General features: G+C 42.3%; 7 protein-coding genes across 9 annotated transcripts in view; 4 read left to right on the plus strand and 3 right to left on the minus strand.

Annotated features, from left to right (window-relative positions):
* Positions 1 to 1180: 1180 nt before the first annotated feature.
* On the plus strand, positions 1181 to 69384 carry ripor2 (RHO family interacting cell polarization regulator 2). Of its 3 annotated transcripts, none has more exons than XM_084379383.1 (22): positions 1181 to 1325; positions 43890 to 44010; positions 48944 to 49099; positions 49507 to 49585; positions 50288 to 50311; positions 50788 to 50841; positions 58031 to 58180; positions 58561 to 58624; positions 58871 to 58914; positions 59195 to 59320; positions 59589 to 59737; positions 60626 to 60755; positions 61728 to 62477; positions 63005 to 63186; positions 63374 to 63536; positions 63634 to 63766; positions 64009 to 64170; positions 64519 to 64674; positions 65155 to 65357; positions 65469 to 65552; positions 65991 to 66081; positions 66744 to 69384. In XM_084379383.1, the coding sequence occupies exons 1-22, from the start codon at positions 1265 to 1267 to the stop codon at positions 66842 to 66844; spliced, it is 3183 nt and encodes a 1060-aa protein (XP_084235509.1). In that variant the 5' UTR covers positions 1181 to 1264; the 3' UTR covers positions 66845 to 69384. The 3 variants fall into 3 exon arrangements, with proteins under 3 accessions (XP_084235509.1, XP_084235510.1, XP_084235511.1); XM_084379384.1 differs by lacking the exon at positions 1181 to 1325 and adding an exon at positions 8164 to 8576; XM_084379385.1 differs by lacking the exon at positions 1181 to 1325 and adding an exon at positions 23555 to 23798.
* Positions 69385 to 70848: 1464 nt separating this feature from the next.
* On the minus strand, positions 70849 to 74360 carry gmnn (geminin DNA replication inhibitor). The gene is made up of 7 exons (XM_084379015.1): positions 74274 to 74360; positions 73816 to 73885; positions 72863 to 72964; positions 72556 to 72709; positions 72382 to 72464; positions 71866 to 71976; positions 70849 to 71598 (listed from the first exon to the last, which is right to left on the minus strand). The coding sequence occupies exons 2-7, from the start codon at positions 73870 to 73872 to the stop codon at positions 71392 to 71394; spliced, it is 714 nt and encodes a 237-aa protein (XP_084235141.1). The 5' UTR covers positions 73873 to 73885; positions 74274 to 74360; the 3' UTR covers positions 70849 to 71391.
* A 72-nt stretch (positions 74361 to 74432) lies between these two features.
* Positions 74433 to 78957, plus strand: cUnh6orf62 (chromosome Un C6orf62 homolog). Its single transcript, XM_084379016.1, has 5 exons — positions 74433 to 76076; positions 76246 to 76422; positions 76514 to 76639; positions 77365 to 77499; positions 77608 to 78957. Exons 1-5 carry the CDS (start codon positions 75948 to 75950, stop codon positions 77731 to 77733), a joined length of 693 nt encoding a protein of 230 aa, XP_084235142.1. The 5' UTR covers positions 74433 to 75947; the 3' UTR covers positions 77734 to 78957.
* A 4-nt stretch (positions 78958 to 78961) lies between these two features.
* On the minus strand, positions 78962 to 80482 carry acot13 (acyl-CoA thioesterase 13). The gene is made up of 3 exons (XM_084379017.1): positions 80321 to 80482; positions 80030 to 80214; positions 78962 to 79289 (listed from the first exon to the last, which is right to left on the minus strand). The coding sequence occupies exons 1-3, from the start codon at positions 80402 to 80404 to the stop codon at positions 79130 to 79132; spliced, it is 429 nt and encodes a 142-aa protein (XP_084235143.1). The 5' UTR covers positions 80405 to 80482; the 3' UTR covers positions 78962 to 79129.
* A 209-nt stretch (positions 80483 to 80691) lies between these two features.
* On the plus strand, positions 80692 to 83215 carry tdp2b (tyrosyl-DNA phosphodiesterase 2b). The gene is made up of 7 exons (XM_084378995.1): positions 80692 to 80958; positions 81201 to 81328; positions 81439 to 81588; positions 81749 to 81840; positions 82103 to 82221; positions 82320 to 82490; positions 82648 to 83215. Exons 1-7 carry the CDS (start codon positions 80812 to 80814, stop codon positions 82927 to 82929), a joined length of 1089 nt encoding a protein of 362 aa, XP_084235121.1. The 5' UTR covers positions 80692 to 80811; the 3' UTR covers positions 82930 to 83215.
* Positions 83216 to 90032: 6817 nt separating this feature from the next.
* Positions 90033 to 101715, minus strand: tmem64 (transmembrane protein 64). The gene is made up of 3 exons (XM_084379495.1): positions 100222 to 101715; positions 92484 to 92639; positions 90033 to 90616 (listed from the first exon to the last, which is right to left on the minus strand). Exons 1-3 carry the CDS (start codon positions 100930 to 100932, stop codon positions 90425 to 90427), a joined length of 1059 nt encoding a protein of 352 aa, XP_084235621.1. The 5' UTR covers positions 100933 to 101715; the 3' UTR covers positions 90033 to 90424.
* A 2807-nt stretch (positions 101716 to 104522) lies between these two features.
* The window catches only part of necab1 (N-terminal EF-hand calcium binding protein 1), a 27139-nt gene continuing 25396 nt past the window's right edge, over positions 104523 to 106265 (plus strand). The window contains exon 1 of the mRNA XM_084379139.1: positions 104523 to 104710. Coding sequence (XP_084235265.1) covers positions 104617 to 104710 — 94 coding nt within the window. The 5' untranslated portion in view covers positions 104523 to 104616. The remainder of the gene's footprint in view (positions 104711 to 106265) is intronic.

A 106265-nucleotide genomic window follows, 5' to 3' on the forward strand; every position in this document is an offset into this window, starting at 1 on the left:
ATAACTTTCATAACAAGCACTTTTCCCATTTGGTCTTTGGTTCTTATTGACCATTCACCATCTGTTGCTCCCCCTGTTTTGTTCTTGCATAGTATGCAGTTTACAAAGGTAACTGTGGCAGATCACACTCCAAAAATTGCTATTCTATAAAATAAAAGAGTTCCTCAGGAATGAGTCCAAAAACCCAGAAATAAATCAGCATTTTTGCACTTCCAGTTCTCGTGTCTTGAAGTCACTGGGTTTTCAGTCTAAGATAACATCTGTGGTTCACAGTCCTAAGAGATTTTTACATTGTAGCTCAAGTTTGTCTTAATATTACAAATAGGCTATATTAATACATAATAATCTGATTTTCCTAACACCCAGGACATACTCTACGTTGGCTTTTTAGGTCACCTGTTTGTATTTTACATTACATTATGTGGTGGCTGTGGCTCATGGGTAGAGCCAGTGTCTTGTTATCGGAAGGTCGCTGGTTCAATTCTGAACTCAAACAGCACGTCCACTGTGTAGCAGAGAAATACTACTCTGTTGATGTGCTAGTCCTACATATGGCTGTTTTATAAATTACCCTGTAACATACCATGAAATGCTCCTTGACGCTGAAAGTGATGCTTGTGTAGGCCACTGCTGTAGATAGTAAGCTGGTTAGCCAAACATGCTAACACTTTAACTGTTAGGTGTTGGAAAACAGACACTACGTTCCAAACTCCTGGACCATGCACATAACTTCTGCACCCGATTTATGGATAAAGTTCAGCAAACACTATGGAGACACCTTAACATTCAAACTTTGCAGCTACCGCCATTGTTTTAACGTGATCTTACTCCATATTGTCTTGCGTTCACCCATATAGATTTAATACAGAGGGTCAGAGACGAATGAACAGATAAGACTGTGAGCGGTTTGCTGATTCATGCGGTTGAGTGCTCTTGTTATCTCTTCCCTCCAGGTGTGCCCGGCAGCAGCAGGGCACAACATGGGCACTGCCATCTCTGTGGTGCCAGTCCGCACAGCTGGCGTGTTGCGGCTGTATTGCTGCCATTGTCTGATGCCCTCTGTGCACTCTGGGACAGAGACAGAAAGGCAAAGAGCAAATGAGCGAGAGAAAAGGATCCAATTGTGGAACAGAGAAAGACAAAATACAATAGGGACAGGGAGAGACGGGGAGAGAGCATGAAAATAGAAATTGGTGACAGCCGGAAAGGAGTTTCAGACTTCACACTGACAAGAGGGCGACCGCTGGGATTACTCTTTAACAGAATGCACCGCAGAGTCAGGACGTACAACCGTTTAAAGATGAAAAGATATCGATATACTTACAGTAGGTACTTTTGGTTATTTATTAACATAACTTTGCTTCCTGCTGCACATTAATCTGTGCATGAATCAATGAATCAATTACCGGCTGCATGTTTGTCCAGGTGGTGTTTGTCTGGATGCTACTACGAAACTTAAGTCAACCAAGTTTGTACAAGAATAATTTGAAATTCAGGTCTCATTTGCAAGTTCATACATTCTGACGCTCTCTTGTTTGCACAGACTAATTTTCTGGTTTAATACCTCTGACTCCTGGTATTCATGAGGTATTTCAATCAGAGGTTTACGCTGATTGCAGGATGTTTTATGCAGTTATTCTCAGTTTTATTCATTAGGCTTCACCTGCTTGTATCTTCGGTGCAATTTTGACTTCTTGTCCTGTCTTGAACTGTCTCGTACTTGTCTGGGCTCTCCAGTTTGTCAAGAAATCAAGGAGAAAAGATGTGAGCCTGCGTGTTTCTTTGTGTGTGAATATATGTGCGTGGCGTATGGTACATTATGGTTGTCCTCCATCAGACGCATGAAGCCACAGCGCGTCGCACGCACGCACACACTAACTCACACACGTGCACCTCAAATGAGTCAGAGAGCGCCGTGGCAAATTGGATTTACCATGCAATGCCCTCATTATTGTTACCAGGGTAACCAGGCGGCGCTTCACAATCATCCCATTTTGTCATCATTGTGAGAGAGAAAGAAGAAGAAGGAGACGCCGGAGGTTTAGGGAACAAAGTGGGAGCGATAGGAGAGGAGAGAAGACGTCCTCTATTAGTCTGTGAGAGTTATCAAAGGAGGGTTGACCTCAGGAGCTCTTGCAGCATCCTCCAAAAAGGACATTATATTTATGTCCTTTTTCATCTGTATCCGTCTGTCATGGTTCAGCAGAGGAAGTGCACGCCGACATCAAGAACTTTTTTCCCATCCGTCTCCTCCTCAAACTTCCCCATCGACTCGTGTGTTTGATATCTCCGAGCTGTGACAGGCTGTTGCAGCACGAGTTTACTCAAGTTTCCTTTACTCAGAAATCCAGTTTCCACAGGATTTATGAATCGGCTTTTTGTGTGCTTTTGTGTTTCAACAGTGTCCTTGTGTGTGACGGGTGTATTTTCCACTCTTCATTCATGCTCGTAACCTTTATAGTTTCGTTGTCTCTTTAACTCTGTATTTCTTTATTTATATTCTTCAGTCTTTTTATAGAACACAGAGATTTAACGTGTTATTATTAAAGCAGCACATATCGTGTACATTGGCTCTAAATCACACTTAGACAACCTGTTTTCTGGCCTGTTTGTGAGCACTGATAATGAAACAGTTTTTTAAAGGAGACATTATGCTCATTTTACTACTAGACAAGGTTTACATGCTTTATTGCCCTCTCTGTCTGAAACACTCTGTTTTAGCTCCTGTCTCTTTAAGGCCCCTCCTCCCAAATACACAGTCTCCCCTGATTGGTCAGCGCACACACGCCTGACCCAGCACCACTAACAACAACAGAGCAGCTGTGCTAAATCAATTCTTACTTGCCAAACTAGCCACTAGGCATAAATTATGTGAATAAGTGACATGAAGACGTAGTGTGATGTCACTAAGTCACGGAATTAAAGGCGGGACTACTGACGAGGCGTTCAGGATCAGTGTTTTCTGCAGGAGAGAGGAGCTTCTGTTGGTGTGGACTTTGACTTTTTCAACTTTCATGTACAGGAACCAATATAACACACTGAAGGAAAGGAAAAAAAATTACTTTGCTGTAGGTCTTTCGACCAATCCAGAAAAGCAACAGTAAACAATGTTTGAACATCTCCATGTTGTTATGGTTTTACTGAAAAGGAGCGCAAGACACATGGAGGCAGGAAGGTAAAAGAACACAAAGCAAGCTTTAATGATACGCTGATATCCAAAGTTCGAACTTCAAAATGCAAGTACAAGAAAATGCAGGGAAAGGAAAGTCTAAGGGAAAACAAAAATACAACAGTGACAACAAACCAGACACAGAAGGAAAATCAACAAAAAGTAAAGGAAAAACACAGCGTTGAATACACAACGGCTAATGAACAAATGAACACAAATGAACACAGAAAAAGGGCGGGAAAACAGACAAAGACAAGAAGTGGAATGTAAAACATGGCACGAGGATATAATCTTCAAAATGAAACAGGAAACAACAAACCAAAAACCCAAACCGTGAAACATCTTGAGGTTTTCAATGATACTGTAGTGTAAAGCTAATTACTTCCTCTAGTTTTCTAGCATTTTTTGGGCCATTTTAGCATCTGTGCGAGATGCTCGATGCATGCAAATTACCTCGCACCATAGAATTAGCCTGGATGCTAATGAGTCGCTGCTTCCATGCTAATAACGGATATTTTAGTCCACAGTAACAGGCGGCGCACTGATGCATATTGTCAGGGCCAGAGGAGCGAGTGTGTAGGAGGCTGAAGCCGCCTATTCAGCCTCCTGGGACACTCATCATCTGGCTCGATTCAGATGCCAAAGAGCTCCATTGTTTGACCCCATTCAAACAACACCATTGTACAGAGCCGGTCTGATTGTGCTACTCATTGCAATGCCGTAGTTACAACTGTGTGTGTGTGTGTGAAGTGTGTGTACGTTCCTGTCTGTTTGTCCGTGCTGTGTTTTGGTGGCTTTGTGTGTGAGTATTATTATATGGACGTGTGTATGTGTGTGTCTGGCGTTGTGTGTTTGCATCCCAGCAGCATGCGTTTGCATTTCCCGAAGCGGGGGGGGTTTCTCTATCTGCTGCTGACAACAATGTAACCAGTCATTGAAATGCAGCAAGGCAAACGCAGCCTAAACTTGACCCCGTTTCTCTGCCAGTGAAGTAGCTCATGGTCAGATGTTGCTTGTGAGAGTTGTTGTAATGTCTGAGCGCTCCGATTTGTATGCACCATTTTTGCTGTGAATATTGTAACTCTGGGTTTATTCTCAGGAATGTTTTGCACGTTAATCACGATACAATCACCAGAACGTGTGATGATTATGCCGGTGAACAGATGGGAGTGGGATGGATCTGCATATGACACTGGGTTTGGCTTCTCCCTGCATCATGTTTCTAGGTTCAGAGCACTAAGTTTAAGAGTCCCTACTGTCGGCTGTGAACCACAACACTGGTTACAATTCAGTGATTGCAAGTCGTTCATGTGGTTATTGCCACAGACGAACAATAATCAAAGTTGGTATGGAGCCTTGCTGAGCGGCATGATTGTGAAATTACTTTCCCAATATTATATGTCATTAATACATTACATAGTGATTATTTCCCTGCACTGCGCCTTCATGGTTCTTGATTGGTCTGCTTCTCAGTTAGTTTCACCACTTTCTGTAATTTCCTGTTGCTTCTGGAAAGTTGTTCCCAATGCATATTACTGTTCTCTGCCACTTCTCATTTTGGATTAGACAAATCTGTGAACACGTTTTCTTTCCATACTGTCAGCAGGGTGTTTTCATTCTGCCGTATCCCGCCCTGCTCACTGCGTGAAACACAGCCCATGACTTGATTTTTATGTTTATGTGTGAATATGTGTTTGGAATAGGCCTGTAGCTGATTATTTACTTGATTAAAAATAGTTTAAAATTCTTGTCACAATTTCAAGGAATCACGTTTTGTGTGACTGAACGCTACAGAATGCAAAGATACTCAGTTTATAGTCATTTAAAAGAAGCAAATCCTCAGCTGGAGAACAAGGAATCAGCAAATGTTTGGCCTTTTTGATTGAAAAATTATACAATATGAACTTATAATATTGTTCATTATTGTTCAGTCAAAAAAAGTAGATCTTTGTTATATATTCTGTTGAGCTGTTTGCTCACACTAACACTAATGTGTCAAAAATATTGTAAACCTCAAGCTGGCGCCACTTTCGGGACATCTATTGTTTTGTTCGGAGAGAAAAACCCCATAGTGTCAGAAATAACATATTGTGCGTTTAAATGATTAACTGATAGATTTATATAATGTAGTTTACAGTTCAAAAAGCACATATAAGTGAGCAGTGCCTCTTTAAACTGAGCTAAATTTACTGAATCATCATCGTCACTGACTGAATCAGTGGCTTTCAGCAGTGGAGCTCCTCGCTGATGATGACTGAACGTCTCTCAGCGGTGACCCACATTCTGTTTCTTCCTCATTAAAAGCTCATTAAAAGTCAGCAAAAGCCAAAGAAGCAATCAGATTGCGTATACTGCATTTAACCTTGTGATATATGCTTGTGAAAGCTAATTCTGCACAGCTTAGACTAGCTGCAAACTGAACATACTACTTAACTAAAACAGTCCAAATCAGCAGATCATGACGGCACGAGTGATGACACGTCCACTTACTGCTACACATTTTAAAGTGAGCTGTAATGCAGTTGCAATAGGTTACAGTAGCTTTTGCTGGTTTTTATAAAGAGTGATGTGCGTGACTGTTTTGGGTTGTTGTGGTCAAAGCAGCTCAGAGTTCTTGTTCTTGCTTCCACTTTTAGCCGCTGTTGCAGTTTTGGTTCCTGGATCAGACAGACAGATAACATGCGAACACATGAGCCCTCGCTGTCTCTATTTATGTCTCTCACAGCAGCCTCCTCACTGACCTCAGAATAATAAGATATCCTCCCATCCTATAAACTTGTATCCATTGTCATTAACCCAACACATTACACAGTACATGTACTTCATATGTATTGGTACCGCACATCCCACCTCCTGATAGATGTGATATATCTGAGTTGCCTGGACTAGCCTCGGTGAAAATGAGTTTGTCTCCAGGTTCGCTCCCTCGAGCTTTGGCCTTAAAGGGAGGTGGTGGCAGGGGAGAGGAAGTCTGAAGGAAAAGTGATAATGAATTGACTTGAGGCCTAGTTTCTATTTTGGTTGGGAATTGGTTTGTGTAAATGGGGTGTGAGTCAGAGAAACTGCACAGCGAAGACAGGCCGAGGCCCGGTTTGAGAAAGGGGAAGAAATTCTGTGTCTGTGTTGTTTTTTTTACTTTTTCATCTTAGAATAAATTAAAGGTCAAAAAGAGACGAGACTACATGCTAACAGTAATTTGGGAGTGAACATGAAATGCTTGAGAGGCACTGGTAAGGGGCCTCCTGGGGATGGTGCAAAACTTTTTCAGGTTTTCTTAAATTAGAGTCACCCTGCCTGTGACCGGCTGGAAAGTTTGTCATTGCACATTAAAAGTTTGGTTCACAAGTTGTACTGAGTTTGAGTTGGGTGATGTCGCCTAACAAGAAAGTGTCAGTGGCTGAGGTCATTCTATGTCCAAGATACGTGCAGCATTGTTACAACAGTGTATTTAGCCAAGCTAGCTAGCAGTGTGGCTCGAGTCATCACAGTGTCAGCCCATCATTTTGTTGGTTGACAGTCATGAAAATGTTTTCGTTTCATTCATTCAATCATTCATTCATCGAAGGTTTTGATCTGTCCAATACTTCCGTTTATGACCAGATACCTGCAAATATAATGACATGTTCATTAGTCTCAGCTGCACTTTGCTTTTAGTGCCAACTAGTATTATTTCAGAAATCTGAAAGTAAAACATGACCACCGAAGTTGTCTGGAACGCAGCAATAGACTCTACAGGGAGATCTGTGATCCTGCTGCCCCGAACAGCAGCGAGAGAAATCCCTCAATGCGGTCCAGACACTGGTGCCGGTGGTGTCTGATGACTCTGCAGACACTGATAGGCTGATGAAATGAAGATGATGAAGAACAATGTACTCAAGACAGTGAGAGATTCATATTAAAAAAGACAATAGCAAGATTACAGGCTAACAATGTCACTGTGCTATTTGATAGACGTGCCCAGCTGATGAGAACAGCTGATATCTTAACTGACAGCCGCAGATAAAGACAGCAGGAAGTTATGAGGCAGCATGTGTGAGAGGAGTGAACGACAGTGTGGCAAGAAAAATACAGCAAAGACCTGAACCTTTGTTAGAGCTGCATTACCAACAACTAGCCACTAGACATTAATTATGCAAATGTGTGACATGGTGACGTAGTGTGATGTCATAAAGTCACAGAATTAAAGGCAGGACCACTGACGAGGCGTTCGAGGAGCAGCGTTTTCTGTGGGAGAGAAGAGCGTCTGTTGGTGCAGACTTTGAACTTTTTAGCTTTCGAGATCTTTTACATGCACTGGAACCTTTTTAAAACAATAAAGGAAAGGTAAAAATAATAACAGGTCTCCTTTAAAATTCTGGAAACATCTTTAGTGGTGCCGAGCGACCTGCAGAGTTGTTCAAAATATGGCTGCAGCTCATGTGACTCAAATGTGACGCAAAAGTCCCAAATGTAAGAACTCTGATTAAACGAGCGGTACAAACAGAGCCTCCCACAGTGTCTGGATCTGTTTTCCTCAGAGCAGGTGAGTGTGTTTATCCTGAGCGGCTCCATGGAGACGACACCAGACGTTATCGGCTCTGCCGAGGCCCACTCAATGTGGGCCAAGTGAAAAAATAGAGGGAGCAATCAGTGTGGTCCCATGATTCCTAGTGAGCTGTGAAGGAATGACAAGTATAGCCGGCCTCACATCTCACCCGCCATGTCATGCACACACAAGCTCACGCGCACAGACACACACACACACGTTTTCACACCCTTTACTGCATGTCCCTGCTGGCTCAAAATACAGAATCTAATTATTCTTGTAAACCACCAGCTGCCCGAGCTGACTCACCATGGAGAGCCATACTGTGCATATGGACACACGCGGACACACATGCACACAACACTGACTCTCCACATACAGTACACACACACACACACATGCGCACACTTACTCATACAAGTGCTCTCGAAACAGCACACTCTCACTTCAGCTTTGCACAGGATGTTATGAAATCGCCACTGTTGCTGAAACTTAGTGAAGGTCGCTGGGAGTCCTCTCTCTCACCCACACACACACTTCACCTGGCACTTACACACTCACTTGCACACACACACACGCCCTCGTGAGAGTTGACGCTCAGTCAGCTCAGTCCCAGTCCTGTGCTACTCGAGCGAGGAGCCTGCCGGTGATCGGACTGTCGCCTGAAGCGAAGAGGCCGAGCCGGCATTGATTCAATTTTACAGCCCAGTCACTCTCTCTGAAGCTCCGATTAGTCTGCAAAGGGAGACGAGGGGCAGAGGAGAAGAAGGAGAGGAAGAAGAGGAAGAAGAAGAGGAGTAGTGATGGCTATGACCGACATTGCAGAGGATGACCTGGATGAGATGATGCGCGAGGAAGCGGAGGATGTCTTCTACGAGGACGGTAGGCTCGCCAAGGGTCAGTTGCGAAGTGTGAAAGCAGGCGTGGGTTTAGAGGTGGGCTGCTCGAGGATTACAGCGAGGTCAGACTGGTTGGTTTGTGTCTTGTGGTTGCGATCAGGGTTAAGAAGAGGGTGAAGGCTAAAGGGTGGCCCAGAGGGATCTCCTCAGCTGCGTAGGTGGGGTTGTTTGCTGCACGGTTGAGTAGACTCTGATACACGCTGATGCTTTAAGATAAACATCAAAGCCTGATTTATCTTAGTGAAGAAGAAGAAAAGCTTCACTATGCCACTAATTGAAGTCATGTTTGTTGTTAATACATGCAATGATTGCCATAATTAGTCAATCAATAGATCCTTGGCTAATTAGAAGTGCACACTTTAGTCTCCAGTTAGTCTGTGCAGGAGTTGTGTGCAGAGTTTGTTTATTGATTTTTCAACTTTTACCCTTTTTTAGAAAGCAGAGAGGAGCCGTGCCCTCTGCAGTGTGGGCGTTCTTGTATAACAGGCAGATGTTTTTAACCAAGCATTATTCACCACGAGAAAATCTCTTCAACATGTACTTTTTTTGAGAGCGGTTTCATTTTAAAAGCAGCTGTAATCACAACTTACAGTTCAGTTGGATCCTGGAAGAGCGATGAGCGGTAGATGGTTATTCAAAGGTAGAGGGGAAAGGGGAGAAGGATGTCAGGTGATGTAACAATCGAGGTTTGTTCATTTTTTTGGAGCCGTGCGAAAAATAAAATCTCTGACCATGATTGTGGAAAAGCCATGTGTGAGTTAAGTTCACATGCTAGCCAGCTAGCCCCAGACTGTCCCAGTCCAGAGCTACTTCGAAAGCCGTGTTAACACCAACACTCCCCAGATGTCCAGAGCTAATAATCTGGACCGCTATAGCTGCACTGCTAACCAAGTTTATAGGCTAATGGCAGCTTCAGCTTGCAACCCATAGCAGTTACTGTGGTCATGTACTGTCCCCTATTTGTTTTGAATATGAATTCGACATGGGCCAATTCTTACGTACTTCGCCTTTAATGCTTTTTGTGTTCGAAGGAGTACTCCACCATATGTAGCATTGTACCTGCATACAAAAATAACGCATCTTTTTTATTCCACCTGAGCCCAAATTACCCACAATCAGTTTGACCGCCGGAGGCTTCTGTGTTAATGCTAGTAGCGGCTAATGTAGCCTCGAGCTCCCAGCCTCAAGCAGGGATAAGGAGTGAGTCATTTTTACACTTCAGTTTATCCTCGGATATAAAAAGACTGTTACTGTGCTTTAATTTTCCAGTCTTTATGCTAAGCTAAGCTAACCTGCTGCTGGTTGTAGCAATATATTAAACTGCCAGACATTAGAGCGATATCAATCTTTCTTATGGTTTTGGTTTTGGTTTCGTCATTTCCTGTTTTTATTTTGTAGCTTAGATCCTCATGTGTTACTTTCCACTTCCTGTCTCATGTCACGAAAGCCTTTTAACTCTGATGAATCATTTTGCTCCCTTTAAAACGCACACAACAGTGACGGTGGTCAACTATACATATCCTACAATTTCTTTGCCACATATTATATTTTGATTGCTCACTGAAGTGTTTAATTACACAACGACTGCTGGTGCTGTACTCACAAATTTATATATTTTAAGACATATTTAAGCTCCATGCCGACTCTAAGTGCGCCGCAGCAGCAGCTCCACTGATAATGAGTGGACAGTGATCACGAGGATATTCCCAGATATTGCATCATTTGGTGTGTAATGTATGATAATGCCTCCTCTGACCCACTTCTGCCTGAGATACACCGATGGTAATGTGACGTTCCCTTTGAACATCGCAGCCAGGAGGTATGCAGCCAGCTGACTCTCTGCAACAAACCAGCCAATCACAGCGCACATATTTCGTCTGGAGGATGGCCGGCAGGCATCAGCGTGTTTATTCATAGACGGAGCTGAAGGTTGCAGAATATGGATCACTTATATTTTCTGTTCTAATTAGCTCTTTGGTTTAGTGATGGAAATTATACTGTGTGTCTTTGTGCTGAATATTCAAATGTTTCATTCTAACTGTGCTGAATGCAAATTCACAACCACTGGCTTATTTTCTCTCTCAATAATTAGTTTCATCATTAGTACTGGATTTGCAAATCTTTGAGCTTTTCTACAAACAAAATTATAATTTAGTGTTGAATGAACTCAGCTTGAAGTATCTGAAGTGTGAGCTTGCGACTGTCGTACGCGTTGGATCCCAACATGGGAATTGTTGTATATTCCTTGCAAAATAGTGACTTGCAAAAGACTCTTCAAGTCTCTAAAAATATTCAGATGAAACAGTGTAAACAGGGAAAATCACTGTTGAACTGAACTGCTCACAACAGATGGACCTGTGATGGGGGGTCTCAAGCAAAAAAAAAACCTTCAAGGCGCTTAAAGGCAACACCAGGGTTGAGCATGTATTCAGCTGAAAAGAGTATCCAATACAGATAATGTTCATTTTATGAATACATTATAAATACAGTAACTCATATCAATTTCAGGATTAAATTGATCTTCCAGGAAGCCCCGCCCACATCCATCTTAAGCCACACCCATTCATCAGAACCAGCGTCTTCCAAGGTAACAGGAAACTTGTGGATTGCAAACCTGGTATGATGCCAAACCCTGTAATGGGTCCATTATGTCACTCTCGAGTTTCGCCCTGCCTCTCCAAAATAAAGACACCAAAACTACTTGGTTAGGTTTAGGAAAAGATCGTGGTTTTGTTTAAAATAACTACCGCCTCACACACGACTCAAATTCTGGTCAAATAGGTTACAGTCCCATAAATAAACCACACAACCACCCCAATCTGCCTCTGAAATGCACTTTCCGGCTATTTGAATTGTTGTGGTCCATTGCTCCCATCATTATGGCCGCCTGCTGGTACTGCACTTTCATACACGCGTGTGCTTTTCGTGCCTGGGCCGAGCCAAACCGTCACCCTCACGCGGTGACCTCCAGTGGCTCAGCGGGTGGTGTGGTGTCAAGTAAGAATGTCTTTGAGGGTGCTGGCAGCGTAGAAATAAAATATTAAGTGAAAGACAGTCGTCATAAAGCATTTAAAAAGACGTGTATCGGATGTCTTTGCTGGCTTCCCTGCACAATAGGTTGTATAAGGCATGGTTACTCTCGTTTGTCATCCTTTCGCTGCTGTGCTGAAGCGCGCTGAATTACGACTAAAGGAGCTCTACTTTTAGCCTGGCAGCAGAAATGTCAGAGTGTCTGAAAGGAACAAATACGCAGCGCCAACCTCACTCTCTCTCCCTCCTCTGTCCCTGCCTCTCCTCCTCGCTCACACTCTCTCTCAGTCCACTTCAGGTTGTATGAATTAGCAAAAAGCCTGTTAGCTTTACTGAGTGGGAACAATGTGTTTTAGCTTCGTCCCCTGCAGAAACATGAAAAGGGACTCACAGTCGGCTGACTGCCTTTTTCAAGCCATGAAATTTGGGACACGCTTTGACCGGGTTGTAAGCTCTGTATTTGGAAATGTGGCTCCTGCATACATATACACATTTAACCATGGAGGTCTGAGTAAACTGAGGTAGTGGGTAAATAGTAGGTGGGCTGATTTGTGTCTGGATTAAAGGGGCTGTTCACCCAGTATAGGAATGATATATTACCTCACTCAGCTTTACTGGTATCCATGATATCTTTAGTTGTTTTACAGTGTACAGGTTTTCAGGTATGTTCACAGTGAGTATTTAAATGTCATTTTTCATTGCTGTGAGCACCACATATGACATTTAGCACCACTGTGGGGTTTCAGACCTCTGAATTGCCGCCCACATCTTATATTTGTTCAGCAGTTCATGTAGGTCTGGTGTTATGCCTGTTGAAGTTCGCTGCTCGGTAAAAAAGTTGTCCAAACCGAGCTCGGAAGGCAGGATAATGATTGGGGATGTCATCCTCCTTCACAGAATGAAGCTACCAAGCTGTCTTCATGAAACATAGTGTCAGAAAATGTGATTTGGCTGATGCAGAGCTTAAGTTGTACTACTGTAACACTAACAATCAACATATCTATGTAAAATTAAATAACAGCCCAAGCTCCCAGCGCTGCTCTCTGTCTTCCCTGCAACCCCCTTTTGCTTAGGGAGAAATCTCAGAGACAGATATTACAAAACCAGGGCACATAAACACAAAATCTATGTTTAGAAGTAATTTTGAGTGACCCTCTGAGGACGTAGACGGATATTTTGGCTTCTCGTGTAATCAGGTCACTTGGATCACGACTCAGACACTAAAGACTCGTCTCGGTCCAGACCTTTGAGTGTATCCACTCCACCAAGTCGACTGATTCGTCTGGCATCGTGACATTAGACGGCGGTTTCTTGTCTGAAAAAAACAGAAGGTCCAACGAGCGCCACGAGAAGACTAACAATTAGCCACGGACAAGACTAGCGCGGTTGTCAAGCTGTTGTTAAGCAGTGCACTGAGGAAAAGGAGGCGTAATAACAACAATGGCGACGACTACAGACAAGACAGACGCTGCTTTTACATACATGCCTTCTCGATATTGCCAAAACCGATATGTTTGCACGGCTACCCATCAGTGTTATACTGAGGCAGATGCATTGGTCTTCAGCGACTGGTTATTGAAAATCGAAGGCAATGTCAGACTGAGTTTATGAGGATTAAAAAACAGACTCGGTGTGCCAAGGCCTGAACCATGAGCCGCTGCAAAATCACCTCTCCACCAAACACCCATCTGACCTGAACGATTCCATCCAGATTTCACAGAAAATACAACCAAAGTGTTTTAACTCGGAGGTTCACCCAAACACAGCTCTGCTTTCTTCCCCTGTTATCACACTTTACCACACGCATGCACAGCCCCCCCTTTGTGGAAGCACTTCTCAGAAGAAGAAATGGCCGCACCAAATGAAACAAAGATATCAGTAAAAGTGCACAGCGGCTCCATTGAGACCAAAATAAACACAATGGCTTCTTTAACTCCTTCTTCCTCCTCATGAGTAATTCAAAGGGCCAGATTTTGCTGCTCCGCTAGTCCACTCATGTTGCTGGCGGCGCGGTTAGCAAACAGCGAGCAAAAGCAAAGCACAAGAGAGCAGTGTGTCACGATTGAGAGCCGCGGCAGCGTGACTTTAATGATAGTAAAAACATAGTTGAGTATGAGATCGATGGTGCCGTAGCTGGAGTGAAGTGTCGGTGTTTGGTGTCTAAACAATCCCATGTTTGACTAACTGGGTCAGGTCAGCAAGCATGACAGAGCTGCTTTCAGTCACAAGTGAGGAGCTCCTAGGGGCCTCGCAGCACCCTGAATTATATTCACACTTCTGAATCACAGAGGAAATAACTCTTCCTCTGACAGTCTAGTGTTTTAAACGTGTTGTGTGTTGGTGCTTTGCGTCCGTAGGTGTCAAACCGAACTTAGTTCCTGTCATTTAATACAGTTGTGTCTTTGTCTGTAGTTTGTTTATCCTCGCTGATGCTGGAATGTTTTCTATTGTTCCTCCTCCTTGTGCAATAAGACGCTCTCCTCTCATCTCCTGACCACCAATTGCATAACAAAACCACTAATCGCTGGGCTCAACAGCTATTGTTTGTTTGTTGTTGTTTTTGGCTTGCTTTTGGAAACTTCTTCTGTCACAATAGCGCGTCAATCACAAGTTATTAGAGCTTTCCACTCAGCTAAAGTCCCCGACAGATTTAATGAGAGTAAATAAATCCTGAAGGGACGGGTGTTTGTAATGGTGTGAGGTGTCACTACATGAATGGGTTGTAAGCTAATGCAGTGCTTTCACCCATGCTCTCTAAGCCTTCGCTGCAGACTTTGCCCAAAGGGCGTCTGAGATTTAAGGAGTGAACAGGTAAATGTAAAGGCTTGACACAACATGCAGGGTTAATTACCCAACCGAGGTCTCATTTTCACAGTACAGGAGCTTTTCTTGAAACAAGTTGTAAAGGTAGGAGGGCAGCATTCCTCAGGTAATCTAAGAAACAAGACACAAATATGAGGAAAAGTTATCCAGGCTAAAACTGAGCCACAGCTGAAAGGCTCTGTCATCCTATCGCTAACTACAGCCAAGTCTTTAGTTACTTAATGAGCTTTAATTCTTGAGGAGTTTGACTTAACAGTTAGCCTTACTAACTTCTAACTAACACAATGGAGCCTAAATCAATTCAAACATGAATCTCATGATGAAATGTTAATGCTAAATAAACAAATTTAAATTGTATATTAAAGTCAGAGGTTTGTAGTCTTTATTTTTACAACATGAAACAGCTTGAATTTTTTTAATTAAAATTTTCTTAGCAGCATTAACCAAATACACCTCATTGTAAATATTTTGAGTAGTTTAGCACATATAAAAATAAGCAAAAAATATGGTTTAAACCATGTAGTCTAGCTTTGCTAGTTTAGGATTATGCCTGATGTTTGCTAGCATTAATGCTAACCAAGTTACTTTCTTGAAATAAAATATCTTTAATAAAAACCAAGACAGACACTTGTGGAGCTGTTTCTAAATTAACATACTCACGCTGCTCGTTGACCAATCTGGTGTAGCCTATTAACTCCGCTCCAACAACACAGGGAGCTTAAAATGTTCAGTTAACATGTTATATTCATATCAACTTCATACATGAGGGTGAAACATGGCTCACCCCATCACACATGATACTGCACACACACTCACACAGAGCATTAGCAGGATATACAGAGCTCATGGATGAGACTGCAAGAAATCAGGTCAGCTTTCACAAATCCATTTCTCCTTCAGTCTCTTGTCTGGACTTGCCTTGTGTGGCAAACCCCAGGAAACTGTATCCTCCTCTGAGCCGACATGATGCCCACTGAAGCTCAGGATCACAGTGAGTCCTGCTCCACCGACTGGAAAGCTAGAGGGCGGTGACTTATCTGCACCATTTCACAGCTTAGTATTTATAGAGAGAGATACAAGAGAAGCTGTTTGATGAAGAATTAGAAAGTATAAGGAATACTGAAAAGCCACTTTACCTGCATTTCTAACTGTTTTGAGCTACATCTTAGAGAGGTTACAGAGGATTTACAGCTAAGTTTTGTTTGGCCCCATAAAACTGGTAGTTATGTCACAGCTCCTGATGCTACAGTTTACATAGTTGAGTGAATGTGATTGGACGGCACCACAGATGTTGTCTAGAAACCTTATACAGTACTTCTGTGTTTACTTATGCAACATTATTTGGTCAAATCCCTACTTTAAAACTCGCCTGTAGTGGCTCATGGCAACAATATCGACAAGCATCTCCATATCCGGTGGGCCAACGCCCTATCGCGTTTTTTTGACATTTTGTTAAAGCAGGTAAGGCAAAATTCATGGATATGTCCCTTTAGCTGGATCCTTACCAAAAGTTAATGGGATATATTCTGGCCTGAGACTCATCCTACATCCAAGTGTTGTTAAAATCTGTTGAGCAGTTTCTGTGTAATCCTGTTGACAAACCAACAAACGGACACAGACAAAAACAACACTTTTACGTAAACTTGGACACCTAATTTTACCCGTTGGGCTGCAGACTAAACAAAATGACAGCTACCAGCAGTGGGGTGTCACCGTTGGATAGATTTGATTTGTCAAAGACGCTAACAAAGCAGCACAGTACATAAAACAAGCACAGCAGAACGACAGAGAGGTTGGACCATCGTATTTAAAGCGGAAGTAGACGATTCTAGAGAAATCCTAGGTAGCAAAATTGTGCGAGATGTGTGCGTCTGGCCCTCACAAAGCGTTGAACGATGACACTCGGGCCGTCCCCAAGTGCCATCGTTCCGTGAGGCATGTGGACAGGATGAGCGTGCCGGGTACAATTTGCTATCTGAGAAGATTGTTGATTGTTGAGTCTCATTCCAGGGTCGTTAATCACTGACGCATCAGTTCTTGATAACCTGTGAGTGAGGCTCAATCATCAACTACCTTTCTCTCCAACTGTTTACTTGAAAATAATCAGAAATAAACAAGTTTGTCTACTTTAGCAGTGCATATCGATTGGCAGTTGTTTACAAGGAAGCAATGTCACCGTGATTTGCTCCACACCCTCAGGCTTGTCTTGTCAAGGCTTGTCAACTTTAAAGCACATTAAAGACAGGTACGTAAACATTGCCGGGGAAAGAGGGTAATGACTGTTTCCTGGTAATGAAGAAGGAGCTCCCCCCGCAGCAGAGCGGTGGTTCGGCCCTGTTATGTCGTAGTCCGACCAGGAAATAATTCAATCAATGTTTACTGCTGTCTGTCAACTTGAGCTCAACTTTTTCTGCGACACAAATACAGTAACTTCCTCCTCCGCACGCTGCCAAAGAGGTCACTGCTAGATGTTGGAGAATGATCTAAAACTAATTTGATCTACTTGCCCTACTATAAGAAATGCACTGACCCACTCCTCTGCAACCTCGTGCACACACCAGCATTGTCCTCCATCCTCAGCAGTCACACACTGACAGTCCACCCACGCATACACCTCCGCTGTCTGGCCACAGATGTCGTCTCTGTCCGCAGAGATACAACACACTGAAGAACATGACAGTAGTGTGGTTTGTGCGTCAGTGGTCTTCGCTCTCTGTTGGGAATCGCTCTGACCTGAGGGGACCTACTGTAGCTGGAATATTACCGCTCTGCAGCTCCCTCCTCCTGCTTCTGACAGTTGCCTCCACTGACCTACTTTTGCCAAAAGACAACTATTAGCTTCTGCAGTGAGAAAGAAAGAAGAAGGGAGGCTTAAAGAGAAGAAAACATTGTTTGCATTTGGGGACTGAAGGTGAATTAATGCTGCAACATTCAGTAAGCCACATGATGCAAGAGGAGAAATCTCCCTCTCTTCGCAGGCACAAGTGTAAACTCGTCCCACTTGTTCGGTCACAGATGTTTACATGTGGCGTATATCTGCTGCTAACCTTTGCTTTTCAATTCCCATGTGGTCACCATGACAATCTGTGCTGCGGGCAACGCTGGGCGTGCAAGGTTTACACTTAGTGGTTTGGAACCGCTCTCACAATGAGATTATCCTGTTTAAAACATGAAAACGTCACAGACCACCCATGAGTCTTCAGAGAGGGGTAACCTGGTGGACGTTTGAGACGTTTCTAAGAAGCAAGCTAACAATTTATGGCTGGTGAGTAGACAATTGTGGAGAAAGATAGTTGAATATTGAGATTCAACAATTGGTTGTTGGTGTTCGGTCTAAATACCAGAAATCAATCATGCACCTGCCCACGGTCTGGAAGTGAGACTCAAGAATCAACTATCTTTCTCCAGATTCGCCTACTGTGTCTTTCAGACTTCTGCCCGGCGCCAGAATCACTTTTGTTCAGGACACAAACAGCCAACAGTGAGATGCTTCTAAAAAAAAGTTCAGCTCTTTATTGAAGTGTGGTAAGATTTTTTGGCCACTTCAGAGCAGAGGAAAGAGCTGAAAACACAATATATAATCACATTTATACTTTTTATGGCTGACTTATTAGCAAATTGTTGCTTATTTAGACATCCAGTGGATATGAAGCAGCATAAGCATTCATTTGTAGTTGTCTTTCTGCCCACTTGATTAACATACATGTGATATTCACTCTCCTTTTGCTCTGTTTTGGTCCCCACCAACTCCTGAAAAAACTATCTGGCTCTTAGCCTTGACTTTCCTCCCAGGTAGACTACGATGGTTTTATCGAAGCTTTTACAAGTGAAACACGGGTGATTAGAGCGACATGTTTTCACTCTCAACGTGTATATGGCAGCTTGGTCAGTGGCCTTCAGCTTCAAAACATCACGCTTTACCTTACCATCCAGTCAAGTTAGCAGTAATTTGTTATATGGTGAACAGCTCACTTATTTTGACATTATGACTTTTCACCGGTTATGAATGTTGTCAAACGGTCGCAGTTTGGTTTGGTTTAGGCTCTAAAATTAAGGAAAAGATCAAACTTATTGGTTAAAATAACTACGTCCAGTCTCGTAACTTTTACGTACTTTAGCTTAACTTGCGTAACATAACTTAAAGCTCCTTCCCATAACAACATGAATTTGACACGCAGACAGCAGAGGGTAAATAAAATGCTGTCTGAAATAGGAGCCCAGTGACAGGCTGTAAGCAACAGACTACATCCGGTGAGGCAGACTATAGGCAGAAACTAATTTAAAAAACATTTAAGAAGGAGGCCTGTGAGGCGCCTCGCAGGCCCTCGGGGGAGAGACTCTACCTGCAAAAAGCAACCAGTCATTACAGACTAAAGGGGCAGCAGCATGGAGCCGTGCCACAGGGCAGAATACAGCCTGTAATTTGTTCACCTCTGTAGAGACACATCAATAACATGCAACTTTTTGTACAGAAGTATACTAGCTGAATTAATAATTATTTAGGAGGCAGTACAGCTGCACACACACATACAGTATCCGTGCTGTTAACAGAAACTTAATTTCAGTTTACAGTGTCAGAATATACTTGGATTCAAGTGAATTTACAGCTACAGAAGTCCAACAATGAGTCAGCCGAAACAGCGATAGTAACCGGAGAAGGAGCAGCAGTTTCCTCAGATATTTTAGTGCCACACACTTTCACTGTGAGACACACACACACACACACACACACACACATGAGCGCTGTCAGCTGTGCCTGTACATCCCTTAGCCTTGACCTTCCTGCCCTCCAGTCATGTGGCCTCCCTGACTCATCCTGGTTTAGTGGTCAGACGTTGTCGGGCAGAGACGAAGAAAAGGTTCAGCGGAAAAGAAAACGAGTGAGAATGGAGGACATAAATGCTTTAACTGAATAAAACAGAAGAATTGGAGGCAGAGCGAGCGTCAGAAGGTGTTTCAATGCCGCGTTACATGTGGAGCAGGAGGTCGATGGTGGTGACCGACAGCAGTCGTAGCTCGTACAGATGGAAAGGAACTGCTCTGCTGGGAGGTCAGTGGGGGGTTGGTTTCATTCGTACCGTGACCGAGTCAGTGAAAGGACACACATACTTGGGAACATACTGTTTATAATATTCCTATATCTGAATGTTTATTGAGGATCGTAAATATTCTGCAGTCTTGCTACCAAAATATGTATTTTTCAGCTTGAAAAAGTATGTTTTTTAAGTACAGCGTAAATCATGTTTGAAAGTGAGTGGGAGAGGAAGAGGAAGGAAGGTGTCACAATCAATCATTTAGGAGTGAAGTTGCAAGTTTTTTTGTGATGGGACTTAAAAGAGTAACTATATAGATTTTCTAACATATGTTATTTTTATTGGTTATATATATTACAGTATAACTATTCAGCCTACTCAGCGAGACAAAAAAGCATTTTTCTCCTTTCATTTCATTGTGATTTTAATCAGATCATTGAGTCATTTCTTTGGACCGAAAACAGTGGAGTACAACAGGAAAGATTAACGTTATGATCTAAAGTTAATAAAAAATGCACAGTGTACTTAGTTCATTACACTGTATGTGAGCCAAAGTGAAAATTTCTGCTTCCTGAGAGAAATTCTTGAGCGGATTAGAGCCGACGATGCAGATTAACCCGGTGCTAAATTACCTGTTGCTGCGATTTTGATTGGCAACAGCTATATGGTAATGTTATGTTTGTGTGAACGTGTGTGTGTGTGTGTGTGTGTGTGTGTGTAGTTGAAGGTTCAAGTGTGTATGGTCTTCTCTTTGTGTTAGTGTGTGCTGGTTCTTCAGTATATATAGCTGCTAGTCAGGGGCTGTTGATGACAGCCATAATTACAGACTGAGCTGTTCAGCAGCTGAGAGTCCAGGAGGAAGAATGAGGGTGTGTGTGTGTGTGTGTGTGTGTGTGTGTGTGTGTGTATGTATGCGTGTTAGCGCTAGCTGAGGGGCTTATGGAAACCCTACAGAGTTAGCTGGATGTGCTCTACCCGGCGTTTCAGAGGATAGAAGAATGCAGAGTAAGATGTCTGAGAGTGGTTTTATACAGTATATATCTATATATTGTTTCTTGGCCTGGCGCAGAAACTTCCTGAAATTAATTTTAAAAAAAGTGTTAATAAGAGAGATCTCACAAAATTACTGTTATTTGGCTGCATTTGGTTTAGGTTTGGTCTTCATGTACCGCAGCTTTGTGCTCTGAACGTGCATTAATTTGCCTTTCTTTACTTTTTTCTCTCTCCTTCATCCCTCTGCTTCCTGTATTGAGTCTTTTCTTCCTTACACCACTTATATCTGCAAAGGCATGACTGAGTTCCCTGCATCGAGCCCATCACTGCTCAATTAGCGTTATGACGGCTGACTGTATCTCATTGATCCCCAAGTAACGACCCTCCGAGGACAGCTGTCTCGTCGTTTCTTCTTGACTGAGCGTGAAGGTTCATTCTTGACCTTAGCAATTGACATTTAAAAAATAATCTTGAGGTCTCTTTAGTAGCGTTCTTCTAAATCTCACGGTCGACCTCAGTGGATGGAGTGTGGTTGGTTATCATCGTGTAACCTCAAGTTTGTTCTTGACTCTTTTCATCCTTATTCAGTATCTCACAACAGATACATTCCCAGCGCTCGAGCCATTTACGCCAATTTATATAGCTTTTAAATTCTCTGCCAGCTTTTCTTATTCACTCCTAACCAACAACCCTCGGAGGAATGCCTTCTCATTGCTGCTTTAGTTTTTTTGTTTTTTTTCAGGGGGGAAGTTACCAGGATCCTCCTTTTGGCATTTTGTCAATTAAGATGATTTTTCTCAGAACTGAGAGCACAAAGTTCATTTTCTTGCCAAATTTGTCCTCTAAGAAGTGAAAAATCCCTGAATTTTCCCTTTAGGATTAATGATATCAACGAGTCATTATGAAATCCCTTCCTTCACTAATACCAAACTGATGAATTAAAAGGGACAAGCCATTTTCTGCTCCCTTTGCTCCTCAGAAGGGCAAGCTGAATTGGATTTGTATGGACTCGGCGGAACAGCATATCCACTTATGGAGGGCAATTATGTTGGCAGGAGCACTTCAAGACGAGTCACTCTACTTAATACCGAGCTCTGTCGCAGCAAAGTATTTTCCCCTGGCCCTCACATAGCAGCACCTGTGTGCTTCACGCTGTCGGTGGCTCTCAAAGATGCAGGTGTTTGTCTGTTTCACGGTTCCCTTCCTTAATTCAATTTGCTTGTCGCTTGCCGTCCAGGAGGAAAGCAGCCGCTGTAAACCCACTGAACGGATTGGAAAGGCAATTTTTGAAAAAGCCTCCCGTTGTTTAGCGGTGTAATCATAGATAATCACACCATCATTTTCACAACCTGTCAATGCATTTACGAGGACAAATAAAGCTTCTTTCACTGCAGAATGAAGCTGTTTTTTACTGTACCTCTGCAGAAGTTGGTTTAAGGTCTAAGTGAACAAGAAAGGCCTAAATTTAAACCCACAAGGCTGAAAAGATATCATCTCTCTCCTATAAATGGCCCCACTGCTGTCCAGAGGACAAGGGCAAAGAGAAATGTTAGAGACAGTTCAGGAGGTGACAGCTGGTTAAATCTGGTGCTCAGACGTGGATTCGCCCTGCAGGCCGGAGTGGTGTGCAAAGAGAGCAGAGAAGCAGCAGCTAATGCCTGTCGCAAGACAACACAGACTACAGTGTATGTGTGTGCAGGCCTGTTGAGAATACAGAGGTCAACATGTCCTGGCTCAAAATATGGGGAAATGGGAGTTTGAGTCCCCTGAAGTGCAGTTTACATTCTATTATAGACAGTTAGTTACACATTAGAGGATTTAAAGCCCCGTAAAGCTCTTTAGGATTTGCTTTCAACACAATTTACAAATATTTACCACAAACATGTCTTTATACAATTGATTAACATGTAAATGTAAGCTAAAACTAAAATAAAATGATATATAATAGAGAAAGAAAAAGTAGGAATACAAGTTCATGACTCTCACCTCCCACCCTGTGTGCATTATGTTTGTTCCTTGTTGCGACCCCATGTTTCCATCAGATACACTCCACACACAACAGACTGTACATGATTGTGCATATGTGATATTGTTTATCGGTCTAATTATCTGAAAAATAATCAAATAACCAACTAGAATGACACTCAGTGGATCCATACCAAAAGTTAATGGGGTCTTTACAGGGCTGAGACCCATCCTCCATCCAAGTTTTGTGGAAATCTGTTCAGCCGTTTTTGTGCAATCTTGTTTACAAACCAACCAGCTAAGAACTAATTTAGCTGTAGCCCAGTCACAATGTTTCCCGACAGTCCCCTTTAATTAAATCAAGCCTAATCCTATATCAGATAAAAAAAATTTAAATCCAAACATCTAGATTATTATTATTTGGACCCACATCAAATTGTACTCACTCATAGATAGCAGCCACATTTAATCAAGATCCACATGTTATCTCTCGCCATGTTAAAAAAGGTGAGAAAAAAATTATTGGATCTGTTCCTTTATCCGGATCAGCACCAAAAGTAAATGGGGTCTATTCTGGGCTGAGACCCATCCTCCATCCACGTTTTGTGGAAATCCGTTCAGTAGTTTTTGTGTAATCCTGCTGACAAACCAACCAAATGGACAGGGAGGCTCCTTGCCTTAGTATCTTTAAAAGCTTAGCTGCAGCCCTGTTTGTGAGGTCCTGTGTGTTTGTTTCTGCTCGTCACAGACACAGAAAGAGTGAGAGAGAAAGAACATCCGTAGGTGGGCTGATTTAAGTCTATCATCTAAAATTGTTACCATAAAAAACATACCAATAAAGCTCATTCAAAGAGACAGACAGACAGACAAAGAGAGAGAGAAAGGCCATACGCCAAGTTTGATTCATGCTTCCAATGCGCGCGCACCTATACCCACACGCACGTAAATCCTCACACAAACACACACAGGCACACACACAATGGGGGCACAAAAAAGACAGGCCCCGCCCTCCCTGTGACATCCTCCGCTTGTGATTGGCTCGCCGTTGTTCAGGAGGAGCGCCGCAAACACAAACTGGAATGTGTGTGAGGGGCTCAGTGTTTGCTGTGGACGGCCGCTGCGTGGATCCTCACCAGGGAACAAACGACGAACATCCTTCGCTCCTGCGGGCGGCTGGTTCACTCTCATGGGACTGATTCACTCCTCCTTTTTAATCTAACGTCGCCACCAGCTGGGAGCGCTCTGCGTGAAAAGCGAAAACGCACTTTTCTTTTTCTCCTGGCATTTACGCATGGATGGAGAGGCGCAGGTAGACGGGCAGAGACGCCACTGAGGAGCCGCTGTTGTGAAGTTTTGCTGAGGTACGTTGAAGCATCGGACGGTGCAACTTCGTGATACATGATGGATGTGTGAGGTGCGCTCATTCAGAAAACAACTCCTTTCTCCGGATTGTGTGTGGGGGGGAGGCTTCAGGCTCTCCGGGGCAGTAGGTTAGTGGATCACAGCGAGGCGTGAACTGAGCTCACCAAGGATGCGACTCATTGTTGGATAAATACGCACAAACCATCAATTTTCTTATGTGAAAGTGGAGATTTCTTTACACGGATCTCTGAGTAGTGCACAGGATTGTAAGTTGCATGAAATTCTGTTTTGTTTTGGGGACATTTTTATGAAAATGTAGGTGAAAAAATGTGTTTATGCTCCATGTTTGTCGTATATTACTGAAGAAACTGAACTGAAAAGTGGCTGAACTGTGACTCAGAGAGATCAGATCTAAATGTGTGTTTCTGGCGTCAGTTTTGACAGATGATGTGTTGTGAGTAATGTCTGGCCTTGAGGAGGCTTTGTGTTTTTCCTGGAGACACGTGATTAAAGCTTAAATTGGGAGATGTGTTATTGTGAAGCTGTCACTGTGTTTATGCATGTGGGTGAGTGCTGTCCTGATGAGGCGGGGTGCAAGAGGACACGCAGTTGAGATGTGAAACGTGAGAGAATCAGGTCAGTGATTTAAGAAATGCCCCTCCAGGTTTGTTGAGGCTCGAGGTCAAAGGGCATCGGTCTTTTGTCATCTGTTGCGCGCTGATACCACCCACAGTGGATCTTCCAGCTGAGCGAGAGCAGATAAACATGGCAGGAGTACAGAAGAATAACTGCATGTGAAGTGAGCTGTTCTGTCAGGAGATATCTCCAGTTGTGGGCAGCTCTCTACCTGCCAGATGGTCTGCAAATCACTTTTCTCCCCTGCTTTCTGGGCTTTAAAACCAGCCTGCCTATCTAGAGAAATGTGTCAATGCCTTGATATTTTTTTAAAATCCCTTCCTTTTAACAACCTGCCAGCTGAGCTGACGTTATCTTTTCAGCTGCACGTCCTCCAAGTTGATCAAAAGCAACAATTTGTCAAGCCTATCCCCCCAAGTCCTCAGTCCTCAGCCAGCTCCAACAAGAGATAAAAAACAAAACAACAGGAAAATTTTCAGCACAAATAACCATGCAGCTTGCAGCGACGCATTCCCCCTCGGCTGCTCATGCTGTTTCTGAAAAAAAAAAAAAAAGAGGCACTTTTTCAGGGCTAAATGCTCTTTCAGTGCAGCGCCAAGCTGACTTTGATATGGTTAAGTGGAAGTGCTTTGCTTCCCTGCCAGCCTGTTCGGGCCATGGTTAAGCTGTTTGAAGGGGGCTGGAGACGAGGGGGTAGCGTGTTTGTGCCAAGCCGAGACGAGGCTGCAGGGATGCAGGACCAACGTCTGTTCCCAGACTCTCACACACAAACTCTCCCTCACCTTCCCTCTACTTTACGCCAGCCGGCTTTTCATTCCCTGCATCTGCTCCCTCGGTCGCAGCCTCCTTTCTTCTCCCTCTTTCTCTCCTCCGTCGTTCACTTTCTCGGTCTCAAGCACACAAACACGCACACACACACACACACACACATGCACTCATTTCCTCCTCTTTCTCTCCGAAGCCTCATTAAAGGAATTATGACTGTGTGGTTTGGAGGGAAGTCAGACGCTCTGTCGTTTTGTTGGGTTTTCCCCAAACTACTAAAACACAACACTGCAATGGTGACTGAATTGAGCCGAATGTGATTTTTTTTTCTTTTTAGGAATTTCAGTATCACCTGAACGAGCAACTTTCGAGTAATTGTCCAGAAAATGTCAGAAAACGATGCTGTCACAGTTTTCCAGACTCCAAGGTGACGTCTTCAAATGTTTGCTTTTGGTCATCATCTGACACTTTCTGTGGTGCCACCAGAAGGTCACATTTTTTCACTTATTCAGTGAAATACCTCAACAAGTGCTGAATGAATTGATATGTAGTTTTACACAGATATTCATGGTTTCCAGATGATGAATCTTATGACTGGGATGAACCTCTAATGTGTTCGTCAGCGTCACCGTGTGACATTTCTGTGTTTGATCTCCAGATCTGTCAACAATTTTGTCCAGACTTTCATGGTCCCCAGAGGATGATTTGTAATAACTTTGATCATCTGACTTTTAATCAAGCACCATCATCATCCTGTAACAATTCTTAACTTGTATGTTAACATTATCCACCTAATTTCTAGCCACTACTACTAACACTATTATTACTGCTTAGCTAATGCTTCGAGCCTTGAAATTGCTGCCGCTGCTAGCTCCGACGAGCAGGAAGCGTCACCATAATCAATTCCCCTGGAAGCTTGTGGATACTTTCTTACCTGCTAGCAAAGTCTTTATGGGCATGTTAGCACACTGAAGCATCTCACTCAAAGCATGGCCTACAGGCTGTTAGTGCTGTTGTTGATTTATAGTGCTCAACAACACCTTTAAGTCCAACACCTAAAGATTTATAAAGTATCAACAGACAACTTTCACCCGTATATCGTTGCCAAGTGGCGTATTTGTTGGCGCTGCTGTCACAGAAAACAATTGGATCGCTTTCCGTTTACCTCACAGTAGCAAGTGCCAACAACACAGGACAAATGTGACATTATTCAATCATTTCGTCTATCACCGAGTCGTGAAGGCTGATAGAAACGGTGCCAGTCAGACTGGATTGTCAGTTAAACCATTAAGCAATTATCCCGACTCTTTTTCTGTCAACAAATCAATGAATCGACTTATTGTTCCCGCTCCAGACTTACCTCGCTGGCTGTCTCACAATAGAAGCAGATAATGAAGGCTATCTAAATATTAAACCACAAGCAGGAGGAGAAATATGACCTGGAAGAGCATTGTCCAAGCGGACACGATAAGAACTCTTAGTGTTTTAAAGTCTATCGACGTCTCGCTCTCACAGCACTTGACCTTTCCTTAAAAAAAAAACAACACCCACTTGCACTTCTTGGGAATGTTGCCTGCCTGTGTGTGAGTGTGTGGGTGGCTGTGTGCATGTGTTGCATGCACATGCATATGTCCTCCCATCTGTGAGCCTATGTGTGTTTTTTTTCGGGGGGAAAACCGTTGGCCTTGCATTCTTACAGGAGGAGCGCCTCCTTAAAGTTTTCACAGCTGATAGTTATTTCATAAGGCGTGGAGGCTGCAGAAAGTTAAAGTGCTCCGATGGGACGAGGGGGGAGAAATGATTTCACTCGGTTGTTTCGCTGCTCTGGATGCTCTGAGAAAGTTAAATGATAATGACTATTTAAATAATGGAGCACGATCTCCCGCTGAGTCTCCATGATCCAGACTTCCAAGTTTAACTCGACCCCGACTCCACGTCTGAGAGGCCGCTTTGATACGACCCATAGAGGTCGATTTTTGTTCTGGTTCTTTGATGAAACTTTAATGTTCCCTGTGGGGAAAGTGGGTCATTCTGTTCACAGATACAGAAGACAGTTGTTTTGATGTGTCTGTCACAGTGCATACAACAGAAACGGAGCTATTTCTCCCAACTTCTCACACCTCTCATGCTTGGAGCAGGTCTGTTTTTTGCCGAGTGATTCATCACAGTGACAAACCTCCATTTAGACTGCTTTAGTGACACCAGAGTCTGATAAAGAGGTTGTCCCGTCTGCTCTGAGTCAGAGGTTATCTGGTCTCAAGATGATGGTCTGGCTTTGCTCGCCTGTCCCGACATGTCGTACCCTACAATCACAGCTTCGTCAGAGGGGGGTGGGAGGTATTTTACGGGTGTTGGGAATTTCTGGTGTCAAGAAGGTGGGCTGTGGCTGTTACACTGGGGTTAAGTGGTATGTGGAGGGAGGGGCAGAGGCGGGGAGTGGAGGGACAGTGGAGAAGACTAGCTGGAAGGAATGAGGAGTGGAGGTGGAAGGTGGCGTCTCTGGGGAGGGGAGGCGAGATGAGAACAGAGGAAGAGATGAGATGGAAGACAGAAAGGACTTCAAAGCGTCTATGATCTATATTTTTTAAAGAATACATCAAATGACAGCGTGAAAGGGGTCGCTCGTAGTTGTGAACCTACAGAGAATTATCACCCAAACCTTTCTTCTCACATGTAATCGGCGTCCGTAGCAATCACAAAGAGCAGCACAACAGTGTTGGAAGAGTTGTGTCTGGATGGTGATGGGAAAGGGGAGACGTATGCAGACGTATAAGGAATTTAATTTACTTATACAAGTTTATATCAAGGTTGATGTCTGTCCCATGGGGCACACCAGAAGGGGCATCAGCATGTTAGCGTTGTCATTGTTGGCATGTTACCATGCCGACCGCAGCACTAGCTCAGTAGCCAACAGCCTCACGGAGCTGCTAACGTGGCTGTTAACTCATATTGTTTTAAGATCGGTTGAAAGATGGTACAGTCCACAGTCCGCTCGGTCGTCCTCGCAGCCGCTCCGCTGCTCATCGCACCGGCGTATCAGTGAGTGTAGCTACATTAGCATTAGCCTATGGGTTAGTTCGCGAGGGCTAAGCTGCCCTGGGTGACATGTGAGCATTACCACAAGAGTAATTGGAGAGTTGCATGTGTGTCATGTGAAAGTCGGCACATGCACACACAAACGCATGTCTGTGCAAAGTGTGTGTGTTTGTGTGTTTTTCCTCTCCTGACCGCATGAGTAAGAGTCAGCGATGTATGACGAATGATAACCAGAACGATTATGAGCTGCTAATGGACTAATGAGTGCCCGACGTTAAGCGTGTGTGTGAGTGTGTGGGGAGGGCATCCATGGACATGAATGGTTGCTGTCGGACCCTTGGGTTTACCATCTTTTTTATTTTTTTCATCACTTTCCCTCCCTCCCTTCCTCCATTTCTTCCTCCAGTCCCTTCCCATCTGTCCATCCCCCATCCTCTACTTTCCTCCTGGATACAGACAGAGAATTTATTATGGAGGGGGGGTTTGAACCCGTCCTCACCCCTCCCCTGTTGTCTCCGAGCAGATCAGAGAGGCATTCTTGGGGTGTGTGTGTGTGTGTGTGTGTGTGTGTGTGTGTGTGTGTGTGTGTGTGTGTGTGTGTGTGTGTGTGTGGAGGTGTTCCCCATTAATCCTCTCCACCAACTGTGTGACCATGCTATGACGGGACACACATGCTCTAAACTAGACGTCATGTGCGACACATGATATTTGACATACTGGCACACACACACACACACACTCCTGGTCAGAGCAGCTTGGAGCCGTAGCAGCGTTATGATTGCCATAAGCGTTTTAGGGTCCTAAGCTGATAATCTGTCTGTTTTGGTATTTGGTGCGCTCCCTCTGCAGCGTCCAACAGCTGGAGGAGACACTATTGGTTCAGGTCTGTGTGTCACGATGTCTTTATGTCTGTCTCTGCCTTTGTTTTCCAGCATGAGATCAACAAGAGCTACAGTTTTGGTGCGTGACACATCCAGTAGCAGCAGGCGTGACAGCTTTCTTCATAGATATTCGTAATAAGTTCTACACATGCTGTCAAAGTTGTGACGGATCTCTCCGCAACAATCACTGCTGCACTTTTCTTGCCAGCCTCCTCCGTCTCTGCCTGTTTGGTTGTCATCTTCTGTTGCCTCTCGCTGTTCTTCCTCGCTGTTTGTGCAGATGTTGTTTTTTGACTTTTCATCTCGCGCAGAATACAGAGCGTTGAATTTCAGCGCTGTGACTCACATAGTCCCAGACACCTTTGTGTCGTTTTGAGAGGAGACTATTTGCACCCTTTGTGATTGGGTTTTTTCTGCTACAAACTCGAGTATTTGGATGCACTGGGAAGTGGCTGTTCCCATTACCTAGCCGCCTGAGGGTGGCTGTGACACACAGCCCTGTGATTACAGATGAACTGAGGAAGAGGAGGGAGGCGGGGGCGGCGACACTGCTTCGTCCTGTGGCTTTTTGAACTGTGCTTCTCCTCCTGCAACGAGATGTGTCCTCAAAGATGTGACGATTATGTTTTAGGTAACGTCATAACTAAGGCTGTCGCAGTTGTTCAAATCCACGATTCAATTCAATTTATTCTATTTTTTTCAGCACTGACGGTTATGTCAGTTATAATTATACTTATAATGATTAGTTGCAGCCCTAGATGTGGTAATGCAGGATGGCCTGGGAGCACTAAAAGTCGCTGGAAGCGGCTGAAAGATTGAATTTTTTATGCCCTTTTTTACCCGTGCTGTAAAGGGAAAAGGTCAACCCAGATTAAAATTCAGTTGTACATTAAAACGGCATTTAGAGCTTGGCCGCTTTCTCCTCGACCTTTCAGTTACCTCTGTTAGCACTGAATAAATCCTCCCGTAGATATGAGGTGTATTATTTGTTTGGCTATCAGAGGCATGGATTAGGATGCACACGATTCATCTGAGCCCCAATTATACTGTCGGTTATGAGTTAATCGTTCTGTGTGAATATCATGAGCTCACACTTTAAGTGATGCCGCTGCACGTCCCTTGTAATCACTTACGCTTAATGGCCGTCGCCTACATACACATAAAGAAATAAATAACGTTCAGCGCGTGGACAACAGGCTCTCAGGTTAAAACACAAGGCGACAACAGGCCGGGAACATTGCGTTTGTTTGTAAGTGGCTCTTGACCCTTTGCACCCGTCCTCCTCTCTCTCACTCTCGTCTTCCCTTCCTGTCTTTATATTAAACTGCAGATAAAAGCAGATGTAAAAACGACAGTAATCCATACAGGAGAGCGCAGCAGTGCCAGATGTGTGCTCCGAGTGTATGTGAACAGCTGTGTAGGGAGAGCAGGCAGGTGAATGAGTTCACATGATGATCAGTTTTAAACGGCACATTGATCGCCAGTGTCTGAATTATCCCTGTTTCTGTCGCTGTCATGTCTGTTTTTGCTGTTTCATCTTCTTACTTATTGCTCGAGTTTTCCTGTAGCAGCTATGCTCACATCAGTGTTCAGAGTTTAAGTATAAAAACTGTTAAATTTCCAGTTTGTTGCTTCCCAAGTGGGCCTGCGAGCTGAGCTTCAAAATTCACTTCGTATCTCCTCAGTGCCTCGCTCCCCTGCTGAGTCTTTACCCCAAACAGTGTGATAATCTCCTCTGTTAGTTGAAATATTTAGCTGTGCAGCCACAGTTTAGGGAGAGGGGGGAACAGTCGTCCCTTCTGGTGCGTTTCTCAGCCGGGGAGAGCTTCTTTCAGGAACATGTGGACGCGTACTTTTCTGTCGTTTTCCTCTCCTGCTGCAGCCTTTTTTCTCCCGTCGTGTGTTTCTTTTTTTGTTCAGCCGCTCAATAAATTGTTATTCTCCTGTTAACATTATGGTAATGGTTTAGTCAAGGCTGCAGGAGGAACGAGTGGGGCAGAAATCCACCGTGACTTCTGTTTGTAAATGACACCCACAGTGTTTAATTCATTGTTGGTGAGGGAGTGTGTGGATTTAAGGCATATTCTCTCAAAGACGTGGAGCACGTGGGCCATGAATGGAGGCCAAAGTGTGTTTATTCGGCTGCCATCATTGAACAATTGTATACTTGAAGCACAAATAGCTGTTTCCTCAATTCAAAGATGGTCATTAGTGCAGTTTTTCATGCATTGTTTTGCCCTTTAAACCTTTTAAATCTCATATGTTACCATCGTCGTTACACAGCCGAGTGGCGGACCTCAAAGTCCTGCCGCCTTCCAGTTATGAGTTCTGACAATAGCTGGCTGCTTTCCCATGGTCGGCTACATCACACATAGCTGTGCAACCCACTGGGCTTGTATTATCACAGTAGCAGCTATCAGTGAAAAGAATGTTTTCTTTTGCTGCTAAAAATAACAAATGGAGCTGAAATAACCGGTGAAACCCTGTTTGAATGGTTTCTGCATTCCAGCGCCGCGGCATAGGTGGTCGCATTCAGGCCGAGCCGCACGTAATGGAGAAATCAAAGTAGTGGGGAAACTGGTTCTCATGCTGGCACAGATGCAAAGGGGGATATTTATATGTCAGCCAGATATGTATCAGAGCAATATGCATGGCACATGGTGGAGAGAGAGAGAGTGGGGGTGGGGATCAGAGGACAGTCTTTCAGGAAGTAAAAGTTGATTCATCAGCCTCTACACACATTTATAGGAGCTCACAGTACTCTTGTTTATGGTGATGAAGGTTCTCAGTCATCCAGGTCATGGTATGGTACCTGGATGACTGAGAACCTTCATCAACATGTTGCTTAACATTTTGGGAGGAATGTCCTTCAACTGGTACGGGACAATGAAAGATGATGCTTGATGCCTACATTACCCACAGTGCAACTCAACTACTGACCACTGGAGACGTGGGTGCATTATTCTAGTTGCGTTTTAGTTGCTAGCCTCAAGCAGAAACGAGGTCGAGTGAGCGTATTTCATTCTAACACCTCCAGATTTGTTTCATTTTTATACTTGATCTTCCTCAGAGTTCACACAGCTTCCCTCTGGGCCGTAACAGGCTTTAAACAACTTTTTTCATTTATGCAACAGCGCTTCCTAACACCTGCAAACACAGTATGATGTATCTAACCAGTGGAGCTCTCCTTTAAGTCTCTCTTGAAGTGTGAACTGACCTTCACAAAAATGAAAGTTTGTCTGTGAGACCTCCAGTAAGTTCGACCGGCTCCACCTCCAGACCTTGATGGTCACAGAAGCTCAGGAGAAAAAGGCTTTTCGAGGAAGTGGGACCCACATCTCCTCGAGGCCCCTGCAGCCAATAATGCAGCGTTCAAAAGCCGCCTGCTGTGTTACGGTGTCACTGTCAGAAATCTGTTCGACTGGTCTACATGGGGACAAACTATTCTTCAGAGTACAAACTGTAATCTGAGTATCAGTGCTCATGATTGACGGGCTGTGGTTAATATGTTTTTATTGCTCTATTGTTTGTTTATAATCCCTGCAAAGCGGCACTGATACTGAGTGGATCATCCTGCTGACTAGTGGCTGTGCAGCAGTATCATAATGTTGTCATGGCGCTTCTTCACTTGGCTGCAGCCTTTAATGACTTTGTTGACAGCATGTGGACACTCAGCGAGAGACGCGTCACGTGCTTTTAACTTAAGCTCCTGTCTCCCCTCTGCCGCTGCTGCTGCTTTCTCCTGCACTGTCTAATAATGTATTAAATGTCATAAAAATAATCTTCGAGTCCATTAATCTGGATTGTGCTTTTACCGCCGTGGCTTACAGTTCTCACGAGTGATTACACGCTGCTCTCCGCTGCTGAAATGTCAGCGGCAGCTGCCTGAGTGTAACTTCAGTCCAGACACGCCTCAGTTAATCTGGTCATCTGTACGTTCAAATTCCACTCCATGTCCTGGCCTTAATTTCTCCGTTGTGCGCTCCCTCACAGGGACACCGATGACCTATAATTTGAATTGGAGTGGCTATAATCACAACATAACGATATGTGGGGAGATTTACTTCCACACTGGGTTGTAAAGAACATGTAGATGCCTTCGAACATGAGGTGGAGAGAAATGAGCTCTGGTTCTTGTTAAATATGGAGGCTCAAAAGAGGAATATTTAGAGTACTAATTGCTTGTGCTGAATGAGGTGACACATAAATGAAACAGGACTGGATCAGCCCAATACACACTCTAATCTGAGAATTCAGTGTCAGATTTCATGTTTGCGTGTTTGAATTTCTTGGCAACATCTCTGACCTGTCTCGACTTCCATGTGATGGAGCTGGCACTGGCCTCGTTTCACATCCACACACACACACACAAACGCACACAGCACAGTCTGTTCAATTCCCACACTTTGGCACTCACACAACAGTCACGTCCCCTCCGCAAACACATCAGATGACTGGTGTAACCATCAGCTGATTCTGGTTAATATTATGTATAGTCTGGAGCGTCTAAACCAGTTTAATGTTGACCTACAAAATCTTTGCTTGTTTTTCAGTAAATCATTGGCCACGGGAGGACATCCGAGATCAGATGAATCTTATTTGGGTCACGATTTCAGGAAGCATGATTATTTCTGGTCAGAAAATCTCCTGATACACAAGGTTGAAGCATAAAGGAACAAAAAAATGATTCTTTTAAACAGTGATTTGAGGAAATGGGCTTATTTTCTTTCTGGCCACAAATTTGGTACAGTAAATATGAAACTAATGCTAGCAGACAGTTAGCTTAGCTTAGTTTAGTGCTGGGAACAAGTGGGGGGTTAAACATGAGACAATAACATGTTAATTATTGAGCTGCTGATAGGCGAACATTTTTACCATTTGAAAGAGCTAAATAAGCTGTTTTGCTCCGTCTCCAGTTAATATGCTAACTAAGCTAACCTGCAGCTGGTGGTAGCTTAATTAGCATACAGACATGAGAGTGGTATCTCTTTTTGGCAAATATATTAAAGCTTTTCCCTTATCCCATTATCATATTCAAACTCAAAACAAATAGGGGGCAGCATGTCACTGGAGTAACTGCTAACAACTGCTAACTGTAGCTGTCTGTTAGCTCAGTTAGCTGTGCTGCTAGCAGTCTGGACTGGGAGTTCAAGGAACAGGGGGAGTGTTGGTGTTTACACGGCTTGCACTAGAGCCTTAGACTGGGACGGGTTAGAGCTAACTTTGCAACACGTAGCCTGAACGCCATATTGTCATATTCTGTTGATAATTTAAGTTAATTTTTAAACGTTTTCAACTAAATTTCTTTGGTATTTGAACCTTTAACACATGTCTTGATAAATCGTCACATCTTTAAATGTAGCAGTGTGCGATTTTTGTTATTATTTCTTACTTTTCATTTTGTGTGGGGTCCCACAAGCTGACTTGTGAAATGTGTCATCACTTACTTTGTCTTTGCCGTGTGTCTTTGTTGTTTTAGTCAAACATTTGTGTTCCTTCAGGCATTTTCCACACACTGTGACTAATATAAAGAGGCATTGTTCACATCTGTAGAGATGACTTTTGACCAAGCTATTGATTCTTTTTGTATACCGTGCATACCTGCATCGAACAGGTTGTGTTGAAACTTCTGTACTGCCCATTGTGTCTATTGTGTGCTGTGTCTCTGTTATGTGTGATGGGACTGCTGGAGCCGGTGACTCTTTAGTGAGAGTGTAAGAACGTCCTCCCACAGGTGACGGAGTAGAGGTGACTACATCCATAACAGGGTCTCTATTCTCAGCTTCAAAGCTTTCGGGGAATTCCCGGCTGTCAGCGTCACTGTCAGGTCTAGTTATTTACAACATCTTCCCGTGTGTGTGTGGACATGTTGAGGAGTTATGAATGCTGGTAACCAGAGGAAGATTAGTTTACACTTACGAAGTCAAGCGAGCGTGTTTGTTGTCTGGATTTAATTTCACTTCTTCACACTTATGAACTAGACTCTAACCACTATATTTGTTGGTTGATTTTATTGTGCGATATTGGCTTATCAGAGATATATCAGTATCAGCGTATCTTTTTTTAAAAGAATATAATGCAAAATAAAGATACTTGGGCTCATTTCTAATTATTAAATTCCCAGTGAAGTTTATTGTTTCAGTTCACTGGAGTCATTTTAGACAACAATATTTGACAGCTTGTTTTTGCTGCCTCTATATAGGGGCAGCAAAAACAAGCTGTCACAATAGCATTAGACATTCTATTACCTTTTAACTTGATATGGCTGACACATTGGCAAACTGTCGGCTTGTTATACATCCAGCAGATGCAGAGCAGTATCAGCATTCATCCTTTTGTCCATCTGATCCATCTCTACCAACTATGGTAAAAACAGTAAAGTTGCCTGAAAACCAAAACACAGAGCTGAAAGGTGCTTAAAAAGCTCCACAGAGATGTGGTGATACGGCGACACCTTCAATATGTACACAGACATTTAATCCACTGTGATAATACCTAGATAACTCACAATATGTACATGGACATCTTTTACCAGCAGTGAGCCTTCACAGAGAACTGAGCTAACTGTTCTGTGAACCGTCCTTATTATAAAAAGTGTCCCATCACCACCTCATGAGGTGATATTGGCATATTTCTCCTCAGCGCTGTCAACCCGAAAACCACTTCCTCCCTTTCCCTCTTCTTCTCTTTCCCCTTTAGCACCTCTGAGAAGCCTTTCAGTGAAGATGAATGAGCACTCCTTCCTCAGAAAGGCTTTTCCTCAGCACTGAGGATAATGAGGCTCTCGTCCTGGAGTCATTTCGCCTTGTAAAAGTAGCTATAAATGGCCAAACCCTGAATTCAGAAGAAGCAATATCATGATCTTATCCGCTGTACAGTTCTGTAGAAGCAAATTTGCATATGCACCGCTCTGGTGTCATCCTTCGTAAACATAACTGTGCTTGTGATTACTTGCCTGCGTGTGTGTTCTGCAGGCAGATTTGCCGGTGTCGCACACTTTACCTGCGGGGGATTTTGGATTTAAAACATGTTCTTTCCAACACGGTCAACAGGTTAATGGGACGCGTGATGAAAGTGGGATTAAAACATGCTGCCTTTCGTCTCGAGCTTAATCTTGTGCACTTTATGCATGCGTGGAATTATTTAGAAAGTCGGCATGAGTTGAAATTTCAGGACGTCTTGCTGCAGGCTTTAAATCTTTGAGAGTACATTTGAGGGAACTTTTCATTTGCATGCGCTAAGTCGACCAAAGTGAAGCTGCCTTAGTTTCCTCTGAGAGGTTCGTAACACGCTGATGTGCTTCAGTAGAACTAAACTAAAGCTCCGTCAGGTTTCTTGCACTCTTGTTTTAAATTTAGGATTGCGGGATGAAGACAGAAACAATCTTGTGTGTTTTGGCTCTGGGACGGCAGCCGGCAGCCAGTTTTAGCCCGGTCCGGAGCTGCACCAGCGGCTACCCTCCTCACTGAACCAGTTCACACAAACATGTAGCACGAGGGTTAAACCGAGCAGCGTTCAGGCACGCGCTCGCAACCTGCAGGGGTGTGTTGGAACATGTCAGTCCATTTCCAGTCATATGTATACAGTGTATTATCACTGTAATCTCCTGGATTTGTTCCGTTTCAACAGAAGCCGGTCTGTTTGTGTCTTGTAACCAGGCTGCTGCATCTTTTTATACACTTTCTCCTGTCGAGCCTCTCATCATCTGCTGACTGCTTTATTCTTTAATTTCCACCTATTTTTATCTGCGCTTCCTGCCACACGAAAAATACAAAGAAATAAAATTAGAAAGGAAGGGACAATAAAACGCTTTTGATGAAGTTGTGGACACTTTTAAAGCAGCATCTGTAAAAGTTCTGAATATAAAAACAGCTTTTTCCAAATGAAGGATTGGTGCTTTAAAAGCCTCGGCCCTGTAACACGAGGGCGTGTGTCCTACTTCTTGGCAGTTGGCTCATAACCGTTGTTTTACGTAACACACTTCATCCCATTTTGTCTGCTGTTGCCATGGTGAGGCTAATTTATACAGGCATTAAGAATTAGGCTCCTGTTGTTAACACGCACCCGACGCTGGTTTTTGCACATAAATACACACTCATGCACACAATTGGCGTACACACACACACTCAGATGATTCAAGAGGTGAATGTGTGTGTGTGTGTTTATGTGCGTGCAGCTGTTTGGGAGTCTGTGTGAGACTCCTGTGTAAAAGAAAGGAGTGAAGTGGGCACAATGAGCAGTGTATTAATGTGTGTGTTTGTGCAGCAGATGATAAGCTCAGAATGATTGATGTGATTATTAGTGTGAAGAATTTGGAGATGCTGCAGTGTTCGTTTACGCACACTGAATATAGAAGATATTACAGACACATTCCTGTGGTTTAGTTGCAGCTGATTTTGCACATTTTCATCATCTTGACACCTAAACATTCTTCTCCGAGTCGTCTGTTTCACTTTTTGTGATTAAAAAACATCATAAAAAGAGAAAACATCTGACTGATGAAAGAAATCGGTATGAATTTACAGCTTTTTAACTGGATTTAACTCGTCAGTATACTTCTTGGAGAAAGCGAAGGTCTCTGAAATGGTTTCTAAACAATATACATTGAATAAAAAGTGACAACAGAAAGTTAAGGATGAGAAGCAGTGAGAATAAACAATAGGAATAAAGGAGGAAGAAGAAAGTGCGTCACGCTGCCATTGATGAAAAGACGGGAAGTGACCTCGGCTGCAGAGACGTGTGAAAAAATCAATTCAAAATGTCTGAGTCACCTGAACACAAACGTCAAAACATGAATCAACGATTCAAAATTAAAAACAAAACAGCTTGCTGGCTGGAAAGAGAGAGTGAAGTTGTGTGATGGTGCCGCTGTGTGTCATAGATCGATGCTATGAACTGAGGTGCATAACAAAACCTTCCTTAGAAAATGAACTCAGCCTGTTTCTTTATTCTTTCAGTTTTAGAGAGCCAACATCCCACCAAAATCTGACATAACATCCTTAAATATTTATGCAAACGTGAACTCCGAGCACTGCAACTGTCGCTCTCTCTCTCTCTCTTTCTTCGCTCAACCACACGTGCACTACGTACCGTCTTCTTCTTAAAGGAGCCATGCCGCTCTTTCAAGCCCTTACACACTTGAGCCAACGGCTCGCATTTTGAGAAATGCTGACGGTGCCAGTACGGCTTCTCAGATTCTCTTCTTCAGTATTTCGCTGTTTTGTCACGTTTTACCTTCATCAAAAATCGCAGCCTCTCCGATTAGACATATTGCAATTTTTGTTTATATTTGGATCGATTGTGCAGCCCTACTTTCATGTTACTTTCCAATTTCTGTGTTATGATTCTGAATTTCCTCTCAGATTTTTATGTGTGGACCTGTCACCCAGGAAAAGGCTTACTCCAGTTCTGTTCGCAACGTCTGCTGCGTAAATAGCACATAATAAAGAGGAAACATACTGTTGGTGTAGTAAAACAAACTTCAGACATTAATGTCAATAATAGACAATAAACACAACTTTTTCACGCAGTACAGGGCTCTAGTTATTAAACAATTAAGGTTATCAGCATTTCTTGTTGTGTGTGAAGAAAAACATGTTTATTTAATTAAGTTAAAATGTATTATTTGGTGCTAAATGATATGCCGGTGCACATAAATGAAAAGTTAGGAGCACTAGTGCATCACGCAGGTGGAAGCGGTCCATTGAGAGTTGGCTCATCCAGTCAGTGTTGGTCTTCTGTGGCCCAGATCGATATCTCCTTTCCTTCCTGTCCTGCCTTCAGACACTCTCTCATCCCCCATTCACTTATCCAGTCTGTTTCTCACCAGCACTCAGAGCACACACACACACACACACACACACACACACACACACACACACACACACACACACACACACACTCATTGGTGGGACTCATGCATCAATGCACATGGACCTTGGAGAGCTAACAACAAATTGGTATTACATCAGGTGTCCTGCTCTCTGTGCCAGCCCCCCTTCACTAACCGCAGCTCAGCATACTGATCAATCTAATGCTCGCATATTCCACAAAGACGCACGCTCACGCACCTCGTCGAGGGGCATTTAAGGCTGTTAGCGTGAGAGCGCCAGAGAAGAAAGGCCAGTGAATGGACTGAGTGGCAGCAGTATTCAACATGGGTAACGACTGGCACCGAACCAGAACACGCTGCGAGCTGGCATTGTTGTTCCCGTCCTGAAAGCCTCTTTAGACGCGATGAGCGGTGACACTAAGAGGTGCAGAGGAAAGGTTTTTATGATTCAGTGGCTGAGCTCAGCTCTTTGTGAGGGTGTGTGTTTGTGTGTGTGTACGTGTGTGTGTGTGTGTGTGTGTGTGTGTCTTTATACGTGGGAAGCATTAATTCAAATGAGTTTGTTTTGTAGGGGTTGCTGAGGCTGGGAAAGGTTTTGGGAAAATCCAGAAGCCTGGACTTGAGTGTGATTTAACAAACCACTCATGCCAAAATGGAAAAACACTTTAAAGCTGCTGTTTGTAAGTTAGTTGATTTTTCAGTCTCATTCCCAACTTGTCAAATACTGACGCTTTGGGATGGCGGCAACAGACTTACCAACAGGAGCTTTAATTAGTTTAAAACTGGCTAAATTTTCTTTAACTTTGAGTAATTAAATATATATTTATAAATGTATATATTCAATCCGGAGCTGCAACTAACTAAAACCCAAAATGACCTCTTCAAATGTCTTTTTGTCAGACTATCAATCCAAAACCTAAATATATTCGACTTCTCGTCATATCTGACCGAGAAAAGTAGCAAATCCTCACATTTGAGCTGCTGGAAATAGAGAATGTTTGACATTCTTGCTTTAAAAATAGAGCAGAGTGGGTACTCGGTTAAAATGAGTGTCCACTACAGATGACGCATTTCGCATTAATACATTAAATGCATTAATGTAAAATGCGTCATGTCTGTACGCATGGTGAAGGAAAATCCTCATTGGTTAGCTCACGGATGTTTATAAAAACTTAATCTTTAAATAGTTCTCTCATTAACATTGATCTGAAGCTCAACTCTGAGGCTGTTCTGTAGATATTTGTGAATGAATAGCGAGATCATCCCGCCCACTACCGATATAAGCATCACGCATGTCTGGATCTGGATTAGAGCACGGATACCTGACCCCAACAGGTCGGGACCGTCACATCATAGACTTAAAACAAACATATTTGTGTCATTGCCTTTTCACAGTAATCTTCACTGTACATGTCTGTAATCAGGGCAAACAGGCACGCTGTCACCATGGCAACAACCGCTTGTCAAGGTAACACAAAGTCAGGTTTGGATTTGGAAAGCGCCTGTCGAGTTCAGGTAGAAACATTTGTCTGGATGTACGTTTCTCATCTGGATTAAGATAATTTTGGTCGGTGGAACAGGAGAAGATAATCGTCTACTTGCTCATTTCTATTTTTAAAAAATGGCTGATAATTGGTTTAATCATTATGCTGATTTGCAATAAACAAACAGCAAAAGCTAAAACACAGGTGCTGGCCTCATTACTGAGGGAGAGAATGAAACAAGATGATTATCTTTTTATAAAGTTCCTCATCTATCCTGCAGCGGGTGGTTGAGACCCTGAAAACTGAATGTAGGACAAAGGGAGTTAATTTCGTGAAATCTCCCCCCGTACAGTCAGCATTAAATTTTAGTGAGCGCACTGTGTAACTCTGAGGTAAATATGAAGCCGTCTCCCCTGTTTGAGCTGCGTGAGTGCTGGTATTTCCACATGTATTCTCCGATGACAGTCGTTCTCTGTTATTCCCTCGGGTCCTCATCATGAGCAGAGCTACGCGCTTGTACCATTTGGGAACATTGAAGAGACTGAAACTGAACAGGCTGTAGTTTTCAAGTGTCCACATCTTCTCCTCCTTTAATGGTTTAGCTTCGTCTAAATCTACTGGAAGTCTTCAGGACACGGGCGTAAGTGCAGAGAACAGTGTCCAGCCTGTTCAGAGCATTAGGTAACAAAATGTACCATCATGTGCCACCCACCGCTCTTCTTTTAGGAGAGTGAGTCAGAAAGTCAGAGAGGCAGAAGACTGTGCTGTTGAGCTTCCAGAGACGAAAATGGACCAAAACGCTTCAGAGCATTAAGGCAAATTGCTGCTCTCCTGTTTTGCCTGCTGCCAACTGTGGGGAGACGATAATGCAATATTACTGAGTGCCTTTCAGCAGAATAACATCATGATGACATGATCGTATAAATTCTGTCCACTTGTCCAAATGAATGATGTATCTAAAAACTGACAATATTAGTTAGTAAACATCCACCCTCACTGGTCTCATGTTCTAGAAATAGAAAACAAGACATGGACAAGACAGTTTAGTATTTACTGACTGGCAACAGCTAGCTTAGCCACGGTGACTGCACACAAGTCTTATCCTCGCAGCCCTCCAACTCTGAGCAAGCTAAGCAAGCAAGCTAAGAATCTACAACATGTAAATTAAACACATTTGGAGCAACCAGGAGTCACATTTCTCCTCCCTTCCTGCTCCTGCTTTAGCCCGAGAAGTGATTTGTGCAGCTTTAATACTTTTGTGACATTGTTTTCACCTTTTATTGAAGAAAATGAAAGAAAATTAAGCGTGTTTATCGTGAAAATAGCGGCGCTTTGATCACAACCCCGGTCAAGAGCATTTTTAGTTTAAGGTGTAGAAACCAAACGAGATATTTTTGGCCACATTTAACCAATCAAACCGGACCATGCTGTTCCAAACCAGACGTCCATCCAGCCAATGGTCCAGATGATTCATTTACTGACTCACAGCCATCAGACTCCTCGGTGTTTAAGTGAGATAGCTGCTATAAATAGTCTGAACAGTATCAGTCTCACCGACCTATTGTCCCCCCGACCACAAAACAAGGCTCTAGTCTTTCCTCGGGCCCTGTACCCGCTCTTTGTGTGGCTCCCTGTCATACGGACCAAAGGAGACGGTATCAGGTGGCTCAATCCCTTGTAGCGCTGAGGTGTCTGTGGACGGCTGTGTGTGTGTGTGTGTGTGTGTGTGTGTGTGTGTGTGTGTGTGTGTGTGTGTGCGTTTGTTTATTGTATGATGAAACGAGCCCGGCCCTGCCCCCCACCCACACAGAGGCAGTCTGTCCTCTGGAGAAGAAAGATGGATGGATCAGTGGAAAAAAATGAGCATTACAAACAGAGTGACACACACAAACAATAAACACGCAGTGTTTTGCTCATCACTTCATTTGGCAAAGTTGTTAAACTGGTAGCTCTGCGGGATTATTTGTCTCGTTTGTGTGTGAGGCAGAGACGCCGAGGAGAGTTGAACGGTGAGGCTTCGCAGGCCGACTCCTCTGCTTGTTAGAAGAGTTTAATTTGATTTGACAAATCTGTCTCTCTCCTCTGGGCACTTCTGTGTTATACTATACTTTTCCTGCAGCTCGGTTGTGAAATGGCGCAGATTAAAAAGACAGAGATGACACTTCCACTTCCTCACTACAATGTTTACAGTCGTCACACTGAGATCAGCACGTTGGTCAGTGGAGCTGAAGTTTTGCTCCATTCAGGATTTTCATCTGCAGGTTTGACTCATGAATGTTTGGATCGTTGAACGTGTTGAGAAAGATGAGGGATCTCGTCTCGTTTACACAGAACGTTGTGTTTTTCATTTCTGTCTCTCTTACTTTGCGGTTAAAGAATACAACTTTGCAAAACTGATTTGACTCAACCCAAAAAATCTGCTGCTGATACGTCTTTTTCACAAATTTATAATCTCATGTTACTCATTACTCACATGAGGCCAGAGGTTGCTGTGGCATAGAAGAGCGCTGATGGAGGAAACACTGAGTTTTATAGTGATATTAATGGTAAACTGGACCCAATACTGCAGCAGATTGTCGCCTCCCTGCTTCATCTGTCATTAAGCATTGTTCCCTGAACTGCCCTTCATGTTTAAATGTCAACCTGCTGCCATTAGCATCCATCTGGACTAAATCTTAACCTGGTCGTTGAAGCTGTGAAGCTCTGGACACCTCACCTCTGCTTCATCATCATCCGACAGCCGTACGGGAACGATTCTCTTTCTATTTTCAGCTCGTTCCCAAAGCGCCCGCGTGAGTCGCTCCACATCTTCAGCTTGAAAAGGTCTGAAGGTCTGAAATCTGACGGGCTGCAGCAGCTAAATATAGACACGCTGATAAAAGATGTCTTAACTTTAGGAGAGGCTGATTAGATAACTGGGCTCACTGAAGGGTCTGGAGTGGTTTTCTTGGAATTTATTAGACATAAATTAGATTTGTGAGGGCAAACATGGCCTTTAAAGCTGCAGCAGATCTGTGGTCTAATCCTCAAGTATGTTGTGACTTCTGCTTGTGCCACTTCTATGGCTTTTAAACAGCTGTCAGTCATATGAATTACATTTTATAGGAGTTGAAGCACACACAACAGGAAAGTGACAAGAGTCGTGTTTTGTGACACCCGCCTGAGGACGGAAACAGTAACAACTGAGGTATGTTTGCAGCTGATTGGTGACAGAGGAGTTGAGACATGTTAGTACAGGCTCTGAATGCTGCTCATCCACATCTCAAGCTGCGCCAACAGAGCCTATTTTGTTCTGCGTTGTACAAATCCTCCCCGCACTCCAATTCACCCCTCTGTCAACATGGTTCAGGTGTTAATTGAGTTCAGAAGATGCTTTCGTTGTGCTCATGACTCTGAGTCCTTCTCTTGCCGACGGCGGATTTGCATGTAATGGATCTGTGTCTGTTTATTCTTCAGGTGTGTCGTCCCGCGTCCCGGAGATCATGGCGGCCGGCACCCACTCCCCCGGAGGACCCAATGGTATAATCCGGAGTCAGTCCTTCGCCGGTTTCAGCACGCTACAGGAGCGACGCTCTCGGTAAGGATGAACCTTTAAAAACTGTTAGTCAGGTGATGTTACTCATTTCTGAAATGACAATGGAGGTCAGAGTGTGATCGAGCGCATTTCTTCTAAACTCTGAGGCAAATTGATTTTCCACAGCCAGTTTAAAGCGTCATGTTCTCAGAAAAAGTATTGATTTTGAGGTGAAGCTCAAAAACATGTTAATGATCAATGATTTAGTAAATTATCAGCATTTAATCGAATGAACGTTTGACAGTAGATCAGGCATTAACAGACTGTTTTATCATTATGATAAACATTTTTGTATATTACTTATTTTAAAGCATCATTATGTAACTTTTCAGCCTTAAAATAACAGCTTCAGAATCATGTTGATGGTACGGTGTCTGTGGTGTCTCTGTCTCTATCACTCTGCACTGTGTAACTTCAGTGAGAGGGAAGGATCACAGCGTTTACTTTAACATACAAGTTTTCAACACATAACATTGTTATGATGTAATGTGTTTTGTTTGTAGTTAGCACCTACATTACGTCTGACAAGTTGTTACAGAGCTGGGATTTACTACGGAAATTCAAGTTGCTCTCTTTTACCGCACTAAGATGAGCTTATCTGCCTTGTTAACTTATGTAAAATCACTTCAAACTCGACATAAATGAAATAAAACTCGATAGAACACACGGTCGAAATATATCCTTGATTCACAGAGTGAGACGTGACAGTATTTCAGCTCTTCACGCCAACGGCCGACTCTCCCTCATACTTCTCCTGTCCCTGCTTGTTGTATTTTCTCGTCCCTGGCATCAGTGCCGCTGTAAATCACCTCTGTACCTAATCCCCTATTGTCAAACTATCATCTGTCGGTCGCAGACGCTGTGTTCACTCCCAATGTGACGTCCAGTGTCAGTGTATTTTTCTCACGCCAGAAACATGCTGGATTACTTGCTCTTTATTTGTTCTTTTCACAAACTCAACTGACCTTTAGGGCTAAAAACAGGGAGACAACGTCCTCTTTTTTTCAGGTGAATCTTAAAACACTCTTACATAACTTGTGTCCTCAGATGACGTAGTGAAATCGCTGCTGTAAAAGCAGTAACCATAGTAACTTGACTGCCATTCATTCACTGCTGCTCTGACACCTTGTGAATCGATGGAAAGTCAGTGATTTTGTAGGTGAGAAGAGACGGATGTTCAAGCCTAGAAAGAGGATTTAAAGAAAAGGGGCGCAACTCACTCCTCAGAAAGTATTCTTTGAAATTAAACTATGTAAATGCCTAAAACATAAAACTTTTAATTTCCTTGCCACTTTGATGTTTTTGTAAAATGTCTTATTCAATAATCCCTCACTGTAACCAGACCTTGATGCAGAACATCACTCACAGAGAAAGAAGAAGCTCACTGACACGTTAATCTGGTTCCAAACTTCACGACGATCAACGAGCCACAGCAAGTCTCAAGATCCCGTAAAGAAACTGAATTCTTGAGGGCTGATCAGCACTCGATTGTATAACCGCACAGCTCACTCAGCTTCCTGTTACTTGTCTCGTTCATATACAGAAGTTGGAGTCTGATAAGAGTTTATCTGTGACGGCTCTCGCTCCATTATCACAAGACAAAGCTCACATCCCGAAATATATCTCTTTCGATCTCAGACTGCAGGCTGTCGATGCCTGGTCCTCCTCAGCAGCCCCGGTCCTGCTGAGAGAACCTGTTTGAAGACCGTTCCCCCTCTTTTCTCTCTGCTCAGACAGTGAAAGGGGTAATTGGTTGGTATGACTCAGGCGTGTGGGCGACTGACAGCGACTGACAAGTAACCATTCTGATAATGAGCGAGGTGGAAAGCAAGAGATGTGGCGTCTGAGGCCACTTCAGTATGTCAGTGTTATTGAGGAGGGACCGTCCATGTGTGAACCCATGTGCATTTACGCATGCATGCATACTGCAAGGCTGCAGATTCCCAATTATAAGTCAGTATGAAATCGTCTTTGCATCATATGTGTATTTCTGCCAAGACACCCCTCTTCACTACAGCTTGCGTGACCCCCAAGGCTACGCAGCGCTCTCATTCAGCGTTGCCCTACATTTGTGGCAGCTTAGCTCAACTTGTGCTGCGTTCTCCCGGCATGCTGCGAGACGCGGCGCACTCCAACTTGCTGAGCGCTGGAATTGGTTGTCGTCGCCGTGTCCCTGAGATGACTCTGAGGATTGTTTCATTAAGTCGAGAGAAATGTCATTTGTCAGCTAAATCTGTAATGGTTTTAAAGGCTGAAATGTGCATGAGCGGGTAAGATGAGCATGACCTAAAATGGGTTGATGTGAGGTGAGAAAGCTAAACTGGCTTTTTTTTCCTTTATTTGAGCATAGAAACCAGGCTTAGACATGGTGCTGAAAACACTTTCGAGTTCTCAATCAACAATTTTGATCATTTGTGAAGCATTTGAAGTGATTTATCAAGCAATGTTGCTGATTTTAGCTTTAGATTAAGCTGCTTTACTCTTCGTTTTTGCACTGTTCTGTTGGTCGGACAAACAAGCCATTAAAAAATCAATTGACAGATGAGTTGATAATGAAAATAGAAAACGAGTTGCAGCCCTGCTTGGACATCAAACATCAGGATATTGAGAAATGATCGGTCTGTGGGTACAGCACATTTATAGAGCTGCAACAATCATTTAATCAATCATCCTGTCGTCCGTCTGTCTGATTCTTGTGAGCCTGATATCTCAAGAACTGATGACTCCAGGATGAACTGATCAGAATTCGATGGCCAAAGGTCAAAGTTCAAGATCACTGTGACCTCACAAAATATTTTATTTTGGCCATACCTCAGAATATGACGATAAAATTCTACACACAAATGTCAAATAGGATAAAATGATGAAGTCGAAGTCCAAAAGGTCAAAGGTTAAATGCACCGTGACGTCATAATATTCTGTGAAAAACAATTCTGGCCATTATTGAATGCCACAGCTCTGGAACAGCATCTTGACTAGTGTGTGGAGGTGTACAACAGCAAGGTGGTAGTTTGTGTGTATTCCTGCTGACAAACCAGCTAAACCAAAAAACAAATGGTGGAAACCTAACCTCCTTGGCAGATGTAATACTTTTGGTGATGGTTTGATCCCATCCCAACATCCCTTTTCAATCAAAAATACCTCTTAATTTGATTTGAAAATGTGTTTTTTCTGCTACGACTTCTTGTTTTACATTGTAGTGAACTGAATATTTTGGGGTACTGGACTATTAGTCAGACAAAATAAGACTTATGGTGACGCCTCTGAGAAGTTGTGACAGGCATTTTTCGAGCTTTTCTGATGTTTTTTAGTCCAAACGATTAATTCATAAATTGGAAAAATAATCAGGTGAATTCATTATGAAAATATATTTAGTTGCCGCCTTGAACTACATACGAGATGCCATATAAGGAATCGAATGTCGTTGCCTTTTATACAAATATATCATCTTACAATCTGTTTTACTCCAACTACATTTTTTGGCATTTTGTTGGCAGTCATGCTGTTGTTAGTCAACTGCTGGAGGACTGTGAGGAAGAGAGTGAATGTCATTGATTGCCAGGGGTGTGATTGTGCTTCAGTGTGTGTGTGTGTGTGTGTGTGTGTGTGTGTGTGTGCGTGTGCGTGTGCGTGTGCGTGTGCTCCAGCAGAAGATAAATAGCAGCCTAACACAGGTCAAACACAGAAAATGGGGGTTGTGAGAAGCACATGTTTGCCTGTGTTCACAGATATGTGTGCATACTTGTGATGCAGCACACTGCTGTGACTGATGAAGAGGTTCGCTGCTGTGTTTTAGTCAAGGATATTTGAATAATATTTAGGTTAAATGCGTCAGTCCTGTGTGACTGAGTTATCTCGGTGTGGAAACACTCGACGATCCCGCTCCATCAGACAAATGAGATTAATTCATGCTGAGACTGGCTCAAGGGCAAGTTCAGGAGGCTGTAAAATGATACAGAAATTTCATCTAACATTACGTTGTCTCATGCAGCTGCAGGCCTGGCTATCTGAAATTCAGTGGAAATCCCATGCTAAATATTTAACGAGATGTAATGTTGTGTCTGTGTGAGTTACTGCGAATCAGAGATCTTCAAAGCCAGAGCAGACCTTCGACAAACTGAACAAAAAAAACCTTTCCAATCCCCCAATCAAGTTTGGGCATGATCATGCTTTCAGTTTTCATTCTGGGGGCTTTAGCGAGTGTAAACAGCAATAGTTTTGTCATATTTGTCTGTATTTGTTTACATTTTGGCTAAGCTGCAGCATAAAAAGCATGCCGAACTAGCTATTAGAAGTTCCTTTTTGCAATGTGCTCATGAGCGTACAGACGGTTATCACTGGATTACTTTGATCCTGAAAAAAATACTAAAATGTGATGATTCCCAGTTAAGTTCTGCAGTTTTTAGGAGTGTCTTTTTATCCATTCATTCTACATAAATCTACAGATGTTAAGTTGCAGTGAAATATGTGCATCATGTGTTCAGATTTGATAGAATTATACCTTTTAGTCTTTAGTAGATGTTTAATTGACTGTATGAAGATCAACTGCTGGAGATCGTTGTTTGCAGTCCAGAAATATTTTGTTCATGTTTCTACATTTAGAAGTGTTTTGGATCAATTTGTTTGGCTGTTTTATTTAGTAAAATTTAAATGAATTTATGACACAATTTCAACATTTTTATAATTATTGTGGTTTATTGACATAGATAGATTGACCTTTTAGCTTAGGTTGTACAGATTTTAGGGATGTGAAGCATTTGAAGATACTCCCAGAAATGATATCACAACAAACAGAAATAGTTTCCACTGTCTTTTTGAAGTTTGAAAATGATTTACATCGTTGCACAGGCGACTAAAAGAAAGTTTTCTGCACACAGGGGACCCTCTAGTGCACTCACTGACGTGTTTGTGTGTGTGTTTGCTTCCGTGTGTGTAGGTGTAACTCCTTCATGGGGAACACGGCGGTGCAGAAGAAGCCTCAGTCGAAGCCAAAGAAGCCCCACCTGTCAGGACACAAGGGAGGCAGCAGCTCCAGAGAGCCGCAGCCCAAAAGACTGGAGGAAGTTTACAATGCACTCAAACAAGGCCTGGAGTGAGTTACCTACACACTGATGTACACTAAAACAACTGTGTACACACGCCTCATAAAGTCAAGCAATGAAAAATGTCTTCCTCTTCTATACATAAACTCAAAATGTTCCTGAGTAATGATTTCTTTGTACGTTAGTGGGTGGTTTCAGTCCATAAATGTTAGTAATCTCATTCTGAATGTGTACGTTCACAGCCCATGTTCTGTTTCTTATTTACATTACTGCACAAATGTTAACATACCAATGTGTTTACTGTATACTGCTGTCATTACATGCATATCATTTTCTCGTGGTGTGCTTGCATTGCTGACTGTTATCTTTTTAACCGCACTCTCTTTGTAATTTTCCCTCACGGAGATTGCTACATAATTTGTATAAAAACCTTAAATGCTTTCCTTTCCTTTCACAGTGAATACCTTGAAGTTCATCAGACAGAGCTGGACAAACTCATGTCTCTGATGAAGGACATGAAGAGGAACTCTCGCCTGGTGAGAAGCTACACATCAGTTCACATACAAGCAACAGTTCAATCCTAAATGCGCTTGAGTCAAGCACAAATGTTTTTTAGCAGCAGCGATGGCTGTTTAATGGTGTGTTCACTGCCAGCGAAGTGAGTCTGACCACAGGATCAATTGTGTTTATTTACGTTGCTGGCCTAAGTGTTTATTCGACACAAACAGCCAGGTCACCTCCACGGATCGCTGCTGCACACAGCCTGATAAACGGGAGTGAAGATAAATCCCATTTTTCGGTCGTCACTGAGCTCTCCTCCCCTCGGTTAATGGCTCTGGATCAGACTCTGGTCCAGAGGAAGCCGGAAGCAGCTGAGCAGCAGCTCTGAACCCTCCATCGCTCACCGCTCACTTGCTTATATCTTAAATATCTTACATATGAATACAACAAGAACAAAAGTTTCTGCAGCTGGGATCCCTTTCCAGATCTACTTTATCTTTTATTTTAATAACAATACATCAGATTCAACTAGCATCACAAACCCACACACTGCAAACACATTTTCATTTGTTACAATGCACATAAGGATTCAAGGCTGCACTAGAGTGGATGTTTAATAGGATCTTTTCTTTTGATGCCAGACAACTACAGTCTGCTTTGCATTACTTAAGCGCAGCCTCAGCTGTGCTGTCTTTCTGTACTAACTGTGTGGTTGTGTGTGTGTTTTCTCTCTCCAGGGAGTGCTGTATGATCTTGACAAGGTGAGTTGATGGAGAGGAGGGTCTATGGTAACAACTGCTCCAAGTTTGATGTGTGTTGGGGGAAATCTTTGATGTGAAGAGAGAAAAAAGACTGGAAGGAGGGGAAAAAAATGACTACAGGCAGAAAAAGGAGGGAGAAAGGAGTGAGGGGCTGAATGGATTGAGGAATACTGTAGGAGAAGTGATGAAAGAGGAAGAAAATATGTGAGGGAACAGGAAGAGACGGCTTGAGAGGGATAAGCTGTTAGATACTGGCATTTAAAAACAACACATAGCATTTAACTAGACATTTTGCCAACTTGTGACGTCATTAGCGATCACAAATGTCACTTTTTTGATACGTAAGCTCAGGCTTGCAAACTGCCTCATTATATCCTGTATATAGCATGAACATATGAATCGTTATGTTTGCAGATGTAAACCACATGTAGTCATGGGCACTAGTAAATGATTGTGCCGTTTCTGTCTTTCTGCAGCAAATCAAAACCATCGAGCGGTACATGAGACGTCTGGAGTTTCACATGAGCAAGGTAAGAACTGCCGCGATGGATTGATAGCAGCTGATTTGTTTTTGGCAATTTCTGTGCTTCACTCGGAGAAGCATCCATTAAGTGCTGTTGAAGATTTCACATCACAATGCCGCGTTTCACTTGAAGCCTCTACACATCTGTGACATTGACACTCAGAAACCACAATACTGGTTCAGATTCACAGTCTTGCTCTCTTGCAGAGGGTTTGATAAGGAGATCAATACCATCTTCATATCTGTCTGTTGTGGATGAAGTAGAAGATTTTTCTGGTATCTGATATTATTACACCTGCTCGTAACGTGATTGGCCCACTGGCAGATGCAGACGCAGAATGCTTCTCAAACTGTACACATTCACTGTGCAAATCATGATACAACTACTCAGTCAAAAGTTCACGTTGCTTGTACTTAATTAAAGCGGCATTTTATCGGCCTGTCATATCGAAATGACCAGAAATGTATGCAACACTCCGCATTCTCGAAATGCAATGCAATGCATCACAATGCTATCAGAATGAATGAATGAATGTCCCGTGGACACGTACCACTAACATGGAGACAAGCTTTTGCACCCTGATTTCAGTCTTTATGCTAAGCTAAGCTAACCAGCTGCCGGCTGCAGTTGCATGTCAGTTTCTGTCATCTGAATCCCAGCAAGAAACCAAAGAAAAGCGGCCAGCATCCCAACATCTGGACCTATTTCTTTGACTATTATTGTATTCATGTGCTCGCTCAAGTTTCTAGATTTTCCTCACTTCCTGTTGGTTTCATGTTGAGTTTTTGAGTGACCATGCAGGGTCAGTCCACGCTCCACTGGTTTTTTAAAAAAAAATGTTTTATCAAGTTGGCTCCTGGAGGGATTTTTTCCTTCAGGTTCAGGTTCATGTGTTGATGTATTAGGGAAGTTTCCAGCTGTTTTAATATAAGGTAGGGACACTTTTTTCCTACCTCCTCCTTTGTGTCCTCCTCCATGGTTGCCAGTTGGGGACACTAATCCCCTGCCAGGTCACGCAGCTCTGTGACTTTTTTTTCCACCTCCCCTTCAGTATTCCTGTAATGGTCTCCCACGCTGTGCCTCAAATCAGACGTGACAGCAGGCAATCAGAATACACACACCCAAACAACAGCACCGCTCTGAAGATAACCATGGTTACCCGGAGACGGACCCTTTGAAGTCGCGAGGAGCACAAAGGAGCCATCTATTGGGTGACCGTAACCCTTTATGTTCACATGCATCCTGACGGACAATAAAAACTCACCTTTAGATGTCCATAAACAAGCGCATGTACAGCACAATGCAACAGAACAGACCGTCCTTGGTCAGATTCAAGTGTTTCTGACGGGTTAAAGGCGACGGTGAATCTGGGTCAGAGCGGTTATGAGACTAGACTGAGGAGCGATTGGCAGAGCGGAAATGGAGCGAACACAGAAGAAAGGTCTGATGAGAGTGAAAATAGGTGAGGTTCTCTTAGAAACGCAGGGCTGCATGCGTACTCTGCTTTCACTTTGGTTACAAAGAGAAACAGAAGCAGATTCTGCTTGTTCTGTCTTGTGAGGTTGGAGTTAAAACAAACACGCGCTCGCAGCCTTTCTACTTCACATCCAACACCAGGCTCCTCTGTTCTTTCGGGCTCTGTGCAAAAATAGATTTGAATGTGCTTGTAAATATTTGAAAGAGTGACTGATTTATCTTGTCAGGCAGGTAAAGAGCCTCAAAAGTCAAAGCATAACTAAAAAGTAAGTTAAATCTTGCACTCTCTGTGCTCTTTCATTCTAAATATACACCCGTGCTCCTTTTGCTAAACCCTCATCTTTTCATTCACTGTCTGCCTCTGTGCAGGTTACAGGCTGCAGATGAAATAGTTTAAATAAAGTCTCAAGCGTTTGTATTGAGAACTGAGATTTTACCCTCACGTCTCTGTGAGAACAAACGTTTTATTTTACACAAGTTGACTACAGGAAGTATGATGCTCTGAAAATGTTGGATGCAACTCACAGGGCTTCTCTGTAGACGAGCGCTGGCTCGGTTCGACTCAGTTTGACTCAGCACGTTAGACCAGCACCGCACAGATTTGCATTTACGCTACAAAGGTGTCTTTAACTAGCGATGTGCTTGTCTTGAGTAGCGGTTGTAAATACTCTTCCTCCCCGCAGGAGTATCGAAGAATAGCCACTCGGCTAATTTGGTAATATACACGTTTCACTTCCTATAAATGCCTCGCAATAAAAGTCCGCTGTCGGTAAGTTATATAAATGCTTTTCTTTTGAAGCAGCAAAACCAGAAAGGTGTAACCAGCAGTGACTTAACACAACTCCTGAAACAGCTGAACGCCTTTGCCAATGCTAAATTAACTAACCATGAATGCCCCATGCCTGCCCTCTTACAGCTATTGGCTTTGCACACACACACACACACACACACACACACACACACACACACACACACACACACACACACACACACACACACACACACACACACACACACACACACACAGGACAGGTCCATTTTCCAAACCTCAGCATCAGCAGATAGCTATTGAGTGAGATCAATTGTTGGGTGTCCAGCTAAGAGAATCGGCCAACCACAAAAGCATCGAGGTCAGGAAATTAAATCGCACACACACACACACACACACACACACACACACACAAAGAGCTGGTCTCATCCTTATATAAAGAGTGGCTCTGGTGCAGTGGTACTTATTACAGTAGGTTGATTATTATTCACTTTCAGACAGATAAATGTGCTGTATGTGCACCAGTTCAGAAGGCCAGGTGTGTTGTTGTTAATATGTTGTGTCACGTGTGTGTGTCTGCCAATAAGTAACAAGGGATGTCAGCACAGAAACTACATTTGAGGTCATTTAGGAGCAGTTGATTGTTTGACTGTCAAATGTCAAACAATTATAACCAAATTATATCCAACATATCGTTTTGGGTTCATTAAACTCCCAAATATTAAAATCAGCACTGGCCTCAAAGATCCAGTGTTGGTAAGGTGATAATGTTTCGAGGCTTTTAGCGCTGAGAGCAAAACAGGAAGTGCATGAAGGAGGAGTCAGGAGCATTACCTTAGGGTCCCTCCTCAGTGATCCCTGGAGTATAAATAAAGGTTGATTGATTGAATGTTAGATGACAGAAGTGATTTGTTAACCATAATGTATGTACAAGTACAGTATGTTTAAGAAAAAAGGTAGATAGGGTAAACTTTTTACGCCGTTGTCTTGGTCAGGTCTTCCTCGTGAAAGAGATTCTGAATCTCAGTGGTGAAATAAAGGTTGAATAAAAAAAATATGTACAAGTAGATGGCCACAACAGCACGTGTGCAGGACAATAAGTCTTTACAGTTTCATCCTCACCTCTATTCAGCAGCTGTGAGCTACAATAAGTGTGTACACGTTCGTCAGTGTTAGTGTTCAGGCACAGGCGTGTCTCTTTGTGCAGGACAGCTGCCGTGAAGGATGACTTAACAATCATCCATCAGCAGGTTGTTTGTGTGCGTGTGTGTGTGCATGTGTGTGTGTGTGTCTGTGTGTGTGTCTCTGACTCACATCAGCCTGCTCTTTTGTTCCTATTGGTGCTGCTGGCTGCCTGCAGATGTCCCAGCAGTAATTGGCACACATGGAGGAAGCAGGTGGCACAATACAACCCCTATGATGTCCTGCATGGGACAGGGTCTATGATGTGTGTGTGTGTGTGTGTGTGTGTGGGTTGGCCATAGTTTCAGCAGGGCATCATTAAAGAGATGAGTGACAGAGATTGAAGGTGAGTGGAGCGGCTGCCAGGCGCTTCCTCTTGCCCCGAGAGAGACAGAAAGTGTGTTTGTGTGTTAATCATGTGCCAGATTCAATACAAAATGAGTGTGAATAGTTCGCATGTGATTATTTTTTAATATAGGGCCTTTATGGTCTGCCTTCTTCCCCTGAATGCTAATCTCTCCACCAACACAAACACACACACACGCACACGCCCACAGCTCCACAGAGAGGGGCTTGTGTGTTTGATGCTGTTTGATGTGGCCCGCCTGTTTTAATCTGCTTATAATCACTCGCCCCCTGGCAGAAAGTGTGTGTGTGTGTCTGTCTGTCTATATGTGTGTGTGTGTGTGTGTGTGTGTGTGTGTGTGTGCACCATTATGCTACAATCCAGGATAAAGTCCATATCTTAAGAGGATTCCTGCCATATCCTTAAGATTCTCTGCTCTTATTTTAAACCCCACAGTTTAAAGTCAGATGTACGTTAGATAAAGAGACGATCCTTTAAACCTCCCAGTGATGCTTAAATAAAACCACTTTTACCAAACAAGTATTATTATTGAGGGTTTTTAAAAGGATAAGTTTGCACTGGATTTCAGATTACTAAATAATCACAGCTAAAATGGATATTTCAACACAATGTTATCATCACTCTGGGCATAATTGATTCCCCCAATAAAGAATTTCCCATAATCCCCCACTGGGTCTCTGAGCCAAGAAGGTTTTGTCCTCCTGCTTAGCTGTAATTAATACAGGGACTGTGTGTCCAATAGAGGACTGACTTCAGACTACATTTACATTCAATATCTCGTCACATCTGGTACGAGTTAATTAAAAAGGTTCAGGTGGTTTTTATGGGACGGTGGAGTGGCCCTTACATGAGCACAGCACACTGCTGTCAAACTTTTTTTGTAATTGTGTTTGTAATTCATTTAGAAAACGATAGCTAGCGTTTCCGTGGGATGTTACTGTCATAAAGACAACCGCATGGTTTCAGTTTTTCCTCAACGTAGCAACTACCGACAGCGCAGGACAAAGCATGAGTTTATTCATTGATTACGTCTGTAATGGAGACGTGAAAGTGGATACAGATGGTGCCATGATGACTTGATCGCCACCCAGGCTTTATTTTCCCGGGAGATTTTGTGCCCGGAGGCAGACACAATAGCCTGGTGAAAGTGACATTTCTGAGTGCAGATGGTGTCGTTATTACGTTGTGCAATCAGCATTTACTTCATGATCATAAGTTACAGCTAAAAACTTGTCTATTGCCAGTTTAAGAAAAAAAATGTCTCCAATGTCTTAGTGATGGTGGTTTTTTTGTTTATGTTCCTGATTGTTTAATCATTTAAGATAAGACTATTGATCTGTCACTGTGGAAATTCACTAAAAAACTTTATCAAGCCAGCCAGGAACCTTCAAAATGTAAAAAAAAATAGTAAAAAAAGCTTTTTTTTTAATCCTAATTTGTTGTTCTTCATACAAAAACTCAAGAAAGCATTTAATACATACAGGAGACGTATGCCAGATATAAACCAACAGCCTTTGTGTTGATGTGTGTGTCCAGGTCTCTTTCTGCTGCCCAGACTCTGCCTTTGCTTTCATGTGTATGTTTTTTTATCACACATTTTTATCCATCTGCTTGCGTTGAGGTTCCCGTCTTTTCTTTTGTTTGTGTTTTGCCTTTTCTGGGGTGAAATGTGCCCGAGGCGCGGCAATATGCTGATGGCCATCCTCTGGAGTGGAGCTTGGCTGACCTTCAAAAAAAGGACATTTCCTTGAAGGCAGCAAGAGGCCATTGTAATTGGGGACAAAAAAAATGGCTTCATTAGCTGATAATGATATGATTACTGATTGCCTGAGAAGAATGACGGCTATTCATTAGCCCCGGTTTGTGGAGGCCCCGTTTTATTAGAGAGGCGGGCAGTTTTCTCCAGATGAATAACTCATTGTTGTTGTCTACTCATTTATGTGAGAACAACATTGTAGTATCTCTTAATTCAATCAGTGTTTCCGCTCATGTCTTGCTGTGAACAAACAGTCGATTGGTGGCTCTGAACCACCTCCACACCAATCAGAGTGCTCAGAATAACAGTTGTGGTTGGAGGTTGTTTTATAGCTGGCTCAGCTCAGCTGCTGCGCCCCGCCACATACACCACATACCACAGACAGACAGACAGACGGGGCTGGGTCCCAGTCGGGGGTGGGTGGTGCTGAGGGGGCTGGTTGGTCGGTGAGGATTGAGGCGGCTGTTTTTTGTGCCAAGATATGTCTGGATCGTTACCCATCCTCTGGAGCAAACCACTTTCACTCTCTTACGTTAAAGCCAACATGTACCCGCCCACCACATACACATGTAAGCATGTTCGCACACACCCGTCTCACAGACATGCTGACTGTGTTCGGCTCAGATTCAAAGACGCACAAACAAACACTCAGAGAAGCTGTTAGGACGCAAGGAGCCCGAATGGCCCATTTTCTCCCACTTCTCCCTAATGAGAGCCATAAAGAGCGCGAGGCATCAATATTTCAGCGCTCTCATCAGCCAGGCTGCAATATTTCCCTTTGATGAGGCTCATCGGAGGTGTTTTGTTTTTTGCCCGGCTGCCGCTCCGATCACATGTGAACTCAGGAAGCCAGAGACTTAGACAGACAGGACGCAGAGAATCTGATTGTGGAGAGATTACTGTTAGTGACTCAGCAGAAGTGCATGTTTGAACTCAGTTTTGTAAGATAATAAATTACTTTTGTAGAGCTCAAGCGATCGGCTCAACTCTTGCTGTCCTGGTTGCATTACATCATCTAATGTTGATGATTCGATCCAGTTGAAGCAGCCGGATGTTGATGGACTCTGGTTCCCTGAGGATTTCGGTTACATCATGCTGGTGCCGCATACTGAAGTCGGGCAGACATCTCTAAATGAGCTCTAAACGCCGTCTGCTGTTCCCCCGCTTTGGGAGTGTCCCACTGGAGGCGCTTCCACTGGAGGTTTTGGTTACTCTGATGCACACCAGCTGTATCGGCTCACTTTAACCTGACATTTAGACCATCTTTTCATAAGTTTCATCAGCGTTTTACTCTCAGTAACGCCTGTTTTTGCTCTCGCCGTTGATAAAAGTTACTGAATACAGCATAAGCCTAAAGCTGTGTCGGGCATTCATGAATGAATCCCAGTGAGATGTGAACACATCCAGAATAATTTAGATGGCAGTTGGAAGTTTTTTAAGGAGTTTGCTTCATGCCCAGGGATGTTTTTATGTAACGTACGCAGGGTTTCAAACTTCAAAGACTCGCGTGATTTCATTAGTGCAAAAGTTTCTCTCTCTCTCTCTTGTGTGTGTGCGTGCGTTGATGAAGGTTTGTGTATGAGTGCACGCTTGTCCTCGTGGAACATTTATTAAATATGGAGGGACTGTGTGTGTTTGCTGACAGGTGGACGAGCTGTACGAGGCCTTCTGCATCCAGAGCCGTCTGAGGGAGGGTGCCAGTCGGATGAAGCAGGCCTTCTCCTCCTCTCCCTCCACGAAAGGCACCAAGGAGAGCATCGCAGAGGTCAACCGCCGCTATAAAGAATACACTGAGGTATTCAACGCTCCTATGAAGTCATTTCAAGTACAGCTAGAAGAGAATAGAATAAATGAGCCTTGATGTTACATATATATTAATATGACCTTTAAATGTATGAATTAAACATCGGGTGACACACAGGTACTGATTACTGCTTTCATCCTGTCATCTGTAAACGCTGACACTATAGTCAAACACTTACATAACAAGCTTAAAACCCTCCCAACACACACACCTGTCCCCAGGGCTTAGCTGCAGAGGAGGCAGACGGCTGGTCTGAGTGTTGACGGGCTTTGTCAAAGTCTCCAGAGATAACTTGATTACTATTGTTGTTCTCGTCCTGCGCGACAAAAGGCTGTTTACCTGATCAGTCTTATCTTTCTCTCCCGCTGCAGAACATGAGCACGTTCGAGAGTGAGCTGGAGAACCTGCTCGGAGAGTTTCATATCAAAATGAAAGGTCAGATGAGAAAAATGTGTCCAAATGACACATTCACATATGCAGATGTTCATTTCTGAAATAACAGATCTTGATTCATTCATTGTTTTAAAAGGATGCTTTGGTTATGAGAAAACGGCTAATCTTCGTACTGTGTTCACTAAGTGAAATGCTCAAGGCATCTAAAAACAAAAACAGTAGCTTGGCTTTCTTACCTCGTATCCTGTCCAAATGTTTTCTGAAAAATCAATTTCCTCTCTCTGACAGGTTTGGCAGGATTTGCTCGGCTCTGTCCTGGAGACCAGTACGAGGCGAGTTCTTCTGTATTTTAATGTAACACAGGCTGTTTACATTTATTTTCAACCGACAGTTTTAACATTATCTCGAAGGATCTGTAAGGAAACTGTCCTCAGATATTAAATACAGTTATTCTGTGAAAAAAACTACAAGTCAGAGTTTGTTGATGTGAAGATTTATCCATCTTGCTCTCCATCCATAACTAAAAAATGTTGCTATTAAGTATATCAAAGTTGTGTACTTCCTGTGGCTTCCAGCTGACTCCTTTCTTCTTCTTCCCATTCCTTCCTTTAGATCTTCATGCGGTACGGTCGCCAGCGGTGGAAGTTGAAGGGAAGGATTGAAGTGAACTCCAGACAGAGTTGGGACGGAGACGAAATGGTCTTCATGCCTCTCATCACTGATCTCATCAACATCAAGGTACTGTGGAAGTCCAGATAAGCTAATTTCCCAGCTGTACTTCACTGAGTGAACACTGAGCAGGGTGAAGAAAAGATCATGTAAAAATCAGACGCACAGTTTATGTGCAAGTTTGTTTTTCATGCTTAACATCCAGGACAGCTCAGGTCTGAGCGTTCTGACAGGTCATGACCGGGTTAAATCTTACGTCTTCATGTCAGAAGAACCTGTATTATCTTAATTATAATTTTCTTGACCTGAGAAGTAAATAAATGTCGTCTTTGATCAGGTGACGGAGCTGAAGGGTCTGGCCACTCACATGCTGGTGGGCAGCGTGATCTGTGAGACCAAGGAGCTGTTTACCGCCATGCCTCAGGTGGTGGCTGTGGACGTTAACGACCTGGGGACCATCAAACTCAACCTGGAGGTCACGTGGTAGTAAGTCGACTCTTAAACATGACTTTATGCTTTAGGTTGTTAGGTTGTCGCATGAGGAGAGAGAGGAATATGATGTTGGACGAAGTCAAACCATGGATTTATTCAATCATTCAATCTTTATTTATATCTGTGAGATCACTGAGGGGCGACTCGCATTCGCAATGATACTGAGTCAATTACAAAACAAAGAAAAGGAAGAAAACAACTGAGAGATCTGCTAACAAAAAAAAGGAAATATGTGGTGGTTGGATCTTCTCTTTATGAGAAGAAGCAGCAAGATGGAGACAGAAAACTTTATCAGCCACACATCAACAACACTTCCTCATTCTGACACACATGACTAAACTAACCAATCAGGAGCTATAAAGACTTAGACTGAGGTCAATGTGAAGGAACCACAGAGGCAGATTATTGTTACTGTTTTAAAGATGATATTTGAATAGGTACATGTGTAAATAATACCTCTGTAGACATAATATTTAAATAGTTAATTGTAAACAGGTAAATATGTTTAGTGAATTAACCAAAGTATATGATTTAAAGGTTCAGTCTGCAACCTCACCACTAAATGCCACTAAATTCTACACACTGGTCCTTTAACTTTACCTGAACCTTACATGTGTGCACGATAACTATTAGACTACCAGGGTGTCTCAGGATCGCAATCACTGGCTGTATGTGAGGTTGCCATTAAACACCAACTGTAGCTTTCAATTCAGTCTACATTACTTTTAGTTTTCTGCCATCTGGTGGACAAACATGGTCGTTACAAGTTATCGAAGTTGAGTAAATAATCCTCCTCTCCTCCTGAATGAAATGACTTACCCAGTCCATGTGGGTATTAATGGATGAATCACGTAGAACAACGTTTTTCTTTCCCTCATCCAGCCCCTTCGATGTCGAGGACCTGACTCTGTCGTCGGGCAACGTGAGCAAAGCCACAGCGCTCCAGAGACGAGTGTCAGTCTACAGCCAGGGCACGCCGGAGACCCCCACCTTCCAGGACACCTCCTTCTTTGTGAGTCCAACACAGACACCTGCTTTAGCTCCATTAGTGGGTTTAGAGACTGTAGTTTTTGTAGTTGTAGAACGTCATGTAAATCACCTTCTAGGCTAGAAGATCATCTTGTGTTTTTAGGCTTATAACTGGGTGAATTGAGGTGAAAGAGATCTTGTCTTGTGCACCTCCGTAACCCCTGCACAACCTAACCTGAGTCTGCACCCTACTATATTTTATCATGGCACACATTTTTTTCTGTTGATGCATCATGCTAATGTTAGCGACGATGCTGCTACCCCTAAACTAACCCTCACCCATTTCCCCGCTATCCTCCTCTCCTTTGCATTTCCACATCAAACCCCCTCACCCACACTCTGTCCCACTTTACACATTTATCCATCCCTCCTGTATCTCACTCACCCCGCCCTCACTCGAACACCCAACACCTTGTCCCTATTTGCCCGTGTGCATTGTGTAAAGAAGTGGCGGCCCCATCCCGTGGAGCGCCAGCGTCTCTCCTTCCTGCACATGCTCCGAGACACCCTGCTAGAGAAGCTAAGGCGCAGTCGCTCATTTGGTGACCTGGCCTCACTGCGGCCACGGCCCAAATCCAGTCTGGAGGTCTATGTGAGTGTGTTGTGGCCCCTCCACCCTCCTAACCTGACTTCTGTGTGCCCCTTACCTCATTGACATGATGGGAATGGACTCTTCTGCTGGTCTGGACTCACTTGTCCAGTCCCTTTCTGTGAGCTGTGTAATGCCATGTGTTTGCATGTTTATTTGCATGACATGCTTTAAAGTTGTTTGTTTGTGTGAACAGATCTGGACATAAGATTTTAGACAGAAGAACTGAGTTAGAGTGGATGTTTAAGTCTGTTTTTCCTCTTGAGAGAGTTTTCTCCTGTTCTTTTTTGTGTGATGTCCAGCTATATCTCAGTTTTAATTTCACATCTTTTCTACAAGCATTGACTCCCCTGTCTGTCCCTTCAGTCTACTTTACCAGACGACGTCTTCGAGAACGGTGGCTGTGGTGTGGCCGAGTGCAAGCGGCTCTCCTTCACCTTCTCCGACACCTCTGGTTCCACGCCAAGCCCCAGCCCCGCCCCGAGCTCCCACTCCCCGGGCCAATCCAACCCTGAGATCACAGTCACTCCTCCAGAAACGGACCCATCGGCGATACAAATCCTCCCAACAAGGGAGGACTCCATCCCAGAGGAGCATTTAGTTGAGGAAGATGAAGAGGAGTACGAAGATGAGGGGGAGACGTGTAGCAGAGGAAGTAGGGCCACCAGTGCCAGCCTCGCCAGTGATGAAGCCGAGGTGGCGGAGGACTCTGAGTGGGAGCGCACGGAGTCCCAGAGAAATTCTGGCTCCCATTGTGGCTCAGCCGCCCCGTCCCTCTGCTCTGACGGACACCTGTCTACTGTGGCTCCCGAGGACGTCTTCTTGGACCACACAGACGAACTGAAACCTGTGGAACTGGACACAGAGGAGGCGGGCAGCCTGACCAGGCAGCTCGTGAAGAGGCTGACCTCTTCAGAAATTGAGCCGCCGAGTGGGAGCTCCACGGAGGGAGGAGGAAGCCTGAGCTGGGCAGGAGAGGGGAGCAGGGCTTTCCTGGAGAGCAGCCTGGAGGAGGCCATCCACAGCCTGCTGATGAGGCTGGAGTCTCTCACTCACCGCTGCCGAGAGCTGCAGGACCTGGAACAGGAAGTGATGCGTCTGGAGGACCTGCTCAAGGTGCCTGAACCCTTTTTTTTATTTATGTGTTCAAGAGCTGATATGGGGAATCTTACTTTCAACCACATGTTTTGATATTTATCTTCTTATTTGTTTATTTTTACTTGGTTCTATGGCTGCAACTAACAATGATTTTCCATGATCTGTTGATTATTTTCTAAATTGATCGATCAGTTGTTTGGTCTATAAAATGTCCGAAAAATGACCACGTCCAGTAGTAGTAGTTGTTTTGTCCACAACCCAACGATATCCTGTAACGGACGTCAACAGACCTTCTACTGTACACTGGGCTTTTATTTTGAAGAGGACGCCTAGATAGAAAATAGAAAATAAATAAGAAATAAAATCTGAATTAAAATTACATATAATCAACTACATTAAGTCATTTATTATCTCAATAAAGTAAATTGAGTACTGTAGTTATTCGCTTACTAGATACAGTCAAAACATGAAGCAACAGAAGCTGAAATCATTTTCGCAAGAGTAAGACTGTCGCGTCATTAACCCTGCCTCCTCCCTCTTCTCAGTGTCGACTCCCGGGCCACAGGAGCCGGTCCTCCAGCCTCAGTCTGACAGTGGAGAGCGCCCTGGAGAGCTTCGACTTCCTCAACACCTCTGACTTCGACGACGAGGACACTGGAGACGACAACCCCGTCCTCAGCATCCCACAGAGGTCTCCGATTTTTGATACAGACGGAGAGAGGATCGGGTGAGTGAATGCTGTTCAGAAGTGTCTGTGCTGAAACATCAGATGCAGGTGTTGAGATATCACACCTAAAAAAACAAAGTAAGAGTAGAAGAAGTATACTCGACACTTTACTCTAAGTGCAGGCGATTACTGTTTTGTGTAATTCTGCTGCCACTCGGTGGTGACTCTGGGTATTTTCCTCTTTCAGGGGCCAGCATCCAGAAGCCAGAGGACACCTGAGTGAAGCCCTGACAGAGGACACCGGGGTGGGCAACAGCGTGGCAGGAAGCCCCCTGCCTCTCACCACTGGAAACGAGAACCTGGACGTGGCCATCGTCATCCACCTGCAGTACTGTAATCACCTCATACAGGTAATTGTATGACATCATAATAATAGATTAATCGATACAGTCGACGTTAATTCAGTTTTTCATGTCAAACTTTGCTTGTTTCCTCCTGTGACGGCAGTTGTTGACCAGTGGTGTGGGTGTGTGGCAGCGTCGCAGTATTCTCCTCAAACTGTCCGGACAGACTGAGCTGTTGGAGGATCTAGCAGAGATCAGTGTGGACAGACTGGGAACCATTACATCTGCTGCTGATGGTAGAGACTTACAATATTCAACATAACAACAAATGCTAAGGAAACTTGTCTGATTGTAGCATTATTATTGGTGTCATTGACTCAAGCACGTGGCAAATACAGTAAATAATGTTACATTTTACAGACTTCAGATAAGCCTATTGGTTATTTTTTATAAGTATTGTATAGAAAATTCCCACCATGACCCCACAGGACTCTGGTTTCAGGGCATTGTAGCGCCTGACCCTGTGTGTGTTTTTCAGTTCTCCCCGGCCTCGCAGAGCGCCCACAGCTGATGACTCTGTGGTCAGAGTGCAGCGGCTCTGCAGGACTCTTCCACACCACGCTGGACAGAGTGTTCAAACACATGAACCAGCGCTACACTGCAGTGCTGCAGGAGAGACACCCACACAGCGCCGACACAGGTTGGATAATCGCTATTTTCTATCTTCAAACAAGCCCGAGGTCACACTTAACATTACATCTTGTTTCCATGTTTTTATAACCGTTTCGACTGAGTCACTCATTTGGTTTGTAAATCAGTTTTTCGATTTGTCCCCGAGGGAGGATGAGATCATTGTAAGTGCCAAGAATATAATGTGGTTGAAAAAGTAGTGTTTTTACAGTACGGTATTGCTACTTTTAATCAGGTAAAGGATCTGAATACTACCTCCAACACTGATTGTTTGAAAGTATTGTAATGTTATAGTCAGATCTTCAGTTTGGCTTGAAACTACCTTCTCTGACTACAGATTTTCTTCTCTTCTCTCCAGTGATCGGTGTCGTAGTGGGCGAGATGGTGGACAGGAGCGACCTGGTGGCGGCTGCACTCTCACAAGACGTCCTGACTGTGTTTCAGTTCCACAGCTACATCTTACAACATGAAGTTCAAGACATGGAGACACACCTGCTGCAAATTGCCAGAGAGGGTGAGAGGATTGATTTTGTACAGATGTTCACCAAAATACCATCTTTTTATTTTCTTTGCATTCATCACTTCAAACTATTTTAACTTTGATTTTCTGTCCACAAGCATCCAAAACGTAACATGCCCTCAAAGGACTTTAAAGACCACCTTTTAGTAAATAAGCTCCTCTTGCAATGTGCGTAACATGCATTGTGGAATAGAAAGTCCACAGAATACAGAGAGAACACGAAAACACAGCTGAAGATGAGTCATTGTGGAGGAGGGAAAAAAAGACAAGATCGAACAATGGCCTGTTGTTTGCACAAGATTTCACTCCTTTTTAATAGAGAAGTTAAACACTGATAGTCCCTGGATTTTTTAAAAACAAACAATCAGAGGGAAACTTGACGCTTGTGTCAGAAGCACAAAAAAACCCTTGACGCCCCACAGACTATTTTATGTTTAAATCTTTGACATGTATCTGTGTTTGTGTCGCTCTCAGATGTGTTTGCAGAGGCTCTGTGCAGTGGGGATTATTCTCAGTGTCTAGCAGAGATGGACAATGTGCCTGTGTCCTCCCTGTGGCCTAGAAACAGCACCCTGAGGGCCCTGGCCTCCCTGCTCACTGCAGAGGACCCTCAGGTCAACAAGGCAGCAGCCGAATACCTCTCGTCTGGAGCGTCGCGCAGCCACTTCAGGACCAGAGTGAGTAGTGCTGAGGAGACCGAGTATTTGTGTTTGTGTGTGTGTTTAGATACTTTAAATAGTCTTGACAGATGCCGCGAGCCATGTTTGAATGTTTCTGTGTGTCTACAGGCGGTGGAGTGCTACACCCAGGCGCTGTCAGAGGCTGGAGGTCAGAGCCAGAGGGCGGCCTGTTCAGCTCTCAGCTGTCTGCAGGTCAGTGGCCTCCGTGCTGACACAGATTCAGATTTTTCAGTGTCTGTTATAAGCTATAACATGCCATGTGTACATTGAAAGAGCTGTTGGTCACTGTAATCATCATCTCCTCTATTTTATTGAGAGAAAATTCACAAAAATGCATTAAAATTCTGAAAAAAACCCGCCTGAAATTACGTTTGCTGCCAGTCACAACAGGAAGTACTGAACACTAGCTGAGGCATAAGGGATTTAATACATTTTTTTGCTTTCATTGGTTTTGAGTCTTTGTCTAAAAATAGTCCTGTTTTCATGATGCAGCCATCTGAGAGGTGAGCTACGTGTCAGGTACAAAAATAATCTGTTTATTTTAAGTGCAATGATGGCTGAGGAGTTATGTAATACGTGTCATTAAAAAAAGAGAAAATCATTTAAAACTGAGCTTTTCTGTGTGTGCAGGCAGTGGAGAGTATCCGGGCGGTCATAGCACTGTGTGATTCAGCTGATGAAGAGCTTCGCCACGTCGCCATAGAAACCCTGCTCACATTTGGTGAGTAACAGATTCATGGAAATCAAATGTCGCCCAGCTTGTTTCTAAAAGGAGACCTATTTTGCTTTTATGTTTTTTTCCTTTCCTTTAGCGTTTTATAAGTCTGCACCAACAGAAGCTCCTTTCTCCCACAGAAAACACTGCTCCTGAAACGCCTCGCCAGTAATCCCGCCTTTAATTCTGTAACTTTGTGACATCACACTATGTCCCCATGTCACACATTTGCATAATATATGCCTCAAGGCTAGTTTGGCGTGTAAGAATCGATTTAGCACAGCTGCTCTGCTGTTGTTAGCAGTGCTGGCTCAGGTGTGTGAGAGCAGACCAATCAGAGCAGACTGGGTTTTCAGGAGTGTGGCCTTAAAGAGACAGGAGTGAAAAAAGTTATTTGTGATTTTTTGAGCATTAAAGCATGCAAACCTATTCTTGTAGTAACCCAAAACAATATTGTGAACCTGAAGATGAGCATAATATGTCTCCTTTTAACAAATCACTACTATTTCTGAATTTTATACACAACTGCCACACACCATACCCTAAAGTATAAAAAATATGAATTAGATGTACATAAAAGTAGTGTGTAGAGTATAATACATTACAATCTGAGAAGTAGCTTGTCATTCCTCATCAGTGTTTATAGAAAACTCTTGTGTTTGTTGCAGGTGAGGAGGGGCGGCTGGCATACGAGCAGCTGGACACGGTCCCGGGGGAAATTATCCGTCTGGGGACGCGGCGAGGGAACGCCGTCACCACTGCCTTCTAAGCCGTCGCCGTGCCACCGAAGACGTCACACATGACACCTCAGCCCGACCGCCGAGGACAGCACCGCCCCTCAGCTCGACCCCACACTGCACACCTCACAGGGCTGTTAATGACTGATCACTTTATTGATCTGCTTCCGAGCACAGACTTAAGGATCTCCACGCCGCCACATCGGATCACTGTTTTTACTGATACTGCCTCCTGAAAGGAACTAACACCAAACAAACCGTCTTATAACCACAGAGACACACAACCTACACCCCTCCTGCACACTCTCACTCTCACACACCCCCGCACTCCCCCCTTCCTCTCCCTGCTTTCTGAGCCAGGCATTCACATCGAGTTTAACTGGAGAATTTGACTGCCGCCGAGAGCTGCTCCAAAGACTGTGGAAACGATGCATCTTCACATAACCTCTGTCAACAAGCTATCCACCACTGCACACAACACTCGTATCACTAACTCACTGATTCATTATCATCTTGATTGTTACAGAGTGTCACGCAATATACTTACTATGATCTTTGTATAATCACTGTTTATTATCACATGTTTTAGTTGGTGATTTTTTTGCATTAGAAATGTTTTCTGGCGCTTTCGGACGATTTGCACTGTTGTAAGGCTTGTAAATATGGCATATTTTACACAGCCGGTGTAATATATGTGCTTGTATTTAAAGTATATTTTTAAGTTCTGTTTTCTAGTACGTTCCATTTTGAGTTTCAGGGATTCTCGTATGGTTGAAAGATGTGTGTTTTGTGGCAGGGAGGACCAGTAATAAGTGGCTTCAAAGAGGACGATGTGTTGTGGTTTAACAGCAGTTTACAGTCTCAGACAGATTTTTACCTCAGCTATCTATCAGTGGAGGAAAAAACTGAAGGGTGGAGGTGAAGATGGTCAGCACAGGGCACAAGGTTCACTCACTCTGCAGTTTATACCAGAGATTTCTCACACTTGCAGTTGAACAAGTGCAATTTTCCTGTACATACGTGACTCTTTTTGCACCTCGCTGACACGAGAATACATTTGATAATAAAGTCAGCGTCGACCATTTGAGCCTTGACGTGGTCGAGCAGGCGTGTTTCACTCTTTTGTAAATGTATTTTTACTACCAGGTACGGAGCTAGTCGAGGGCAATAAATGTGGCTTAGGATCGTGATTGTACACTTTCTTAAAGCACAAGTTCCCCCAAAAATGATAAATGCAGTCATTATCTACTCACCCTCATGCTGATAGAAAGTTGTAGTGCTTGTAGTCCACAAACATTATCACAGGAGCTTTCGACCAGGACAGGGCTAGCCACTTAGCATGCTAACATTAGTAGATATCGCCACAACACAGTACATAAACGTTGTACCGTCAAAACTAGTATTTCGTTGAATTCTGTTGAAAATTGTAGTAAATTGTTTTTTATGTTTCCATCTAAAATTCTGACATATTGTACCAATAAGAAACAGCAGATATAGAAACTACAAAACATAAAACTGGACTATGACACTTCATCTGACTTTCCATCAGCATGTAGGTGAGAAGATTATGACTGAATTTTCATTTTTGGGGTGAACTTATCCTTTAATAACTGTACAGAGAGGAGGATCCTTTAGGCTGAGTTAAGGCGTAGCCTCGGTTTGGGCTAACTGCACATTCATACAGTATGTGAGCTAATTGCAGGATTAGAAATTAAGCTTTTTTTTTTCATGAGAAGCTGCAGAATGAAGCGTTCTGTCCGGCACGTCTTGGGTCTGTTTTATTTCCCTGCATCCTAACTGTAACGTGGGAAAAACTGGCCCGAGGTATGCGCCTAATTCCAACTTTTCTCATTGTAACTGTACTACTGAGTCTTGTGTTCGTGCACGGCGACAAAACTCACATTTGTTCACGCATCTTATTTATTATTTACTCCTTGTAAATCTAATATTCTTTGGAGTTATGCTGTAATAGTGCAGATGGCATTGTTATGTAAATTAATTGTATATTTATGTTCTATTTTGGAGCAGGTCTAGTGTTTGAAATATTGTTTATCGTTTAAAAAGGCCTCCATGTTTTCACCATGCAAATGATCTCATGCTTAACTTTAATTGGAGTTTATTTTGAATGAATTATATTAGATAAATTATTATTTTGGAGAACATTAAGATTTGCTAATAGTCTAATAGAATTATAGATTTCGTTTCCCTAAAAGGTCCTAAACATAATGGGACGTTATATATTAGAAATGTTACTTTATTACCTAGAAGATTTACCGTAACCAAAGGAGAAATTAATTTTAAAATGATCTTTTAATAAGAGCTCATAGTTCATTAAGGAGAATGTATTTTCAACACATTTACATTTTGGCCAGAAGACTCAGACTTATCTTTAGAAGCACAACTTAAAATAAGACAAACCCATAATATATGAATCCTGTCATCTGGTTCTAGCTGCACAGTCCAGAAGCCATATTGATTAAAAACAAGTGGTAATATTTTTATGAAATGTATTTTTTCTTTTGTATTATAATCTGTAAAAATGTGTGAAGTTGTTACTAAAAGCTGAAGATGGCGTTAAGTTTTTTTTTTTTCTATACATCATTTTGCAAGACATGGTCTATATTTTAAGTAACTTTTATTTCTTCCATGATTGAATAGCATTACAGTATTTTGGTAAAGTATCTAATTCACCTGCTCACTCCGTCTTGGTTAATTTCTTTTTTGGAGTGGGCTTCGTTCTCTTTACAAACTTGCAGTTGACCAGTGTTAAGTCAAGTTGATTCTTTGGCTGTTGGATTCTGTATCACCACAAACTACAAGTTGTCAAATTGTGCACATCTTTAATTCTTTAGAGAGTGGTTTTAGGAATAACTTGGTACACTTTGCTGAAATTGATCTTTATCCATCTCTGTGGTCAAAAGCTTCCGTACTGATCCCATTTAGTTGCATACTACTCTTCTCCATTGTCAGTATTTCCTCTGCTCATCAAAAGTTGCAATAAAGTTTATTTTTGCATAATTAAACCAACAACATTTTGAGTTTTCTGTTTAAACAAAAATGTCTGTCAAGAACAATGTTTGTCGTTTTTGCCTTTTCTTTGTGGGTCAGCTTCACCCCTCATCAGATTGTCACATGATAAATGCAAGGTCCTTTGTTGGATTTTACAGATATGCAAAAAACATTTAAGGATAATTTATATTACACCTGCAATTTAATGGATTGAAGGTGTAGATGCTATAGCAGTGGGAATAACATAGTAGATGTAATGTTATTGGGATATCTGAAACTACTACAAACTGTAGTGCTAAAACAATACTGTATTATACAAGTGCTTTAACAATATCTTTATTCAGCTATCAGTTGGGAAGCAACCTCTCAAGAAACAAGGTATGTTTTTTTTCAGCTGGACAGATTAAACAAACGTTTCAGCATTAGACTGAGGAGGTTTAAATGGACATAGTATTACATGACATGCAAAAGGCTTTTCACTTCCAACTGCACTCTAGAAATATATATTGTATATTGGAAGATATGTTATAATTTGCGTCCGACATATGGCAAATAGTGTGTGGGTTAGGGTTGAACCTTGGCTGTTTTTATAGTATACTTTCTGGACAAACACTTCATTGAGTCTCATCCCCAGGTTGCGAAATACAGCCACTTTTGGTTGGTGGCTCGGGTTCATCACCAACCCAAAGTCAGTATTTGATGACCTGGGGGTGAGACCAAACATGCATCCGTGTCCAGAAAGTTATGTTGCTTTAACAAAACCTTGACAGTAAGTATCAGCCTTTTGTCATTATAGTATGAACATGCCACTTGATTGTCGTGTAAGGCTGAAGTTGAACTTAGATTTAAGAGATTGTCTTATGTGCTCCCAATATGTGCTCCCAATTATAAAATTGAATACAAATTGATATGTTGTGTAATTTGACCTTTGGCCCTCGAACAATTTTTTTAAAACAAAACCGACTGAGAAGCACAACTATTCAAAGTCATTGGCCCAAACATTTACTTCAAAACATGAAAACAAGACTTATCTAAAAAAGTGTTTATTTTACATGTGCTTTATGTACACAAGTGTGCCATAACATTGTACAATTTTTACAGCGTAAACCAAAACACTTTGGTCACAATAGGCTTATTCACCACACATTTGAGATTAGTCATCGTCTCAGTACTCCTCATGACCTTGTTATCATTAACGACAGCTCTGTCTATTCAAGCGTCCCAGTAAGCCAGCATGTATGACGCCAGGACCCTGAAACTGAAGCAACTAATTGGAATTAAGGCCATCGTCAATTTTACTGAGACAAAGTGAAAAATTGTTTTGCTTATTTCTGAAGGCCTCTAAATGGCAAAAGTTACAAGAATTCAAAGAATAAAACCAGACCCGCCTGTTCAGGGCCTAAAAACATAAAATTGCAGGCACTTCAAAAATGCAGTTTGCAGTAGATTACGTTGAAGGCCAATTTAGTTAAATGGTTGGTCACATGTTGCTGCCAAAGTACTTTGCAGCTAAAATCTGCTGACAGGCACAAGCAGGTCAAAGTCCCATGACATACACAGGTTGTGTCAGTCAATCTTGCTCTTCTGAGGGTCCAGCTTGTTCGTGGTCTGATGCCTCTTCTTCCTCTGCATCACTCTGACTGTAATCCGAGTCTTCCTCACTCTGATCTGCCACTTCACTGTCATTGTGCTCATCCTCCTCCTCCTCATAATCATCCACGTCGAGTGCCATCTCCCTCAGTTCCTCCAGATTGTCTGGGCTCTTACCAGTCAGTCTCTATAATACAATGAATCACATCAAGTTTACACACTAGTACCAAGAGACTTTCATGAGTAGTCTACATGTTTGTGTACTTAGTTACACTGGCCCTTGTAATGATGCTCAGGGATCTGAAAGTGACATTTATACAATCTGGAGTACAAAATTAAGCAATTAAGAAGCATGCATGGAAACATACAGCCAGGCTTTAACAATATACATAACAAGCTTGTTAAAATGCCACACAGACATTGGGAAATAGACCCATAATACAAGTGTGCCTACCTCAATCATGTCAGCCATGTACTGTACATGTTGTGCCAGATCCTGTAGCTCTTCATTTTCACACTTAAGCTTTGTTATCCGTTCATCTTTGGCCTCAATGTCTTTGTGTAACTGGTTGGGAGAAAAAAAACGAACACCTTGAGCATCAAACAAGGCTTGAAGACAAAAGCAGAACCATTGCACAATAAATCCTCTTTAGAACACAACTTCAAACAATGAGCACTAATCATTGACTAAAATCTAAAAAATAAACTTCAGAAGACGACATTATGAACTTTAATATCGGTTAAGATAGGTTGTCAAGACAGTTGCGCCCCCCCCTCCCCCTTTGCAGAATCGTTTTTTTTTTTTTTTAAAAAAGGACAAATAAACCCATTTAGTGTATTAAGGTGTAGAGTTGCATCCAAATTCAATGCCAGCTGGGCTGGAGCCAACTGAGGTTGACTCAGTCAGTGGGAGCGTGGGAACAGCTCAGTTGATGGCTAAACATTAGCCATCTCTTAGTGATTAACTCACCTTCTCGTTCTCCTGTAGAACATTGTACAAGGCCTTCCGACGCTCCTCTGCTACCTCTTTCCAGTACGTTGAAGGAGGGGTTTCTAAGCAGCAACAATTAAACTCAAGTTAAACACAAAACAATGAGGTAGATTGCACAATTTGTAGTATGGAGCATCCATTATGAATCCCTACCTTTAACCATAAGTTCATAAGCTTCAGTGGACATGCCATCTATCAAACATTGGGTTTCTTCTGTTTGTGTTGATTTGACCTCTACCTTCACCCTCTTTGGGCCTCTAGTTTGTTCAGCGTCCCACTGTTTCCGTTTGGGAATGACTTTACCCGTCTAAAAAAAAAAAAGAAATCTTATTTAGAGGCCGTTTTATGTTTGAAAACAAAGTCTTCAGACTTTTTCTGTAAATTGGACAGTTCAAAGTTTTGATCAAATGCAAACAGACACCCAAGTAGAAATGACTCCCAGTAACAAGCCACTGCTTACCTGAGCGGACCTTCCCAAATCTGTGTTGACGGCTGAGTCTTGAAGGACCCGCAGGGTTTGTCTGGGGAGTCCCATTGCCTTTTGAGACGGTGCGAAAAAACTCTGGAAGACAAAAACCTGTGTTATCTATAGGAGAGTAGATCCCAAATTTCAGATCAGAAGGGTAAACATGCTATATCCTAAGCCCCTTCTTTTGAGAAACAAGACTGAGTCACATGAGAAACTTCATGACCCGTGTTCTCATTTTCAAAGCCTCTATTCATCACGGCTTAGCATCACTTTGCACGCTTTACTTTAGTTACACTGTCACCATGGAAGAGGGCACAAGTGAAGTGGCTTAACACTGCTGCCATGTGCACCAGGCCCACAGGTGTGGGAACGGGGGCAGAGCCTCAGGTCTTTTAAACAGCTGTGGGAAAGTTTCTCCTCAAGGCTCATTACACAGCAGCAAACAAACTCCATTTGTTAATGTTTGGCCAAAGCTCAACACTGCCAGTGTGTTTCATGCCAATATAAAAAGGTGATCTTTTGCAGTTTGAGTTGTGGGAGAAAACAATGCCTGAAGTTACTAAAATTATTCATGGCTGTACTGTGTTTTGTGTTTATAAAAAATAAAAGTTCCCATCTACTTCAGGACGCTGCAGCGGCATTTTGCTGTTATGACCTTACCCTTTGAATGAGTCTCAGCAATCACATCTTATTTAATCACCACTTCAAGTATCATTCAATCAAAATACATTTAAACCATCTCATACATTTGCACTCCTATAGATACCAGTGATAGCTAATCAGTGGTTGATTGCATGAGAAAATGGCCTGTGTGAGGATACCACCCACACACAGAGAGGTAAGATGCCGTGATAATATCTTGTGTTATTACTGCCTGAAACTCAGCACTAAAACCTCGACTTTTGGATTACAATCCATTTGATAAATACAAATTCACGACTCACCTTTATATTCTCATTAGACGTCTGCTGGCCGCGTTTTGACTTTCCAATGAAACTCATTTTCTTTTAAGACCTGATGGGGAAATAATTAACACTGCGTCAGCACACATTAAGGGGAACGGAAGGCGACGACACGTTGGAGATAACTCGCCAAAATTAATCTTTACGTTTAATTTACCAGATATAACTAAGTATGACTGTGAAACGTGTATTAATGAACATACGACGTCGTTAGCTTGTTAGAAGACAAGTTAAAGGGTTAAATGTCGCCACATCTGTGGGAAAAGCTGCGGTACAACAGGCCGAGTGAGTATGCTAACGCTAAAAACAAGCTAATTAAAAGCGACCAAGGCTAAAGCTAGCACAAATACAGCGGTCGTCAGCGTGTATTAATGAGTAGCAGACGTAAAGACAGTTAAATTAAGACTTAAATACAGAAGATAAGCATTAAATCGACCTACCTTTGCCGCCACACCTCGTTGTTCACTGCCTATTCTCCTAACTGAAGATCTCGCGCGCCAGGAGCTTAAATACGCCCCCTCGGTCACGTGGTAACGACGTCACTTTTCTCTCTCTCTCGTGCTGTTGTTTTTTTTCCTCGCGCGGTCACATGTCAACACACGTCACATCTTTGTAGTTGACTGTGCAGCCATTTTGGGGAGGCTGTGGACCGACGAGCTCGTCTGTGCCATTATTAGCTGCCCGAAAAACACACAAAGAAACCAAACGGAACAACGTTGGACGACACGCCGTTAAATATGGGCCCGCCGGGAGACAGAACACGCCACATGTCGACTGAAAGAACGGAGGATTTCAGCTGGATTGTCGATTTATCTTGACATGGCATGCGGCAGGGCGAGTCGGAGGTTGTGACGACTGAAGAAAAGAAGAGAAAGAAAACAAGCGCAGCGAACACCTCGAAACTTCAGACGTGGGAAGGGGAGATTTTGTTCAGCTAACGTTTATTCCGCCATTCAGCGTTTGTCGTTGGTTGGCTATCGTTTCCCTGGCTGATTTCTGTCGATGTAGTTGTTGACAAGACACGACTGAAGCAAAATTATAGCGAGCTAAAATGCTGAGCACAAGCAAAACCAGCTAGTCGGTCAACCCTGCAGGTCTCCTGACTCTCACAGCACTGGCAGTCACATTGAACCAGACGAGAAAATGTAAACGCGTGGAAAGATGACTGTACGCTAGCTAGCCGACCACACATAGGCCTCGATTAAGCCAATCAGTCAGAAGATAAGATGTAGCTTTATCGTTGGGTCACTACTAGTTAGTGTTGGAAGTGAATGCCTAGATTAGCTTGCTAGCTCACCTTAGCTAGTGTGCTAAAAATACGCCCACATCATGACTATCGGCAGTGGCAGCACCGCAGGCCCTGGGCCAAATGAGTGGCAGTAACAGTCAAGGAAATGTCAAGGTACTTTCGCAGTAGTCTTCGATGTTACCCGGTGCCAATATCTCTTGGCATCTGTATTTACCTGCCATGTTTGTCTGTATCCCCTATCCGTCTGTAACACGCACATAACGCAGTCTCTACAGAGAAACAAACACACAACGACAGCCATGGATGAGGGACTTTGAAATGACCCAAACAATAGAATATTTGTCTGCTTGCTAGTATCTGTACTCCTCAATTTCTCTAGCAAAAAATATATATATCCGGTATGGGTTATTACAGTAGCAGCCGTTTCTGTTAATTTCAGTAACACGGAAGAAAAGTTAGTCAAATTTGAGTTGCTCTTTCATTTGAATCTCTGTTGTAATCTCTTGTCGATGGCAGGTTGAGATAAAAAAAAAAAAGAAGCTGATTTGGCTTAAAAGTCATGTCTTAAAACATGGATTTCTGAACAAGTAATAAGGAGATGTAGTCTTAGCTTGTTAATCATTCCCCTCCTCAACACTGCCCTCTTACAAAAATAAAAATGACTTAGTTTTGTTTCTGATTTGTTGAGCTTTTCAGTTGGTAGTTAGTGGGTAATTCACAGATCTAGCCTAGAGTTGTTTGATGCGTTGTTTCTGCAAAGGGTAGCTAGCTCCATCCTTTATCCAGCGTATAAATACAAAAGTAGAGAGTGTAGCCAAAATATTCTGCACAAGAGAGAGGAAGACACTACCATCAAAATCTAACCATGGGGGACCCAACTTCACGAAGAAATCAGACAAGAAATCGACTTCGAGCTCAACTTCGGAAGAAAAGGGAATCTTTGGCTGATCAGTTTGACTTCAAGATTTATATAGCCTTCGTTTTCAAAGAAAAGGTTTGTCAGTAAAATTGAAGAACACAATCATTCCAAACACAATCTTAAAACATAATTTCTTGGAATACGTACCAGTTTTCTTAAGCTTTTGCCCATTACACACATATACGACCAAGACAAACCAATGGCTTAAATATGTGTCTTTGTATCTTTTTTTTTGTCATTACAGAAGAAGAAGTCTGCACTTTTTGAAGTAGCTGAAGTCGTGCCAGTGATGACCAACAATTATGAAGAAAACATCCTAAGAGGTGTGCGGGACTCGAGCTACTCTCTCGAGAGTTCGATAGAACTCCTGCAAAAAGATGTTGTGCAACTACACGCCCCCCGATACCAGTCAATGCGAAGGGTAAGTTGGTGCACCATCTGAGGAGCTGGTAGCTTGAAGAAGTCTATGTACCGATGTGTTTGACGTTTTTTTTCCTTTCATGTTGCTGTAGGATGTGATAGGCTGCACACAGGAGATGGACTTCATCCTTTGGCCACGCAACGATATTGAGAAGATTGTCTGTCTGCTGTTCTCCAGATGGAAGGGGGCCGATGATGAACCCTTCAGGCCTGTTCAGGTCAGAACTTGGCAGCTCATCAGATTACACAGGCTGTAAATGTTTGAAGCCTGTTGAAGCTTTTAATCCTGATCAGGGTTGCAACAACTTTTTTCATTATCAATTAATATAACTTTTACTAGATTAACCAATTGGTTGTGGAACAGTGAAAACAGTTAGGGATGTGTGATATGTATTTTTCAGAAAAACAGATAGTCAGTACTTAAGATACTGGAAAGATAATTGCACATTTTTGCATTGTAATAAATAAGTTTCTAACCTGTAGGTTATGCACACCTGTGGGTAAGAAAGGTTAAGATGTAGTAAGCAAAGAAGGATGATTTAATATTCTGCAGCTTTAATAAGATTTGTTTTGTTAAAACGCTTTTCCCTTCCCTCCGAACCTTTGAGGAGCATGTATAGCAAATTGCAATCAAACACTCTACACTGTGCAGCTCTACCCAGGTGCAGTTTGACCTCACAACAACACCATGCTGCGCTTGTTCTTCTGTGTCATTGGCAGATTGCAAACCAACTTTAAAGTTGCATACAATGACCTACTGTAATCGTAGATGCTGCGCTTGTTAAGTCAATGAAAGCAATTTGGCTACGTATTATCGGCTCTATTTAACAGCAATAATTTCATTATTGGCTGATTGCCGATAATATAAATCCCATTATCGGTATATTGTATATATGAGACAAAATGTACTTCTTGGCTCACAAGTCTAACGTCTGATTTACAGGCCAAGTTTGAATTTCATCATGGAGACTATGAGAAGCAGTGCTTACATGCGTTGGGTCGTAAAGACAAGGCTGGGATGGTCATGAACAACCCAAGTCAGTCTGTATTTCTCTTCATGGATAGACAGCACTTACAGGTGAGTCCATCCACTGAAATCATGTTCATGATTCAATAAACCGAAACCTCAGGCAGTTTCACACGAACATGCGTCACCACAAATGTTCTCTGTCCACTTCTCTTGCAGACTCCTAAAACCAAGGCCACAGTTTTCAAGTTGTGCAGCCTCTGCCTTTACTTGCCCCAGGACCAGCTGACCTGCTGGGGTGTGGGAGACATCGAGGATCACCTCCGCCCATACATGCCTGATTAGGGCTTCCTGCTCCACTCAGCCACATAGGGAAAAGCCCTTCCCCTCCCTCCTGCCTAAGCCTTCAGAAGCAAATTGATGTACTCATCTTCACCAGTTTCCTTTTAAAAGATTTGAACTTGTGCTTGGATCTTTCCTTTTTTGTTGTTACCTACTCGTTCTCCCCTCCCTGACCTGAAGCTGATTCAGTTCCCATCCTTGTTTTTTTCCCCCCTCACGCTCCCAATGTTCCTCTTCTTCTCTCTGCCATTTTTGGATTGGTTCCCCCATTTTTTTTTATTTCACTCCTTCTCCATTCCCTCTTACTCACTCATCCAGTTTTGTTTATTTGAACCTGCACGAACATTGATTTTGAGTGGTTGGTTGTTCTCTTGGAGCCGCACTGTCAACAGCACCGGTCATTGAAGGAACTCTTTATGTTGCATCAAAACAGGAACAAACAATACACAGGTCTTCACGGTGGTTCTCAGATGGACGTGTTTTTATATCCTTGTTGTCATAAGAAAGGATTGTTAAAGCTTGTTTGTAATGTCAAAGGGGTTTCTAGAACAACTTTACACAATCTTTTGACCAAGGGTCAGGTGTGAATAGGCGTTAAAACACCTGTGTAAGCAAAGAAAACAAGATGAACAATATTTGTCAAATCATATGGTGTAGGTATTGCTTCTTATAAACCGCCTTAGTTTTTTTGCTGGACTTTTAAAAAAAATGTTTTGGTGTCATTTGCTTTTCCTCTGAAACATGCTAGGCAGGCCTTTGCTAAAATCTTGAGTGACTTGAAAGGCGTTGTACACAAAGTGGAGACATGTTGGTTAGACGTTGAAGGTCATCGTCACAGTTCAAGCCATTCATGCACCATTAATTTAAGCTACTGAAATCTGATGTTTTATGTTCTGTTATAATTGGGGTGTGGGTTGGCTAGAAACTGAAATGGTGACGTACTTAATGTTTAACACACCTAACAAAAGTTGCTGACAGCTAACCGATGATTTTTTGTTTAATTTGACCTACTAAAATGAAGATAATTTGCTGCCATGCTCATCAAATTAAAATTGGGTTTTGCTGGCTTTTTTTGTTAAAGACTATGAAGTACATTTAATTTTGCTCCTTGTTGATTCAGTGTGTTCAGTTGAAAGGGTATAAGGCGTGTAACTTCTGGGTTTTTTCTGTTGATTCTCAAATCAATACTGCTGAGCATATCCCAATACAGTGCAAATTCTGAAAGCATATCTGTTGTCCATTTGTTTTATTGCATGTGCATGAAACAGTACCACTGATGACGAATATGTAACACTGTTAACTACATTATTTACAGGCAGAGGTTAGTTTACATCTTCATTTGTTCTAACAGTATAGTTACATGGTATGTGATTTACAAAAAGGCACACAGTGGAGACAGTTAGCTGCTGCCGAGGTGTTTAGTGTGTCTTCCTTGTGCTATGATCTTCCCCGTGGCTTTGTTGGTGAGGTCCACAGTGGCAAACGCGAGCGTCCGCCCCTGCTTCAGAACCTGAGCGGTGATGATTACGTCCTCTCCCATCTTTGCAGCGGTCATGTATCTGTAAGACATTGACGTTTGTTCCCAGTCATTTGTAGTTTATGAAGTTAATCTTCAATCTCACCTGGTTAACACACTGAGGCTCAAGGTCACTTTGAGTGGGAATGATAGAACTCAGAAGTGTGGAGGTAAAATTCATTTTAGTTCAGAGCAAGCTGACGCCACACACATTGTCGGGTACAGTTGAGGACACTGAGATCATGTCCCCTATTTTTTTCCCCCTAACTTTTAGGGGTTTTTACAAAGAAGACCTGACCTTAGATTCAACAATTTAAAATGTACATATTATGGTGTTTTATATGCTGATAAAGTAATTGGATAAAATTGTGTAATTTATTTTAAATACTAAAATTTACATAAAATATGACAATAGGGTTAACTTAAAGATAGCTTTTAAAACATCTAAAAACATTTTTAGAGATTATCTGTTTGATAACAGCAGTATTTCTATAATCCTAGCCAGTCAACACCTTGTCAAACAGCAAGAGTCATTTAACAAATCAAGAAATGAGCACTACTCTTTAAAGTGGGAAGTCTCTGGTCCATGTTTCTGCCATCTATGAAGGTTCATTCATTACATTACATAAGAAGTTATAAACCCCACAACCAATGCAATCCTTAGATATATTTGTCCATTTGAGAGCTTAAATGTCTATTAAAATTCACACGTTAATCTACAGGTGATGCCAATGTTTTTTGGAGATCAGGTGGGTCATAACTCTTAGCTTTGTGTAGACTCACGTTATGTTCATATCCACACTGACTCCTGGTGCTCCCCTCTCACTGTTCATGATAGCCATGGTGGAGATAACATCGACCAGGGTGGCTGTCAACCCGCCGTGTAGCGTCCCTCCACGGTTGGTGTGCTCCTCTTCTACCCGCATCTCACACACCACCTTACCTGGAGTGGCAGCCAAGACCTCCACCTGAGGAAAACACACAGCTATCTGAGACAGTGCGACGATGCGGACGAACCGGCTGCAAAGCTCGGGAAACTGTCGCGTTTTAATGTCGCGTAATGTGTACATTTACCTTTTGCAGGACTCTGTCGAAACCTCGATTGTCGACCATTGCTCTCATTATTTGTTTTATCGTATTTAAAGACAACGACGCCATATTTTACGACAAGAAAAGTGACCAATGTCAAACTTCTGTTTACTTCTTACCGGAAGCTGTTCCGTTCGATAAATTGTCCGGGCGAAACCAAATGCTAAACTGCTAGCTTAACTGCATTTAGGTCAGAATTTTATCTCGGAAGGAAAATACACAAAGCATCTAACAATATGTGGTGATATTAATTAATAAATAACATAGCTTATAGTTGTTCACTTATAATCACACATAGCACAGTTCGCCGCGCTGGGATTGATATTTATTTGTAACTAGCAAGTTTACCCGGAAGCCTTTCAGTGGTACACATGAGATAACTTGTAGAGAAGAGGCAACATGAAAACATATTCGCATCCAACTTAACGCCAACTTCTCTCGTGTAGTTTTGTAAGTAAAACTCTTGGCAAGAAAATATGGCTTCTACATCGGACTCAGACAAGCCGTCAGTGTCTAATGTGGAAGAAAACAGAGGTCGTCTCTGCGATGAGTTTGCAGCTATAGCGGGGACTGACAGCGCTGTGGCTCAATGCTACCTGGCTGAAAATGAATGGGAGATGGAGGTACAGTAGCTACAGTACACCACCCGAGGCTTCACAGATGTGACATTACCTAGCTAGGATACTGCTGAAGCCAGATACAGAAGGCTACAGCTGGTGGCTAACACTCCTGCATCTTATCTCTCTTAATAGGTCAGCCTCGGATACTAAAAATGTGCTAATAATTGCTACAAATCTGTTATAGATTGCATGTGAATCTTCAGACCGTTGGGCCTAAATTTCCTTACCCACCATTTGTATTTTAGAGGGCCCTGAACTCATTCTTTGAGGCTGACTTGGAGAGAGCATTTGAAGTAGGAAACTCCCCAGAAAGAGAGACCAGCCCCAAACCAAAGAGGCAGAAGGTTGAGGAAAAGCCTCCAGGAGGAGCCTGGTAAGTCTGCTGTCTTCTCCCTCTCAGCATTACTGTGTGTGATGAGATTTAACCATGACTCTTTTACCAACAGTTAACAACTTAATTAATGGTCTCTAAAATATCTCCAGTATAGATTTGACTGAAGACAGCCCAGCCTCCACGAGGAAACCCTCAGAAGAAGATGACAAAAAGCTGTCACTGATCTCCTGGAACGTGGATGGACTCGATACAGACAACCTCGCAGAACGCGCCAGAGGACTGTGCTCCTTCTTAGTCCTGTAAGCTCCTCTGTTACTCTGTTTCATTTGTTAGCAGGCAATCCAATCTTCTAAAAACTCTGTTGATCGAGGAGATACAGTGTAGCTCAAGGATGCAAATGTCACATATTGGACATTGGAGAAGAATAATTTTAAAAAATCTAATCCTCTCTTCATGTAGATACACTCCCGACGTGGTGTTCCTACAAGAGCTCATCCCACCTTACGTCCAGTATTTAAAGAAACGGGCCGTGAGCTACCTAATCATTGAAGGTACGGTTCAATAGGCATTTTTTTCTTAATACTTTGTGACATGTCACATTTGGAGGCTCACTTTGGAGACACTGTCATGACTTACTGGGACACATGCAAACATTTTGATAATTGGGTTAAAAATTGTCATTTTTAAGCAAAATTGTCAAACATTTGTTGGTTCCAGCGTCTTAAATGTAAGGATACAGAAGGATACAGAATATGGGATCAACTTAGGCTGAGCTCAACAGTTATATCCCTCCTCTTAACTTGTCCCGTCCAGGTGGTGAAGAGAATTACTTCACTGGAATGATGCTGAAGAAGTCGCGAGTCAAATTCCGGGAGAGCGAGATAGTACCTTACCCCACCACTCAAATGATGAGGAATCTCCTCGTAGCTCAGGTTTGTGCGCACGTAGTTGTCGAAATTCTCATTGTCATGTGCTAACATTCAGCTCACCGTAGTTGATACAAGGTTGGATTTTTCCTCTTTGAAATCAGGTGGATTTCAAAGGCCAGAAGTTTTGTCTGATGACGTCCCACATGGAGAGCTGTAAAGGCCACGCAGAGGAGCGCATGAAACAGCTGCGAGTGGTGATGCAGAGGATGAGAGAGGCCCCGGATGATGTCACCGTCCTGTTTGGAGGGGACACGAACCTGAGGGACACTGAGGTGAGTCGTTTGTCTATGTGCAGCTTAAAAAAAATATATTGTGTAATGACTCAAAAGTCCAAATAACATCTGCAACAATATGGTACAAACATGTTAACGCTTAATTTATTTCCCTAGTGTCCATCTTTAGTAATTATTTCTCTGGGCTCCATCTCAGGTGGCCAAGGTGGGTCTGCCCTCCACTGTGTGTGATGTGTGGGAGCGACTGGGAAGGCAGGAGCACTGCCGCTACACGTGGGACACCAAAGCCAACACCAACAAGACTGTTCCTTACATCAGTCGCTGCCGCTTCGACCGGGTCTACTTCCGCCCCGCTACCAAGGATGGCGTCCAACACCTGGCCCCAGATCACATGGCCCTGGTGGGACTGGACAAGCTGGACTGTGGACGCTACACAAGTGATCACTGGGGAATCTACTGTAGCTTCTCTGCTGGGTAGAAATGTTTAAAACAAGCTGAAACATGCCAGTTGCATCTTTGTTTAGTGCTCTCAGTTTGTCTTATGGGTTTTACAGTCCCAGCATGAACCACGTCAGTGCTGGGTTCAGACCACAGTGACACTTTCTCTGTGAAAGAAGATGTTCTGACCTCATCTAGGGTCTGTTACCTGTAAATGTTGATTTGATAAGTTTTATCTTGTAATGTCTCTGCTCAAGTTTTTCCCCCTGTGCCTAAAATTGCTAAAGAAACGTAGAAAGTACCAATAAATGTTCAAATACACAAGACTGTTGTGTTTTGAGATTAATTTTACAGTTGAGGCGTAAAGTTGATTCTTTATCTTTGAAGCAGAAGTTGACAGAACAATCTCACCACAAGGGATTTTGTTGTTGTTGAAAACTTTAAAGTCTTCTTGTCTATGTTGGATTCAAAATGTATCCTTGATCCAGGAAAGTTATGAGATTTTTCTCTCAACTTTTTATAGCTGTTGTGAACTAAAGTCTACTGTCATAGTCAGAAACTTGTATGGGCAGCCCTGTATATTTATGTAGTTCTGGCTGCTGGCCACTAGAGGACACTGCAGAGTTGAATTGCATTGACATTTTCTGATCTGATGATCCAGGGTTCACTATTAACATTTTTAGAAATTAAATTTGATCAGTTTGAGTCTGAGTGGTGAATCCACTTGTAATTTAAGCTATTTGTCCATAAACTATGAACCAACGATTTGTTATCTGTTCCTCACAGTTGTGCACAAATGTGAATATAAAATCAAATGCACATCACATCAACAGTTGAATATGAGCACAAATATCCATGTGATTAAATGTTTTTTTTCCATACACAGTGTTTTGATAGTGTGGATATGATGGACAATCTTACATTAAAGGTCATATGAATATCTGGGACTTTACATTTCTGAACAGATGTAAACTTTTGCAAATTTTTCATCACAGAACTATGACCAAATAATAGCTTTAAAGGGACGTTTCAAACTAATTGTATTAAGTAGTAGTAGTTTGTTTTGATGGTTGTGAGAGAACTTACATATCACATGAATAATAATGTTTGACTAGATTTATAGCACATATATAATGTAATCAAGTTCAATCCCCATTAAGTTTGATTATCCTGAATCGTGTGACCTTTCACCCGAGTGAACAGATCATGGTGCATGGCCATACTAACCTTTGTTTTGTGTGCCGTGCTCTGAGCGTTAATAAAGGGATGACAATATTGTAAGTGATATTTTTGTCTCCGTTTGTCAAAAATCGGAAGTTTAGATTTCCACAACACGGCCAACAGTTGTTGGATCTCAAACTCAGCCCTGTTTATAATCAGAGGAGAGGAGGGGCCAGTTCATTTGAAAACAGCCTTATCACAGCCACTCCAAATAGATTAAAATATCCTTAAAACTGTCCAATTTGGCAACACTGCATATAATAAAGAAATGTTTGATGGAACAAAACAGATGTAGGATTATTTAATCTATGTTAGTGTGAACGTGGGGCCTTTCCACAGCAGACATTTTGACTTGTAAAAGCAGGAGAAGTGTATTCACGCTGGCTCTGTACCATTCAAATGCATCAGTAAGTGCAGTTCCTGCTTTGTCATTTCTGTTGTGAAAAGGCAGAGAAATTGTAGTAAATGATTTAATAGCACCTTTAATCTTTATCCTACATTTTGACCTCAGTTCCACCTCAAGCCAGATGTGACCTCCTCCTCACAGTCTCTGCCAGCACACTGTCAAGTCGTCTCCCTCACCTCTCCCTGCAACGCAGCCTTCAAATCTGGGAGTGTGTTTCAATGTTTGCTGGGCGGGCAGACAACATAGTGAAGAAGAGCTGACCTTAGGAGAGAGGACACAGATGTGACTCTTCCCTGGGCGCAGGCGTCATCAGAACAGACCTCCCTCCCTCGTTCGTCCCCCCGCTCACTGGTTTTCTGATTAGCAAGGACACATGTAGCCAGTCTGCCCAGCTCTGATGAGTTCACCTAACGCCTTAAACACTGAGAAATGAGCTTTCACTTTTTATCGCCTTCTGAGAATGATTCTTGTCAGACAAGGTCATGTAATCGAAATTTAACACACTTGTCTTTTTTCGCTGAGTGCTCTGTTGATCGGATTAGACCTTTTGATAGATCCTGGGTTTGTGTACACCTACAAAAAAAAACAAGATTTGGTCTGTAGATTTCAGTTGTAATTAAGTTTTCAACCATGTAAATAAACAACTGAAAACATAAAATGGCTCAAAGCCCGAGATCCCAAATTGAATTGAAAAGATGTTATTTATACCATTTTTAAAGGTGCAATATGTAAGATTTAGCTGTCTGTTGAATTTATCCACTTACTGCTGCTAACTGTAGCTGCCGTTAGCTAGTTAGCTCAGTTAGCTCAGTTAGACGTGCAGCTAGGGGTCAGTGCGATGATCTTGGAGCACTAAGGGAGTGTTGGTGCTAACACTGCTAGCACAGAAGCTTGGAATAGGATGGGGCTAACTGTTTAGCATGCTAACTTCCATAGATGTCTCCTAAATATAAATATATGTCAAAATAAAGTCCCCATTGACTTCATTTATTTAGGAGAATGCTGCAATGCTATTCTGATCCAGAAATCCTACAAAACTTCACCTGACTCTTCATCTACATGGGGATGAGTAGATAATGATAATTTTTCATTTTAGGGTGAATTTATCCTTTAAAATAGATTAGTATGACAGAGACATACAACAGAAAACAGAAAATAAAAAGACCTGCATTCCCATTGACACCACAGGGGTTATTAGTGCTTATGAGCAGCAAAACATCGTCAGAAATCAAAGAGAAATTGTTTCCCATGATCCTCTAGGTGAGCACTATTTTGTCCTGTTCGTGCATCGAGCAGTTTCCCACTACAGCACAGAGGACGAGAACAGCAGCAGGTCAGTGATGGTACAGATGGAGGCAACAGCTGTCTGGGCCAAGAAAGTGGTCACGTGATCTATCCGTCTGCCTCCAGCATCATCGTTCCCCTCCTCCTCCTCCACAAATCCATAAACATCCACATCATGAGTTTCCCTCTGGAACGCTGTGTGAACGTATTCCAAGATCATTTCACTCACCCTGCCTTTTTTCCTTTCTTTTACAACTGCCCTCTTAGATGTGTTTTTCGAGCAGCAACAAGCCTCACAGATGTATTTTTGGAGTGTTCCTCCAAAAGCGTAGCCCTCAGTGAGAACTAGGGCTCCGATTTGAGGCCCGTCAAGATGAATGTTCTTGTGTTAGACGTATCCATGTGCTGGCGGGGAGGCTCTGGGATGAGGTTTGTCCTTTGAGGCAGGGTTGGATGATGATGGATCGGACACAGATCTGACCCGAGCCCGGAAGAGATCGGAGGGTTGTGTGAAGAGCAGCAGATGAATCTGTGCTGCAGCCCCTGGTAGCAGACAGAGCAGTAAAATGCAAAGGGAGTCTGATCTGTTACTGTTTGATTGATAGGCTGTGGCTGGGTTTTTGTGCTTTTTGTTGTATTTAGGGGGTGAGCAGATGGCTGTGGGCAACCTTTCCACTGTGTGTGTGTGTGTGTGTGTGTGTGTGGCACTGCACTGTTGACAAGCAGAATCTATCTGGACCATGTCTGTCAGACACCGTCCACACTAATACCCACCTCCCCCTGTACAGATAGCTTGTCACAGGCAAGGCAAGGGCAAGCGTAAGTGGTGCTCCACTCTCCATCACCACCGCCACATCCATCACTACTTCCCTTCAAAATCGCTGTGACAAACTGCCCCAGAAGCCAGCAATATTTCTGTCCGTACAGTGTTGCTGCTGCTGCTTCTGCTGCATATTTGAGGACTGACAGTTATTTAGAGGTTTGCAGGATAAGGGGAAACCGTCTGAGTGAGAACATTTTGTCTCTCATTACTCTCAAAGGGTCAGGGAAGAAGCCAGGTAATATTCAGAGAATCATGCCAGGATTTGGGGGTTATGATGTGACAGAAAAGGCATTTAATTAAATGTGTGGAAGCTCGACAGAGATGGAAAGCTTTTTAACACATCTGTGTGAAAACATCTGTTGGGAAGTCAAGAGTTTCCTCACTGATAACAGGGTCACAGAAAGTTTAATACTAAAGTTTACCGAGCTGTAAATTATTTAACAAAAGAAGAGTGGACCGGATATAAGATTTTAAAAGGTCGACTTTTTGGGAAATAAGCTTTTATAGTAAGAAAGCAAAATAGTCATTCCTTTAAAGCTGACTTATGTAAGAATTGACCATGTGTTGAATCCATACTCCAAACCAACAGCACATCACCGGAGTAACTGCTAACTGCTTCTAATTGCAGCTATAATTAGCTAGTTAGCTCAGCTAGCCATGCAGCTGGCGTTCCTATCTGCCCGGACTGGGAGGTTGGAGCAGAGGAGTGTTAGTTTTGTTTACTTTTGGACTATCACCTCTTGAGGTACAAAGGAGTCCGGGGCTAGCTACTAAGCAACCTAAGTCTTTGACAAAAGGTCAGAACTGTTTTTTTTTTCAGCTCAATTTCTCAAAACAGTCACAATGGCGTGTCATAAAAATTAAATGTATGCAACTGAAATAGTATTAAGTTAATAACAAAAGAACAAATCATTTGTAACAAAGTCAGACAGGTTTTATTTTCTCTCTCATAAATAACACTGAACAAGCATCGTACAGCGATAAATATCAATATTTATACACTGTAAAATTCTCTGTATTACAAAATACAGCATATGTGTAATGCACTTGATACAGATGGGAAGTATTGCATTTCATAGCACCAAACGAGACCCTTAACTTGACCCTTGAAGTCACTGATATCACACTGTCCTCCTCTGGAACAGCTCAGGTGTGCAGTTACATCCCAGATTCAGGTCTTGTGTGGGTGTCTATGAAATATACTTCCCTTAGGAATCAGTTGTTGCATAACTATATCTAAGTTAAGTAGAGCCCACCTAGGAAGAACCAAAGCCTTTACTGTAAAACTGCTCATTTTCCCACAATCTCACGTTTTCAAAATCCCAGTTGAGACTAAAATACTTTGTGTGTGTTCGATCAGGTTTCATGTATTGGGTTTCTGCAATAAACACGGTCTCGCTTCTTTTTCCACGTCTGAGCAGAACAGCTTCATCGAATCACACTTTGTTTGGAGCACTGTCGGGTGAACACAAAGGTGTATTTACAAGATTTTCCCACCAGGAACTGAGAATGAATTATGTCCAGCCTTCAGAAAGCGAGAGTAGTGAGCAGATTTTATAAATCTTGCATGCATAAAATGTACTCATCTCTCTTTAAGTAAACTTTCAATTCAAGTAAAAAACTTGGAAATGTTTGGGTTGGATTCATAAGGTTTTTTAAATGACAGAGGTGAGAGGCTGATCGCTAAAGATCAATAAGCGATCAGAAGGTTTAGGGACTCTCCAAATAAGGTGCTACAAGCTGTTCTGATCACAGATGTTTGTTGGCAGCGCAGAAATGTCTGTCAGAGGCAGCGGGAGGTAACAGGCAGCTTAAAGACTGTAAAACAAATCTGGGAATATTGACACTCAACCTTACAGTGGAACAGAGATCGACATACGACTTAAATGCAGTTTTTGTTCACTTCAGAGAGAAAAACCTTTAACAATGGTAGTAAACAGCTATCCCCAACACTTGGCTAAAGATCTTATTGGTGGGATTATCTATATATCTTTTTTTTTTTTTGCTTTCAAACATTATTGCTAAATTGAGACAGGAAGGGGCCCTTTCAACCAACGTTTATCATGAAAATAACTCTAGACAGCATGGAATGTGTTTGGGAGGACATTAAATCTGGCTCAAAGACAAAAAAAAAAAAAAAAAAAAAAAAAGAGTACAAAAATTAAAATTAAAAAACAATAAGTTTTGCCAGCATTACAAAAAAGGCTTTAGTGAACAAATACAGGGACATAAAGATGGATATTTCATATAGGAGCCCTTATTATTCCTCAATCAGACTTTTGTCTGAGGAGCAGCATCACAATAATTCATGTAAAAATAAAATGTATTATGACATTCATCACTTAGTGTCCATGTTGTGTTTGATTGTCGGCTTCTGAGACACATCAGTTTCCACTATTGACCAACCAAACCCCTTCCTAGCTTGTGAAAATAATGCTTATCTGTGCAAAAGAACCTATAGCATGAGCGCTTCGTTTTTCGTATTATTAAGAACTAAAACATAAAAAAATCTTTCACAGACCATTTCTATAATTACCAGCAACGTTAAGTAATAAAGTAAGTCATAAGTCACGTGTGGCCTCAGCTCAGGTGGGGCCAGTGTCACGGCGTCGGGTAAGCTTTGTCAAATTATGGCACATAAAAAATAATCTCATCGAGCTTACTCTACTATAATGTAAGTAAAATAAACACACTTAGGTTTGTGTTATTTTGTTTGCGTGAGAGCATTTGTGATTAGTTTGGTTTCAGCACTGAAATATGACATTCATGCCATTTTGTCACCATTCTTCATATTGCACAGAATTGTCAAAACTACGATCTGAAGCAAAAACTTAGTAATAATCTTAATGGATAATCTCACAGCCAAATAAAAATGTAAAATCCAAGTGAATTATAAACATTTACAGGAAAGCTTGACATCTCAGTTGCAGTTGGGTGTGGGAATCTTTCTGTAGTGGAGCATGTGGCTGCTGATCACGCTGCACTTCAACTTTCCTGGCAGAGAACATTCCTGAGTCTCCTGCTGTGAAATCTGCTCTCCTCTCCAGCTGCTCTTATCAAAACTGCAGAAGCATTAAAACGTTCTCCGGGCAGACGAGGCCGATTCAGCTGATGTGGTCGTAAGCCAGCAGAAATCACACAGCCAAAGAGGCCGCTCATGCTCCTCTCTCCACAGTCCAAAAATAAGACACTTGAACACAATGAACCGTACTACACAGCCAAATCTTTCAAAAAACATTAATGCCCTTATTATTTGTACCGTGAATGAGCAGTGGATGTCGACAAATCATAAAATCTCTAAAGAAAACGGATGTAGTATGAAAGAAAGGTGCATAGGTTGGCATTCTTTTGACACTGAAATGGAAAAACAATTCCTTGGTTCTCTAGAAAGCTCCAGATTGCACATTCATAGTGTTAGCAGGCAGTTTATGCCTCGCTGTTGTTTATTAAAGACTCACTCAGCCACCTCTGATATCTCTAAACATCATTATTTCATTGACATCTCCTGTAACAGAATACATGTTAAGAAGTATCTTAATGAATATAATTAAAAAGACTAAACAAAATCTCCCAACAAGATGTACCGCAAAATCATTCCCATCCGCACCTTTTTTTCCCAAAGGTGCGTGGTCCTACACTTCTGAAACACTGTACCGACTAAAGACTTCAGGGCGGTCAGAGTACGATGTCGAAAATTAAAAAAACACCAACATTTTTCAGAAGACGTCTAAACTCAGTTGGTTCCCTCAGGCTCTGCAGTCTCACAATTCGGGGACCGACCCGTACGAGCTTGCTGCCTCGTCACACCACGTTGATGCAATTTCCACTTCCAGCTGTCGCTCTCTTGCTGCAGTAGGTGAAGCCGCCGTGATTTGTGGAGTTTCCGTTCATGTGTGAGGACTTCAGCTCCATCTGGCAAGCGGCAATGGCTGCGTTGAGCTCAACCTGAGCCCGGTGCACGACGTAGAACATCAGGCCGATGCTGATGACGATCTGCGGACGACAGAGGAGGAAGTCATGATGTTCTGTTCGACACAGCTGCACACATCAGTCACTTTGAGTTTGTTTACTTTTGTAGCAAGTTTTAAGGTTTAAATTTTTGTTGTGGTGGTGAGCTAAACTCATATATTGTGAGGTGTTGCTAAAATTTCGTTAGAGACGAAATAAATTTGATAAACATTCATACCCAATCTATTACAGCTGGGATCTGGAATGAAATTGTGATGAAAATGTTCTCACATTTTTGATGTTTTAAATAGTAAACAATTAACTGAATTACAACCACAAAAGAACTTTGTTCAAAAGGAAACAAAGTCTGTTTACCAGCAGGTCTAAAGCTTAATAATTAACTAGCTATATCTTGTTTATTTAACTTGTCAGAGTTAAAAAAAAAAAAAAAAAAAAAAAACTACAATTAGCATTTTACAGGGTTATGTGCTGGATTATTGAGCGGCTATGGCTCAGGAGGTAGAGCAGTCGTCCACCGATCCCCGGCCCCTGCAGTCTACATGTCAAGGGTCCTTGGAAAAGATACTGAACCCCAAATTGCCTCTTGTCTCTCTTCCATCTGTGTGAGAGTGCGCATGAATAGTTATCGCTCCTGATGAGAAGGTGGGGCCTTGCATGTTAGCCTCTGCCACCAGTGTATGTATGTGTGTGTGTGTGTGAATGGATGAATGCTGACTTGTGTTGCAAAGCACTTTGAGTGGTCACTAAGACTAGAAAAGTGCTATAAATACCTTCCATTTACCATGTACCATTTACTTCTTGGCTGAGTAGTTGCAAGGCAACCAGTCAAGACTCAAGGAAGTTACTGCTTCCCAAAATATCAAACTATTTCTTAAAGACAACATGTGGCCACTAAAAACTGAGTCAGAGGCCTGAAACAAGCTAATGAATGTAACTGACAGTGGAAACACTACATTTTATGACACTGAGAGAGAAAAGTATTTCATGTGGAAGGTCCATCCCCGTTGGAAGGAGAAGGTAATGGGAGACAAATAAAAATAAAGTAAAGAATATACATTTTTCAAGATTATTTGACTGTATGTGTGATATGTATTCTGGTTGGTACATAACAGTAAAAGATAACTGGGCTTAATCAGCAGTTCCAGATGGAGCTTCCCACGGCTGGTGTTAAAAAAAGCTTCAACATGTTAAAGGCCAGTTTTTAATGTGAAGCTTTCACTTCTGGGTGAAACACTGATAGCCACTTAATCTTAAACTGATCCTTGACCACTGACCCCACATGAAGCTGAACAGGTTTTGGAGACGTGCTGACAGCTTCATGACCTCGGGGTGAGCTGAACACAACTTACATATCTACAAAGACTTAGCATTCCCACTCCAGAGGTTTATGTAACTACAGCCTTACAAGGAAAGCAGATAGTGCTTCAGCACCAGGATCAGGTTTGACAGGATTGGTAGACAAGACATGCTTTGATTGTAGAGGAGAAAAAAAAACACTGACGCACTTTATTTATTTAATTAAGTTTGAGGATGTGGCGCAGAATGCTATGTCCCTTTGTTATTATCAACACACTCTGCATATTTACTCATCACTGTGATGAATAGCAAGAGGAAAAGCAAGTTTTTCCTGTTGCCATCTCAAAGCCTGTTGTACTTAAAAATGTACCTTATTAATCAGTGTACCAAAGAGCTGTCTAGTTCATACAGCACATGTGAACTGATAACAAATAAAATGCAAACCCAGACATGCAACTAAACACGTAAACGTATAAATATAAAATACAAAAATGGTATGAAAAATATGTCTGATGTTAAATTCAGGAAAAGTTCAAATGCAGGGTTATTACAGGAAATTTAAGATTATCTTCACACTTAATTGCCATCTGCTAACCTGCAGGCTGAACACAAAGTAGCCGCTGACGCTCTGCTCGGCGATGACGTCCTCCATGGTGCGAAGCGTGGTGCCCAAGTAGGAGTTTAGAAGCTGAGTGGGCAACAGACCCACAGAGGAGGCCACCAGGTAGTTTGGCAAGGACACGTCTGTGATCTTAAAAAGGAGAGACATCTTACAAACTTGGAAAGAATAAAATGTTGTAAGCACACTGAAAAACTAGACTATAGTCTAGACTATAGACGCTGTTCTGAACAGAGAAAGGAGATACAAATTTCAACAAGAGTCAAGAGATTTGAAGTTGAACAAAAACTGGAATCAGATCAAAGATCCATTATCTGAACTTGAGCTCCATTTATGGTTTTGAAGTTAAAAACTACTAATCAACTACATAAAGAAATCTGTTTGTAAAACGAATAAATCGAAGCATTTTCAAACCATCCAACCCAGAGCCACTGTTTTGAGTGCAGGATGGGGTTTAAGTCTAACTGAGCACATGTACTCAAGAACTGTATTTTAAAAAAAAATTTGATGTACTACATTTCAGAGAGAAATACTGTATTTTCTACACTTCATTTATCTGACAGCTGTAGTTGCTAGTAAGGTTTCAGATTAATATTTCACATTAACAACACAAACAATAAGATGATAAAAGCTGCTGTAAATTCATTAATTTCAAAATCTGCAAGATCCTGGTTGGAATGGTGAAAGAAATCAAAATATCATCTTGTGTAATCACCCTGAACTATGACATGCTATCAAGCATCCAGCCCAATGTCTCATTTCATATCTAATTACAATAACCTAAATATAAACAAGTGTCTGCATTGCTGTCACCCTTGATCCCTTGATTAAGTGATGACATAAGCCGATGTGTGTCTGTGCTGGGTGTGTGAGGATGTGACCTTGGCACTGTGTGCACTGTGTGCATTGTGACAGCACAGTGGCTGATAGCGTTGTGTCTGGGGCAGTGGCGTTGTTGCTGCAAGTCACCTCCTGAGCCAGAATGTCATCAGGGCTGGAAAACATTTTAGCAAGATCCAGCCCAAGTGTCCCTTTGCAATGAGAGATCCTAAACCCTCTCCTGTTATCACAATACACACCAAGAAGAGCATGATTACACTTCATAGGACAGCAACATTATCGATCAATCAATCAATCTAGCTGCTTTTCCTCAGTCAGTTTATCAGGGATTTTCCTCCTCAAAACAATCAATCATGTAACAGGCTTTTCTCCTTGAGAGACTGGCACTGATGTGTCCACACCATGTGTCAACACAGTCCAAACGCCTTCAGCTGATCTCTGAGACATGACATGTGAGCCTGTGAGAGCTGCGAAACAAGAAAAGGAATGCACTCTCTTCCTCCCAGCCATCATCCCCGAGTTGTGAAGCGCATGTCCTCTGAAGTCTCTTCTCACCCTGTGAATGCAGCTGTCTCACGACTAGGGAAGGGCTAGTCGTTGGTATTTTTATAACCGCACAGAGAATTCCCACTGAACCTCCTACTCGCTTCTGCAAGCCTGTGTATCAAGATAATCTGCAAATTCAAGTGAAAAAACACCTCATCCTCAGCTTGACCTGATTTATTCAGAGCAGCAGCAATGCAGGTCTGAGTTTGTGCTCGTAAACAAAATGGGAAGTGGGGTATCTTGACTGTGTAGTAAATTTGAGGTTTGCCTCTGTGCTGTTGTACGTGTCCACGGTTAACCCTTTGGTACAAAGGGTGAAGCACAGGTCATAATTAACCTATCTGCACACTGCACAAACATGCTTGCTTGTAGATACGGTCCTATAAATCACACGATGAATTCCCCAATTGCTTCATCAGCTCATTATGGCAGCAGAGGGATGGAGCAGGGCCACTGAGCAGTTTTAAAGGTTATACCGCTGTAATAAAATACACATGGAGACCTGAATATGTCCACTTCGCCCGAGAAGGGTTCACCAACATTTTTCCTGAGCTGTCCTATTGTTTTGCTAACTCCTGCAGTCTGTGTGTCGTTTTAGGTTACCCCCTATAATGTAGCACCATCCACTTCAGCAGAAAGAAGTGGGGGGCACGGTGAAATGTAGCCTCATCCACAGAAAGTGCTTACACCAAGGGCAGAGCAGACATCACATACATATTTCACCGTGAGCCAGTATGGGCGTAGAAGTGCCCACCCATGGCTAGTTTCACCTTTTATTGTTAAGAATAAGATCATAAAGATACAACATCAGCATGGCTTAATAATGAGCCTCCAGGTAAGATGGATTACGAGGTGCACAGTGAGGTGCTGAGTTGGGTTTGAAAACCTTCTGGGCTACATTTCAGGAAGTGAAAATGTAGCAGAGGAAACAGGCAAACTTGGGGATTCAGCTTATTAGCCTGCTTCTGGCAGGGCAGGCTAAATTCCCCAGTGAAGACTGCACACTGACTTTCACTTCACCAGCTTGAAGAAAAAAAAGAGGTTCATGCTGAGGTCTGAGCCTGATTGTTCGACAGCCTGATTTCTTCAGGTTCCACCAATCTTGAATAATAATTTAGTTGGTACATATCCAATAACAAGACACACGTTTTGAGCATATTAGGGCTTTTACAATTACAATTACAATTTACAATTAATCAAAATTGTAATATGAAATCAGTACCATGCAAGCCTTCCTTCGGTATCAAGCAGCAAAAAAGTTGTAGGAGGAAGGGTTTGAGTTAATTTGCCTTTCTTGACATTGCACATCTTGACTATTGCGCATGTGCAAATTGCGTAACCAATCCTGAAACTATATATTGCACAGCCCTACTTCTACGACTGAAAATGACACTGTCAGAATGAGATTAGTGAACCTAAACAGTAAAGTGGCAGCCTGAACGCTGAAGCTTGCTGTAAAGTAATGCAAAGCTGAGGGAAGCTGCAGGATCAGGTGATAATTCTCTGTAAGTTTCACTGTGTCACACTGTTTTCACATTCTCATTTGATGCATTGTCATTATAACAATATCAATTAAAGACACACAAAATGCTAATTAGTTTAACATCAATTGAGTTACAGGTGGTAGACAGATGTCTCAATAAAACAGGCGCTAAATGTGCTCTGATATGTGAGATTTCAAAGCCAGATTAGACGACCAACCTTTGCCCAAAATGCAGCTGCATTCATAAAGATGAATCATAGACTCTGTAAGCCTAAAATATGTCAAAGGGAACAATCTCATAAATCATGACAATGAGTCGAACACAGACAAGCTGCATTTTCAAAGACAAACAGCTGTCAGAAGTTGAAGTAAGCAACAGAAATATGACAAATGCAAACTGGCACAGAAACAAATATGACCTACTTTTGTTGCAGTTGTAGCTGAGCTGCTTGAAAGCTGATGTCCTTTTATCATACTGAGTTTGCATGTACATAGTGACCGAGAGACAGCTAAAAAAATCTTATTTTACAAGGCTGTCAATTAGCCCGCCTGTTGATTTCACCCTGGCAAACTGTGGAGCACCAATAACACCAGTGACGGTGGCAGCTGTGCACAGAGTAAAGAGCCTGTCCCTTTGACTTTGACACCTCGTTTTCACTTCTGCAGACTGGAACAGTAAGTTCAATGTTGTAGCTACTGTTAAAGCTTGAGCCACGATCCTGACATAAGTAGGACATTTCAACCTTTGAACACAGAGCTATGTCCCAGCCATGAAACTGAAAGAAGGAAGCAACGACGAACAGAAGCCATTTAAGTCAGTCAGGCAAAGAAAGACCATCTGCTAGGTTTGTTTGAGAAAGAGGCCTTTTAACAGGTGAACTGCTGACCATCCTGAAGGACTGATACAAAGGAATCATTCATGTTAAGCATAACAAACTGTCTTACTCTTAGCTTAGGACTTAAATTAAATGATACATTTAATTCACAACAAACACAGTAACACCCTCATAAAACCAGTTTCTTCAAGCCTCAAATCAACACACAGACATAGAGTTATGATGCCAATATCACTGCCAACAAGGCAGAAATACTCTCCTTAACCCTCATCCTACATTCAAATTAATTCACAAATAAATTATCTCAGATCTTCAAGGGCACTTCAACAGGTCAGCTCCTTATTCTAACCACCTAAATTTTTGTTGGCTCACACTAATATCACTGCCTCACTGTTCATCTCTGAAGTCACAGCCCAAAGCATTGAGAATTTGAGATGCTTATCAACCATCAGTCAGTGTAGGAGTGCAGCACAAACATTTACTGCCTGCAGTACTTCTTGTACCTACAGTCAGCTGATTCCTGGGTAATCTCACCTCACTGGTGCCAAATGGCTCTTTTCACTTATCTAAAAGTGTCGGTCATAAATAATGTGCAATTTGCTCCAGATAAGTATCTGCCAGCTGTCTAGGTTAGGATTAAACCACTTATCGTTGACTGACGGAGAAAAAAATGAGTCATTTTCAAGACAAATGCTGAAGAGTTGCTGGTTCCCACTTCTCAAAGGTAAAGATTTGATCCCTTCATTTGTCACTTGATAGTCCACTGAATATCTTTGGGGTTTGGACTGTTGATTGAAATAAATAAAATAAGGAAGTCAGAACAGGATTGATTTTTTACCATTTTTTTGAAATTTTATTCTAACCAATTACCTGAGGGCAGCAGGGTCGTTCTGATACCGATACCAGTATCAAAAATGCATCTGATACTGCCTAAAATGCTGGAAGAGGTGTTGACTCAACTCTATGATGATTTTGGAGGTTGTAGAGGTATTGCTGTTTTTGGTTAGGCTACAATATTCAAAACATGGTTTCTAATATTTTGCAACCCTCTACATGAAAATGGTGGCCAAAATATTATTAAGAAACAGCTCTCAATAGACTGAAGTCAGGCGTAAAATTTCTTCCAACTGTGGCCTAAAAATTTACCAGAGTTAGGTCAATGCGGCTCTGATTTGCATAGTGAGTGCTTATGTAGAACTGTCAAAAGCCAAAGCCAAATCCATACAGGCGAGAAATGTCTAAGTAAATCAGTCACCCCAGAAAACTTCCTGGTTTGCAGCATGCAATTACTGTGCTTGTGAAACTCACTTACGTCATCTCCTTTTTTCTTTTCCAGCCTCAGGCCTGTGCATCAACTCCTTCATGCTTTAAGCTATAAATGCCTTTCAAGCTCCCCACTTGGCATCCACTTCTGGATGTTTGTGCTGCTGTTGGTTTCTGCCTTCAACACTAGTTTGATTCTCTTCTCACCAGATAGGTTTCCATAAACAAAGTGCAGTGGCTTCAGTTAAAGGGAATGCCAATGTAACTATTCACTGAAACAGAATGTGAAATATGAAGTTTAATGGGTGTGACTGCATTTTAATCAAACCATTTCTTGGCATGTTGATAGTATTAAAATACATGGTTTGCTTCTCAACCGTGTGTTAAGTAGGCTACATTGAAATTGAACAAGATTAAACTAAACTTTGTCCTTTTGCCCGCTTCATCCTCAGACACATTTCAATGTTATTTACATTCAAGTCATTTTAAAGCAATGCATTGTGTGAGAGTCAATTTAACCAGCCTCATATCTCAACTCAAAAAGTTGTGCTTTCAGTATTTAGTGTTCACAACTCTATGAATATTCTTTAGGAGAGGCTATAATGTAAACAATTATGTCGAGGAAACCATTCTGAAAATGTGGCACTTGTGAAGCAATTCCAGCTCAATGTGAGCAATACTGTATAATACTTTGTCTAAGCTTTTTAGCAGCAGTATGACTTGTACAACTCTAGAGATCTAAACCTGTATCGCTACATAACATCAAGTCCACCCTCAGGTCAGTATTCTTCATTAATCATTCAACTACAACTGGCATTACTTTTTTCATGTTGCGTGACCTCTCATCTGGTTTCTACAATACAGTAACGCATCCCTCAAGGCTTTTACTATTCAGAGGTATCAATGAGTTGACTGAGAAGGGTAATCAGCGAGTCTAAATTATTCATGTCATGTATGAAGGTCAAGGGCCTCAGGTTAAGTGTAGGAGTGCAGCTGAAAGCAATATCCTAATGCTGCTTAGCTTTACTATGTAGGTCACATGGTGTGGGTTGCCTTAACCAATGACTTTAGATTTATCGAGTAAAATGTCGACAATTCAGTCTACATTATCTTAATGTCACCTGATCATAATTGAGTTCAGAAAAAAAAAATAGGACCTAAAAATGTGATACTGATAGTACAGATTGATAAAATAATTGATGTCCTTAGGCTACAACAGCTTCCATTTCAGAGGAGCACTTCATCTATCTACAAGAGGAATGAGTTTCTTCTCTCTGGAGACTGGCCTTACATTTTCATGTCTCATATTGGACTATGGTCTGCCTTTAACAGTGAAGTAACAGATCGACAACTATGTTCAAAGTCCAGACTTCATCACAACTAAAATGATAAACAAATGCAATACTTCTGTTTGTTCCTGAAGAGACTGGTTTATGGCTAGTTATGATTCCCCCTGTGTGGTAGGTTGGGCAGACAATAAGAAAATAATTTAATTCTAAAATAAAGAAAGGCACAGGTTTGATTGTCGTGAGTACAAGAAATGAGCTCAGCTCCTTGCTCGCCCATTACTGTGACCTTTCTGTTTCAATTTGGGCTGCAACTAATGATAATGTTGACTATTCTGCAAAGCGGTTGAAGCAAAATACTGGTTTCAAGGTATGACAATGGACAGTTATCTTACCGTGTACATTTGCTTATCTAAGGTATTGAAATCTTCTGTATTAGTATAATTGAATATATATCATATAATATATATATAAGTTTCATGTCTGTCAAGAAATTATTTTTTGTGGAATTATAATAAAGCGATTGTTGAACCTTTGCACTGTGAAATCTGATACTGTTGCAACCCTATCTGCAAAATATTTTCACATTTAATGGTTGAGTCTAAAACTAAGCCCAAAGTGACGCTTTCAAATTGCTTCTTTTGTCCAACCAACAGTTCAAAACCCCAAAACAAAACACATTTACTAATTAACTATCATATATGTCAAAGACAAGCAACAAATCCTCACATATACAAAGCTGAAATGAGCAAATGTTTGATATTTTTGCTTGAATAATAACTGAAAAGATTATCAAAATAGTTAGTTCAACTGATCGGTTAATTGATTAATCGCTGCAGGTCTAGCTTATACCCGTATTAGTTAGGAATCAACCAATATGGTTTTTTTGAGGGTCAAAACCAAAACAGATTATTGGTAATCAAGGAGACCTATAAGTGATATTTGGAAGTTTTATACACTTGTAGTTATAATAACAATCTCAGTATAAAGAGAGAACCAGTGTTGGAATGTAACTAAATACAATTTACTTAAGTACTGTACTTCACTACCATTTTGAGTTACTTTATTTGATTATTTCCTGCGACTTCATACTTTCACTCCGTTACATTTACTTGATAACTTTAGTTACTTTGTAGAATCAGATTACTCGGTGCTGAATGGCTATTACTTGTGACTTGTAACCAATCTGATAGTGTTGTGGGCGGGACACTGACTGGTATCAGACTGCAGAATGCTGCATCAGAGCCAAAGAAGTGCATTTTAAAAACAACCAGAAACAAACAAACAAAAAAGCCACAATACCAATAATTGGAAAAATGCTGAAAATCGGCCTGATGATCGGCAAGGCCAATAATCAGTCAATCCCTATTTAAAATTTACAATTACAATTGACTGTCTGTTTAGGGTCCATCTGAAGAAAAAATGAAAAGCTGTTTCCAAAAAAGTGTTTCCATACTCACCGAGAAAACTGCATTTTGGAGCCCAAAAGGTATGGGGGTGAGTCTCGCTAAGGCCACAACTTTGAGTCCACTTCCTCCCTCCACCACTCTTATGACAGCACTGAGCTGTTCACTGTTCCCCACCTTGTTCAGCACCCAGTCAGTCAATAGTCGTTTGCACACCAGGTGTGCCACAAAGGTCCCTATTAAAACTCCCACCATAACTAGTCCCATGCCCAGCACAAAGCCGTAGAGGTAGCCAGCTGCCACATTAAGAACAATATATCCCCATCCACACGGGAACGACACGATAATCAAACCAACTATAAACAGCAGGGCCCCGACGAGGCTGTCCAAGCTCTCCACCCAGAGCAGGAGATCCTTGAGGTATTGGCGAACGAGGGCAACCGAGGAGAAGCACACAGCGGTCAGGATGCATGCCAGCAGGGCGCTCTTGAAGCAGAAGGTGGTGATACAGCAGGGGTGTCTGAACTCCCCACTGTTGCTGAAGGTCGTCCCTCCCGTGGAACTGATAACCTCAGGGTCTCCATCTGATTTCCCTACGCCGGCCCCTGACTCGTCAAAGGCGCTGCATATCAGGATGTCAATCTTGTCACACTCCTCTGTGGCAGTCCTCTGCAGCCAGCGGTTCAGCTGAATCTGCGCCTTGCCCACAGCATGCTTGAGAAGCTTGGTGAAGAGCTGCACGGTCGTGGACCCTGACATTGACATGTTGGCCCTCAAATAAGCTATGGGGACCAGCAGCAGGGTTCAGGTGAACTGTCCGACCTGGAGACAGCTGTGACGTTTGAGATGTGAGTCTTCACATCCAGCGCAGGTCCATGTCGAGCAATTGCAATTTGTTGAGCTCCAACAGAGGCAGGTATTTATGAACTTAGACAAAATCCGTCACTCTCCTTAGCCATTACACGAATTGTCCAACTTAATAGTGTTTATCTTGGGTAAACTAGCTGGGCAACGTGCCAGTCCAATGATTTTAAAGTGCCAGTTTTGTAATCTCTGTCTGAAACACACGCCATATTCAGAGCTGTCACCCCTCCGCTCAGGACGGTGTAAAGTCAATGGATGGAGGAGGTGAAGACAGCGACAAAACACTTCTTTGGACTGAGGTGTCTAGAATCCAAGTGGTGCAAGGACATCAACTTTTACGACTCCGCCAGCATTGCCCGTCCAGCTAACGTAACACACTAGCATAAATCACTGCTCGGCTAACTAACTCCTGCCGTTAGCTAAATAACTCTGCGTGGATAAAGTCCGCCGTTGCATCTCAGAGAGCGAACCGCCGTAGCTGGCCTTCCCGTCCGCTCCTCCCGGAGAACAGAGCGACAGCCCGGACACAGAAGCCTGACAAGGAAAACCCGTTTGCTCTCTCAGTGCTAGGTGGGTGTTGTTATTTCTCTCGTCGCCCTCAGTCCACAGTGCAAGCTGCTGCTGTTGTCGCTGTTGAAGCTATTCATACCGAGCACTGTTTGTGTCCCAGAATGCCAAGTAACCCCTGCTCACGTGACCGACAGTTAGCAGCTCCAATCCAATCACAGCGGTCGTGTCGTCATCGCGAGATTTCCGCGGGATTCAACAGCAAATTGTGTTTGTTTTGGATGAATTATGGTTTGTGCTGTCCGCGAATATGCTGCCACATAAGCAGAATAAACTAGTACAGATGTGCCGCTATGTGTAAATCAATTCACTTCCTCATGGTGTTATTTCACTGCAGTTATTTATGTTAAACTACTTAAATTAATAGGGCTTTCAAATCCAACCACATCCAGGTACACAGAGCTAAGGAACAAGTTAATCAATTAGGAAGACTACTTATGTGAATCTGTCAGTACACCATGCAATTACTTTTTATTGGCAAATCCATTACCATGAATATTGATTTACGTTGAGAGAAGAAGCTCCAAAGAGTTTCATGCTGTTTTTGTTTTTTAGCATCGCACTTTATTAATTGATCACAGGCTACGTTTCAACACAAATGTAACTTGTAAGATAAATGTATAATGCAATATTTCGCCCTGAAATGTAATTGAGGAGATGTATTAAGTTGCGTAAAATGGAAACACGTGTGAGTGGCTTACAAGTACCTCAAAGTAATATCAGAATGTCCAAATACTCAATACAAGCAAAAGTCTTGCATTCAAAACTAAAGTAAAAGAAACATGACTATTATAAACATACTGTACTTAAAGTAGGCTGCTCAAAGTACAATGCAGAATGGCCCCTCTCAGAGTATTTACTATCATATACAGTGTATATATATTATATTATTGTATTATTATTGATGTATTAATATACATTTTAATATAGATCATAGATGTAAAGGTCATTTTAGAGACATTTTATACTGAGATAAAAGTAGGTTAGTATTATAAACACAATGCACCTGTTTGTTTTGAATGTCCTCCTACAGGGACCGTGATTAAATAATTAATATTGCTGGATTATTAATTTGGACAAGTTAACATGAAAGTTTTGGTTGAGGTGGAGCTAATTTTAACTGCTTTATGTAGGTTGTTATGAGGTCGTTCAGTGCATAGTAATTTATAGGCTGCTCATATACTAAGCAGTATGTAATTAAATATACTTTTAATGTTACTGGAAATAAATCCTATGGAAAGCAATCATTTATAGAAGTCATATCACACTATAAAATGTATAAAATCTTTTATTTTAAAAAATCTTTGTAATATACTTTATGCGGGATTTCCGGGTATGCAAAGGAGTTTACAGAGTTAGAGAGTATTTCTGAGAGCTTACAGCATAATATAGTAGCCTGAAGGGAATCTCTCTTCTTGGCATGCTTACCATTAATTCATAATGAGGGGAGTGAAGCAGACAATGTGTGCAATCATGCATCGACCACTGCTTACCACCTGGCTCCCCCAGCTGTGGGCAAAGAAAGCCCTGGTGTGCCAGCCCTCAATAAACTTTGTACCACCTCCACTGTCTCATGGAAGTCACAGGTAGTGTAGAGGTAGATTACATGCAGTGCTTCACACTGAAAGATGCTCATGGCTCATTTTGTTTATGTGGTGGTATTGACTGCTGTGCTGTTATAACAGTCCACTAGATGGAACTGTTGCACAGCTGTACAATCAGTCCAAGGGTTTGTTGTTTGTCGGATTTATGAGTTGGATCACTCTGCATTTATGAGGAAACCTGACTCTTGGCTATAGTCTGATACAATTCATCTTCAGGCTTTCTTTGGTGCAACAAAATACCTTTTTTCCCCACATATTTGATTGCAGACTTTCAAAAGCAAGGCTCTGTTTCCGCATGCAATCTGCAAAGTAACCAGTAACAAAAGTTAACAAGTAAATGTTGTGGATTAAGAAGTACAGCACGTTATGGGATTATAAAGTAGCAGAAATTGAAATACTCAAGTAAGTACAAGGGAGTAGGCTACATGTAAAGCTGGAAACAATAAAGTATGAAAGCCAATGTCTGCCAATTAAAGAAAAAAATAAGATGAAATCTAAGACTGATGAAAAAAATATTTCTGATGTAATTATGGTCATGGAGATTTTAATAAAGTGGAAATTAGCAGAAAAAAAGTCCTGACTATCAGATAGAAAATCAAAATCATGAGATAATAAGGCATACTTAAGAGTTAAAAAGTTGCAATTAGGAGAAAAATTATGACTTTTATCTCATAATCATGACTTTTTATCTCATAATTTTGACTTTTATCCCATTATTGCGACTTTCTATCCAACATTTTTACTTTTTCCCCCACATAATTTCGACTTTTATCTCAGAATTATGACTTGCCATTGGATTTTTTTACAGGCAAAGTTTTCTTAAATTTTTTCTTTACCTGCCAGAAATGGCCTTCCATAATAAAGAGACTATATCACTTTGAGAGGTAAAAGTCTTAGTCATTATAATCGACTTCTTTAATTCAAGCTGAAATGACCTTATATCTAAAGTTTAAACATAAAGTTAGGCTGTATTTAACAGAATAACAGAATAAAAACACATTTTCATCTGACTCTTTGGCTCCAACAGAGATGCGCTTTGACTCATCAAGCAGCAGCTCGTGTCAACACTGAGATGAGACAATACACGACAGGAAATATAGTGATTCTACTTTCAAAATAAAAGCATACATTTTTAGAAACTCGTGGTCGTGTACAGGCCCGATGCAAAGACTAGCCTCACATTATCCACAGAAAGATGAAGCGAACAACAAAGAAGAGGAGCGAAAAATGCGCAGCCACTTGTGTTATTCTGGTAATGAAGAGCTGAGTTGTGAAATGTGGTCCCGGAAGTGGTGTGTTTCATCCCGGCTGACTTGACAGTGTGCGGAGTCGCTCTCTGGCCAGTGGCTCTGATCAGATAAGAGGTTGAAGCGCACACATTCCTCCGCAGTTTACAAGTGAAGCTTCATTGTGAATGATGGATTGTTCAGAGGAGGTTCAGTGTGTGTCTGAAGACACCAGCGCTCAGATGGAGCTAAAGAAGGGGATGTCAATTTTCATTGATGTAAGTAAACCACAATTTAAAATCCTTACTTAGCTCATAGTGGGCCTGCAAATGTGTTTAATGTTCACTATTAATGCTTACACTAAGAGGAAAAACTGAAGCATGATGTAGTCTTATATTATTAGTTTTATTTCATATTACTTGTGACTATCTATAGCTTATAGTAGCAGAAAATCATGGAAGGATTTTTATTTCATTTTAAAGTAAAAGATGCATTTTGCTTCTTCAGACAGGCATCTGTTGGAGGTGTTTGATCACCTGATTTAATATGGATCCTCATCATAATATATGCAGGGTACAGAGAGTCCCTTAATTTATAGATTCTGACAAGGCTGGCCTTTAATTCAGCTTCAATGTGTAGGGATTTCAAAGCTGGACATCCATCTTTATGTCAGCGTTTGAACCCAAATACCAAGTTAATGAAGTGCTCAAGTGTCTACTTGATTTGATAAACATCATGGACTACTCATGATGTCCTTAATCTGCCTAATCTAGCTCAAAAATCATTTTGATATTCATAACTTTTTAAATCTGAAAATAAATCTAAGTTATATGAGAATATAAGAATATCATGGGAATTCCCAACACTTGTGGATCTCCCTCAGATCATGAGGATTTAAAAAAATTAAATTACATCTTGTCAGTGAACCCCTAATGATCTTCCTCAAGTGCTTCTCTCTCAAGAGCTTTCCCTCCCCTGTTTCATTCTGCCTCGGTGCCCACCTCCTAATTATATTCCCCTCATTCCTCCACTCTTTCATTCGCTTGTGATGTCTCAACTATATACCTCTTGGCTGCCTTCGCTGTTTGAAAAACACAAGGGAGGATGCACACATGGGAACCAAGTGTTATTAAAGATAGAAAGCTGTATCCACCACATCAAGTGTCTCAGTGATGTCGAGTATCAGCGAGTATCTGTTGTTTCTTGTGCATCTCTGGCAGCTTCTGGCTTCAGGGTGGATGTGCTGTGTCTCCATGTGTGCCTTCTTTCTTATTTAGATGCTGTCGTGGTGCCAGATTTCCAGATAATAGTCGGGGGAAAAGACCATCAGGCTTCCATTCTTGGTTAAATTAATTACTTTTGCTCATTAGATTAATCAGGATCTGATGAGATTGTGAGACCCAGTTGTAGGTTCAGTGCCAGGGTTGCGGAGTTGTCAGTGCGAGCTGGGATCAGAATGATCGAATCCAATCAGCCCACAAATATGAATGATTTCCATTAGTATGGTTTGCGTGAATGACACACATGAGTTAATGAGAACAGAAAGATCAGTCACCCTGTAGAAGATTTTGGAGAGCAGATTAAAGTAAGGGTACAACTAATTACCATTTTAATCATCAATGACCTGTTTGCTTTATAAAACATAAAAAAAACAGCAACAGGGACCATTCTATTACATTACATTTAATACCATCCACACTCCAGACAGGGTGAAGGTATCGGAGTTATCCTATTAGAAAGAAAAGAAGCAGTTGCAACAGTAGGATGTACTTTGTTGATTGATTAATATATGTAAATTGGTACGAACTGTTACAAAGAGCCCCCTTAACATTCTGAT

Source organism: Pagrus pagrus (assembly GCF_965226575.1).
Source record: "Pagrus pagrus genome assembly, chromosome: 17".
Taxonomy (NCBI): Eukaryota; Metazoa; Chordata; class Actinopteri; order Spariformes; family Sparidae; genus Pagrus; species Pagrus pagrus.

Coding starts and splice junctions, on each gene's coding strand:
- tmem64 (XM_084379495.1), bottom strand. CDS start 100,932: ATGTCAATGTCAGGGTCCACGACCGTGCAGCTCTTCACCAAGCTTCTC. Junction 92,640..100,221: donor TCCAAAATGCAGTTTTCTCG/GTGAGTATGGAA, acceptor CTCCTTTTTAAG/ATCACAGACGTGTCCTTGCC. Junction 90,617..92,483: donor ACTTTGTGTTCAGCCTGCAG/GTTAGCAGATGG, acceptor TGTCGTCCGCAG/ATCGTCATCAGCATCGGCCT.
- ripor2 (XM_084379384.1), top strand. CDS start 8,498: ATGGCTATGACCGACATTGCAGAGGATGACCTGGATGAGATGATGCGC. Junction 50,312..50,787: donor TGCTGTATGATCTTGACAAG/GTGAGTTGATGG, acceptor GTCTTTCTGCAG/CAAATCAAAACCATCGAGCG. Junction 65,553..65,990: donor CAGCTCTCAGCTGTCTGCAG/GTCAGTGGCCTC, acceptor CTGTGTGTGCAG/GCAGTGGAGAGTATCCGGGC.
- cUnh6orf62 (XM_084379016.1), top strand. CDS start 75,948: ATGGGGGACCCAACTTCACGAAGAAATCAGACAAGAAATCGACTTCGA. Junction 76,423..76,513: donor GATACCAGTCAATGCGAAGG/GTAAGTTGGTGC, acceptor ATGTTGCTGTAG/GATGTGATAGGCTGCACACA. Junction 77,500..77,607: donor TGGATAGACAGCACTTACAG/GTGAGTCCATCC, acceptor CTTCTCTTGCAG/ACTCCTAAAACCAAGGCCAC.
- tdp2b (XM_084378995.1), top strand. CDS start 80,812: ATGGCTTCTACATCGGACTCAGACAAGCCGTCAGTGTCTAATGTGGAA. Junction 81,329..81,438: donor AAGCCTCCAGGAGGAGCCTG/GTAAGTCTGCTG, acceptor AAATATCTCCAG/TATAGATTTGACTGAAGACA. Junction 82,222..82,319: donor GGAATCTCCTCGTAGCTCAG/GTTTGTGCGCAC, acceptor CTTTGAAATCAG/GTGGATTTCAAAGGCCAGAA.
- gmnn (XM_084379015.1), bottom strand. CDS start 73,872: ATGAGTTTCATTGGAAAGTCAAAACGCGGCCAGCAGACGTCTAATGAG. Junction 72,965..73,815: donor CGTCTAATGAGAATATAAAG/GTGAGTCGTGAA, acceptor TTTGTCTTCCAG/AGTTTTTTCGCACCGTCTCA. Junction 71,599..71,865: donor ACATGGCTGACATGATTGAG/GTAGGCACACTT, acceptor ATTGTATTATAG/AGACTGACTGGTAAGAGCCC.
- acot13 (XM_084379017.1), bottom strand. CDS start 80,404: ATGGCGTCGTTGTCTTTAAATACGATAAAACAAATAATGAGAGCAATG. Junction 80,215..80,320: donor TCGACAGAGTCCTGCAAAAG/GTAAATGTACAC, acceptor TGTTTTCCTCAG/GTGGAGGTCTTGGCTGCCAC. Junction 79,290..80,029: donor AGTGTGGATATGAACATAAC/GTGAGTCTACAC, acceptor AATGTCTTACAG/ATACATGACCGCTGCAAAGA.